Source organism: Capricornis sumatraensis, chromosome 8 (assembly GCF_032405125.1).
Source record: "Capricornis sumatraensis isolate serow.1 chromosome 8, serow.2, whole genome shotgun sequence".
NCBI classification, from domain to species: domain Eukaryota; kingdom Metazoa; phylum Chordata; class Mammalia; order Artiodactyla; family Bovidae; genus Capricornis; species Capricornis sumatraensis.
Window position 1 is genome coordinate 46,526,496 of NC_091076.1, and position 144,179 is coordinate 46,670,674.

Genomic DNA, 144,179 nt, shown 5'->3' on the forward strand with positions numbered 1-144,179 from the left:
GCCAGACATGACTTAGCAACTAAACCACCACTATATATTTATAAAACTGGATCACTTTTCTGTATGCCTGAAACTAGCACAACACTATAAATCACCTATAATTCAATAAAAACAAAAAGAAGGAAAAGAGGAAAAAAGAATGCAGTCCAGACAACACCTTGATTACAGCCTTGTGAGAACCCAATTAAGCTATACTTTAAATCCCAGCCCACAAAAACTATTAGATGGTAAATACTCATTACTGTATTAATAAACCTCTAAATTTGTAGTACTCAATCATGCAGTCCAGAAAGCAAATACTGTCCCCAGAAGTTATGCTTGTATTATATAATTAGATACTAGTTAAAAAAAGGAGTCAGGATCCTTTCACAAAAAATTATGAATTGAAACTAAAGTTTTCAGTCTCAGGCTGGGCTTGTGTCTTGAGCAGAGAAAATTGTGCAGGAGTTGTAAAGAACTAATCGCTGAAAATGGGAGCTGAGTAGCAGAAAAGCTGGTCTACAGACAGACAGTAAGGGTATCTGAGAGGAAGAGAAAGAAGTAGAAAAAGAATTCTTTCAGATTTTCATTTAGCATCCCACTTGTGAGTTTAATCCATTTAGTGTAGGTAAAGGGCTTTCTGGGTGACTTCAGTGGTGAAGAATCTGTCTGACAATTCATCAGACATGGGTTTGATCCCTGGATGGGGAGGATTCCCTGGAGAAGGAAATGACAACCCTCTCCAGTATTCTTGTCTCAGAAATAACAAGAACAAAGGCACCTGGAGAGCTATATTTTATGGGGCCCCCCTAGTCTAAATCCACTGAGCAACTAAAAAGCAAACAACAATGCAAGCTAACTGCATTTTCTAAAATTTCTTGACTTACCCGCTGTGAAAATCTTTATATCCTTATAATAATTTATCCTCTTATAAATACAGTTGTCTAAAGTTAATATCTGCTTTATGCTTTATGCAATCAAAGAATCTAAACCATTCAAGTAACACACAAAGAAAGGAAATTTAAACCAATCTTTGTAACCAGTGAAATATTTGGCAAGAATATCTCTTGAAATATTGTTTTTATCTCTATAGGTTGAATTTATACCCAATTTACTTTGTAAAATGAGACTTCTCTTTTCTAGGTTAAAGAATTCACATTCACAATTTCATTTTTAATGAGCTAAAATATTTGTGTCCAAAGGGGGAAATACATTTTATGACTTTAAACAAGCTATTTACTTCACTATAATTTTGACTTGAAGTTAAAACAAAATTTGATAATGGAGAGACAAGAGTAAATACTGTGTGAAGTTAATGTTTCTGCCTCCTATAATCTTACTTTTAAATTTGACTAAAATGAAGTGGCAAAAAGTAATAACACATGGATTAGTTATTCAGTGAAATCTTAAAATCAGTGAATAGTAAGATAGGAAATAATCTTCAGATTACGGTATGATACTAGCAAGGTCAACTTCAAAGAGAAAAAAATGACATTGATTTCAACAAATACATGCTTCTAAATGGGAAGGTAATATAAACGGCCATCATGAATCCAAAAACAGCCCTAAACTGCTGTTGAGAATGTAAAGATGTGGGGAAAAATAAAAAGCATATAGCATGAGGAAATGAATACTGACTGAGCTAAGAAAATTGTAAAGGTAATATTGTTGAAAAAGAGGTTTCTAGCAACTGGCTTGGAGGACGTAAGACAGAGGAAATCTAAGAGAGACACTGTCACCAATCTTTGAAACAAGATTGTTTCACAGTGACCACGGGTACTCGGTTTGTGATCCAATAGCATGCTGGCAAATATATCGAGACCGGCTCTTGGGGAGAGGGGAGGGTGGACTGATCTGTAACCTTTGCCAGTTTCCATGGTGCGTTTGTTGTATTTATCCCATCAAAACTCATTTCAAGCTAATAATGTGAAGGCAATGAACATGGAGTCCAGAATTGATGAACACAGTCAACTCCAACTGGCCTCATCACAGGGCATCTCAGGGTTAGGGGAAGGCCACTGTGTGGGCACAGGGGGATACTAACAAAGCTGTTAGATCTTGTGTTAGAAATCCTGTGATTTGCTGACTCTTCACAGAGAAGGAAGGAGGAGCTTCACACTATTCTTGAGGCTGCTTCCATCCGCTGTATCTGTATGGCAGAAATACTGTGTAATTCTGTGCCACTGTGTAACAGGCTGCAGTGAATCAGAGTATGAAAGAATATTAGATAATTTCTAAAGCTAGTCAAACACACACACAATTAAGCCAAAGTTTCTCAATATTTTTGGTGCATGTAGAATCTTATTCTGCAGGTGTGGCAAGAAGCATGTGAATCTTCAGTTTAATCAGTTCTTCCAGTAACCCTCATCTGTAGGGAACACACTTGAGAACCACTGAATTTCTGGATGAAATTCTTCACTGTTACTGAGCATTGTGGGTACCGTGCCAGGCTCCTGGAATCTGGAGATGATTAAGGAAGCAGGTTATGTTGAACGAAGCAACTCTGTCTTTATGCTCCTCTGCATTTTATTCTGAGCTCACCATTCGTGAGTCTTGTGACCTTGGACTGTGTATATATGCTCTATGAGCTTCTGCTTCCTAATGTGTAAAATATTAATTGTCCCTTTAGGCAAATGAGATAAATATGGAAAGTGCTTAGAGCAGTGTCCTGCACACAGAAGGAAACTAATGTCAATTTGCTTCTACACAAGTCACTCTCAAGCTATTTAAGGATATAGTCAAATAAATCTTCTATTAAAATTTTGACTGCAGATATGAACAGGCTGTTCATGGATATAACACAAGGAAAGTCTATCTGGCTCAGTCAAGGTAGGTTAAGTGGGTTCAAAGACAAGAATTTAAGTATTTTAGTACATTTCAGAGGAATAAAGTTGTAGGAAGACAAAAGGTAATGAAATAAAATGTAAGAATTTGTGAGGAAGGGTGAAGTGTCCAGGAGATAGTAAGTGTATGGGTGTTTTGTGTTTAGTTGCTTTATTTTGTCTAGAACATTACAATCCATCTGGTAGTGTTTGAGAGGTAAAATTGAGAGATACATACTTTCCAGAATTTGAAGGTATACCTAACAACAAAATTTAATTTCCTATTCAAAATAAAAAGTAAAGTGAAGTGAAAGTGTCAGTCTCTCAGTCGTGTCCAACTCTGTGCTACCCCAAGGACTGTAGCCCACTAGGCTCCCCTGTCCATGGGATTCTCCAGGCAAGAATACTGGAGTGGGTTGCCATTCACTTCTCCAAGGGATCTTCCCCACCTCGGGATAGAACCCGTGTCTCCTGCGTTGCAGGCAGATTCTTTATGTCTGAGCCAAAGGGAACTATTAAAAGAATTTAAGCAGGAAAGTGTCATGCAAAAACTTGTGCAAGCTCCCTCCAGCTTCAAAGGAAGTCAAGAGTAGGTCACAGTTAAGTTAGTTCACATGTTGCCATAAAAGCCCAGGAAAGGAAGCATTGGGCATAGACTAGGTAATACAGAGGTAACTAAGGTTTTGTGGAGGGTAGATAATGCACCAGTGCGCTGGACACATCTCCCACTGTCTCATAAGTACTTATTATTAAATTTTCAAGAATTGTACAAAATCGTTTTTACACAACACTTTTTAAAAATTTTTTATTTTTACTTTATTTTACTTTACAATACTGTATTGGTTTTGCCATACATTGCTTTTAATAAAGCCCAAATTATAAAGTTATATACACTATGCTATATTGGAAGCAAAGGTAATAGATCCCCAAACACATTATTTACTATTTTATTTCATTTTATTATTTTTGTGTTCTCTAGATCCAACCAGTGCATTCTGAAGGAGATCAGCCTTGGAATTTCTTTGGAGGGAATGATGCTAAAGCTGAAACTCCAGTTCTTTGGCCACCTCATGTGAATAGTTGACTCATTGGAAAAGACTATGATGCTGGGAGGGATTGGGGGCAGGAGGAGAAGGGGACGACAGAGGATGAGATGGCTGGATGGCATCACTGACTCGATGGATGTGAGTCTGAGTGAACTCCGGGAGTTGGTGATGGACAGGGAGGCCTGGCGTGCTGCAATTCATGGCATGGCAAAGAGTCGGACATGACTGAGCGACTGAACTGAACTGAACTGACTGAGACTACTTACATCTACTGTATCCATATGGCAGAAGTGCTGTGTGACTCTGTGCAACTGTTCACATCTTCCCAGTGTTGCATTCAGTGATATCACATCAATAGCTTGGCACCAGGTGTGGCAGTGGTATTTATCTCACAGAAATCTGAAAATGCTATAAATCCACCTTGATACACTGCTTTGAAATTTTGTAGACTTAAGAAAGTGCTAAGAAAAGAGAACAATTCGCGCTCAACATAGGAGTGTATCATATCTGTACCATTACATTTTAAATAGTGCAAAAAATTAAGAGAATATTTTGCCCATATTCAAAAACCGTTTTCTAATTCAGCAAATATATCACTGGCCATATTTACTGAGTTAAGTTACCATGTCCTTCTTGGTTGCTTCACTTTTGTCTTACTCACTGACACAAAATAAAATCATGAACTGACATCTCTGTAGGAACCAAAATTGGTCATCCATTTTCTTCACCTTAAACCATTGATTGGCTCTGTACACAAAACTTGGGCAAAAATCAACTAATACATCTATGAGATCTAATTGGCTATATGGAAATTCAAAAAAGGAGTGTAGACATTATGATTATTTATAAGTTATCTGTTACATGTATACCAGTAACATTTGCAATATATTTGTATACATTCATATATATACATTGTTTTTCCGTTGGGAAATATTTAGGACCACTCCTTTAGGGTAGAAAAATGATCAGTGGTGGAATACATGACTGGCTAGAAGAAGTGAAGAAACAGGAAGGTGATAAACCCAGTTTTATAATTGGCTGACAAGAGAAGATGGTGGTGTCATTCATACACAAACCTGCTGGGGGCCAGATACCCAGGAAATAGTTGCAAATGGAAATACTCAGTTTGAGATTTCCCAGATTAAATCCTTCCCTGTACAGCTCCACCAATTTCATCATGTACCAGCCTGAGTGCTCCAGGACTTGACATCTCCAAATTCCAGATTCAGAATTTCTGGGTTTGCACAGAGCCGGAAGTTCCCTCAGGAAAACCTTGGTGGTGAAAGAAGCACTTGGGAACATGAGACTCTAGGGCCATTTAACTCCCTTGTCCCAAGAAATAGAATCTTTATTTTTTTATTTTTTAGATATATATTGCTCTCGGTCATATACCACTGTACAACTCAGAGCAAAGAGTTGAGACAGTGTCAGCTGACTGAGATATATCTCAGTTCAGTTCAGTCACTCAGTTGTGTCTGACTCTTTGCGACTCCATGAATCACAGCATGACAGGCCTCCCTGTCCCTCACCAACTCCCGGAGTTCACTCAAACTCACGTCCATCGAGTCAGTGATGCCATCCAGCCATCTCATCCTCTGTCATCCCCTTCTCCTCCTGCCCCCAATCCCTCCCAGCATCATAGTCTTTTCCAATGAGTCAACTCTTCGCATGAAGTGGCCAAAGTACTGGAGTTTCAGCTTTAGCATCATTCCTTCCAAAGAAATCCAGGGCTGTTCTCCTTCAGAATAGACTGACTGGATCTCCTTGCAGTCCAAGGGACTCTCAAGAGTCTTCTCCAACTCCACAGTTCAAAAGCATCAAGTCTTTGGCACTCAGTTTTCTTGACAGTCCAAATCTCACATCCATACATGACCACTGGAAAAACCATAGCCTTGACTAGACGGACATTTGTTGGCAAAATAATGTTTCTGCTTTTGAATATGCTATCTACGTTGGTCATAACTTTTCTTCCAAGGAGTAAGTGTCTTTTAATTTCATGGCTGCAGTCACCATCTGCAGTGATTTTGGAGCCCAAAAAAATAATGTGTGCCACTGTTTCCCCATCTATTTCCCATGGAGTGATAGGACTGGATGCCGTGATCTTCATTTTCTGAATGTTGAGCTTTAAGCCAACTTTTTCACTCTCCGCTTTCACTTTCATCAAGAGGCTTTTTAGTTCCTCTTCACTTTCTGCCATAAGGGTGGTGTCATCTTGCATATCTGAAGTTATTGATATTTCTCCAGGCAATCTTGATTCCAGCTTGTGTTTCTTCCAGTCCAGTGTTTCTCATGATGTACTCTGCATAGAAGTTAAATAAGCAGGGTAACAATATACAGCCTTGACATACTCCTTTTCCTGTTTCAAACCAGTCTGCTGTTCCATGTCCAGTTCTAACTGCTGCTTCCTGGCCTGCATACAGATTTATCAAGAGGCAGGTCAGGTGGTCTGGTATTCTCATCTCTTTCAGAATTGTCCACAGTTTATTGTGATCCACACAGTCAAAGGCTTTGGCATAGTCAATAAACCAGAGATAGATGTTTTTCTGAAGCTTTCTTGCTTTTTTGATGATCCGGTGGATGTTGGCAATTTGAACTCTGGTTCCTCTGCCTCTTCTAAAACCAGCTTGAATATCTGGAAGTTCATGGTTCATGTATTGCTGAAGCTTGGCTTGGAGAATTTTGAGCATTACTTTACTAGCATGTGAGATGATTGCAACTGTGTGGTAGTTTGAGCATTCTTTCGCATTGCCTTTCTTTGGGGTTGGAATGAAAACTGACCTTTTCCAGTCCTGTGGCCACTGCTGAGTTTTCCAAATTTGCTGGCATATTGAGTGCAGCACTTTCACGGCATCATCTTTCAGGATTTGAAATAGCTCAAGTGGAATTCCGTCACCTCCACTAGCTTTGTTTGTAGTGGTGCTTTCTAAGGCCCACTTGACTTCACATTTCAAGATGTCTGGCTCTAGATGAGTGATCACACCATTGTGATTATCTTGGTCTTGAAGTTCTTTTTTGCACAGTTCATCTGTGTATTCTTGCCACCTCTTCTTAATATCTTCTGCTTGCTTCTGTTAGGTCCATACCATTTCTGTCCTTTATCGAGCCCATCTTTGCATGAAATGTTCCCTTGGTATCTCTAATTTTCTTGAAGAGATCTCTAGGCTTTCCCATTCTGTTCTTTTCCTCTATTTCTTTGCATTGATCACTGAGGAAGGCTTTCTTATCTCTTCTGGCTATTCTTTGGAACTCTGCATTCAGATGCTTATATCTTTCCTTTTCTCCTTTGTTTTTCAGTCCTCTTTTTTCACAGCTATTTGTAAGGCCTCCCCAGACAGCAATTTTGCTTTTTTTGCATTTTTTTTTTCCATGGGGATGGTCTTGATCCCTGTCTCCTGTACAATGTCACAAACCTCATTCCATAGTTCATCAGCCACTCTAATAATCAGATCTAGGCCCTTAAATCTATTTCTCACTTCCACTGTATAATCATAAGGGATTTGATTGAGGTCATACCTGAATGGTATAGTAGTTTTCCCTACTTTTTTCAATTTCAGTCTGAATTTGACAATAAGGAGTTCATGATCTGAGCCACAGCCAGCTCCTGGTCTTGTTTTTCTTGACTATACAGAGCTTCTCCATCTTTGGCTGCATATAATATAATCAATCTGATTTTGGTGTTGACCATCTGGTGATGTCCATGTGTAGAGTCTTCTCTTGTGTTGTTGGAAGAGGGTGTTTGCTATGACCAGCGCATTCTCTTGGGAAAATTCTATTAGCCTTTGCCCTGCTTCATTCCGTATTCCAAGGCCAAATTTGCCTTTTACTCCAGGTGTTTCTTGACTTTCTACTTTGCATTCCAGTCGCCTATATTGAAAAAGACATTTTTTGGGGGTGTTAGTTCTAAAAGGTCTTGTAGGTCTTCATAGAATCGTTCAACATCAGCTTTTTCAGCATTACTGGTTAGGGCATAGAGTTGGATTACTGTGATAAGAATGGCTTGCCTTGGAAACGAACAGAGATCATTCTGTCATTTTTGAGATTGCATCGAAGTACTGCATTTTGGACTCTTTTGTTGACCATGATGGCTACTCCATTTCTTCTGAGGGATTCCTGCCTGCAGTAGTAGATATAATGGTCATCTGAGTTAAATTCACCCATTCCAGTCTATTTTAGTTCGCTGATTCCTAGAATGTTGACGTTCACTCTTGCCATCTCCTGTTTGACCACTTCCAATTTGCCTTGATTCATGGACCTGACATTCCGGGTTCCTATGCAGTATTGCATTTTACAGCATCAGACCTTGCTTCTATTACCAGTCATATCCACAGCTGGGTATTGTTTTTGCTTTGGCTCCATCCCTTCATTCTTTCTGGAGTTATTTCTCCACTGATCTCCAGTAGTATATTGGGCACCTACTGACCTGGGAAGTTCCTTTTTCAGTATCCTATTATTTTGCCTTTTCATACTGTTCATGGGGTTCTCAAGGCAAGAATATTGAAGTGGTTTTCCATTCCCTTCTCCAGTGGACCACATTCTGTCAGACCTCTCCACCATGACCCGCCCATTTTGGGTGGCCCCACATGAATGGCTTAGTTTCATTGAGTTAGACAAGGCTGTGGTCCTAATGTGATTAAATTGACTAGCTTTCTGTGAGTATGGTCTCAGTGTGTCTGCCCGCTGACATATCTAGCTATCTTAAAATATCTTTTAATTTTGTATTGAGGTATAGCTGATTAACTATAACCATCTGGGCTTCCCTGATGGCTCAAATGGTAAAGAATCTGCTTACAATCTGTGAGATCCAGGTTGGATCTCTGGGTTCAGGAAGATCCCCTGGAGAAGGGAATGCCAAACCACTCCAGCGTTCTTGCATGGAAAAACCAATGGACAGAGGGGCCTCATGGGCTACAGTCCTTGGGGTCACAGAGTCAGATAGAACTGAACGACTAACACCTTCTCTTTCATAGCTGATTAACAATGTTGTGATATTTTCAGGTGAACAGCGAAGGGACCAGCCATACATACATGTATACTGACTGTTATCTCCTGACTATTCTATGTTACAGACTTTGACATCAGAGAAACACAGATGATTCTATATTCTATATTTATTCTATATTATAACCAAAGATGAGTCTATATTATATTTGTGTGTGCTTCTTAGACACAAATCTTTGTGGTCTTCAGAGATAAACTGAACTAGATACATCAAGAACTTCATATACTCAAAATAATCTTTTTCCTAAATTCTAGATTTATTTAGAATAAATGTATTTATTTCTAACAAGAAGAGTCTTATTAAAGCAAAAGCTAGAATAATACTAGACCTAAAGAATGGGGTTAAAAATAAAAAGAATGCATAAAGTACTAAATTTTTACAGGAAACATGTTATTACTATGTCCTACCCCTGCCTGTGAGTTGCTTAATAAAATTGTTTTTAATCTTGCTAATTGCATAGATTTGTTGCCATTTTTTTCTTCTATTTCCTTTTTATCTAGATATGTTTTCCCACCTGTTTATTCTCCTTGTGGACAATATACTTTCTAATAACACCTTTTGGGTTAAACTTTTAGGAGGCCTATGCAATGTTTTTCCAAACTGTTAGTCTAAGAACTATGTCTGGCTTGGTGGAAAGCCTGGATTTTTAAAATAGCTTTGATTTGATAATTGGGTTTGCCTTCATGTTAACTAGAAACTTACTATGTTGCTTTGCATTTATTCCCACTTCGGTGTGTTTGTATGTGTGTGTGTGTGTGTGTGCGTGTGTGTGCATGCACGTGTGCGTCTGTGTGAGACATGCATGTGTGTGTATTGCTTATAAATAGTCTTTAGTGACTTAAATTGATTTAATAACTTGGATACCCAATAAATTATGACATATCTGGGGCAGAGACAATCTATAATAAGAGCAGGGAATTTATTTCTTAAGGAAGATTCTGGGAAAACAGGTGCATGGCATGTAAAACAATACCTCTGGAGAATAAGATTTTTATGGAGAGCTCAAATTCAAAGATTTATTTCTTTAGATCAAAGCACTTTGGCCTCTTAGAAGGCCCGTCTGTTGCCAGCTGCTTATAATTGTTAGTTGCAAAGATTAAAGGGAGAAACTATTCCTTGAATGCAGTACAGTTCTTTTTCAGATAACAAATTTCCTAGGACTTTGTCTCCACATCACTTCCATTTTGCATTAATGTTTAGTCTGGGTCACTTTATTTAGCCTTTTGGCTAAACTCCACATGAGCTGGCACAGGGAATCACATTAGTTGTCCATTTAATGTAATAGCCCTCTCTGGCAGAGGCCTATTTCTGCTGTTTCAGGGGCAGACAAAACATAAACCATAATGCATCTAGCCAACTGGAGATCACCAGATTAAATTTGCTAAGAAAAGAAGAGTGGATTGAGAACTTTGATCAGCCATTAAAAGAGATTCATTTTACTGACATTTAAATGCATGCGAGCACCTGTCATAGCAACTTTGAGTGTCTGCATACAACTTAAATATATCAAGAACCTGTAATTTTCTTAAGGAATTAAAAATAAACCTTTATTTCCATTTATGATATATTTAAGCAAATTCTAATAGTAACATTTATACAAGACCAGTGCCATTTATATTATGATCCTACCCTACCCATGCCTTATGCTAGAGAAGAACCTCAAGATTCAAAGTATACTCTATGAGCCAGATGCATTAGCATTACCTGGAAGCTTATTAAAATTCAAAACCCGAGGCTACACCTTAAATCTGAAGAATCAGAAATAATGTTTCACTGAGATCTTTGGGTGGTTCATATGCCCAGTAATGTTTGAAAAGCACTGTTTCATAGGATACACCAAAAATAAAACTTAAGAATAGTAATCGTTGGTTATCTACATTTTCAAAGAACTGAATAGATGTGCAGTTGCCCAACTCTTCCTTAACTAGAAGTACTTGCAAATCTTATTTCTATAATCACCAAGTCTCTCTTTATCTAATTGGAATAAAAAATATTCTCCCTGTATTCAAGTGGCTTCCCAGGTGGCATAGTGGTAAAGAATTCGCCCACCAATGCAGGAGATGCAGGAGACACAGTTTCAGTCCCTGGGTCTTGAAGATCCCCTAGAGTAGAAAATGGAAACCCACTTCAGTATTCTAACCTGGGAAGTTTTATGGACAAAGGGGCCTGGTGGGCTACAATTCAGGCAGTCAGAAAGAGTTGGACATGACTAACTACCTTAGCACAACACACACACACACACACACACACACACACGCACACATGCACACACACACACACACACATTCTTCTCAAATTTCCTGGAAGTGTTAGATGAATATGGTCCTGAGTTATAGATCAGCTATTTTATGGAATGTCTTTCAGTTTGTGCTTGTCTGATGTGTTCTCATAATTAAATACAGGGGAAATATGAAAGAAGTGATGCTGCTCTTTTGCATTATCTCGGGTGACGTATGATTTCTATTCCTCCCTTTACTGGAGGTGTTGACTTTGATCATTTAATTAAGATAGTATCTCCTTAAATTCTCCAGTGTTAAATTACTCCTTTCTATCCTTTGTTATTAATAAGTATCTTGGATGGAGATAGTTTAAGGCTATGAAAAATATCCTGCTCTTTATCAACTTTAAATTTCTATATTTATATAAGTAGAAACTCATTTTATTCTATAAATAATAATCCACTACTATATTATTTATTTTTATGCCTGAATTTCCTCAAATTTACTCAGTGGGAACCCTAGAGAAGGGTTCTTTTCATTCTTTAAGCACTTCCTTACTTTTTAAACAATAAGATATTTTGGGTTTATTTCAGACTTATCCTTCCCCAGGCCCAGAGTCAGCTATTTCCCCAAGACAAGATATAGGAAACTATAAAGCACTGGTGAAAGAAATCAAAGAAGACACTAATAGATGGAGAAATATACCATGTTCATGGATCAGAAGAATCAATATATTGAAAATTAGTATATTACCCAAAGCAATCTATAGATTCAATACAATCCCTGTCAAGCTGCCAATGATATTTTTCACAGAGCAAGAACAAATAATTTCACAATTTGTATGGAAATACAAAAAAACTCAAATAGCCAAAGCAACCTTGAGAAAGAAGATTGGAACTGGAGGAATCAACCTGCCTGACTTCAGGCTCTACTACAAAGCCACAGTCATCAAGACAGTATGATACTGGCACAAAGACAGAAATATAGATCAATGGAACAAAATAGAAAGCCCAGAGATAAATCCATACACCTATGGACACCTTATCTTTGACAAAGGAGGCAAGAATATACAATGGAGAAAAGACAGTCTCTTTAACAAGTGGTACTGGGAAAACTGGTCAACTACTTGTAAAAGAATGAAACTAGAACACTTTCTAACACCATACACAAAAATAAACTCAAAATGGATTAAAGATCTACATGTAAGACCAGAAACTATAAAACTCCTAGAGGAGAACATAGGCAAAACATTCTCTGACATAAATCACAGCAGGATCCTCTATGACCCACCTCCCACAGTGTTGGAAATAAAAGCAAAAATAAACAAATGGGACCTAATTAAAATTAAAAGCTTCTGCACAACAAAGGAAACTATAAGCAAGGTGAAAAGACAGCCTTCTGAATGGGAAAAAATAATAGCAAATGAAGCAACTGACAAACAACTAATCTCAAAAATATATAAGCAACTTCTGCAGCTCAATTTCAGAAAAATAAATGACTCAATCAAAAAATGGCCCAAAGAACTAAATAGACATTTCTCCAAAGAAGACATACGGATGACTAACAAACACATGAAAAGATGCTCAACATCACTCATTATCAGAGAAATGCAAATCAAAACCATAGTGAGGTACCATTCCACACCAGTCAGAATGGCTGTGATCCAAAAGTCTACAAGTAATAAATGCTGGAGAGGGTGTGGAGAAAAGGGAACCCTCTTACACTGTTGATGGGAATCCAAACTAGTACAGCCACTATGGAGAACAGTGTGGAGATTGCTTAAAAAACTGGAAACAGAACTGCCTTATGACCCAGCAATCCCACTGCTGGGCATACACACTGAGGAAACCAGAACTGAAAGAGACACGTGTACCCCAATGTTCATCAAAGCACTGTTTATAATAGCCAGGACATGGAAGCAGCCTAGATGTCCATCAGTAGATGAATGGATAAGAAAGCTGTGGTACATATACACAATGGAGTATTACTCAAACATTAAAAAGAATACATTTGAATCAGTTCTAATGAGGTGGATGAAACTGGAGCCTATTGTACAGAGTGAAGTAAGCCAGAAAGAAAAACACCAATACAGTATACTAACACATATATATGGAATTTAGAAAGATGGTAACGATAATCTTGTAGGAAAGACAGCAAAAGAGACACAGATGTATAGAACAGTCTTTTGGACTCTGTGGGAGAGGGAGAAGGTGGGGTGATTTGGGAGAATGGCATTGAAACATGTATATCATATAAGAAATGAATCGCCAGTCCAGGTTTGATGCAGGATACAGGATGCTTGGAGCTGGTGCACTGGGATGACCCTGAGGGATGGTAAGGAGAGGGAGGTGGGAGAGGGGTTCAGAATGGGGAACAAGTGTACACCCGTGGTGGGTTCATGTTAATGTATGGCAAAATCAATACAATATTGTAAAGTAATTAGCCTCCAATTAAAATAAATAAATTTAAATTAAAAAAAATTAAGTTCATATTCAGTGTACTTCAAATAAAGGAGATTACTCTAGATAATGTGAGTGTGCTTGATTCAATCAGCTGGAGGGCCATAAGTGCAGACTGAGGCTTCCCTGAAAAGAGTACCTTTTGCCTATGAACAGCATCTTCCATCCATATTCCAAAGCTCTAGCCTGCCCTTCTTGACAATTAGCTCTATTTATCTGGATTCTCTTAACCAGCCCTACAATCATACATCTACCTTTTTCAATATATCTCTGCGTATATCTCCTAATGGTTCTGATTCTCTGGCTTAACATTGCATGATACAGGAATAAAAGTATAAAGGAAAAAGAAAACATACCATTATATTTTAATGAAAATTCACTGAGAAATGTTTAACATTAATTTTCTCTTTCTACAAAAAAATGACAAATAGAGCAGAAAGATACATGGTGTGGAATTTAAGTTAATCACAAGGAAGAATTTTGTTACAGTGAAAATTAAAAATGAAACTGTGACATGATTATCTGAGCCATGAATATCTAAGCAATGTCTGCTTAGAGAAAATATGAACCATTTTCCTATCCCAATATATTAAGTCATAAGTCATCTCCAGGAATTCCTTTCCTCAATGAGTACACTAACCTTCTCTTTGAGTTCCAAAATGGTAAGTCAGAGTACACTTAAAAGAAAGGGGGGCAGGGGAAGATAATTTGAGATGAAATGTTACAGTAAATAGACATTTGTGTCTGCACTGTAGTCAATGTAATGTTCCACTTTGTGCCTTTCCAAATCACTAACTCATGCTAACTTCTCTGTTGGAATGCTTGTTCTCTGATCCTCAAAGGATTGTCTCCTTGATTTTTATAGCTCAGCATAAACAGGCTTTCTCTTTTTCTTAAAGCCTTTCTCAAAGCAACTCTCTCTCTCCTCCTGTTAATATCTATCTCAACCCACATTTATTTTCTATTTTATCACATATCACAACTTCTTCCTTTAAAAAAAAAATTTAGCTTGTTTTTCTCTGCCCCTCAACCAAGTTTTAGACTCTGTTAGAAAAAGAGTTCAAGCCTCTACTGTTCACTTTCATAGTTCCAGCACTTAAAACAGAGAATAGTTGTCCAATAAGTGTTTGCTAAATAACTGAATATTACTGTGTCCCTGCTACTTACAAGTCCATGATCTCAACATCAATTTTTTTTAATGTCTTTGATATAGCATCAGAGATTGTCTATCTGCCATTTAGATGCTATTGTTTCTCTAAATAGATAAATCCAAATAAAACATACTCAGGTACAATTTTACCATTTTACATTGAGTTCTATTATTCAGCAAGAAAGGTTGCTACACTTTGGCTTATCTGAGTAGGTACTGTGGAAACTCATCCATTTGTCAACAGGCATTTGGTTATGGTGAGGTTTACTACTGACTAGACCACAAACAGGATCATAAATGGGGAAATCTGAGTTTAGTTGTCCCTGTAAACTTGATTGTGGAAGAGCCAGAGAACTAGTGACAGTATGTAATATATCAGACAGAAAGAAAGGAAAGCTCTATGGAACTATCCTGGGTATATCATAAATAAAGGTAAAAGATCACCATCTGTTTAACAGGAATAAATAGGGAGATCAAATAGTGCATCCTAAATTACTAGCAAAACAAAGGGATTTTGTAATATTAAACTGAGAGGCAAAACAGGATTTCTTACTTACTACTGCACAATATATCTACATGCTAACACAAATTTATAGAAAGATAATATTTCTACATGCAATGAAAACCATTAAGAAATTAATTATATATATGTCTGAAAAAATCATATATATGTATATATAATCTTCATTTAAAACTGCTGGATGTTAGAAATATGGGATCATCCTTTTTAACTCAATACAGATAATATATATGAACTTCTCAGGATACTCTTCTGTCAATTATAGTAATTGTTCCATAACATTTTCTTCTCTTTTATGCCATAATAAAGAATAACCAAGAATCTCTTTTCTCTGATTTCTGATTACTAAACCTATTAACTGACTTATATGGTTATTTTGGGCAAGTTTTTTAGTTGTATACTTTTGTCAGTGTCTATGTAAAATAAAACAGCCTGACTAATTATGTTGGTTAAGTGACCTTTTATTTTTTGTCTGCTAAGTTAAGTCGAGTCAGTTGTGTCCGACTCTGTGCGACCCCATAGACAGCAGCCTTCCAGGCTCTGCCGTTCCTGGGATTCTCCAGGCAAGAACACTGGAGTGGGTTGCCATTTCCTTCTCCAATGCATGAAAGTGAAAAGTGAAAGATAAGTCACTCAGTCATGTCTGACTCTTAGTGACCCCATAGACTGCAGCCCACCAGGCTCCTCCGTCCATGGAATTTTCCAGGCAAGAGTACTAGAGTGGGGTGCCATTACTACCAAAATTGTTCCTCCCTTCAGCAAAGGACATAACCATTATATAAATAAGCATTGATTGTTTCGGCATTGCAGTGCTTTGCTATTGTTCAGTTGCTAAGTTGTATCTAATTCTTTGTGACCTCATGGACTACAGCACACCCTGTGCTTCATTGTCTCCTGGAGCTTGCTCAGACTCATGTCCATTGAGTCGGTGATGCCATCCAACAATCTCATCCTCAGTTGTCCTCTTCTCCTCTGACTCTCAATCTTTCCCAGCATCAGAGTCTTTTGTAATGAGCTGGCTCTTCGCATCAGGTGGTCAAATATTGGAGCTTCAGCTTCAGCTTCAGTCCTTCCAATGAATAGTCAGGGTTGATTTCCTTTAGGATTGCTTTGGTTTGCTGTTTTATGTTTTGCTTTATGCTTTGTTATTGTGGCCAAAGCATATTCACAGATGTCCTTATGGTGAGCTCGGATATACAAATAACTGAATAATACACTATGGAGATAGTCAGTTGGATGTGAGAATACCTTGTGTTCCACACAGATGTTCTGAACTCTTGGTGAACAAGTTTTGTTTTGCTTTTTTTTCAAATAATGTGATGAATTACTGGCAAAGCAGTAACAAAACATTTTTACCGTTCCAAGAGCAATGATTATGTTGAAATCATTTTCTTATTAAAAAATATCTTTAAGTAGGCACATTCCCTTTTTGGCTTTTCTCTTAAAAGGAAAACACATACACACACACACACACACACACACAACTTTTTGACTCTCATTCCAAGCATTTGTTTGATATTTTTGTTACTAGATGTTTTTTAATATCTTGATAATTGATTATATTTTTCAGTTAATTGTTAAACATTTAGTTTTATGTGCACATAATTTACAAAACTGAAAAGGAAGGGTGTTTTTAAAAATAATTTATATTCCTGGTTTTCATTAATTATTACAGTAATAAGTGAATTTTTAAACCATATGGGATTACAAACATGGTTTCTACTATTCCAATATTGCTCATTTTTGTATTCATCTCACATACACAGACTATACATAAATGTTGAGAGTCTTCTTAAATCTACTTTAGGAAAGCAGACAGGAGGTTTTGATTGCTGAGGGGATTTAAGTGGTCAAATGGCCTCCTCCCGAAACCATGCATTTTTATTTTCTGAAGAGCCTCTATTTTACAACTTGGTATATATTTTTTATTTTCTCTTGTGATATCATACCTCTAACACTGCAGCTCTTACTATTTTGCATATAAGTCATCACTGGAAATGAGAATCATAGTTTACATTTCATAACTTGACTTCTCAAAAGATTCAGCTGTGTGTGAAACAGCTTTGTTATTGAGCATTTCCTGGGTTTGATTAGATTTAGTCATAACAAAAATACTGAAGCATATAAATTAAAATCTGAGAACAGAAGACATTGAACTGTTCAGGATTTGAAGGGACAATCAGTCTAACATACTTACAGAATATAGAACTTGCAGTCTCCTGGGAATGTGAAAATATACATGTGATGTGCATGTTCTGGTTCAGGATTCAAATAGAACAGCACACCTTAAGAAAGACACTGAAACTAAAGAAAGAGCTTGGATGTCTGGATAAAACTGGGTAGAAGGAACGTTAACAGAATATTTCCCCAAAGCCCTGTATTACCACCACAAGGTAGAAGACAAAAGACTTCTCAATGCCATTTTCGTTCTTAATTTTGGTTGACCTGGGAATTAATGACCAACGTGCCTTGAATGTTCACATGATGGCCAGGGAATCGTTTATTTTGTAAATGGCGTTGCAAATGTGCTGAAGCATGCACAATTCAAACTTGCCAGCCAGCCACTCTGCCCTGCTGATTCAGTGGTATCAAGGACACAGCATCTAACCCTCACATTTTGCTTGGCTGCAACCCTCCATCTGAATAGGGCCCATGGAGCATGGATCTTGGTCTTATGAAACAAATCTTTCCTCTTTAAATGTCAGTATCTCCTTAGGCCTTTCCTTTGGTTCAGTTTAGTGATGTTTCCCCCTCCTCACTAATGAAATGAAGTGGTTAACAGCCTCTGCAGTCTCAAAAGTATGAGCTTATGCTTTGACATTAGGCAGACTGTGTGACTCTGAAACAAAGACTGAACTTGCATTTCTGTCATGGAGGGATTTAAAGATCACAGTAAAGCGTGATAAAGGCCTAGCTTACAGGAGAGTAACCATCATTCCCAGGTTCCATAATTCTCAGATAGGAGGTTCCTTTTGACTTCTGAAGACCTTGGCTGAATTATAGTGATGCTGGACAGTTAGAGAGGGTCTAGATTTTATATCTCTTGGTGTGGTTATATTTTGGTAATGTGTTCTGTAGGGATGCCATGCATAATGTGAGCAGAAAGCGTTTATCATTTAATTTTCTGTTTTTAAACCAAAACCAATTCCGATTTTATAAGACAACTGTATGACACAACAGTTCAGAATAACACGGGTAAGATTTTCAGGGTCTGTGTCAAATTGTACAAGTATCTAGGCCAGTCATTTAGTCATGTGAGATAACCAATTTTTAAAATACTGGGTGCAATGGATGAGTTTACACATTATTTTGACAGAATTTAATTGTTTGATATTAAATTGAAGGGAAGTCATTTTTCACTTCATAACAGCAAATGGTGTTTTAGCTTAATAGTCACATTTCCATCAATTGTTTTGAAATGACATAAAATGACACACGACAGTAACAACAAAAGCAAATGTAGTAACACATTTTTAAGTTATTTAATTTCTTATTGACTCATGCAGTAGAGGTGAAATGAAGCAGGATCCCAGGGTCCTTCCCCTCCATATCCTGCTGCTTTCTGTCCCTGGAAAAACTTTAGTCAAAGAATAAATTTGATGAGAGAAATGAGAAAAAAGCAACAAACAAAAAAAATCAATCAGGACAAAATAACAATATTTTTGTCATTAAACAAAATCAGAGACTTTTAGTTCTTCCCTAAGGGCTTCCAGGTGGCGCTAGTGGTAAAGAATCAGACTGCCAATGCAGGAGACCAGAGACTTGTGAGTTCAATCCTGGGGTCAGGAAATCCCCTAAAGGAGGAAATGGCAATCCACTCCAGTAATATTCTTGACTGGAAAATTCCATGGAGAGAGGAGCCTGATGGGCTACAGTTCATGGGGTCGCAAAGAGTCAGACACAACTAAGTGCATGTGCACATACAAGGGCTATATAGTTAATATCCTTTGAGCTATTTTATAGATACTGAAACCCCCACTTTCTTCCACCAGAAAGAAGTTCACTACATGATGATCAGGCTGTAGCCGTTACAAAAGCCACCACAGTTCCAAGAACTGGCTCCAAAAAAAAATGGAAACAAACTGACCCTGGACTTGAAGATTCAATGCACTTAAAGCGATCAAGATGCTCATCAGACAACCACATGACCAATTTCAAGATGGCCGTCAGAGCTGACTGTGCTGTTTCTACTTGTAGCCCCTTCCCTCCACCAATACACTCTTGAAACTCCCGTTTAAAAACTCTTGCTGCTGATTGTCAGGAGAGAGTTGGCCCTTGGACATGAGTCCATCCTCTTCCCCAGTTGCCCAGCTTCTGGAATAAAGCAAACTTTCCTTTCCACCAGTCTTACCTCTTGAGTATTGACTTTCAAGCAACAAGCAGCTGGACCCCAAATTTGATAACAGAGTAAAAAATTACTATCAAAATGTTGACACTCTGTGTGTGTGCTCAGTTGTGTCCAACTCTTTGAGACCAGTTGATTTATAGTGTTGTGCTAGTTTCAAGCATACAGAAAAGTGATCCAGTTATATACATATACATATACATATATATATATATATATATATATATATATAGTGGTGGTTTAGTCGCTAAGTCATGTCTGACTCGTGACCCCATGGACTGTAGCCTGCCAGGCTCCTCTGTCCATGGGATTCTCCAGGCAAGAATACTGGAGTGGGTTACCTTTTCCTTTTCCAGGGATATATATATATATATATATATATATATATATATATATATATATATATATATATATATATATACACATATTTTTTTAAGACTTTTCTCCCCTATAGGTTATTACAAAATATGAGTACAGTTCCCTGTGCTCTACAGAGGTCCTTATTGGTTAACTATTTTACATATAATAGTTTCATCTGTTATTCCCAATTGAAGACACCACTAGGAAAGAATCTGCTTCCAAACTCACTAAGTGTTCATTTCCTTAAAGGACTGTATGACTGAAGGTCCCAGGTCTTACTGGCAATTGACAGAATCTGCCCTCTAATCCCAGAGGCCAACTAAAGCTCCCTGCTGTGGGACTGTCTCCTTGGAAAGTTCATAATGTGGATGTTTACTTTTTCAAGAAAAGGATGAGAACCTGTCACTCTCACTAAGAAATACCCTAAGAAAAGATAATCAAAGAGTGGCATCTCCTTGCTTGTTCCACTTAATACAGCTTAACCAAGGGAGTGACATGCCATCATGTTACTTAGCATAGTCTATTAGTTAGAAGCAAGGCACAGGTTCCAAACATTGCTTAAAATTTTTAAAACTGTGTTACATATTGGAGGTTACCCTAACATGCATCCACCACAAAGACTCACCTTTGTGTTCTATAGATGTGGGAGGGAGGGGAAATGATTCTCAGAGGAATTATTACAAAATAGATGAGCTGGCAAACACAATAATATGTATCCATAACTTCTGCTAATACCAAGTGACATTGAGATAATTTCATGCTATTCTTTTAGGAGTTAAACAAGTAACAGCAAGCATCTGTCTCTAGTTTCTGTCTTTAATAAGAACATATCTAATGTTTCTTCTTTAAATAATGTTTTCGGTTTGAGTTGGTTTTCTTTACCTTGTTGCCACAGAATCGTTTTATTTCTAATTAACAAGATTCTGAATGGATTTTCAATATCAAATGTTCTTTAGGCATCATTGAGTTGTCATTTTTCTCCTTTGATTATTAATGCAGTGATTAAGAATGATATATTTTCTCATTTTCTATCATCTTTACATTTGTGGAATAAATCCCACTTAGAGTTGTTGTTCAGTTGCTCAGTCACATCCAACTCTTAAGATACTTGTAAATATTCCATGGGGGTGGGGTTGATTTGAGATTGTAATATCTACACTTACAGAAGTCTCCAATATTAGTTTTTTGCATGCAATTTTTATCAGCATTTGGTGTCAATATAATATTAATATTGTAGGAGCCTTTCCATTTTTGTATACTCTGGAATGGTTAAAGTAGCAAGGAAAGTGTTTCATGAAGTTATGGTTGAAATTCCCCAAAACTGACATTAATTCACAAAGTTTAATGAAGATAAGGAATCATTTCTAAGACAGGATTAAATCACTTTCATGGTGATTGGCCAGTTAAGGTTCTGTTTTTCATAGGTCAGTTTTCTTATGTCAGTTCACAGTGTATGTTTAGATTTTCACAGCTTGTGATAAAGTCTCACCCAGCAATTGACCATGTACCTCACCTACTGGAAATACCTTGCCTTAGTCTTTGACCTTTGTATTAGGTTGGGAAACATTTTCTGAAAGAAATAGTATTAAATATTTTATGCCTTGTGGGCCAATAATAAAATCCATATATATATCTCCAAGAGAATACAATTATTTAAAAACACAAAAACTGGTCTCTATCTCTGGGTCTTTAAAAAAGAAAAACAAAAGAGACTATAGTCTGGATTTTGCTAGTAAGTCATAGTGCACCAATATCTGTTTATACCATTCATCTAAATTTATTGAAAGTTTAGTGTGGACAAGCAAGTAAAATAAGCAAAAAATGTGATATAAGGGAGCTTCATACTGCCATAAACAGTCCATGTTGTTTGTTTGATTGTTTTAGAGATTGGAAACTTCAAGAACAGTTTTTACCCCTGATTCATTTTAATTTTTTAGATATACATAAGTATATAGATGTTTACATAAACACATACATATATGCATTACATATTTTTAATATACATGTTATTAGTCTTTTAATTATATTTCTTCCTTCTTTCATATCTCCCACTTTTCCAAAGCCCTTGAAAACATAATTTATACACTTTCATATTTTCCTCTGGGTTCATATTATCTTACAAAATACACTTATCAGAAATTATGCACATTTATATCCATTAGAAATATACTTATCACTTGCATTTTATGGCAATAAAATAATTTAAACACATTTCATTCTGCTTTTTAACAAATATTAATAATGCTTTCTGTAAATTCCTGATTATGAATTGGGAGAGTTCAAATTCATTGCTTCTAAAGATTGTGCCATATTCTTTACTGTGTCCCATAATTGATACAGAAATTGACCAGCTGAAAGTCATTCATTATGCACTAAGTGGAGAAGGCAGTGGCACCCCACTCCAGTACTCTTGCCTGGAAAATCCCATGGATGGAGAAGCCTGGTGGGCTGCAGTCCATGGGATCACTAAGAGTTGGACACGACTGAGCGACTTGACTTTCACTTTTCACTTTCATGGAGAAGGAAATGGAAACCCACTCCAGTGTTCTTGCCTGGAGAATTCCAGGGACAGGGGAGCCTGGTGTGCTGCCATCTATGGGGTTGCACAGAGTCAGACATGACTGAAGCGACTTAGCAGCAGCAACAGAATGCCCTAAGTATTGTTTTGAGTTTGTTTTCCTTGACATTTGGTGTTGCACATACTTGTGTTTATATCCTTACCAGTATTTACTTTGTGCTATTGACTCCAAAGAGGAGAATTTGTAGTTAAAGGATATATTTATTTGTGATTTTATTAGCTATTTATTAGCTTTACTTTCTAATAAATTTAAATAATTTACATTTATGTGACAAATATATGAGTAACATTTTCCCACGTCCTGCTAGTTGTAGGGATTGAAATTGTTTTTAGTTTTATTCAGTTTAGATAATATAATGTATTGTTTTCTTATACATTTTTAATAAAAAATAAAAAAATTCCAGTAAAGCTTATAGAAAACAGTTAGAAATATAAAGACTCTTGAAAATTATCAAAAAGGTAATTAAGACCCAATTTTAAAGAGGCAGTTCACAGAAAAGCAAATCAAAATCTCAATGATCCAACAGAAAATACACAACTCAAAAGGAAAATGAAAATGAAAATGAAAATTATACTGGGAAATATATCCTGTGATCTATTTCTGAATTCCTTCTCTTATTTCTGCTGATATGATTAAAGCAGCACTTATACCAAAGCCTTTGACTGTGTGGATCACAATAAACTGTGGAAAACTCTGAGAGAGATGGGAATACCATACCACCTGATCTGCCTCTTGAGAAATCTGTGTGCAGGTCAGGAAGCAACAGTTAGAACTGGACATGGAACAAGAGACTGGTTCCAAATAGGAAAAGGAGTACATCAAGGCTGCATATTGTCACCCTGATTATTTAACTTATATGCAGAGTACATCATGAGAAACACTGGACTGGAAGAAACACAAGCTGGAATCAAGATTGCCGGGAGAAATATCAATACTTCAGATATGCAAATGACATCACCCTTATGGCAGAAAGTGAAGAGGAACTAAAAAGCCTCTTGATGAAAGTGAAAGAGAAGAGTGAAAAAGTTGGCTTAAAGCTCAACATTCAGAAAGAGAAGATCATAGCATCTGGTCCCATCACTTCAATGGAAATAGATGGGGAAACAGTGGAAACAGTGTCAGACTTTATTTTCGGGGGCTCCAAAATCACTGCAGATGGTGACTGCAGCCATGAAACTAAAAGACGCTTACTCCTTGGAAGAAAAGTTATGATCAACCTAGATAGCACATTCAAAAGCAGAGACATTACTTTGCCGACTAACGTCCGTCTAGTCAAGGCTATGGTTTTTCCTGTGTTCATGTATGGAGGTGAGAGTTGGACTGTGAAGAAGGCTGAGCACCGAAGAATTGATGCTTTTGGACTGTGGTGTTGGAGAAGACTCTTGAGAGTCCCTTGGACTGCAAGGAGATCCAACCAGTCCATTCTGAAGGAGATCAGCCCTGGGTGTTCTTTGGAAGGAATGATGCTAAAGCTGAAACTCCAGTACTTTGGCCACCTCATGCGAAGAGTTGACTCATTGGAAAAGACTTTGGTGCTGGGAAGGATTAGGGGCAGAAGGAAAAGGGGATGACAGAGATGAGATGGCTGGATGGCATCACTGACTCGATGGACGTGAGTCTGAGTGAACCCCAGGAGCTGGTGATGGACAGGGAGGCCTGGTGTGCTGTGATTCATGGGGTTACAAAGAGTCGGACACAACTGAGTGACTGAACGAACTGAACTGAATATTCTTCAAAATTTTCTTTACTACCTTTCAACAGTGATTCTTCTGCATAGAAGTTAATGCTCCAACTGCATCTGCAGTAAATTTATATTTTATTTCTATACAATTGATATATTTATCATAAAAAGAATTTCTACATGAGAAAATGGCCTATATTTACAATAGTTGATATATTTTTATTTTATCAAGAATAATTTATAATATCTTCTCATAAAATTCTTTCATAACCTTATTTTATTCATCTCAAAAAGCTTTATAAATTGTTCATATTCTGATCAAGAGAATTTCTATACAAATATTGAACTCATATCTAGCTGTCTTACATATTTAAAAAATCAGTGCTACTAGAACTTTCTTGGTGTTATAGACATGCAGTCATATCATTGACAAAAATGAACACCCTATGCCTTTAACAATGTTTCTAGTGGCTTTTTCATTTTTGATTCATTACATTCTTAGGATATTATTAGATGGTGCTGTGATATCTCCTTATAGTTTTGCTTATTGGAATGGATTTAACATTTTATTGTTGTTACAGTGCATACTGGGGGAATTTGATAAATGGTAATTATAATATTCTAGTAATTGCTTCCATTTTACTTATAGAGTTATTAGAAAGAGCTGCTAAATTTTATCAAATTCTTTTTCATCATTGATTCATATGACCTAATTATTTTCTTTTCTAATTGGTTATTATAATAAACAATGTCATTAGGCTTCCTGATATTGAATCATTTTTCTGACACTAAACCCACATTGTTATAGTGTATTATTCTTATTACAATATGGGGGTATTTAACTTTTAATATTTTATTTAAATCTTTTGTCTATGTGAATGCTGCTAAATCACTTCAGTCTTGTCCAACCCTGTGTGACCCCATAGATGGCAGCCCACCAGGCTCCCCTGTCCCTGGGGTTCTCCAGGCAAGAATACTGGAGTGGGTTGCTACTTCCTTCTCCAATGCATGAAAGTGAAAAGTGAAAGTGAAGTCGCTCAGTCGTGTCCGCCTCTTAGCAACACTATGAACTGCAGCCTACCAGGCTCCTCCATCTATGGGATTTTCCAGGCAAGAGTACTGGAGTGGGGTGCCATTGCCTTCTCTGGTCTATGTGTATATACAAGTACATTCTATGGATTTCTTTTTATGTGAACTCCCAATCGAATGTTATCTCTAAAAATATTCTGATCTTGGAAATTTTCCATTTGTTTCTATGGTCTGAAAAGTTTTCTAAATATGAATACCATCTGCTATTAATATTTAAAGGAAAACAGAAACTATTTAATAAACGCTTCTGATCCTATTGTCCTTTTATAATAGATTTTTAATCACTTTGCAATCTCATCTATTATAATGCTTCCACTGCAGATTTCTAATTTTGTGTCAACTTTTAAAGTTTTATATTTTGCTCAGAAATTATTCGTTTCTAAGTTTTGGAATAAAATATCTTTGAAATACAAAGCTATTCTCTTATAAATTTTTAACTATTTTATCTGTGGTTGTGTCCTTTTCCCCCATCTAACCTTTTCTATTTTTGCTATCTTTAAAAAAAAAATCAGATTAATGTTCACATATTTACTTATAAAATATTTTTCTAATCTTGACAAAATATATGAAATAGTTATTACCATCTCTGGGTTACAGATGAGACATGAGTTTCTCCCAATCAATGTCATACATTTTCAATTATAAAATCCATTTTATATCCTGGAACAGTGGCAGTATTTCCTAGTACTGGTAAGCCTGTATGTTAAGATAATATTTTTGGCTGCTAACTACACAACAATTGAAAAAAAAAACTGTAGCAATGCATGTGTTCTTTAGTATAAGTATTTTACTTATGAACTTTTATGTAAGGATGTAATTAAGATTATACAGAAAGATTACACTAACTTAATATAAAATAATTTAAGATATTGAAAAAAAGTTGAGACAAAATAAATGACCACAAAAAAGCTTTGGCTAGATAAACAATGGCACAATACTAAATACTACAATGAAATGAGTAACACATTAGCTATGCAATCATTTGAAAGCTTCTGTAGCATTATTGATATGGAAAAATATTCACAGAATAATACTAAGATGACAAAAATTTTATCTCCTATATAATCTAATTTTTTGAAAATGGATACATGTGAAAATATCTGAAATGTTAACTTAGCAGCTTAAAATTGATGGAATTATGAGTGTAATTCATTTTTTATTTCCTTGTTTTTTTCTATAACAATTATATTCTTATGTAAGGGAAGATCTAAACCTATTTATTAAAATATTTAAACTAAATATAATGATTTTGAGCCCATTATAAGTAACAATATCTTTGAGTTCTTAAACTTTCTGACATAGTGAATCATTTCAGTGATGGAAAAGAGCTTATAGGGTATTTAAGCTATCACTTTATTTATCCACACATTGACTCAGTCAAAAGTGACACATTTAGTTGAACAAAAAGATCCAGAACAAATGTCGCCAGCAGAGTATTTGATTTCTGTAATCTCCCAGCTAAAACTGTTACCTTCAAACTCTGCCCTTCATGTACATTTCACTTCAAGGCATTTATTATTCTACAATTTTAATACAGATATTTGTTGAGCCACTGCTGCTAGACTGTAATTTCCATAAAGCATGACAACGTATTTTGGTCACCTTTGTATCTCCAATTGTGCACATCACATTTAAATAACATAAGCAATGGATTTTGTGATGGAATAAATAAATGAATGCATAAATGAGAGTTAGTGAGGAGACTGCTACTGTATTTGAAGACTCATGAATAAAGAGGTGTGTCACAGCTTTGAATTCCTAGAAACAAAACCTCAACCAAGGGTAAGATACCGATTCATGTCTGACTCTTTGTGACCACATGAACTGTTAGCCTGCCAGGCTCCTCTGTCCATGGAATTCTCCAGGTAAGAATGCTGGAGTAGGTAGTCATTCCCTTCTCCAGGAGATTTTCCCAACCCAGGGATTGAATCTCAGTCTCTCATGTTGTAGGAAGATTCTTTACCATCTGAGCCACGAGGGAAGCTCCAAAGATTTTTATAAGGCATATAATTTTAAAGGGCTTCCCTGGTGGCTCAGCCGTAAAGAATGCACCAGCTAATGCAGGAGACACAAGTTTGATCCCTGAGTTAGGAAGATCCCCTGGAGAAGGAAATGGCAATTCACTCCAGTATTCCTGCCTCGGAAATCCCACAGAGGAGCCTGGTGGTCTACAGTCCACAGGTGTTGCAAAGAGTTGCATGTAACCGTATCTTAGTCACTAAACGATAGCAACAGCATAATTTCAAGGTAATCAAAGGAAAAGAGAGTTGAGCCATGCAAGGCAATGACTTACTGTGTTGGCCATTCCTTCTTGACAAGCCACAATAAACACCTCAAGTACATTCACTCGACGTCATAGAGAAAACACTCTTCAGAACTATATATCAGAAGGAAAAAGGTAGATAAAGACAACCCATCTTCCTGTTCCATCTGTCTCCCGTCTTCCCTTGCTTAAAGTTTGCCCTATGGGGAACTAACCATATCAGATCCCACACCTCCTCACACTCACTTCCAGAATACATAACCTTTTTGCAACATCTCAGAATGTCAGATCCATGTCTTGTGTTATCTTGAGATGTCTAAAATTTCAGGAAAGAGCCAGAAGTTCCAGCTCTGAGCTTGGGGGGCCTCAGAAAATACACCTCATGGTCTGCCTTGGCATCAGTAAACCAGAAGTTGAGGGAGATGAGTGGCCACGGGTGTGAAAGAGAGATTAGACTGAGAGAATTTAAGGAGGTTCAGAAGATGTATTCAATAAAAGGCAATGTCTGTGTGTTCTCAGTTGCTCAGTTGTGTCTTACTCTTTATGGCCCCATGGACTGTAACCCAGTAGGCTCCTCTGTCCCTGGAATTTTCAGACAAGAATACTAGAATGGGTAGCCCTTTCCTACTCCAGGGAAATATTAACAACCCAGGATCAAATCTGAGCCTCTTGCATCTCCTGCACTGGTAGGCAGACTCTTTCCTCTATGCCCCTGGGAGAAATTGATGTACAAACAAATCAAGTTATCATTAAGGTCACAAGCTATTGCTATTAAAACTTGGAATCTAGTGTGAGACATTCTCCAAAATGTAGGAAAAAATGAAATTACTATGCTATGAGAGTAAAACTCAAACACTGCATTATGTATTTGTGAAAATATATGCAAACAATAAACATTAATAAATAGTTAATGCTTAGCGTAGTCTAGCCATTTCTTAAAATTCTCACTTGGTACACAAAATTCTCAAAGACATCATTAAACTTTTTATTATTATAATTTAAAAATTAAAGATTAGAGAAGCACCACAAATCACATGGCTAGTATGTTGTACAGCTGATTTAAAGACCAGGATATCTGATTCCAGAGATGGTCCACTAGGTGTCAGTCAGTCAGATCAGTCACTCAGTCGTGTCTGACTCTTTCCGACCCCATGAATCGCAGCATGCCAGGCCTCCCTGTCCATCACCAACTCCTGGAGTTCACTCAAACTCACGTCCATCGAGTCAGTGATACCATCCAGCCATCTCATCCTCTGTCATCCCCTTTTCCTCCTGCCCCCAATCCCTCTCAGCATCAGAGTCTTTATCAACGAGTCAACTCTTTGCATGAGGTGGCCAAAGTACTGGAGTTTTGGCTTTAGCATCATTCCCTCCAAAGAAATCCCAGGGGTGATCTCCTTCAGAATGGACTAGTTGGATCTCCTTGCAGTCCAAGGGACTCTCAAGAGACTTCTCCAACTCCACAGTTCAAAAACATCAATTCTTTGGTGCTCAGCCTTCTTCACAGTCCAACTCTCACATCTATACATGACTACTGGAAAAATCATAGGCTTGACTAGACAGACCTTTGTTGGCAAAGTAATGTTTTTGATTTTCAATATGCTCCCTAGATTGGTCATAACTTTTCTTCCAAGGAGTAAGCGTCTTTTAATTTCATGGCTGCAGTCACCATCTGCAGTGATTTTGGAGTCCCCCAAAAATAAAGTCTGACACTGTTTCCACTGTTTCCCTATCTATTTCCCATGAAGTGATGGGACCAGATGCCATGATCTTTGTTTTCTGAATGTTGAGATTTAAGCCAACTTTTTCACTCTTCTTTCACTTCATTAAGAGGCTTTTTAGTTCCTCTTCACTTTCTGCCATAAGGGTGATGTCATCTGCATATCTGAGGTTACTGATATTTCTCCTGGCAATCTTGATTCCAGCTTGTGCTTCTTCCACTCCAGCGTTTCTCATGATGTACTCTGCATATAAGTTAAATAACCAGGGTGACAATATACAGCCTTGATGTACTCCTTTTCCTATTTGGAACCAGTCTGTTGTTCCATGTCTTGTTCTAACTGTTGCTTCCTGACCTGCATATAGGTTTCTCAAGAGGCAGGTCAGGTGATCTGGGATGTCCATCTCTTTCAGAATTTTCCACAGTTTATTGTGATCCACACAGTCAAAGGCTTTGGCATAGTCAATAAAGCAGAAATAGATGTTTTCCTGGAACTCTCTTGCTTTTTTCATGATCCAGCAGATGTTGGCAATTTGATTTCTGGTTCCTCTACTTTTTCTAAAACCAGTTTGAACATCTGGAAACTCACTGTTCACATATTGCTGAAGCCTGGCTTGGAGAATTTTGAACATTACTTTACAAGCGTGTGAGATGAGTGCAATTGTGTGGTAGTTTGAGCATTCTTTTGCATTGCCTTTCTTAGGGATTGGAATGAAAACTGACCTTTTCCAGTCCTGTGGCCACTGCTGAGTTTTCCAAATTTGCTGGCATATTTAATGCAACACTTTCACGTCATCATCTTTCAGGATTTGAAATAGCTCAACTGGAATTCCATCGCCTCCACTAGTTTTTTTCGTAGTGATGCTTTCTAAGGCCCATTTGACTTCACATTCCAGATGTCTGGCTCTAGGTGAGTGATCATACCATTGTGATTATCTGGGTCATGAAGATCTTTTTCATATAGTTTTTCTGTGTATTCTGGCCACCTCTTCTTAATATCTTCTGCTTCTGTTAAATCCATACTGTTTCTTTCCTTTATTGAGCCCATCTTTGCATGAAATGTTCCCTTGGTATCTCTAATTTTCTTGAAGAGATCTTTAGGCTTTCCCATTCTTTTGTTTTCTTCTATTTCTTTTCATTGATTGCTGAGGAAGGTTTTTTTATCCCTTCTTGCTATTCTTTGGAATTGTGCATTCAGATGATTATGTCTTTCCTTTTCTCCACAGGAGATGGCAAGAGTGAACGTTGACATTCTAGCAATCAACGAACTAAAGTGGACTGGAATGGGTGAATTATATCAGATGACCATTATATCTACTACTGCGGGCAGGAATCCCTCAGAAGAAATGGATAGCCATCATGGTCAACAAAAGAGTCTGAAATTCAGTACTTGGATGCAATCTCAAAAACGACAGAATGATCTGTTTGTTTCCAAGGCAAACCATTCAATATCACAGTAATCCAAGTCTATGCCCCAACCAGTAATGCTGAAGAAGCTGAAGTTGAATGGTTCTGCGAAGAACTACAAGACCTTTTAGAACTAACACACAAAAAAGATGTCCTTTTCATTATAGGGGACTGGAATGCAAAAGTAGGAAGTCAAGAAACACCTGGAGTAACAGGCAAATTTGGGCTTGGAATACGGAATGAAGCAGGGCGAACGCTAATAGAGTTTTGCCAAAAGAATACACTGGTCATAGCAAAAACTCTTCCAACAACACAAGAGAAGACTCTATACATGAACATCACCAGATGGTCAACACCGATATGAGATTGTATATTCTTTGCAACGAAAGATGGAGAAGCTCTATATAGTCAAGAAAAACAAGACCAGGAGCTGACTGTGGCTCAGATCATGAACTCCTTACTGCCAAATTCAGATTTAAATTGAAGAAAGTAGGCAAAACCACTGGACCATTTAGTTATGACCTAAATCAAATCCCTAATGATTGTACAGTGGAAGTGAGAAATAGATTTAAGGGACTAGATCTGATAGATAGAATGCCAGATGAACTATGGATGGTGTGACACTGTACAGCAGACAGGGATCAAGACCATCTCCATGGAAAAGAAATGCAGAAAACCAAGATGGCAGTCTGAGGGGGCCTTACAAATAGCTCTGAAAAGAAGAGAAGCAAAAAGCAAAGGAGAAAGGGAAGGATATAAGCATCTGAATGCATGCAGAGTTCCACTTGGTGTATCAACCCCCAAATTTCAACAGCACAAATGACTTACAAGGTGAATACTGTGTCTTTCTTAAAACTATCAGAGGGCTTACCATGAAGAGCCAGTCATCCCTGGCAACTAAAGGCAATAGAATCACAGAGTGAAAAAAGCACTGTCCATAGATATTGTGGCTGAAGAATTGATGCTTTTGAACTGTGGTGTTGGAGAAGACTCCTGTGAGTCCCTTGGATAGCAAGGAAATCAAACCAAACAATCCTAAAGTATATCAAGCATAAAAATTCATTGGAAGGACTGATACTGCAGCTGAAGCTCCAATACTTTGCCACCTGATGCAAAAAGTCAACTCACTGGAAAAGACCCAGATTCTGGGAAAGATTGAGGGCAGGAGGAGAATGGGGCAACAGAGGATGAGCTGGTTGGATGGCATCATCAACTCAATGGACATAAGTTTGAACAAACTCTGGGAGACAATGAAAAACAGGGAAGCCTGGTGTGTTGCAGTCCATGGGATCCCAAAGAGTCAGACAAAACTGAATGACTGAACAACAACAACATATTAAAAAATCTTTAAAATAAGAAAGAGTACATAGGGTTAATTTTGTCACCTAAAACACACATCTTCCACGTCTTTGACTCTTTGGTTTTTGTCATCCATCTCATATATTTAAAGGAGACTTTAATAATAATACTAAAAGCTTTTATATTGAAATTAAATAAATATTTGACATAACAAAACTCTGTTAGTTTGATATTTTAAGGATCAAAATCTGGCAATCCTACTGGAGATATAAAAATTGGACTCTAGAGGCCTTTTGATGGATTTTAGTGTTAGTAAAGCAGATGTAATACCTGGAGGGAATGCATTTTGTTACACGAAAGAAAAGACATTTTGTAAATTCTCAACTCACCGAGGTTTCAAATTCCTTGGGTCAAGGCCAATTTGCTTTCATTAACTGAAATATGATAGCACAGTGGTCCCCTACCTTTTTGGCAATAGGAACTGGTTTCATGGAAGACAATTTCCCACTGACTGGGGGATTGGGGGTGAGTGTGGTGGTTTGGGGATGGTTCAAGCACATTGCATTCATTGTACACTTTACTTCTATTACTATTACATTGTGATAGATAATGAAATAATTATATAACTCACCTTAATGCAGAATCAGGGGAGCCCAGAGCTTGTCTGCAATTAGATGGTCCCTTCTAGGGGTGAGGGGAGACTGTGACACTCAAAGTGTGTTGCTTATGTCCATTCTACTCCATAATCTCATTTTGGTTGCTCTCACTGCAGAAAATCCTGCTTTACAAAGATAAGATATAGAAAATGAAAGCAGGCTTTTCAGTGTTTTTGCAGCAATCTGAGGATATTCCACCTTGACTTTAATCCAGAATATATAGAGATTGAAAGTTGTCCCAAACATACTTGTAAGGCCTCCACCATCTGTGATGGCAAGCAGTTGATCCTCCTCTAGCACAGGAGAAAACAAACAAAAAAGAAAGGTCGACTCACCTGATTTATTCACAAACGGATTGCAGATCCATTCCTTCCCACTCTGGGGGTCTTTGGTGCTTGTGAAGTAATGCTCATACTCTTTTGAAAGCTGAAATAGGTGATCACACACCAACTGGGAGAAAGAAGTCCTTGACTTAAGCTTTAAAATTCTCTACTAATGTTTGCTGGTAGGTGGTAACTTGGCTCAGGTGTGTCCGACCCTTTGCGACCCCAAGGACTGTGGCCTATCAGGCTCCTCCATCCATGGGATGTTTCAGGCAAGAGTACTGGAGTGGGTTGCCAGTTCCCTCTCCTAATTAGGTCTACTAGTTAATAAACATTAGGTCTACTAATGTTTGAAACATGTAAAAAATCGCAGTGTTCACTCATTGCCCCCATAAGTACCCTCTGGCTTTGAATGAGACTTCATCTGCCGACTTGAACACTGTTGTTATTCTCCCCTGGATTGACAGATTGAGTTTGTTGAGCAGGTTGAATACATCACACAAGTAAGCAAGTATTAAGACCCATTCTTTGTCACTGAAATGTGCAGACAGTGATGATTGTTTTCCTAAAATAAATCTCTGAAATGGCTCACATAACTCAAAAACTCTGGCTAGTGGCCCACCTTTAGAAAGGCATCTCACATCTGTGCATAAGAGCAGATGTGTGTACTGTGTCCATCACCTCACAGAGCTGTGCCAACAGATGGAAAGTATGAGTTAAGGGCATGTACTCTAACATGGCTGATAATTTTAATCACATCTTATAAAAATGTTGTTAATTTCAGGTGATGGTTTTTGGCTAGCCAGCATTTCTCTATGGATGACACAGTGTATAGACCCACATTCAGAAGCAACCTCTTCGACTCGAGTAGTGAAACCAGAAAGGCGTCCAGTCATGGCAGCTGCTCCACCCATACTATACCACCACAAAATGACCAATTCAGCTTTCCTGATACGTATTCTTTCAAAGTCTTATTCTGCAGTGATGATGTTGGTAGACAGCAAAAGTGCATGTAACATATCTTCATGCATATCCTCCTGAAAATGTGTCTCAAGAACAAGCATGGTTGCCTTGTTGTCAACATCCGTAGACTCATCAACCTGGATTGCATACCACGGCACAATTATGCCTCAATATCCTTTGCTATTTAATCACTTTGTCTAGTTATGGAACCACTGTTGAATGGCAATCTCTCCTAAAATTTCATGACAGATGTCATTAACAGCAGGTAGGATCAACTCTTCATCAAGAGTAAAGGGCTTCTTGGCTTTAGCAATGTGCTTAGCCCCTAAGAATGATGCCTTCAGCAAAACACATTTAATGAAGTCTATTCTTCATGTTCATGGGGTAGTTTTTTGTTGTTGTTTGCTTGTTTTTCATTTTGAAAAACTCCAAAGATTTGTCTTTTAATGCAAAGTGTTTAGTCTCCATGTGGTGAAGCAGTTTTGAAGGTGTCATGACTTTGTTGGATAGCCGGCTGCCATATATTATACGAAGCTGGCTTGGAGATGTGTTTCATCTGTTGCAAATAACCCATAAACTAAATAGGACTCTTGGTATTTGGCTTTCATGGTGGCTCAGTGGTAAAGAATACTCCTGCCAATGCAAAAGATGCATGAGACACAGGTTCAATCTCTGGGTTGGGAAGATACCCTGAAGAAGGAAATGGCAACCCACTCCAGTATCCTTTTCTGGAAAATTCTATGGACTGGGGAGCCTGGTGGGCTACAGTCCAAGGGGTTACAAAGATGCGATCATGACTTAGCACACATACTTTTGATATTCACTTTTAAATACAGCTTTCTTTTTGTTGGTAGTCTTAGAATCTTCTGCTGTCTCATCACTGGGTCTTCCCCCCTTTCCAAAGAAGACCTGTAGTGGCATATCTTTTTGTTTTTTACTCAGTTTGGGTAGGGTTAGCTTCTGAGCTTACCAAAACTGTGACTGAGACAAGTGCATCATGTGGGAAAGAGGCACAGATGAAAGTGGTGAAGAAAATAATAGGTGGACCATGTGTGAACTAAAACAAGTGCTGGACTCTGGCTTAAAGCCTGCCACCAGACACAGCTGCACAATGGGAGCACATCAACTCGCCACTGTAAATCCTGCCACTAGATGTAGCTTAATTGCCACTTAGTTGATAGGGTTCTGATCTGAGTCTGCAAGGAGATGATTTATTGTGTCTCTATGTAATAACACTTCTCCTAATGGTCATCTGTATTTGCAGCTGCTCCATAGTGCTAACATCACAGTCTCAGCTCCACCTCAGATTGTCAGGAATCAGATTCTCACGAGGAACACACAACCTAGAACCCTCCCATGGGTGGTATACAGTAGGGTTCGTGCTCACATGAGAATCTGGTACCACCCCTGATCTGATGGGAGGCGGAGCTCAGGCCGCAAGGTGAGCCCTGGGGAATGGCTGTAAATACAGACGAAGCTTCGCTCTCTCCTGCTGTGTGGCTTGGTTCCTAACAGGCCATGGACTAGTGCTGGTCTGTGGCCCAGGGTTTGGGGACCCTGTTGGCACTGCAGACATCAGGAAGACCTGTGGAGTGACACACAAGCACTTCTCGAGCACTGAGAGCTCAAATGCTGACTGCCACAGTGCTGGCACTTTTCACAAGACCCATCTCAGGCTCAGAGATAAACTCAGGAGCACACAAATCAGAAGTAAGGATTTCCTCCACTTTGTGACATTAGAGCCATTCTATGAAGATAGACGCTATCTCAACTCTGTTGAAACATGGCCCTTCCTTTGAATCAGGAGTATAGTTCTGGCTGTGAGATCTTGCGTCTATCATTTTTTTGTTTTTTTTTCTTCTTCTTCTTCTCTTTTCCCCCAAGAATGCTTTATGTCTCAGTCATTGACTCATAAAAACATTTCCAAACAGAGTTTAAGATCTGACTACCTTTTCAGTTATGCCTGGCCTTTTCTCTAATCTGGCTTTTCTCTTCAGAAATCCCATCTCCCATCTAGAGGCTGGGCTTTGAATGCCTTTCCAGGGACTATCAATGTCCATCCAAGTTTCAGAAGCCTCTGCTTTGAGGTAGTTGCTCTGAATCTTTGGTGCCCATCAGTCATCTGAAGGGCTTTCTACTTTCCAGATGTTTGGGCTTCATTCCCAGAGAATCCAGTTCAGTGATCTGGGGCCCCAGTTTCTGCTGTGAACAAGCTGTTGGTCGATGCTGATGCTGTGGGTCCTGGGAATGACACTTTGAGTATACTTGGGATATTTATTGATGGAGTACTCTTTACAATGTGAGAATTACTGCAACAGACAGATTCACAGGAACATTCAGTCTGTGGCTCTATGAAGATATCTTTCTCCTGTGCCATTTCAAATTGAAGAGCCCCGTTTCCAATTTTGACATCTGAATCATGAAATGTAACGAAAAGTCTTCTGTTGTGAGTACTGAGTGCTCAGACAGAGCTGCTCTTGGAGACATATTAAGGGAGAGGGAGTTCACATTGCTCTCTTCAGAATCATTACGAATTGAGAAAAAGCCAATGGAGAAAATGTGATGTTCTTGCAACTTGTGAAACACCATTGGCAGGCCTGTTATCCAGAGGTTGCTTTTGACAATGGCAAATCAGTTTATTGATTGATGGGCACAACTACAGATATCTTCATATGATTTAACACAACCATACTCTGGGGTATCAACTGTACATGAGAAGTACAGAACAGCCATTGTAATTCTTTGTATCATTGAATTAATAGGTTTGGAAATTTCAAGGACATTTTCCGTATGCATTCCTCAGGTTATCAGAGTCCTGTGACAGGCAGGCAGGTTGAGTAGTTGTTTTGTCTAACTGATCTTAGTCCCATACACACCAGCACAACAGATTTAACTGGAGGTTGCACAATGCTGGTGGATGAGTAGGCAAGTCGTCGCAATAGAGGGTGATTTAATCACCAGATTGTTCTGATGACTAGATTGGATTCACTTCTCTGGTGAGAGCCCCTATCCAAATTCAGTTAATTTAATACTGAAAAGCAAAAACTCAGTCACTCAAGATTTAACCCAATTACCAATCAAGAGTTCCCCCTCCACAATGGGGGTAAGGGGACTCCATAAAAATAGGGTTTTGTTCCTTGACACTAACACTGCTTGGAAGAACAGGACCCAGCTGATCTTCTCTGTGGCTTCAGAGTCCCCCTCAGCCCCTGAAATCTATCCGTCTGGATGGAGTCCCAGTGAGCACCATCATGCCTTCCTGTCCCCTCATGGTGGTGGTAGTCTATATGAGTAACACGAATAGAAGCAAGGGAGCCTGACGCATCTTCAAGAGAAAAGGCTTCAGTGTCAAGCCTTTGGGGGCGGTATTCTGAGTAATGTCCCAAGGCTGGCACCCAGCCAACCAGTGGTGTGTTATGTTCAGCTTCATATAAGAAGATGTGCAAGGACCTTTCCTGTAAAGACTGAAAATACTACAAAAGGAATGGAGGCTTACAAATCTTGGGGGAAAAAATGAGAAAATCAAGTTCCATCCAGGAAGATTTCAAGGGTAAAGAGATCCCTCTGACGTCACCTTCACCTGTAAGGAGAGAGTCTACTTCTAGGTGGTGGCAGAGCTGTGTGCCAAAGAGGAGACCTTCCAGCCTGTGCACGTGATCAACGTGGACATGGAGGGCACCCTGGAGGCAGCCACCCTGGGAGCTTTGATCCTCTGTGAGCTCTGCCAAGGTCTCCAGCAGGCTGAGGACATGGAAAGCAGTCTGGCTGAGCTGCTCCAGGCAACAAAGGAGAAAACAGGAAGGTGCTTTCTGCACATGATCCGCTTCCGCTGAAGATCTTGGCTGGTTTCAGCTCCTTTGTTAGTAAGAACTTATGCCTGGACTTTTGGACAAGTTAGCACTTTCTGTGAGAAACATCTTCAAAGCCCTTTCCACTAAAAGCTATTGATATGATCTTTTTCAGATATACCCCACCCAGGGAAGGAAGTGGAGGAGAAAAAGATTTTAAGGGAAATAGAACATGGACTACAAGTACAAAACCCTTTCAATGTGAGGGAAAATGGTGTGGGTACTTGGAAGGAACAATTCAATGTTCACACAATTTGCAAAGAAACTTCTAGGACTGCATTTTTCTAATGAACAAACCAAGCATATAATGGACAAGTGATATGTTGAAGGATATTCTTATTTTAAAAAATTATTCCATTCATTATATTGATAACAACTTCAAACTTCCTTTGCCCTTTTGGCATAATGTTAAACATGATTTGTGTGTGTGTGTGTGTGTGATGAGAGAGTATTATACTGAATATATGAACTCAGAAATATTTATAGTTTTAGATTGTATGTCTTTTACTAATGCCAACTTTATTAAAAACTCAGGGTAGATAATGGATGGTATTTATTACTAAAATCTTGGCATGATCTCTTCAGTTAGTTAGCTTGCTAAATGAAATAAAACTCCTAATTTAAAGAAAATATGTCTTTTTGTTTGTGGTAGGGGATGCATGTACAAACTGAGCCCCTTGGATTCTTATTGTTTAAGCCATGTGAATCCCATGGAGAAAAGCATTCTTTCCTAATGAGAAACTTCTTCAGGCTTAAGGCATTCATAGTTTTGCATTTTGTGCTCCTCTGAAAGTAGACTACACTCTAGCGAAGTGCAACATTCTTGGTTCTGCTCAGCAGTGGCACCAAGGCCTACATGACTTACAGAAGAAAATCAAGGAGAGGCAGTTGGCATGGCTGAATTAGTTTAGGTTACTTGCTATGTCATAAAGTAGAAGCCAAGTTTCTTTACAGAGTGTAGGCAGAATGAAGCAAGCTTGGACCTGGAGAGCCTAGCTTGTACTTAGTTCCTGAGAAGAGTGGACCCAGAAATAGGTGGCAGCTCTGGACAGGCAGAGTAGACGTGAGATCGGAGAGAGGAGCTGAAATGACAGGACTTGCTGAAGAAGAGAGAGAGGGAAGAATTTAAATCACTCTCAAGTTTCTGTCATCCCCCACAGGTGACCACGTGAACATATATGCATGTGGCAGTGCGGGTGGTAAGGAGGTGAGAGTTTCTTTCCTGGTAGAATTAATGCCCTCTATGGTCAGCCTCTCTGCTGATTGTGAGTAGTCAGGATCAGGATTGCTTATGGGAGGGGAAAATCTGTTGAGGCTATCATTTCATGTAATGAATGAAAAGAAAGTGGAAGTGGTTGTATAGTCCATGGAATTCTCCAGGCCACAACACTGGAGTGGGTAGACTTTCCCTTCCTCCAGGGGATCTTCCCAACCCAGAGATGGAACCCAGGTCTCTCGCATTGCAGGCGGATTCTTTACCAGCTGAGCCACAGTTCAGTTCAGTCACTCAGTCATGTCCGACTCTTTGCAACCCCATGAACTGCAGCATGCCACGCCTCCCTATCCAACACCACCTCCCAGAGTTTACCCAAACTCAGGTCCATTGAGTTGGTGATGCCATCCAAACATCTCATACTCTGTCATCTCCTTCTCTTCCTGCCCTCAATGTTTCCCAGCATCAGGGTCTTTACAAATGAATCAGCTCTTCGCATCAGATGGCCAAAGTATTGGAGTTTCAGCTTCAACATCAGTCCTTCCAATGAACACCCAGGACTGATCTCCTTTAGTATGGACTGGTTTCATCACCATGATGTCCAAGGGACTCTCAAAAGTCTTCTCCAACACCACAGTCCAAAAGCATCAGTTCTTCTGTAGTCAGCTTTCTTTATAGTCTAACTCTCACATCCATACATGACTACTGGAAAAACCATAGCCTTGACTAGATGGACTTTTGTTGACAAAGTAATGTCTCTGCTTTTCAATATGCTGTCTAGGTTGGTCATAACTTTCCTTCCAAGGAGTAAGCCTTCTCTAAAACCAGCTTGAATCCCTGGAAGTCCACAGTTCATGTATTCCTGAAGCCTGGCTTGGAGAATTTTGAGCACACAAAGGAAGGCCAAGAGTACTGAGTAGGCAAGCCCATCCCTTCTCCAGTGGATCCTCCTGACCGAGGAATCCATCCAGGCTCTCCTGCATTGCAGGCAGATTCTTTACTAACTTAGCTATCCAGGAAGTCCTTTTCATGTAACGGGAACACCAAATTGAAGTAGGATTTTTAGGTAGTATTGGGTGTTCTTTGAAGGCAAAAATGTTTGGTCTAGTTGATATTATTTTGATCAGAAAACCCATTTTGTGGAGAATTCAATATGTTCCTAATTGTGTTCCTGTCTGTTTGGGCAAGTGAAGGCAAATATGACAGAGGAGTAAAATGTTGCAGGTGCTTAAATAGAGTGATTACAGTGATGAATTACAAAGTATAAAGCATATATAAAATAGATAACTGATAAGGACCTACTCTATAGCCAAAGGAACATTTCTCAACTCTATAATGACTTATATGGAAAAAGAATCTAAAAAAGAGTGGGCATGTGTATATGTTTAACTGATTCACTTTACAGTAGAAACTAATACAACACTGTAAATCATCTACAGCCCAATAAAAGTTTAACAATGTAATACATCTATTTGAAAAGTAAAATATAAAACGTACGTGAATAAATTAAAAGGGATAGGCCTGGATTAAATAGATTGCAAAACGTCATCTAAAAGTCCTTATGTATCATAAAAATATAAAAAAGATTGGAAAGTTAGAACTTTAATGCTGGTGAATTTACTGTTTAGATCTTAATCTAGTGGTTTAATCTAACTTTAATTAGATTCTAATCTTAATGAAAGTATAGCAGCTAGTGTCTCTGGTAGAGTTAGAAATCTTGTTACTATCAAAACTGAACATTGAGGGCATTGAGTGAGGGATCTTTTGGTTATTGGAGTTGGTAAGAATGAGAGCAGGCGGTTAGTAGAAGGTCACCTGCAAAGTTGCCTGGGCTCATGTTGCAACATGCATGCCTGCAGCACCTGGGGTTTCCTTGTATAGAGAGTCAGAGACAGATTAGAGGAGATGATCTGAATGGAAAAATCATTTACCTGGAGCTATGGATGTTACTTAGTGTTTGGCTATGGCTGCAAACTTTTGGTGGCATTCACAAGTGTTGTAGAGTCTTACTCTCTGATGAGTAGGCTCCCAGGATGCCGAGTCCTGACCTTCATTATTGGACATTCCATTTAGCAGTATCTTAGAAGGCTCTTCATCGTAACAAGGTCTTTCCAGCTTTAGATCTGCCAAAACCAAGCCAGAATTTGAACTAGAAGCCTGCTAAATTCTCTGCAGACCTCCTGGTGCTCCGTTTTTAAGAAAAAAAAAAAAAAACATGAGGTGGGGAGGATGGGGCTAGATCGGGCATTACTTAAATATGGTGGGAAAATAGTTTCTAGGTAATATAAATACCTGGTGCTGGTAATTTTGCTAAAAGAAGAGGAAGTAATGTTTGTAAGATGTAATAGTAACTAACAATATCTTTCTATATAAATATGAGGGATGGAAATAAGAGTTTTAGATGTGCTATTGGAAACACAGTGATTTCTTGAGTAGAAAGACATGATTCCATTTAAGACACAGAGCAAATGGAATATTTAGAAGATTGTGGAAAGGGCAGCATTTGGAGACAAATTGTTAAAAGACATAAATAAACATGTAACTAGAAAGGTTATGTATGACAACAATGGCTTTGGTACCAGGACTGACACAGGGGTGAAATTGTTAAATGGTAACTATGAGGCCTCTGTGCTTTGTGTGTTTGTACATGTCTACGTGTGTGTTGTAGCTGTGTGGTATTGCCAAATTAACATATAAAATATCCCTATCTACTTAACTAAAGGAAATTAAGCACCTATATCCTCAGAGATAAAATTATCAGGCCAGAATGCATTTCAGGTTAATGTCATTTGAAAAATATTCAGTACTAAGCTGATATCTGGTATTGAAAGTAGCTTAAGCTTGTTAGTTTGGTTAAAATAGATGGGTCTTTAGAGTCATCAGTGTTAAGCATAATATATCTGTTGTCAGACAGTCAGTTCAGTTGCTCAGTAGCGTCCGACTCTTTGTGACCCCATGGATTGCAGCATGCCAGGCTTCCCTGCCGTGTCCATCACCAAATCCCAGAGCTTGCTCAAACTCATGTCACTGAGTCGGTGTTGCCATCCAACCATCTCATCCTCTGTTGTCTCCTTCTTCTCCTGCCTTCAATCTTTCTCAGCATTAGGGTCTTTTCCAATGAGTCAGTCTTCCCCAAAAGTAGCCAAAGTATTGGAGCTTCAGCTTCAGCATCAGTCCTTCCAATGACTATTCAGGACTGATTTCATTTAGGATTGACTGGTTGGATTCCATCCAGTCCAAGGTACTCTCAAGAGTCTTCTCCATCACCACAGTTCAAAAGCATCAATTTTTTGGCACTCAGCTTTCTTTTTGGTCCCACTCTCACATTCATAAATGACTACTGGGAAAACCATAGATTTGACTAGATGGACCTTTGTAGGTAAAGTAATGTCTCTGCTTTTTAACATGCTGTCTAGGTTTGTCATAACTTTTCTTCCAAGGAGCAAGTGTCTTCTAATTTCATGACTGCAATAACCCTCTACAGTGATTTTGGGACCCAAGAAAATAAAATCTCTCACTGTTTCCATTCTTCCCCATCCATTTGCCATGAAGAAATGGGACTGGATGCCATGATCTTATCTTTTTGAATACTGAGTTTTAAGCCAGCTTTTTCACTCTCCTCTTTCACTTTCATCAAGAGGCTCTTTAGTTGCTCTTTGCTTTTTGCCACAAGGGAGGTGTCATCTGTACATCTGAGGTTATTGATATTTCTCCTGGAAATCTTGATTCCAGCTTGTGCTTCAACCAGCCTGGCATTTAGCATGATGGACTCTGCATATAAGTTAAATAAGCAGGGTGACAATAAACAGCCTTGATGTTTACTCCTTTCCTGATTTGGAACCAGTCTGTTGTTCCATGTCCAGTTCTAACTGTTACTTCTTGTCGTACATACAGATTTCTCAAGAGCCAGGTCAGGTGATCTGTTATTCTTATCTCTTTAAGAATTTTCCACTGTTTGCTGTGAGCCGTGCAGTCAAAGGCTTTAGCATAGTCAAAAAAGCAGAAGTAGATGCTTTTCTGGAATTCTCTTGCTTTTTCTGTGATCCAATGGATGTTGGCAATTTGATCTCTGGTTCCTCTGCCTTGTCTAAATCCAGCTTGAACATCTGAAAGTTTTTGGTTTGTGTACTTTTGAAGCTTTGCTTTGAGAAGTTTGAGCATTACTTTGCTAGTGTGTGAGATGAAAGCAATTGTGCAATAGTTTGAACATTCTCTGGTATTGCCTTTCTTAGGGATTGGAATGAAAACTGACCTTTTCCAGTCCTGTGGCCACTACTGAGTTTTACAAGTTTTCTGGCATATTGAGTGCAGCACTTTAAAAGAATCATCTTTTAGGATTTGAAATAACAGCTGTTATTCCATCACCTCCACTACCTTTATTCATAGTGATGCTTCCTAAGGCCCACTTGACTTCACATTGTAGGAAGTGGAATGATCTAGGTGAGTGATCAAACCATATTGGTTATCTGGGTCATGAGGATCTTTTTTGTAAAGTTCTTCTGTGTGTTCTTGCCACCTCTTCTCAACATCTTCTGCTTCTGTTAGGTTCATACCATTTCCGTCCTTTACTGAGCTCATCTTTGCATGAAATGTTTTTTTGGTATCCCTAAGTTTCTTGATGAGATCTCTAGTCTTTCTCATCTTTTGTTTCCCTCTATCTTTTCTCATTGATCACTGAGGAAGTCTTTCTTATCTCTGCTTGCTATTCTTTGGAACTCTGCATTCAGGTGGGTATATCTTTGCTTTTCTCCTTTGCCTTTTGCTTCTCTTCTTTTCTCAGCTATTTGTTAGGCCTTCTCAGACAACCATTTTCCCTTTTTTCATTTCTTTTTCTTGGGGATGATTTTGATCACTGCCTCCTGTACAATCTTACAAAACTCCATCCATAGTTCTTCAGGCACTCTATCTAACAGAGCCAATCCCTGGAAACTATTTATTAGTTCCACCATATAATCGTAAGATATTTGATTTAGGTCATACCTGAATGTCTAGTGGTTTTCCCCACTTTCTTCAATTTAGGTCTGGAATGTGCCATAAATTGTTCATGATCTGAGCCACAATCAGCTCCTGGTCTTGTTTTTGCTGAATGTAGAGCTTCTCCCTCCTTGCCTGCAAAGAATATAATCAATCTGATTTCAGTTTGACCATTTGGTGATATCCATGTGTAGCGTCTTCTCTTGTGTTGTTGGAAGAGGGTGTTTGCTATTACCACTATGTTCTCTTAGCAAAATTCTGTTAAACTTTGCCCTGCTTCATTTTGTACTCTAAGGCCACTCTTGCCTCTTTATTCCAGGTATCTCTTGATTTCCTACTTTTGTCTTCTAGTCCTATATGATGAAAACGTCATCTTTTTTGTTGTTAGTTCTAGGAGGTCTTATACCTAGTTTTACCAGAGGTCAAATAAGACCTTTTTCTAGCTCTTATAAATTTTTCCATAAGCAAAGTAACCCTGTGTGGGGACAAAAAAAAAAAAAAAAAAAAAACTCTTAAGGAAAGTAAGATGTAAATTTTCAGTAAAAGAAGGTAGGAAGAATGAGAAAAAATACTGAGAAAAGAGTTGCATGATCAGGATTTTCTGAGATCAGATTAAATTTAGTTGGATAAATGGATTTTGTTCAAAGTGCACTGGAACAAGAGATTGTATTTGGCTTCTTCAGTGTTTTCTTGAAATGCTGCTTTTAATAACAGACACTATGAGCTTCTTTGCTTTCAAATGATCTGTATTTGCTTTTGAGATCTTTTGTAATTTTGGTTAAGTAATAAGCATTGTCTCATAATGACTCATGATCTTACCTGAGTAAGTTTAAAGCTTTTTGATGAACTTCCCAAATACCAATTTTAATTGAAGCTCCTTTGATTTCCAGCTAACTTTGGATGTTTTAGGGGGTCTCTTATATGTTCTAAAGACAAATTATTTAAGTAGGATTATTTGGTATGTTAAGTTAAATGTAATCAATCCTAATTCTGGTTATTATAACTAAGTTTCTCACCTACACTGTAACCAGATGTTTAACTAAGCCTTTTAAGCCTTACATCATTTACAGATATATTTGTACTCTGATGCTGTTGTAAAAAGTTCTTAATCATCAAGTAGATTCATAGAAAGGCTATGGAAGCACTTACAACTGTTCCATGTTAAGATGATGGCTTTGTGAGATTTCCAGCCCATACTGACTTACAGCAAGTAGCTGCTCTGCCCCTGGGGCACTTAGATCAGACATCCAGAGATTTTTGCTCCCTGACAGCTAAGGTTGACATCCCCCCAAGGCTTGATGCAGTTATAGAAGACAAACCATTGCAACAGTCTGTTTTCCATAAGCATATGGAAATAAATCTCTGAAGGGGGAATGAAACAGGAGGGAAGGGAGCAGAGCAAAAACCTCAAAAAAAAAAAAAAAAAGACATAACCCAGACATAGCTGGAGGACACAGCGTAAACTTATTTGAACCAAAGAGGTCCAAGATGGCTAATGCATCCACTTCCACTAGACCTTGATCTTCAGTATGCACTCATTGTGAATATATCAGCAAGCTAAATGACACACCCACCAGCACCATGATAGTTCTATTGTCAACCATCAAAGACCAAAATATGGGTAGTGGCCTAATTAATTCCTGGAAATCCCCATTCCTTCCCCAAAATAGCGGAAATAATCATCTCATTTATTAGCCTATGAAATCATCAAACCCATAAAAATAAACCACACCATATTTTTCAGCCACACTCTCCTTCTGACATGACTCATACTCTGTCTGTGGACTGTGTTTCTCTCTAAACAAATCCACTTCTTACATATCACTTTGTCTCTTACTGAATTCTCTCTGTGATGAGACATCAAGAACATGAGTTACATTAAATCCTAAAGAGATGGGAATCCCAGACCATCTTACATGCCTCCTGAGAAACCTTTATTCAGGTCAAGAAGCAACAATTATAACCATAAATAGAACAATGGACTGTTTCAAAATTGAGATAGGAGCACATCAATGCTGTATATTGTCACCCTGCTTATTTAACTTATATGCAGAATCTATCATGCAAAATCCCAGATTGGATGAAGTACAAGCTAGAATTAAGGTTGCCAGGAGAAATATCAATAACCTTAGATATGTAGATGATACCACCCTTATGGCAGAAAGTGAAGAGGAACTAAACAGCCTCTTGTTGAAGGTGAAGGAAGAGAATGAACAAGCTGACTTAAAACTCAACATTCAAAAACCTAAGATCATGACATTTGGCCCCATCACTTCATGGCAAATACATGGGGAAAGAATGGAAACAGTGACAGACTTTATTTTCTTGGTCTCCTAAATCACTGCAGCCATAAAATTAAAAGTCACTTGCTCCTTGGAGGAAAAGCTATGACCAACCTAGACAGCCTATTAAAAAACAGAGACATTACTTTGCCAAATATAGGTCCTGCCATGTAAAGGTCCATATATCAAAACTATGGTTTTCCCAGTAGTCATGTATCGATGTGAGAGTTGAACCATAAGAAGGTTGAATGCCAAAGAATTAATGTTTTTAAACTGTGGTGTTGGAGAAGACTCTTGGGAGTCCCTTGGACAACTAGGAGATCAAACCAGTTAACCTGAAAAAATGTTATGAATATTCATTGGAAGGACTGAGGCTGAAGCTGAGGCTCCAATATTTTGCCCACCTGATGCTAAGAGCTGACTCATTAGAAAAGCCCCTGATGCTGGGAAAGATTGAGGGCAGGAAGAGAAGGGGGCAGCAGAGGACGAGATGGTTGGATGACATCACTGACTCAATGGACACTGGTTTGAGCAAATTCCAGGAGACGCTGAAGGAATGGGAAGCCTGGTGTGCTGCAGTCCATGGGATCACAAAGAGTCAGACACAACTGCATAACTCAAAAATGATGATGAAGTCTTAAAATCAGATATGTGGTCTCAGCTAGAAGTCCAGGAGTTCAAGTCCCAATCTGAGCTGCACAGATTCAAAGCCATGTGTTTCATGATATTTTTCTTCACATTTTTTAGTTTCCCTTGGATTAATCAAGTGTTTTCATTTTACTTTCTTCTCATACAGTAATTTGTTGTATGTGTATTTTTATTTCAATTGAGATTAAACATGTATCTTTGATTTGTTACAGTCGAATACAAATTATTACTTTACAACTTTCCCAGTAATAGAGGAACACTAGGAGAAGGCAATGGCACCCTACGCCAGTACTCTTGCCTGGAGAGTCCCATGGATAGAGAGGCCTGGTAGGCTGCATTTTGGGGTCACTAGGAGTCAGACACGACTGAGCGACTTCACTTTCACTTTCCACTTTCATACATTGGAGAAGGAAATGGCAACCCACTCCAGTATTCTTGCCTGGAGAATCCCAGGGACAGGGAGCCTGGTGGGCTGCCGTCTATGGGGTCGCACGGAGTCAGACACAACTGAAGCGACTTAGCAGCAGCAGCAGCAGGACTCTTTTACTGTATTTATCTCTACCCCATGCCAGCTGTTAATATTTTCATACATTTTAAATTTTTATATATTTTTACCCAGAAAGTATTACAATTGTTTTGTTCAATCAAATTTTATTTTTAAAATAGTCTTGTGGTATAATTGATATACAAAGAATTGCATATATGGAATGTGTACAGTTTAATGAGTTTGAAGATATGTAAATATACATGAAGTCTTTACCACAATCAAAGTAACAATCACATGCAACAACTCCCAAAGTTTTTGGTGTCCTTTGTTTTTCAAAATTTATTTGAGTATTCCTTATATTTCCCGAAATGTTTAATATTTTCTTTGCACTTCACACCATCCTTTAATTCAATGTTTTCCTTTGTGATGCATTTCTACCAAAATTTTTTCTTTATTCCACCTTTTGGTATAAGTTTATTGGTCACCAATTCTCTATTTTTGTCAGAAAACGTCTTAATTCCACTTTCATATCTGTGCAATATTTTTGGAGGTAGAGAATTTAAGACAGATAGTTATTTTTCTCAGAACTTTGAAGCTATCATTATATTCTTATGACTTCTAATAATTTCTGTTGAACAGCCAGCTGAGGTATTTTTGCTACTTTGAAATTAAAAGACTTGCTTTTCTCTGAAATGTTTTAATCTTTTCATTGAAATATAACATCCTTAAAGAAAAGCACATACAACTGGTTGCTTTTAAAACTTTCTCTTTGGCTTTTAGCATTTTCACCTTTGATGTGTACAAGTGGTGGTGGTGGTTGTTTAATTCTGATAGGGACTTTCAAAGCTTCTTGAATTTATAGGTGCTAGTTCTCATCAGTTTGTAGAACTCTCAGCCTTCATCACTTAGAGTATTTATTTGCCCTATTATCTCTCCTCTTTTCCTCTGTGGCTCTAAGTAAAATTGTGTGTGATCTTTACATATTACCCATATATCTCTCTTGCTATTTTCTGTTCTTTATATTATTTTTACTCTCTGATAATTTTCTTTGACTTGTCTTCCAATTCATAAATTCTATTACCTACTATTTTTTAATGCATTCAGTCTTCAATGCCATCTTGAACTAATAAATGGGATAGGAGCCTGGGCTAGAACCCTTTGTACAGAGGAAGACTCACAGACTGGTAAGAGGAGATGTTTGGTAATCAGAGGTGTGTCCTGCCATACAGACAGGTCATTCTAATAAGAAGTTATCTCTTGATAATAGCTTTTTTTCTGGGCCAGGACCCCTTCTCTGTTCTTTAGGGTAGTTAAAGGGCAGTAAAAATGTTTCTTGAATCCTCTGGGTTTTGACTGCCTTCAACTCAAGATAGTCTGCATGCCTAAGTGGCATGTTTGGGGGAGATTCATTCTGAACCCCTTTAATACTTATTATTTCTATTAGAAAATGTTTTTCTTAATTGCCCTAGTATCAATCTGAATTATTTTATTTTTACTTCTTATTTATCTCTTATTTATTCTCAATGATATAAACTCCATAAACTAGGAAACTTATTCACCTTATTCATCATTTTATGCCAAATACCTAGTAGCATCTTGCTTGAAACACAGTAGGTACTCATTAAATTGGGGAGAATAAATTTAAAAAAAGAAAAGAAATAGAAAATTTGTGCAATGTATAAATAAAGACTATCTCACTGAAAATTTCCATCCTATTTTACAAATTTAAATGATGTGATCACAAATTAGAGGACAACAAAATGGAATTGTATTAGTTAGCAACTTCCTTATTCAGTGCAATTCTTATAAGTGTAATTAAAGATCAATGAAGCAAGTGTTTAAAGGCAGCCAACTTAATTGCCACAACTGTATGATTTAGATTAATAATACATGTGCTAATGATGGTATAATATTAAACATTCAGTGGAGTTATCAAAAGTCAATTAAGAGATAATTGTAAATCAGTAAGCCTCAGTAATGAGAAGAACCCACTGTTTTGGAAACCTTGTTGACAAGGAAAAATAAAATCCCAATTTTCTTACTTTTAGTACTTAATTTAATCATATATGGAAAGTACAGAAAAATTTAAAATTCAATTTCACTAGGTTGTAAGAAGATTGCTACCACCTTCTGATATAAATAATCAAGCAAACATTACAACTCCAAGAGATTACAGCCTAGACTGGTGTTTAAAGAACAGTTCTCAAGAATGACTATTTCCTCATGATTCCTTTCTCAACAAGACCGCTTTCAAGCAGATTCTTCTGTTTCCTGCCTCTATGCTTTATCCCTCACTCATGTCTGGGTTTCTGGTAGAGGATTTGCATTGTTCACAAACTTAAAACAAAGTTGAGAAATGTTACTCTAACCATGAAATAAACCTAAATATGCTGCTCTTTGTTTAATTTCTAAGTTGTATCCCTCTCCTTGTCACTGCATTTGTTATAGCCCACGAGGCTTTTCTGTCCATGGGATTTCCCAGGCAAGAATGCTGGAGGGGATTGCTATTTCATTCCCCAGGGGATCTTCTGGAGAAGGTAATGACACCCCACTCCACTACTCTTGCCTGGAAAATCCCATGGGTGGAGGGGCCTAGTAGGCTGCAGTCCATGGGGTTGCTAAGAGTCAGACACAACTGAGTGACTTCACTTTCACTTTTCACTTTCATGCATTGGAGAAGGAATGGCAATCCACTCCAGTGTTCTTGCCTGGAGAATCCCAGGGATTGGGGAGCCTGGTGGGCTGCCGTGTCTGGGGTCGCACAGAGTCGGACATGACTGAAGTGACTTAGCAGCAGCAACAGAAGCAGCGGATCTTTCCTACCCAGGGATGGAACCCAGGTCTCCTGCTTGGCAGGTATCTCTCGTTTGGCAGATGGATTCTTTACCCCTGAATCACCTGTGAAGCCCAATACTGACTATAAATCCTACAATTAAAAAGGCTGATTTTTTAGCATTCCAGCAGAGAGTTTTTCTTTAGCTTATCTTTTTCTCACACTTAAAAAAACAAGCAAAAAACGGCAAACACACATACACAAACACACACACACAAGCCATCATTTCAATCAAGAAACAGGGTGGTTTGAATTTGGAAAATTTAAGACAGTTGAATGTACTAAAAGAGGATTAATCTATGAGGATAATCTCTGTGGATAAAATTCAGAATACGCACATTTGAATTTCACTTAAAGTCTGGCACCAGACTGTACACTAGGAAAAGATAAGATATTCTGTTTAGCATTTGAGAGACCTGAACTTGCTTTCCTTCATATTTAAATGAAAATCAAAACAAAATAAGCCTCTGTAATAGAAACTCATTAGCTTGACACTTATTTGCTAACCAACTTCTCTTATGTCACCAGTATCTCCCTATAAATGCTATCTCTAAGCAGGGTCACCTTTGGCCTGGGGTCACTTCAGTCTTCTCTTTGCAAAATCATCAGTGGCTGAGAAGCCACTATCACTGTCTGCTGTCTGGGGAATTCCTGCTTCTGATTTCCTGGCTGGTTGCACAGGGCTCACCAATTGGAATCCTCTCTCCAGCATCCCTTCTGTCCACACAGGGTATACTTGTCCTGTCTGGGTGCCCATGGGCCTAGCAGGCCACCATGGCCAGATTGGCCCAGAAATGTTGATTTCCCCTAGGCCTTCCCTGGTGGCTCAGGTAGTAAAGAATCTGCCTTCAGAGCAGGAGACCTGGGTTCGATCCATGAGTTGGGAAGATCCCCTGAACAGTGAGAAGGCTACCCACTCCAATATTCTTGCCAGTGGAGCCTGGTGGGCTATAGGCCATGGAGTCACAGAGTCAAACTCAACTGAGTAGCTTACACTTTCCTTGATGGTCTCTGAGGAGAAAAAAACCACTGCTCTCACTTGGGCTGTTTGCATTTTTCTCTCAATGTGTTCAGTTTTTCTGGCCTATTATTGAAAACTGACTAAGCTAATTGGAACAAGTTATTCCTCAGAGTTTGAGGACAAGCAGATGTTTTCTGAATTTGGTGCCTCATGTCTTGGGCACATTGGGCTACCGAATGAGTAACCAAAAAGACCTGTGCCTTGAGGGAGGATGAGTCCACACAAGTCATGTGGAGGAGAGTCAGCTAAAATGTCCTCTGTGTCCTTTCTAGAGCAATCCCTCTGAGCTACACTTGCCTTCAATTTCTTCTGGGCTCCATTGCCTAGATAAAAGTCCATGAAAATTTGAACATAGATTACTTCACTCCATTTTAAATTTCCTAACTCATATTGTGACGAAACCTTATTACATAACTTAATACTTTTTTTTTTTTTTAATTCTTGTTGTCTGAATCTTTTCCAATCCCAAAGCACACAGCCCAGAGGGTGGGAATTGATGCAGCCTGACCCATGTTAGACTCAAGCCTGATGCAATGTCTCTAGCTGCACAATTTGTTCAAGAGTTGTTCCTACGCTTTTAGATGTTATCCCTTCCAAGGCAGTCTCCCAACCAGCTGTTAGTGCCCCAAAAATTGTCTCAAAGGAAAAACACAGAAGTCATCCTCAGTGGTCTTGATCAGTGAGAGTTGATCTAGTTGGAAAGAAAGGGTCAGCACTTGCCAACGAAAAGGACATCTTGGCAACTACATAGTTCTTATGTTGTTAAAAGAAGAAAGACAGCAATGCAATAGGAATTAACACAGAATGTAGGAGCAAAACCTCAGAGTCAAAAAGAAGAGTATAGATTTATCAAATCCTACAGCAATAATTCTATCCACACACCTGGTTTTAGGATTTAATGAAACTCAGTTTCTTGATGTCTCATTGCAGAGTGAATTCAAGGAGAGACAAAATGATAGGTAAGAAGTATTTACTTAGAGGGAAACACATTCCACATAGTATGGGCCACCACAGAAGGAGAGAGTGGCTGAGAAGTACCATGTGGTTAGTTTTTATGGGTTGGGCGATTTCCTAGGTTAATGAGTGGATTATTTCACTTATTTGGGGGGAAGGGTCAAGGATTTCCAGGAATTGGGCCACCATCTGCTCTCTGATATTTGATGATTAGCCTCAGAACTGTCACGGTGCTGGTTGGTGTCACTTAACTTGCTGATATATTCACAGTGAGTGCATACTGAGGCTCCAGGTTGAGTGGAAGTAACTCACCTGCCTTCTTAGACCTATTTGATTATAATCAGTTTATGCCATGTCCTCAGGCTATGCCATTTTTTAAACATGCCCCTTTCCTCCTTTATCAGTTTTATTGAATACAAAAAATAAAATTAACTCAAAAGTCTAGTGTTGCTAACATCAAAACTACTACATTCCTATTTCTATATCCCTATTACATTGATTAATATCCTTCAGGTGTCTAAAAGATAAAGAATATGGAGGCCTGGCAGCAGTCATTGAGTCAACAGTGAAATCCGTCGCCAATATGATTTTTAGCTCTTTAGAAAAGGCTCTGTATCTTAAGATGCTTTAAGCTTTGTGCCTCTTGTGGTTGGGGGGGGGGGCTGTAAACAATCCACAAATTGTAAAAGTCTCTAACTGTCAGGCAAGTTAGAGAGCCATCAGAGGGGTTTGAGCTGAGACACTCCTTTTGCAGGACACTGTTTTCTGAAACCCTGAGTTAACTCTTTCCAGAGAGTGTCAGAAGAGTGGAAAGCACAGAACAATAAAATCAGGCCAACTCTGGTTTTTTGGGGTACATGCTCAGGAAAACTCAGGGGGAATCCCTTAAGCTAGATCACGCCTTTGCATTTTGTCTGGCTTCCTTCCTCATGACTATTGCCACGGGCGGTATTCCTCACGCTGGCTCCTGGCAGAGATGTATCTTAGACATACAGAAATAACCAAAACAAATAAGGTACAGGTATATTATTATCAGAGAAAACAGAATAATGAAAAAAAATTGCTAGAGAAGAATAGTGATATTACACAATGATCAAAGTTGATCAAACAGAAATATCATAATTCTATGTCTATGCACACAATCACATAGATTCAATACATATAAAACAAATATTGACAATTATAAGAAATAGAGAAATTTATGATCTTGATGGAAGTGTTAAAAACTTTTATAACTAATGAGTAAGCAGACATAAAGAAGCAAGAAGAGTATGCAAAAAGCAATAAAAAGTAATTATGTATATATAAGTTACATATGAAAGAACTGAATCCAACAAAAACAAAAATTAAAAATATTATTTTTTCAGTACCTACTTCAAGATATCTAAGATCAGGCTAGACAAAAAATATTTTTGGCTTACAGTAAAATTTTATCCAAGGGCATAGACATAAACTCAAAAACTACTTTCTAATCTCTCTTATTACAGGAATATTTCCATTTGTATTTGAACAGTTATCTTTAAAAGATGAATCCTTGCCCCACAAGTCTATCTTGTGAGATAACGAGCACTGTATTCTTTTCTGGCTCTATTACAGCAGGTTTAGTTAAGGGTGACAATAGCTCTAATAGAGAGCTCAACTCATATGTCATTAGTGGTTTACCGTGATGTTTAATAAAATTTAAATTACAAACAGAATTAAAGTGTCTGTATAATTGGGTAAAAATCCTGAGCTTTGGAGTCTAACAGATCTGGATTTAATTGCAATTTTGATATTTGATGACTGTGACATTGGGCAAATTAGCTAACCTAACAAAATGGAAATAAAAAACTTCATAAATTATAAAACTTAATAAATTAGTATATTTATAAAAAAATTTAACAAACTAATAAACTTTAAAAATAAAATTATTAATTTATAATAATTATTATATTTACATATTAATTATATAATGATATAGTATACATTATTAATATTTAATATGATATAACCATATTATAGAAATAATATGGTTATATCATATATTGTTATTAATATTATGTAATATGAATGCATATGTATATTAATGAAAATGTATATAAATAAAATATATATAATATAAATAAAAATTTAAATGTATTATTTACTATATAATATGTATTATATAATATATTACATTATATATAATATAATAATATATGATATGATATATAATATAATATAATGTATATTAATATATTTAGTTTTACTTTATAATAATTAATTAAAGTTAATATTATAATGTTATCTATAATATATATAAGACATGTATATTAGTCCTCCAGGGTTGGAAAGATATCCTGGAGAAGGAAATGGCAACCCACTCCAGTATTCTTGTCTGGAAAAGCCCATGGATGTATATATATATAATTTATATATTTTTATAATTTCATAACATACTTTATACTATATTTTTATATATTTATATCTTTTATATATTTTCATTGTATATTTATAAATATATATTTATATATTTTATTTTTATAATACAATCAATATGATTATATAATAAAACTAACATAATTTTAATATTTATAATAAAAATATATAATGATATATATTATGTACAATATATTATTAATGTAGAAATATTGAATATATACAATATATAGTATAATACATATTATTATATGTAATTTAATATTATATAAGATGTTTATAATAAATTATATACTATTATATTTATCTATTATGTTTATTACATTTTAAATATTGTATAAATTATCTATAATACATATAATACTATAATAGTGATAATATAAAATAATATATAATATATTAATATATTTAATAACACTTACCTAATATATAAAATATATCATACATATTTCATATTATATATCTATAATATATCAAATTAATATATTATATAATGTAATTAATACATTTCATTATATATAATAATACTTTATAAGCATAAAAATAATACTTGATGTATATAATATATATATTATATATAATCTATAAAAACATTTTCATGAATATTATAAAGCATAATATATTTAAAATAATTATACATAATTATGCATGTTATTTATTTATTTATTATTTTATTAATATTATTAATTTATATAAATATTAATTTTATGAATACATAATTCTATTTATATAAATTGCAATTTATTATATATTTAAATAAACATTAAATAAATAATAAATATTTAAATAAATATGTTATATTTAAATATTATGTGTTTGTATTCATATGCATATCTGTAAGTTTATATGAATATTTATCTATATTTATAATATATATCCTTATATATGCATTCATATATATTAATGTATTTACTATATATATTTCATATATTATATGATATATCTGAATATATCATATTATATAATGTATAAAATATTATAATATTATATACATTATATTATATCTAATCTATAAAATTATTCAATATAATTTTTATCGATGTATATTTATATATAATAAATATCATAAATTATTATCATTTGACTATTATTAATATAGTAATATTATTATAAGTATATTATTAATGATTATTATCATTATCATATGATTATTATTTAATAATTTATAAGAATATAATTTAATATATTTAATAAAATTATTAAATATGTGCCATATATATTACTTAAATAATAAACTTATTATTAATTATATAAAATATATAATTATTGAATATATTTAAAATATTATATAATATAACATATTAATTAAATTTATTGGTTATATAATCTATAACATTATTTTTAATTATTATAAAATAAAATATAGAATTATAACTTAATAAATTAATAAACAATAATTAATAAAGTTAATTTATATTTGATCCTGGCAATTTGATGCATTTTTTAAATCTAGGCAAAATTTGGCTATTATTCTTTTCATCAGCTCAGAATATCACTAAATTCATCATTTCCTAGTCCTGTATTGATATATTAGCCCTCAGATAGGGCCTCAGGGGTAGGGATGTAGAAAGAGGGGAAAGAATGGACCAAGATGTTTGACTTTATTTTTAAAAATAAAGCAAAGAAAATGATTCTTATGTAATTGAGAAATGAAGTGATAAAAAATTATAATCATGCTTAATTCAAGCAGCTCTAATTACAAATGCAGGATTCTTTATACAGTCATAGGATATGCCTAAATGTAATTCATATTCACTCTCCAGACTGAACATGGAATGTGAACTTTAATCTTTCTGATATATGCCGTGTCCTACTTGGCTAAGTTTTTCATGGAATAGTGTATTTAATGGAGACTGTCAACACTTGACTTTCAGGCCCTCTTTTATCCATGCTGTCATGATTGACCAATCTTTATCCTAATTAACAGGTGGTGTTTTTAATCTTCTGATGTGCCAATAACTTCAATTAGATTAAGACATTATGAATATTGGAACCATGGTGGACCATCAATGTGTATAAATGTCCAGTAGTACTTCAATTTATTACACTTTATTTTATTGACATGCATAGATGTTGCACTTTTTACAAAACAAGATTTTAGGGCAATGCTGGTGCCCTTTTCCTAATGGTTTTTCCTCGTTTGTGTCTCTGGGTCACATCTTGGTAATTCTTATGTTTCAAACTTGTTCATTATTATCACCATTGTTATGGTGATTCTGTCATTAGTGACCTTTGATGTTACTATTGTAATTGTTTAGGGGTGCCACTTAACTTGCCCTTGTAAAATCACAAAATTAACTGATAAATGTTATGTGTATTCTCATTGCTCCACTGATTGCTGTTCTCCATCTCTCTCTCCTCGAGTTGCTGGTTCCCTGAGACACAATGATACTGAAATTAGGACAATTAATAACCCTACTGTGGCCTCTAAGTGTCCAAATGGAAGGAACAGTTGCATTTATCTCACTAAATCAAAACCTAGAGATGATTAAGCTTACTGAGAAAGGCGTGGTGAAAGTTGAGATAACACAAAAGCTAGGCTTCTTGAACTGGTTTGCCAAGCTGTGACTGTAAAACAGAAGTTCTTGAAGGAAATTAAAAGTGTTACTGTAGTGAACACAATACAGTGAAACTGAAAGAGGAGAGTGGAAAACCTGACTTAAAACTCAACATTAAAAAGACTAAGATCATGGCATCTGTTCCCATCACTTCATGGCAAATAAACGGAGAAACAGTGAAAACAGTGGCAGATTTATTTTCTTGGGCTCCAAAATCACTGCAGATGGCGACTGCAGCCAGGAAATTAAAAGATGCATGCTCCTTGGAAGAAAAGCTATGACCAACCTAGAAAGAATATTAAAAAGCAGAGATGTTACTTTGCCAACAAAGGTCCGTCTAATCAGAGCTATGGTTTTGCCAGTAGTCATGCATGGATGTGAAAGTTGGACTATAAACAAAGCTGAGTGCTGAAGAATTGATGCTTTTGAACTGTGGTGTTAGAGAAGACTCTTGAGGGTCCCTTGAACTCCAAAGAGATCCAACCAGATCATCCTAAAGGAAATCAGTCCTGAATGTTCATTGGAAGGACTGATGCTGAAGCTGAAACTCCAATTCTTTGGCCACCTGACACGAAAAACTGACTCATTTGAAGAGACCCTGATGCTGAGAAAGATTGAAGGCAGGAGGAGAAGGGGATGGCAGAGCATGAGATGGTTGGATGGCATCACCGACTCAATGGATGTGAGTTTGAGCAAGCTCCTGGAGTTGGTTATGGACAGGGAGGCCTGGCGTGCTGCAGTCAATGGGGTCACAAAGAGTCGGGCATGACTGAGTGACTGAACTGAATGGAATAGTGAATGCAGAAATCATATGAAAGTGAAACAGACTTATTGCAGATATGGAGAAATTTTGAGTGGTCTGGATAGATGATGAAACCAGCCACAACATTCCCTTAAACCAAAGTTTACTCTAGAGGAAGGCTCTAACTCTCTTCAACTCTACAAAGCCTGAGAGAGGTGAGGAAGCTGCAGAAGGAAAGTTTGAAACTAGTAGTTCTTGGTATGGGGAGGGAGGTGTGAGGGGGGACCAGTATGGAGAACATGTATATGCCCATGGCAGGTTCATGCTGATGTATGGCAAAACCAATACAATATTGTAAAGTAATTGGTAGCTTCCCTGGTAGCAATTAGAATAAATAAATTTATATTAAAAAAAGAAATGGAAAATAGCTTTGTTTTAGATAAGATCAAATATTCACACATTTTGAATAAAGTTGTTGAAATGAGCTTCAAACACACACACACACAAAAAAAAAAACCAACAACAACGACAACAAAAAAAGATTTAAGGGAAAAACAAAATCTCTGTGACATAAAAGTGCAAGGTCAAACAGCAAGGTCTAATATAGAAGCTATAGCAAGTATCCAGAAGATCTAACTAAGAAAATAGCATAAGGTGGATACACTAAACAACAGATTTAAGAATTATCTCAATTTTTGCCTATCTATTAAATAGGCTAAATCCATTTTGCCTAGGCCCTGTAAATTGAACACCAAAGCCTGGATGACAGCAAATCTGTTTATAAGATGGTTTGCTGATTGCTCTAAGTCTACTATGGAGACCTATTGCTCAGAAAAAGAGTCCTTTCAAAATATTACTGCTCATTGACAGTGCACCTGGTCATCCAATAGCTCTGATGGAGATGCATAATGAAATAATGTTGTTATCATGCCTGTTAATACAGCATCCATTCTGCAGTCCATGGATCAAGTAATTTTGACTTTAAAAAGTCTTATAATTTAAGAAGTACATTTTGTAAAGTTATAGCCTTCATAGATAGTGATTCCTCTGATGAATCTGGGCAGAGTAAATTGAAAACCCTCTGGAAAAGATTCACCATTCTAGATGCTATTAAGGAAATTCATTATTCATTAAAAAAAATGTCAAAATATCTACATTAAAAGGAGTTTGGAAGAACTGACAACTCTGAAAACTCTGAAGGGTTCAAGGCTTGACTGTAATGTTCAAGGCAGAAATGGTAGAAATATTGAGGCTTTATATGGAGCCTAAAGATGTGACTGCATTTCGACAAGCTCATGATAAAACTTGAGCAAATGAGGAGGTACTTTATATTGATAAGCAAAGAAAGTGCTCCTTGAGATGAAAACTGCTTATAGAGAAGACTGCTGTTGACAACAAAGACTTTAGAATATTGCATACACTGAGTTTATAAAGCAGTGACAAGGTTTGAGAGGATCGATTCCAGTTTTACAAGAAGTTCTATGTGGGTAAAATGTTATTGAATTGCATTACACATTACATAGAAATCATTCATAAAATGGAGAGTCAATCCATAACAGCAAACTTAATTATTTTCTGATTTTAAGAAATTGCCACAGCCATCCTAGCCTTCAGTAACCACCATGTTGAGTCAGTAGCCGTCAACATCAATGCAAAAATCTGCCATCAAAAAGATTTCAACTCATTGAAGGCTCAGAAATGGTTAACATTTTTAGCAATTAAGTATTTTTTAAATTAATGCTTGTACATTGTTTATTTTATACATTATGCTATGCACACTTAATATACTATAGTATAGTGTAAAAATAACACTGATATTCACTGGGAAACCAAAATATTTTCTTGACTTGCTTTATTCCACTATTCAATTTATTGCAGTGGTCTGGAATTGAACCAACAATATCTCTGAGTTATGCCTAAATATATCTAATTTAATCAATAGTATATTAAATTACTTGTCTAAATCTCAGGAAGTAACATTTTGACCTTTATTTGCAAGTTCTCTTAAGTAGAACGCCTCATGTCTTCATGCACACATTCCTGAAATCCCAATTTGGCTGGTAGAAATGTATCCTCAATCAAAACACTGAGAATTAAACACATACACACACACCAAAATGCACTTCCTGAGTCAACATTTATTCCACATGTAAGAAAGTTAAAGAACAGCTTATTTTGTTCACCATAGAATATGAAAAATGTGAAATATGCATAGATTTCTCCTAAAGCATTCTTATTATATTTCCATGTGTATGTTACCTTCTGGAAGAACACAAAAGATACGGACTGAATAATTCAATCAAGGCCTCTAGTTAACATTCAGTAACATCATTTGGTTACATGTCTCTATCACTAGACTGTGAGCCAATTGAGGTTAGTGGCCAAATCTTATGCAAATTTTGTACCTTCAGCTTAAAACAGTCATGAATGAATAAATTAATGCTGGTAAGACATTTTAAAAGGAACATTTCTATGAAGCAGACTATGTTATTATATTGCCTATTCTATCCTTTTTTTAACCTTTAAGGAATGTGTAATGTGTACTATAACACTATCAAAAGGAAAAATTATCAACATCTCACATCCCTTTTCCCTTTCCCCTTTTCTCAATCACACCCTGATTTTGCACAACTGAAGAAGCAATTAAAACACAGGCCATTACAAACTTAATGGTGTTGGAGGAGGGTGTGAGTCTGAAAATTTATTCACCAGCTATTTTCATTTCCTATCATGAGGCAAGTGGACACTTAGTTTCTAATTCTTCTGCAAGCTTGAGAGAAAAAGAGAGGATTACTAGCAATACTGCAATATTTGGCTTCTAATAATAAGTTCCAAATAGGAAAAGGAGTACGTCAAGGTTGTATATTGTTACCCGCTTATTTAATTTATATGCAGAGTACATCATGAGAAACTCTGGGCTGGAAGAAGCACAAGCTGGAATCAAGATTGCTAGGAGAAATATCAATAACCTCAGATATGCAGATGACACCACCCTAATGGCAGAAAATGAAGAGGACCTAAAAAGCCTCTTGATGAAAGTGAAAGAGGAGAGTGAAAAATTCAGCTTAAAGCTCAACATTCAGAAAACGAAGATCATGGCATCCGGTCCCATCACTTCATGGGAAATAGATGGGGAAACAGTGTCCAACTTTATTTAGGGGGGCTCCAAAATCACTGCAGATGGTGATTGCAGCCATGAAATTAAAAGACGCTTACTCCTTGGAAGGAAAGTTATGACCAACCTAGATAGCATATTGAAGAGCAGAGACATTACTTTGGCAACAAAGGTCCGTCTAGTCAAGGCTATGATTTTTCCAGTGGTCATGTATGGATGTGAGAATTGGACTGTGAAGAAAGCTGAGAGCTGAAGAATTTATGCTTTTGAACTGTGGTGTTGGAGAAGCCTCTTGAGAGTCCCTTGGACTTCAAGGAGATCCAACCAGCCCATCCTAAAGGAGATCAGTCCTGGGTGTTTATTGGAAGGAATGATGCTAAAGCTGAAACTCCAATACTTTGGCCATCTCATGTGAAGAGTTGACTCATTGGAAAAGACACTGATGCTGGGAGGGATTGGGGGCAGGAGAAGGGGACAACAGAGGATGAGATGGCTGGATGGCATCACGGACTCGATGGACGTGAGTCTGAGTGAACTCCGGGAGTTGGTGATGGACAGGGAGGCCTGGCATGCTGTGATTCATGGGGTCACAAACAGTCGGACACGACTGAGCAATTGAACTGAACTGAACTGAATAATAAGTTAGAAATCAGATCACTTTTCCATGCAGAATAGCAACAACATTTTGTAATCAACTTTTCAGGATCTTCAATGAGAAGATTATCTTCAACATAGGAAATAGAGGCTGTGTGCAGATAATATACAACATGGCATTCAATATTACCTATATCATGACTGATAAAACAGGAGTAGTGCTCCAAATTCATTCATGTTAAAATAAATATACTTGTAAAATGCAGGTGAGGATTATGATAGTTACCTCATAAGATATTTTTAAGTTCCAATGAAATTTTAATGCCAAAGATGCTTTGAACATTGTTAAGTATCAAAGCAATAGTAATTATCAACAGTATCATGATTGTTAGTACTTTAATTATGTATAAATGAACTAACCTATCATTTACATGTTATAGTTACACTGTGAAGGTATCATGAAAGCAAAGTGCCCTGATAACTTCTAAATATAATTAAAATGTTATTCATTTGTTAGAAATAAACAAATATCATTTGGAAGAAGATGATATTTTCTATTCATTCACAAGCTAGTATGAATTAATTATTTTAATCTAAGTAAGTTTTAAAAATAACCTATTGAAGTATTGGAAGAATGGAGGAGAGGCACGGTCTGTTAACATTACACAGGAGAACCCAGTGTAAATACAGAGCAGGGAAAGCAACGGCAACAGCAAGCAATGTATTTTAAAAAAAAAAAATGAAGCTAACAGAACTTGTATGTGCATGCTCAGTCACTTCAGTCATGTCCGACTCTTTGACTCTTTGTGACTTCATGGAATTTAGTCTGCCAGGCTCCTCTGCCTAGACCTTAGACTGCAGGCTCTTCTGTCCAGGGGATTATCCTGGCAAGAATACTGGGTGAGCTCTCATTTCCATCCTTCATGGAATCTTCTTGATCCAGGGATCAAGCCTGCATCTCCTGCATTGCAGGCACATTCTTTATTGTTGAGACATTGGGGAAGCCTTAACAGAAATTGATCAGCCTTTTAAAAGTTTGACTGACCATCTGTCAAAGAAAGCGACAACTAACTTAGGGAGAAAAAGCTACTTTGACGCTACTTTGACAAGGAAGAAGTTATTTACATTTAATTTGCCCAAGTAAGAATAGCCAAAGCTATGACCTTAAGACTCCACTATCACCCCAAACTTTGATGTAGTGGATAGATAATCAAGATGATTTTCTGATGATACTATATAAATGAAGGTTAGAGAAAGCTATGGAAAAAAATACAGCAAACAAACAAAAATAATGTGTTGTTTTAGCTAACAATAGAGTTTACGTGCCAACTGTGAAAAGAGGAAGTCACAGAACAGATTGCAAATATATTTCTCAACAGAATAAGGTGTTAGGATCACTTTCTGCCTTGCTCTCCAAATGACACCTTAAGTGTGATATGAGATTTTGGCACCACACTTAAAGAAAGACACCAACAAATAAAAATTCATTCATAACAGAGTGTTTGTTATAGTGAACTAAAAACCATGCTATACAAGAAAGAGGTTATATGTAAGGGGACATTATGCATGTGGGCATGTGTGCGTGCTAAGTCACTCAGTCATGTCTGACTCTTTGTGACCCTCTGAACTGTAGCCCGCCAGGTTCCTCTGTTCACGGGATTCTCCAGGCAAGAATACTGGAGTGGTTTGCATTGCCCTTCTCCAGGGGATCTTCCCCATCCAGGGATCGAACACATGTCTCCTGTGTATCCTGCATTGCAGGCAGATTCTTTACCTGCTGAACCATCAGGGCAACCCAAGGGAAACTTATATATTACAGGAATTAAGTCATGGGTAAAAAAGGATACAAGCATGGCTGTGAACACAAGGGGTATTCAATGAAGCAGATATGGGGGGGCTTCACCCTAATCCAGTGTCCTGTTCAGATAGCAGGGTCATTGATCTTGGAAACACAGGCACCTGTACACACCCCAAGTTTTGGATTAGTGGCACAGATGATCTGCCAAAGAAAAGAGACAAACCTAAGAGCAGTTTATTTTTTTTTATTTTTTTTATTATTTTTTTTTAATTAAATTTTAAAATCTTTAATTCTTACATGTGTTCCCAAACATGAAACCCCCTCCCACCTCCCTCCCCATAACATCTCTGTGGGTGATCCCCATGCACCAGCCCCAAGCATGCTGTATCCTGCGTCAGACATAGACTGGCGATTCAATTCTTACATGATAGTATACATGATAGAATGCCATTCTCCCAAATCATCCCACCCTCTCCCTCTCTCTCTGAGTCCAAAAGTCCGTTATACACAGCTGTGTCTTTTTTCCTGTCTTGCAGTTTAAGTGCAAACAAATCATTTCAGGTCAATGAAGAAAATAGCTCTCAGGCAAGTCTTCTGGAATAGTGACATGCGGAGTCCATCAGACAAACTCTCCCTGGCAAAACCATCATGATTAGAGCAAACACAAATCAAAATTTAAAAAGCAAGAACCTTTAAGTATCTAGGAATTGTCCTAAATGTGTGCAGAAAATGGAGAAAGGTTTCCTGGAGATAATCTACAAAGTCGCACTACAAACAGCAAATGTGTGGCATTTCCGCTACTATCCATTCCCTCCATACTGCTTTGCCAAGTGTGATGGAAATTCCCCTCTGGTCAGGCATGCCAAAAACGAGTTATCCTGTTCCCCAACTCCTGTTCTAGGGTTACAGTTTCTTGTTGGACTAAACAGACTGTCAGTGCTGCTCACGCTCCTCACCCCTCACTTCAGCTCCCTGTTGCAGAAGTTCTGTTCCAGGCAGTGCTGCCCAGGGTTCTGGAGCTCGTTTTAGCCCACTGGGCTCCCTGCATATGAAAAGTCAGATCTGCCTAAAGAGAGGCAGGCCAGTAATACTGGGCCCACAGTGTGTGCTCGCTTTCTATCTGCCTCTGTTTCCTTAAAAGACACAGGTTACATAAAGTGATCATTATAACTGAGCGTTGTTTGTTTCGGAACATATCTATTGATGGCATGAGTATACGAATAATAAATCCAAAAAAAGGAAAAAAGATAGAGCTGTATAGAAGTTAAGTCCTATAAGAAGCAATCTTAGCAGAGCTAGAGTGGCTGACTAAATAGACTTTAAAAGAAAAAAAAAATGTGCTTCGAGAGGGAAAACAGGGAAGGAGGTGGGAAGAGGGTTCAGGATGGGGAGAGACACATGTATACATAGGGTTGATTCATGTTGACATATGGTGAAAACATCACAATATTGTAAAGGAATAACCCACCAATTTAAATTAATTAATTATTAATTAACAATTTTATTTTAATAATTTAATACATTAATAATTCAATACAGCATTGATACATTTATTAATAATTAATTGTTTTTAAAAAGAGGTAAAGTAGGACATTCTAGTATGAAGAAGAGTGAATCCATCAGAAAAATGTGATTATAAATGTGCATGCATCTAACAGTAGAGCTTCCAAATATGTGAAGTAAACCAGATAGAATTGAAGGGAAACAAATAAATCAACAATAAGAATTGGAGACCTTACTACCCTCCAACTTTCAATAATAGATAGAACAGCTAGGTGAGGATGCTTAGGAAAATGAAGACTTGAAAATCCCTCTGAACCAACCAGACTTAAAAGACATTTACAGAATCCTCCACCCAAAATAGAAAAATATGTATTCTCCTCAAGCAAATATGTAACATTCTCAAGAATAAGCCAACTGTTAGTGCAAGGCCATAAAGCAAACCTTAATAAATTTAAAATGCTTGAAATCATACGAAGTATGCTTGCTCACCACAATAGGATGGAATTAGAAATCTATAACAGAAGGAAAACTTCATAATTAAGAAATATATGGACACAAAAGAATAAACTTTTAAATAACCAATAGTCCAAGAACTCACAAGGGAAATTAGAAAATGCTTTGAGATAAATAATAAATATTAGCAGTGCTTAAAAGAAAATGTATAATCATAGATGCTATAAGAATAATTTTTAAAATCTCAGATCAATATCTTGACTATACTACCTAAAGATGCTGGAAACAAACTAAATTGAAACTAGGTAAAAGAAAATTAACATTAGACTTCAGAGTGGAAGTAAATGAAGTAAAGGAAAAAACCAATGTAGTATTGTAAAGTAAAAAAAAAATAAAATTTAAATTAAAAAAATAGAGAAAATTAATGAAACAAAAAGTTTTTTTTTTAATTTTAAGAGAATAATAATATTGACAAATACCATGTAACATCAGACTTCATTGTAAAAGACAGAATGCTTTTACTCTCATATCTGGAACAAGACAACAATGTCTGCTCTTGCTATTTCTAGTCAATATTACATTGGAAGTTCTAGCCTGAAAAAGTACACAAGAAACAGAATTAAATGGCATTCAGCCTGGAAAACAAGAAGTAAAGTTATCTGTATTTGCAAATGAAGTGATCTTGTATATAGAAAACTGAAAAGACTCCATGGGGGCAGTGTGACTTATATAACTTATAAACAAGTTCAACAAGTTTACTGAATGTGAGATGATTTTAGAAAAATTAAATATATGTCTACTCACTCACTCACAATGAAGAATCTAACAATGAAATTAAGAAAGTGTTTCTACTGATAATGAGTTAAAAAGAATAAAATATTTAGGAATAACGAAGTATAAGACTTGTACACTGAAAACTTGAAAATATCATTAAAAGAAATTATAGACTAAATAAATGAATGTAATCACATTCCATGAACATGGCTCACAATAATATTTAAACTGTTAAAAACAACAATATTCCCCAAACTGACATATAACTTCAACACACTATCAAAATCCTAGGTGGTTTCAGTTTTGGCAAAAATTAGCAAGCAGATCCTAATATTCATATTGAAATTATAATAAATAAAGCAGCCAAAGTTATCTTAAAATTGTTAACAAAATTGAACCCAGAATATGTTTTTAACTTACTATAAAGCTACATAATTGAATACAGTGTAATACCAGCATGTGGATAGACAAATAGAATAATGGAATAGAATTTAGAATCAAGATATAAACTCATATATTTTGGTCAATTCCTTTTTGACATGGTTTCTGAGACACTTAAATGGGAAAATTATCATTTTTCCAATAAACTTTTCTGACAAAACTGTGTTGGATGAAGTCGGATCCCTTCCTTATGCCTGTTGATGAAAGTTCAATTAAAAATAAAAATAAGAAGAAAAAGGTAGCTTCCCAGGTGGTGCTAGTAGTAAAGAACCTGTCTTCCCATGCCAGGAGGAATAAGCAATGCAGCTTTGATCCCTGGGTTTGGAAGATTCCCTGGAGGAGGAAATGGCAACCCATTACAGTATTCTTGCCTGGAGAATCCCATGGACAGAGGAGCCTGGTGAGCTACAATCCATGGGGTCACAAAGAGTCGGACACGACTCTTCATGTAGTGATTTAGCATGCAGAAGAAGAAAAACAGGAACTTAACTCAAGCCAAACTAAGGATTACTACCAGGAGACAGACTCTCGGAAAACTCTGAAAAGTATTCTGCGTGTTAGAAATTGAAGGCACACTTTTATACATTTTGTAGACAAAGGATCATACATCAAAATGACATACTAATATTTTACATAAAGTTCACCAGGATACATAGTCCAGGTAAGTACACACAAAACAAAGAGTAGCAAGTCACCATGACTCTCTACAGAGTCATGCAGTATTCTTTTAAGATGTTATATTGCTAAAGTCAGAAAAAATAGATCTTTAAGGTGGAACAGGCACTCCCATCTTTGAAGATGTATGGTTAATGTCTAATGCAGATGCAGAACTGTGTATTAGGGAGGGAGAGAAGAAACTTAGACACACAGAGAGAATTTGATGTTTATGTTTTCTTGTCCTTCCTGAAAAGATAAATTTCATTTCTTCATCTCATACACAAAACTTAATTCAAAAAGGATCATTGATCTAAATCTAAGGAATTAAAAATTTAAAAAAAAACAGAAAAAAATACAAGTAGATCATCATGACCTTAGATTAGGCACAGTCTTCAGAAAATCTAGGCCAAAACACTAAGGAAAAAATTTAAAAATAGATAAATAGGACTTTATAAAAATGAATTTTCTTGTTTTGAAATTGATACTACGAGAAATTGATACTACTACACACAGATTAGAAAAAAAAAATTTCATGGCATTATCTGATAAGCTTTGGCAAAAAGATCACGACTCTTTGAAGGCTCAGATGATAGCATTTTTAGCAATAAAGTATTTTTAACTAAGATAGGAACATTTTTTAAAGCATAATTCTATTGCACATTTGACAGACTATAGAATAGTAAAAATATAACTTTTGTATGCGCTGAGAAAGGAAAAAATTCATAACTCATTTTATTGTAATATTCGCTTTATTGCTGCAAACCCGTGTCTTCGAGGTTTATCAGTATACTGCTATAGAAAGATTAAGGAGTAGCAAACAATCAGAGACATAGAGGACAATTTATGGATATTCACTTCAAGATTATATATGTACAATATATATTAGATGTACAAAAGGGGAATATCCTGCTGCTGACATAATATGGATAAAAACTTATATCAAAAGCTTATATCAACAGCAAAATATTGGGTATCTCTTATCCTATAAAGCAAAGGCTTTACTAGCCAAGAAACGGCCTTTATGAAGCAAATAATGATTGGTAGGAGCAGGTTCTGAATTGAAAGACAAATTTTGAGTACTGTAAAGAAACGCCAAATCATTGAAACTCTGCTAGTTGAACTTGGCAGCTAAAGTCACCCAAACTTTCAGTTCTAGTTCCACACATCATAAGACTGTCTCTAGCAGCACCAACAATACACCACCATTCAGTAACCGCAGATTCATATTATTTTAAACTATTAAGATACTGTGTTATCTAAAGAAATAGACATTGCCTTTTGTATTAACATATCTCAAAAAAATCTTAGATTCCTCTCTAATTTTTTTTTGCTTTGAAATGGGAAATCAGCCATAATTTCATTAGTATATGCCAAATATAATCAAATAACAAAAAAGTAAAAGTGAATTAAAGTTTATCAAAGCTACAAAAAAAATAAATAAAGAAGCTTGTACTATGTAAGGAACTCTTACACAGATGAAGATGCTCAGCAGCATTAGTCACTAGGTAAAAGCAATTTCAAAACACAGGATAATAATTCATATCCACTAGGATCATTAAAATAAACAAGACAGATGATAACGTTGGCAAAGATAAAGGAGAAATTGGAATCCTTACACACTGCTGGTGAAACACAAAATAATAGATCAACCTTGAAAAACAATTTAACCATTTCTCAAAATGGTAAACACAGAGTTACAATGTGTATATGTGTACACTCAGTTGTGTCCAGTTCTTTGCAAACCCATCAACTATAGTCCACTAGGCTCCCTTGTCCATGGAATTTTGCAGGTAAGAACACTGGAGTAGGTTGCCATTTCCTTCTCCACGGGATCTTCCTGACTCTAGGGTCGAACCCAAGTCTCCTGCGTCTCCTGAATTGGCAGGTGGATTCTTTACCACTGAGCCACCTGGAAAGCCTTCTGAACCAGCAATTCCACTCCTACATAAATATCTAACATCAATGTAAATAAATGCCCACACAAAAACACCTACATGGGTGTGTGTAGCAGCATTAGTCGTAATAGTCAAAATGTAAAATAATCCAAATGTCCCACAAGAATACTGGAGTGGGTTGCCATTCCCTTTTCCAAATCCAAGTGTCCATCAACTGATAAATGAATAAAATGTAAGATAATCATAACATGATTATGATGAATAATAGGACATTATTCAGCAATAAAAATGAAGTACTGGTACCTGGTACAGCATGACTGTACCTTGAAAACATTATGATAAGTGAAAGAAGTTAGTTTCAATGGATCACATGTTATATGAATCCATTTAGAAAAAAATGTCCCAAATGCAAATCTATATACAGAACGCATTGCTTGTCTTGAACCTGCAGGGGAGAGACTGCTAATAGATACAAGACTTCTTTTTGGGGTGACAAAAATTTTTCTGAAAGTTGAATGTTAGAAGTTACACAACTCTAAATGTTCTAAAAAATTTCATTGTACAGTTTAGGTGAATTGAATGACATGTTCATTGTACCTCATTAAAATTGACTTTTTCCAAAAAATCACAATGTTTTGATCACAATATATCAAATTAATTTTAAAATAATTACATGTCTTGAGGCTATATTTATTGACCTAGGATCATCAGAATAAAATATTCCTTACTTCACATCTGTTCTGAGGGTATTATAAACAATTATTCCTCTTAAAAAGGTTATATTTCTTTATTCGTCAATATTTAAGGTAATTTCTAAATTAAAACATTACTAAAATATGTTAGGATGTCTTAGTTCAACTCAGAAATTAGAAAGCAAAAGCAAGTAAATGTGTGTATTTTCTATATGTATTTCTATCATTAGATATCTAATTGTAATATTGCTTTAACTCATAAAGTTTAGCTACACAAGGATAGTCTATGAAGATTAATTACTTAAATTCAGTTCAGTTTAGTTCAGTATCTCAGTCTTGTCTGACTCTTTGCGACCTCATGGACTGCAGCATGCCAGGCCTCCTTGTCCATCACCAACTCCCAGAATTTACTCAAACTCATGTCCATCGACTCGGTGACACCATCCAACCACTTCATACTCTGTCGTCCCCTTCTCCTCCTGTCTTCAATCTTTCCCAGCATCAGGGTTTTTTCCAATGAGTCAGCTCTTTGCATCAGATGGCCAAAGTATTGGTGTTTCAGCTTCAACATCAGTCCTTCCAATGAACATACAGTACTGATTTTCTTATCATGGACTGGTTGGATCTCCTTGAAGTCCAAGGGACTCTCAAGAGTCTTCTCCAACACCACAGTTCAAAAGCATCAATTCTTCGGTGCTCAGCTCTCTTTATAGTCCAACTCTCACATGCATACATGACTATTGGAAAAGCCATAGCTTTGATTAGATGGACCTTTGTTGGCAAAGTAATGTCTTTGCTTTTTAATATACTGTCTATGTTCGTCATAACTTTTCTTCCAAGGAGTAAGCATCTTTTTATTTCATGGCTGCAGTCATCATCTGCAGTGATTTTGGAGCCCCCCAAAATAAAGTCTGCCACTGTTTCCACTGTTTCTCCATCTATTTGCCATGAAGTGATGGGATCTTAAATTAAATTAAGGTTCCCATCCAAATGTTCCATTGGATGGGAATTGTTAAATTGTTAACAATTCTTTAAGTTGTTCCATCCAAATCACTTTACATGTGCTAAGTTGTTCAAAAGTTGTAGAACTGGGGAGGATATTTATTATAGAAGATGAGTTTCTATACTCTGAAAAGTGAAGTGCTTGGCACGGTTCTGAATGCTGTGCATATTTTGTCCAATGGTCAAAATTGATCTAACCTCTGTGGACGGAGGAGCCTGGTAGGCTACAGTCCATGGGGTCGCAAACAGTCGGACACGACTGAGCGACTTCAATTTCTTTCACCTTCTGTAGAACAATGAGTCATTCAAGGAAGATTTGTATTATTTACCATAATAATAGATGATGTTACCATTTAAATACTATTTCATATTTCATCCAAAGCAATGTTCAGCAAATTCATTTAAACTTTGATTTCAGGGAAACTGTATTCTACTCATGCTACTGTGTATACATCCTCTAATTGAGGAAGTCATGGCAATCCACTCCAGTGTTCATGCCCGGAGAATCTCCATGGACAGAGGAGCTGGGCAGGCTACAGTCTATGAGGTCGCAAAGAGTTGGACACAACTAAGCACAGTGACAAAGCACAGCACAGAACATCTTCTAATCAGACAATTAGAGCTATGTGGTTTCTAACATATCTTCAAAGAAGAATACTATAAATTATAGATCAGTTAATATTCAGTTCTAAAGGAAATCAACCCTGAATATTCATTGGAAGGACTGATGCTGAAGCTGAAGCTCCAACACTTTGGCCCCTCATGCAAAGCTTTGTAAAAGACCCTGATGCTGGGAAAGATTGAGGGCAGGAGAAGAAGGAGGCAACAGAGAATGAGATGGTTAGAGGAAATCATTAACTCAATGGACATGAGTATGAACAAATTCCAAGAGATAGTGAATGACAGGGAAGCCTGGTGTGCTGTAGTCCATGAGGCTGCAAAAAGTCGAACATGACTGAGTTACTCAACAACAACAAATAATTATTTTCACATTTGTGACTAAAAAAAATTAATTATTTTCTAGAAATTCATTATTTTATCATATTTTTGATCTAGCTTCTAAACTTCCAGAAGATAAATGATGTGTTTCTTATTATCTGTTTAGCCTTGAGCCTACCTTTGTGCTGGCTAAAAATATATTTAATTACAATGAACTTAAAGAGAGTTACCCAAAATACAATGTAACTGTTTGGGTAGTAATGGTCTCCACGCTGGGAGATTTAAGGATAGACAATCCACATTAAGCATGCACTCAAGTATGTGTCAAGGGAGCACTCAGTCACCTAAGGTTAGTTCAGGCTGCATTAAATCCACACTCCTTTCCAGTGCTCTGAGTCTGTGAGTATGGGGATAGTACACAATTACACAGAGACATTTTTACTTATTTCAAATTTTGTTCAGTGTTCTTTCCAGTGAAAATATAATTCACTAATCAGTATTTTACCTAAAAGCTTCTAGTTCAATTGGAAGTACATGAAAATACCACTGCTTTTATAAAGAGTGTTGTCTGGTAAAGAAACACAAGTTAATCAGTTCTTTAATGCAGTTTTAAACATGGGTTGGAGAGAGAGATTTGGATATACTGGAGTTTTCCCGATGCCATTTTAATAGCTGTGTTTACAGCCATATTTCACCATGCAATGTCTAAGTCTAAATGTAACATGCAATTAATTTCATGAAAAGCGTGTTTATTTTTAATTGAAATAATTTGTACTCTCTGTAATTTTGCCAGGAAACTCAACATGCATATACTTAAACATGTCAGAGGTGAATAGTTACACACTGTATATGCTTGAGTAGTGCATTCCTGTGCTGGCAATACTAGTATTGTATATAATGTGCCCTGTAGTCCAGAAAAACATTTACATTGTAATGACTTAACCTACAGGTTATCAAGAAATTAATATAGGAAAATCTCATGCCAATCAGTGTGAGGGAACAGGGTAACAATGATTTTCACAGAATCTATGCTTAGAAAGTAAGTTCTTTTTCATCAATTTTGTAAACCATATATATTCACTATTTTGAATAGAAAATAAAGCTCATCACATTTGTATGAATAATAAATGATTATAGAGTCATTTTTTACTGTTCACAAAGGGATGTCATATATATTACCCTATTTGAAAATCACAGCATATTCCTGAGTATGGATGGACAACTATTCCCCATTTGAGAGACTCGTAGGAAATTTTGTTTCCTTAAATTCATATTGCTACTTATTAGCAAAGCTAGTACAAGAATGCAGATTTTCTGCATCACCCAGCAGGTGTTTGGTAAAGAGTAGGTCCTTAGTGAATATGCGCTGAGTATATTCCTGTCTGGAAATCTGGTCTTAGGTTAAAGGACACTGTCTACTCTTCTGTGCTACAATGCCTTCATATTTTGCTACGTCGTACCACTCTGTCTCATTCTATACAAAGCATAGACATTATGAGAAAGTCAAGGAAAGGTTAACAGATGCTGCTGTGAAAAAATAAGGGAAAGAGCAATCAGCCCTTCTCAGTGCTTATTAGTGCAAAACCACAATGGCTCACTTTGATGTTTTTTGGGAAAAGATCATTTGGGTCATCCGTGTGCGGGCATGTTCACTTAATTTCTGCCAAATGAGAGAGTCCAGACAGAAACCATGATTTATTTTGGGTAGGTACAAGTCAAAATCTCTTTGCTAAAGAGATGCTGTATACAGTTCTAACCTGTACAGTACGGTGAGGTGAGACTAGAGGTCAGCTGACCTGAGGCCGAAAGACCCCGGCTTCAGGGCAAGTGGAGCCGCCTCAGAAAGGTGTGTTGAATTGGGAGTCACCCAGGCCATTTTGTGCAGAACAATTTGAGTAGGCCTCAAGGCCTGCTCTGCATTTTTGTCTTTTGAATTCTTCCTGACCTGAATTTTGTCTTTTTTTTTTCTTTCTTTCCCAGTGCCAGCAATCAGTTTATGGTCACAAGTGAAAGTTAAAGTGAAAGTCGCTCAGTTGTGTCCGACTCTTTGCAAACCCATGGACTATACAGTCCATGGAATTCTCCAGGCCAGAATACTGAAGTGGGTAGCCTTTCCCTTTTCCAGGGGATCTTCCCAATCTAGGGGTTGAACCCAGGTCTCCTACATTGCAGGTGGTTTCTTTACCAGCTGAGACATAAGGGAAGTCCAAGAATCCTGGAGTGGGTAGTCTATCCTTTCTCCAGCGGATCTTCCCAGCTAGAGTTCCCCTCTTGTAACAGATATAATGGTCCAAAAAGATGCTCACAAAGTAATCTGTGTGTATGTTACCTTACATGGTAAATGGCACATTGCAGATGTGATTATGTTAAGCATCTCAAGCTGGAGAGTTACAATAGAATATTTAGTTGAGCCCAATGTACTCACAGTGACCCCTATAAGAGGGAGACAGGAGATTAAAGCTCAATAGAAGAAGAAATGAGTATGGAGGCAAGAGGCTGGCATGATGTGAGGAGGGGACCACATGAACTAGGGGCGCAGGCAGCCCCTAGAAGCTGAGAAAGGCTAGGAAACCGCTTCTTCCCTCAGAGTCTTGTTTGTGCCCAGTGAAACTGATTTCAGACTTTCGACTTTAAGAACTGTAACAGAACAAATTTGTATCCTGTTAAAACACCCCCTTTCTGTCACTCATTACAGAAACAATAGGAAGCTGAAATATCTAGCTACTTATAAATGGATATGGCCACGTAAGCAAGACATAACCAGGAAAATGTTGATAAAGTCAATGTGTCTAATAGACCTAACTCATAAAAACCTCACATAATGCTTCATTCTTTTTTTATCTCTTGTCTACCAATTGGAAGCCAAGAATTTAGAGGTAGACTACACCTTGGAGATGGTAGAGCTACATGATGAAAGAAGCCTTAGTCTTTTAATCAACCTGTTATTAATCAACAGAATACCATCTGTTAATACCACATTGTTTATTGAAATGATTCTTTTGTGTGTCATTATCATGGGACAAAATGTTTCAAGCAAGGAAAATATATCTTATTCTTGTATCCCTAGTGGTTAACATTACATATAGGAAGCATACACAAGCAGACACATTTCATCAAAATAAAAAAATATTGATTTAAACTGAACTGATGTGGTCAGAAATGGAAAATAGTAGGAGCAGATTAAGAAGCAAAGGACAGAGTAAGATACAATTTTCAGAGAGCAAGGCTAAGGATAAAGTCCAGTTCAAGGGATAACTGATAGATATGGTCCAGAGGCCTGGGGTCCATAGGCTCATTTAAATGTCGAGAGATGAATCAGTCATCCACAGATAAATAGTGACCGTAGTAAACTGGGATGAAAGGGAAAACTAATGAATCTGAGACTTTCATTCAAAGTTAGTAAAAGAAATTTCTAATTTGAATATATCATCAGTATCATTCTCTTGATCAGAAACCACTTAGCCTTTCTTAAGTTTTCATCTTTTCACACATACCTTTCTAGTGTTAGAATAAACAAGATCAAGAAATACTTTCTGCCCTGGTTCATGTGGGAAAGCAATATAAAAAAGTTCACACTGGAACAAAACTGATTTTTTTAACGCCAATCAAATAAACCAAGACAATCAGCTTAAAGAATTTTGCTGCTCCAAGTAGGGTCTGTGATTCATAGGGAACATTTACTTTTCTTATTTTCAATCTATCTAAGTTCTGCATTATTTGAAGACCAATCCAAAACTTTTTTAAAGTAAACACTTCTCTGATCTGGAACGAAGTTTTGCTTTTATCAGACAGTTCTCAGGCCTTACAATAGGCAATATCATTATCATTGCAGTTCCAAGATATATCTCTTTCTCAGTGATGCATAAAAGGATTTTCCTCTCTTCAAATGATAATTAAATTAAAAGCAAAGTTGGGAAGAAGGCTTTGAACTGCTCTGGTGAGAAAGGTCACTGACTGATCAGCAATCTGTTAGCACAGCTGTGTAGAGAAGAGACTTTCCAGCCAGATTGTCACAAGTGGGTCCTTCATATCAAGTGAGAAGGCAGTTGATTTTTCTTCCTTTAAACACTTTACTAGTGATGCTCAGAAGCCAGAAAACATACAGGCATTTGGAAGGATTTGTAAAGAGTTAGATGAAACACCAAATTAAATTGTCAAGAAAACCCATAAGAGAAAAATGCCATAAAACTCAAGATCAGGAAATGTACTGTGGTAGTGGGGCTGATTTATATCCTTTCTGCTAAAAGCTCATCACCTTGATCTTTATGCCACCAGAGGAGAAGGAGTTGCATGCAATGTTTATTTTCAATATTATTCCTATAAGTTACATATGGTCAAATCATTGCTTTTTATTGAGTGATCTGGGCTTCCTTGGTGGCTCAGACAGTAAAGAATCTGCCTGCAATGCAGGAAACATGGGTTCAGTCCCTGGACTGGAAAGATTCTTTGGAGAAGGAAATGGCACTCCAGTATTCTTACCTGGAGAATGCCACGGACAGAGAAGCCTGGTGGGCTATAGTTCATGGGGACACAGAGTCAGAGATGACTGAGTGACCAATACTACCACTACTATTTAGTGATCTGATATGTTTCAGTTTAAAACAAACACCCAAGTGGTAATTATCCTGAGATTTTATCACTGCTTAAAGAAAAGAAAAATACAGAGGCAGCAAGACATGGGATGCTTTTAACAGTGGATCTAAAACAGATAAATATCTAAGTTTAGCTAGTGTCAAGAAGTTTTGTCTGGGTGCTTCCATCTGTAGCTGCAGAACTGGAAGATGTGAAGTGTGCTAAATTGCTTCAATCATGTCAGAATCTTTGTGACCCTATAGGTTGTAGGGGCTTCCAGGGTAGCTCAGCTAGTAAAGAATCCTCCTGCAATGCAGGAGATCCCAGTTCCATTCCTGGGTTGGGAAGTTCCCCTGGAAAAGGGATAGGCTACCCACTCCAGTGTACTTGGGCTTCCCAGGTGGCTCAGAGGTAAAAAATCTGCCTGCAGTGTGGGAGGCCTGAGTCTGATCCCTGGGTTGGGAAGATCCCCTGGAGGAGGGTGTGGCAACCCACTCCAATGTTCTTGCCTGGAGAATCCCATGGATAGAGGAGCTGTAGGGCTACAGTCCATGCGCTGACTGAGTCTCTTCCCTCTCCTGCATTGGCAGGCAGAGTCTTTGCTATTTTCACCAACTGGGAAGCTCAAATTGGAAGATAGATTTTACTAAAGTTTCTTTAGAGGACAATAATTCCCTGTTCAGACATGTTTCCAATCATTTCCTTTAAATTCTAATTGAAAAAAGAATAGACTGAACCCAGTGCAGACTGGAAATTTATTTTTTAAAAAATCTTCAAGTATGGCACACCATATTATCATTTGCTTCCTTTAATAAATGCAAATCAACCACGCTGTAGAAAAAAGCATAAATGAGGATTTTGTTTATCATAGAGTCCACTATACACTGTAGAAGTTTAATGGCTAATAAAAACCACAGTATTATCATTCACTGAGTGATGTTTATATGCCAGTTATTAAATTTGTTTATCTCCCTGAAAAAAGAAAAAACAGACAGTGGATGTCACGGTAAATATAGGAGCATTTAAGTGTTTTTCTAAGCACTTTACATGCACTGTCTCATTTAACCCATATGGCAATTTTTGGTATGTGCGTGCTGTCGTGTCTGACTCTGTCTGACCGCATGGACTGTAGCCCACCAGGCTCCTCTCTCCATGGGATTCTCCAGGCAAGAACACTGGAGTGGGTTGCCATTTCCTTCTCCGGAGGATCTTCCCGATCCAGAGGTTGACCTCTCGTCTCTTATGTCTCCTGCACTGGCAGACAGATTCTTTACCAACTGTCAATACTGTTATCATGATTCTAATCAATCTCTAAAAACTAAGCATATATGAACTTCTGGAATCTAACAATTTAATAGCAAAAAGGCCTTCTTTATGGTTTTCTACTCTTCTCTTACCTATTTGCTAACTGAAAATTGAAAGAAAAGATAGCTGACTCAGCCCTTTTCTTCCCAGATCTTCTATGTCAAGCAGTCCAAGTACTTCTTATGTGACAATAAAAAGTTAACCTTCATCGGTCACAAAAGGTGAGCCTATTGCCACAATATTTCAGACAATGGGTAGCAACTTACATTTTTGTAACTAGGAAAGGATTACTCAAGTGATACTTAAATGAAGAATTAAATTTTGCTTAAAGCTCCTCTTAATTAAAAACATTTTTTACAATATCTGTTATTGTTGATTTGTTATGAAAGGGTTCTTGCAATAAACTGAGAAGTATTTCTTTTTCCAAACACAAGTGTAAAAGAAGAATCACATGAAGTTATGTATTTATGGATTTACTTCTGTTAATAAAATAAGATCCCAGGCAATTGGAACCCTGCAGGAAAAATTCACAGCTTACCCTGTTCTTCTAATAATGCATTTGGAGTAAGCAGAATCCCAATGGTTGGATCTTCCTTTTATAGTTATTGGCAGCTTCTGGAAGAACAGCACAATAGTTTCATTCCTTTAACTAAAAAACATGACTAAAATAAATCAGAATCAAGGATAAGTTATGAGACTTCCTATGGGGCAGAGGCCTGACCTGTCCTGGATGAATTTCAGGATTTACAATGGGCATAGTCATATTTGGTTTCCTAGGTGGCTCAGTGGTAAAGAATCCTGCCAATGCAGGAAACACGGGTTCAATCCCTGGATGAGGATGATCCCTGGAGAAGGAAATGACAGCCCACTCAGGTATTCTTGCCTAGGAAATCCCATGGACAGAGGAACCAGAAGACTACCGTCCATAGATTTTCAGAGTTGGACATGACTGAGAGACTGAGTGTACACACGTGTTGGACCCACATATCCATTCCTTAGCTTCTGCAGTTTTCAACACACTTATATACCCAGATACTTCTTTTGGGCTTCCCAGATGGCACTAGTGGTAAAGAAGCTGCCTGCTAATGCAGGAGATGTAAGAGACATGGGTTTGAACCCTGGGTCAGGAAGATCTGCTGGAGGAGGGCATGGCAACCCACTCCAGTATTCTTGCCTGGAGAATCCCAAGGACAGAGGAGACTAGCAGGCTAGTCAATGGGGTCAAAAAGAGTTGGACACGACTGAGCATGCATGTAGCACATCACCCTTTTTGGTGATAAAGATCACAGGTCACAGGCTATTGTCTTTATCTTTGAGTTACTCCAGATATCAAAGCCACACAGCTCCCTTATCGTTTTGTCTTAATTTTTCAGAAGATTTTTAGTTTTATAATCAAATTTAGAGAGATTTTTCCATATGCCCCCTGTCCTCACACATGTATTGCCTTCCCCATATCATATTACTCACCAGGATGATACATTTTTTAAAAAATCAAAGATGAACCTACATCAATACATTTATAATGTCCCAAAGTCTGTAATTTATCTTAAGTTTTACTCTTGGTGTTGTACAGTCTATTAGTTTAGACAAATATATGATGACAAATGCACCATTATAATATCATACATATTACTTTCACTCCCCTAAAACCTTCTGTTCTATACCTATTTATTTCTCAATTTTGACACCAAAATACCAAGGAATAACAGTTTTCACTTCATACTTGCTTATTGTCTGATAGTTTCTAAATCCCCAAATTATTGGAGATTTTAAAATACACCTTCAATTCAAGAATAATTTTTCAGGATAAACAAAATACCACTCTAAATTCATGCAGTAAATTTTGCTGTTGCTTGTGGTTTGTCTGCTTTGTAAATTTATCAACCAATAATGAGATATGCTGCTGCTGCTGCTAAGTCACTTCAGTCGTGTCTGACTCTGTGAGAACCCATAGATGGCAGCCCACCAGGCTCCCCTGTCCCTGGGATTCTCCAGGCAAGAACACTGGAGTGGGTTGCCATTTCCTTCTCCAATGCATGAAAGTGAAAATTGAAAGGGAAGTCGCTCAGTCGTGTCCCATCCTGAGCGACCCCATGGACTGCAGCCCACCAGGCTCCTCCATCCATGGGATTTTCCAGGCAAGAGTATTGGAGTGGTGTGCTATAGGTAGGTGCTATTCTCTCTTTTTTCAATCAATAATTGCTTCATGCAGATGTTGACATGTGCAGAAGAGTCACTCGAGGGGCTACATGTATTTAAGGATGTGCAAGGTGAATAGATACACAATCCAAGGAAAAGTTGAAGAGAAACTCAGTGAAACTGACCCTTTCTCCTACCCCTTGTCCTTACCTCTCAGCACTGCAGAGAGGCACTGGTGTACTTAATGCCTCATCTCACATAATATAGCCATGGGAGTCTGCTGGAGAAGAGCTGGTGACCCAGACAAAGCTCTCTTTCCAAAGGTCAAAGGAGACTACCTTAGGAAAGAAGAGTGATTGCTGTTGTTGTTCAGTTGCTCAGTTGTGTCCAACTGTGACCCTATGCACTGCAACATGCCAGGCTTCCCTGTCCTCACTATTTCCTGGAGTTTATTAAACTCATGTCCACTGAGTTGATGATGCCATCCAACTGTCTCATCTTCTGTCACCTCCTTCTCTTTCTATTCTAAATCTTTCCCAGCATCAGGGTCTTTTCTAAATGGCTTTTAGAAAGGTCTTTAAAAAGGCTTTTTTAAAAGATCTTTTCTAAAAGAACCTTTTCTAAAAGGTTCTTTTCATCAGGTGTCCGAAGTATCACAGCTTCAGCTTCAGCATCAGTCCTTCCAATGAATATTCAGGGTTGATTTCCTTTAGGATGGACTGGTTTGATCTCCTTGCTGTTCAAGGGAGTCACAAGAGTCTTCTCCAGCACCACAGTTCAAAAGCATTAGTTCTTCAGTGCTCAGCCAAAGGAGAGTGGAACAGGTGTGGAAAGTTCCTCCATTTTCCAGGAAAGTGCTAGCACGTGGCACAGTGGCTGCACACATGAGTCCAAGCCTCTTAAATGTAGCCTTGGAGCTTGGCCAGCTGTGTTCTGGTACCAGGGATGGCCTCAAGTCGGCTGTGTGCCAGCCTCTGGTCTCTGCTGGAGCAAGCTTCAAAAAGTACCCTGGCCATTGTGACCAAAGCAAATGGACTAAAGCCTGAAAGAACAGTCCATATTATTCTGTCTTGTAAACCTTTCTGCTCTGTTTGTCAAGGAAAGGGACCCTTGGACTGATTAAGTTCCAGAAGTCCAGGAGGGAACTTGTGCCATGAGGCAAGTCATAAGATCTTTCAAACTAAAAGCCCACTAATAAAGACAAGTCAATATGCAGGAAATGCATTTAAAAAGTAATTAAGAGATAGGATTCCACTGGTGTATGTTTGTCTTACAAAATTTAGACACACAAAATAATCATTTGCAATATGAAATTTTTGTGTAAGAATTGGGAGATACATTAAATAACAATTATAGATAAAAACTTAAGCTAAAATTAATCTGAATGTGTTTCTACCAGTGTAAATAATACTGACAAAGTCACAGTCAGATAATCACATAACTAAATTTACACATATATAGACAGTGGCAGCTAGAGCCACTGTGAGTTACACCCTAATCTCAGCTGGTGCTCTTAGCATTTCTTTAGATATCAAAACTAATAAATAATAATAAGCTACAGACAGTTCTAAGAATGTTACATTTGTGTGCATGTCCAAAAATTTTAATGTGTTATATAAATCTAAAATATAATAAAATGCATTTTTTTTCAATAATCGCACATGAGGGCTAATGTGTCTCAGTCAAGATGTGAGTACTCAAAAACCTATGAAACGAATTGCCAGTCCAGGTTCGATGCAGGATACAGGATGCTTGGGGCTGGTACACTGAGACGACCCAGGGGGATGGTACGGGGAGGGTGGAAGGAGGGGGGTTCAGGATGGGGAACACATGTATACCTGTGGCGGATTCGTGTTGATGTACGGCAAAACCAATACAATATTGTAAAGTAATTAGCCTCCAATTAAAATAAATAAATTTATATTAAATAAAACCTCCATGCACTCCATTCTATTATCTAAATTCACTGCATTCCATGTAGTTTCAAAACGTACTACTTGCCAATGAGATCAGTCTTAAAAAGTTTAGTTAGTTCAAATTTTAGTAGTAACAGCAACACTTTATGTGAAACTTATGCCAGTCGTAATTAGCTCCCTTATGCTGTTGTCATTGTTCAGTCACTAAGTTGTGTCTGACTCTCTGCAACCCCATGGCCTGCAGCACGCCAGGCTTCCCTGTCCTTCATATCTCCTGGTGTTTGCCCAAGTTCATGTCCATTGAATTGGTCCCCTTATATTTTAACTCTAATCCTTATGGCAAGACTGCAAGGGAGAAAATACTTGCTCTTTGGAAGGAAAGTTATGACAAAATGAGACAGCATATTAAAAAATAGAGACATCACCTTGTTGACAAAGGTCTCTATAGTCAAAGCTATGTTTTTCCAAGTAGTCATGTACAGATGTGAGAGTTGGTCCATAAATCAGGCTGAGTGTCAAAGAACTAATGTTTTCAAGCTGTGGTTCTGGAGAAGACTCTTGAGAATCGCTTGAACAGCAAAGAGATCAAATCAGTCAATCCTAAAGAGAATCAACTCTGAATGTTCATTGGAAGAACTGTTGATGAATTCGAAGCTCCAATACTTTGGTCACCTGATGTGAAGAACTGACTCACTGGAAAAGACCTTGATGATGGGAAACAATGAGGGCAGGAGAACCAAGGGGGTGGCAGAGGGTGGGGTGGTTAAATAGCATCATTGACTCAATGGACATAAATTTGAGCTAACAAACTGAGGAGAACAGAGGAGCCTGGTGTGCTACAGTCCATGGGGTCACAAAGAGTAGGATACGACTTAGTGACTGAACACCACCAACAAAGGGGTGATCAAATGAAGGACTACCACCTGAATTATAGGATAGAAAGTCAGGATAGGGATACATTTTATTTTAACATGATAACCATAGGAGGGGTCTCTGAGCCCTTATTCATATCAAAGATCTAACACAGACATCTTGGGGAAAGGAATTCGAGTTCGATGGAACAGCAAGGGAAAATGCCCTGAGATGGGAGTGAATTCAATGAGTGCAAGAAGCATCAAAATTGCTAGCTTCCTTGGAACAGAGTAGTCTTGGGAAAAAGTAGAAAAGGGTCAGGAAAGAAAGTTAGAGAAGGGCCTAGATAATTTAGAGTCTTAAAAGCAGCCTCAAGGAATGTGTAATATTAATCTGAACCAAGAAAAACTTCCAGCTAGAGAATTAGATGATTTTTTAAAAAATAATTGAGGTTTACTTTGGCCACAGAGTGATAATGGAGATAAATTTTGTGAAGAATAAACTGTAAGGAATGCACAAGTAAAAGCAGAGAGACCAACAAGATGATGTCTTTGACTAGTTTTTGTTCTGAAGCTGATGAGAAAAGGTAAAGTTCAGAATAGATTTTAAACATCAATTTGTGAAACTGGACGAAGAAACTCAATCGTGGATGGTATAACAAGTTATAAATCATGGTAACATGCATGGATATGCATAAAACATACAAAGGTAAGAGGGGAAGTGAAAGTACCAATGATCAGAAACTTAAGCAACTTGCTGATGAAGATCTTCCTGACCCAGGGATCAAACCCAGGTCTCCCGCATTACAGGCAGATTCTTTACCAGCTGAGCCACCAGGGAAATCCAACCCAGAATACTACAAGAGTTTAAATTCGGACCCAGTTTGATTTGGTGCCAAAATCTTCCCTCTTTGCATACACTATACTGTAGAAAGTCCTGAAAGTGTAGAAACTGCCCATGTTTCCTCTTCAAAATAAGTGAAAAATCCATTGCTGAGCCTAGGGTGTTTCCAGGCCTTTGGTAAATTCACTGCACTATTTCTCAGAATATTAAGCATCCTTGGGAGAATGCAGAAAGGAGATGTTGACCCTCTTGAACAATTGACAGTGGAACACACATTAGATGGAATTGCTCTTAATTGTTCGGAAGATACCACACTGACAGTGATGCAATTTATAGCTTAGATGCCACAGCGAACCTGGGAAATAACGTGCAAAACATTTTCTATTCTCTTACTTTCTCTGGATGTATTCTCAAAATACACTTGCAGTAATTCTTGGAGACTATTACAACAAAACACTTTCTCACCCAAATGCAGTAGGGGAAATAGCAAAAGAACAAACTAACACAATCAAAGCAACAGCTGGAAAACTGGGGGAGCTGTAACCCGCGGTTTATCAGCGTTCCATAAGCTTCCGTTCTAAGGAGCTCAGGCAAACAGAGAAACTCCAAAATGCAGGTAAACAGGAAACACGACCCCTGCTGCTCCTGAGGAGGTTACTGCTGACAAAATAGACCTAGGTCAGCTCAAAACCGCCGGGAATTCATTCAACATTCTTGGCACGAAGGCAATACTGATGCAACAGAAGTTACCTACTGGTGTGGTAGCCTTTATCCATTATCCATGAAAGGTACTGTCAGATGCCCTGAGGCTTTAGAGAGAAGTAAAACCATATGTTCACCGCTGCTAGGGTGACTGTAAAAAGCCACAGCCCTTGAGCCATATTGATGATGTTAGTTGGGTAAAATGATGGCACCATAAGGTCTCTCTTTGTGAATTTTAATAAGTTAAATGTTCAGAAACATAAGGTTGCATACCCCCGATGACTCCAGCCTCGCTAATCTATTTGTTTCCCAGCATCACTGTCAGGTGGAAGTGGATGCCCTTCTTGAAGGCAAAGGTAACATGTCATGGTCTTTATTCTGACATTTATTTGCTGATAATAAGACGGTGTTCAGGCTAGGTGATGCTCCAGCTTCTAGGCAGATGGTAGAAATTTACAGAAGAATAAGCAGGGTTCTTTCAGCTGCTGGGTTTTAAACAAAAGGCTGTGTCCGCACAGGATTTTGGAGGCTGTCAGATCTGCCCTTTTTAGGGGCAAGACTGTGGGCAAGTTATCTAACCTCGGTATTTGCTTTATCATCAGAAACGTGTGACTAATGATACCTACATTTTATGATTATAAAGATTAAACAAAAATGTAATGATGCTTTTTGCCCAGTGCTAAAAATAAAATAAGTACAAAGTAACTCTCCCAGTCTGTTTGCGTCTGTGATGTTTTTCTGACTGTGTGGACTTAAACTTCTGTTAACAACAGACAGTAAATAAAAGCTGTGATGTATCTGTAAGCCCCTAAAAGTTTCACTACATATTTTAAGCAGTTTTTCGGATCTCATCTTGCTAAACCATGCAAACATTATTTAGATCTCCTGCAAATACTAGTCATTGGATTACAGGGACCTGGAAAAACACCTCAGCAGACTGTTTGATCTGCCATGGAGCAAAGAATCTGGGACTCTGGCCTGACCATCAGTCTAAAAGGCAACATAAAGGATTATAAATAACTGTTCCAGCTGCCAGTGACCTAAAAGCAAAGGGAATGTCAGGGGAAAGTGCTGGGAGCACATATGCAGTGGGAGAAGGCAGTGGTGGAGGGATGTACTGAAATAGTCCATTGAAATTTTCATGGAAACAATCCAATGCCTGTTCACCCAAGCATCACTTATGGATTGCTCGGTATGTATCAGACACTGCAGAGAATGCTCACCAGGAAAGGCAGCACAGCGCGACGAAAAGACCGTGGGTGCCAGAGCCAGACACATCAGGATAGATGTCCCGGCTCCATTATTGGACTCTGTTCACAGGGGTTACGTGTGCACAGGGCAAAGTAGAACCTGAACCCACCCCAATTTTGTTAATTACAGATCACTTATATAGAGAGCAGGCTTGTTCATGAGTAGCTCACCCCTTCTTGTTTCTGGTGCTGAGGGCTTGTGCTCCTAAAAACTGACAGCAGCTCTGCCTTGAGACTTTCTTACCTCTGGTGACACAGCCAGGGAGGACCCAGCTCTTAACTCTGTAAACTGTATGTTTGGAAGCAAAAACACACACCTCCTATGTCCTGCCTGGTGTCAAGTAAAAATACGAACCCTTAGCATAGTACATAGAGTTTCTTATAATCTGACTCTCATTAGCCTGAACAGTGGGCTTCCCAGGTGGCCCTAGTGGTAAAGAACCTGCCTGCCAAGCAGGAAACATGAGACACAGGTTCAGTCCCTGGGTCAGGAAGATCCCCGGAGGATAGCACAGCAATCCACTCCTGTATACTTGCCTGGAGAATCCCATGGACAGAGGAGCCTGGTGGGCTACAGCCCATAGGGTCACAGTCGCACATGACTGCAGTGAGTTGGCACACACACAGCTCAGCCTGAGAAGTAGTTTTAGTTCGATACACTCCGCATCCTGAATATAACGTTCTTAATACACAAAGATTTATGCAAGCATTTAGACAATAGTGTGTAATAGGTGAGAAGTAAACATCAGGTCATTTTTCTTCTTTGCAAATGAACTAAGCCTGGACTGGAATGACCTACATGGTCTATTTTGTCATAGATGACAAACAAAAGAAAACAACAGAGTAATACTTTATATTCACTCCAACGTCTTTGATCCCTGCCCTGTAGAGAGAAATTTCCCACCTCAATCTATGCCACTCCTTCCCTAAACTGTGAAAACCAGGACCTTTTCTGAAATGGGCTTTGTGTGAGACTTTTTTCAATCCCTTGGCTGCATGACTAAGACCTGCTCACCCTCCTCAATGAGTTGCTTGAAAGGTCTTGGAAAAATCGCACAGCCTCCTTGGCTAAGTGAAACCAGCTCCTGAAAGAGCACTCCTTATAAATTGTCTTGTCCATATGTTTCTGGAGGATGTGCCATCTGGGATTAGAGTGCTCATATTTTATGAAGCAGGAAAGCAAAAAATATGTTCACAATTTAACAGTCCCATTTGATGGGAAAGGGGAATTGAATGTATTTCTAACAAATATATATCATTTCAATATGTGAACCCACTGTGTGCCAGAAATCCAATTAGACAATCTTTGGAGTTGAAATGAATTAAGTGACATGGTGCTTATCTTTAAGGAAGGAGAAAGTCCAGAGAGAGAGGGAACTTGCCTCTGGTCAAACTGTCGGTAATATACAAAGTTATAAAAGCAAAGTGAAAGTCACTCAGTTGTGTCCGACTCTTTTGGACCCCATGGACTATCCAGTCCATGGAATTCTCTAGGCCAGAATACTGGAGTGGTAACCTCTCTCTTCTCCAGTGGATCTTCCCAGCCCAGGAATCGAACTGGGGTCTCTTGCATTGCAGGCAGACTCTTTACAAGCTGAGCCATAAGAAAAGACTTGTAAAGAAATATCCTAAAAGCAGATTTCCTCATCCAAGCCAGGTCCAGGAGGTTGGTCAAAGCTGCTGCCATCCTTGTACTGGGGAAGAATCTGCAGTTCATAGAAGGGGTGTCATCACCTTGCCATGAGCAGGCAAGGGAGGTGGCACAGGCCTCATGCCTTGTCTTCTTTGTCGTAAGTCAAAGAAGAAATGGAGTGCTTGGCAGTTATTTGTAAGAACTTCACCCAGCTGCATTCATTTAACAAACATTTCTTAAGAACCAGCAAATGCTAAATAATACATAGTGTAAAAAAGGACCACACTCCACTGCTTGCAACGAATGTGCTTGTCAGATCCACCCCCCTAGCCTTTTTTGGCATTTTTACATGTATTTGTGTGACTCGCCACATTATGTAGTTTCTTAATTAGTTGGCCATATTGCAAATATACCTCAGCATGGCCCAACTGTAGACCTCAGCCCATTATCATATCATTAAGTTAAATTAGTGGGTTGTGACAAGGATTCTTCTGGCTATTATTAACAACAGAATAGATTAAAATTCAATGTAATGGAAAGTATTAGAGTGCTTCCTCTAGAAATATATTACCTTAATGTCTTTATCAAAACTCAGCAGTGGCCACAGGACTGGAAAAGGTCAGTTTTCATTCCAATTCCAAAGAAAGGCAATGTCAAAGAATGCCCAAACTACCACACAAGTATGCTCATTTCACATGCTAGCAAGGCAATATTCAAAACCCTTCAAGCTATGCTTCAATAGTACATGAACTGAGAACTTCCAATGTACAAGCTAGATTTAGAAAAGGCAGAGGAAGCATAGGTCAAATTGGATGATACAAAAGGCAAGAGAATTCCAGAAAAAACATCCTCTTCTGGTTCATCGACTACAGGAAAGTCTTTGACTGTGTAGATCACAACAAACTGTGGAAAATTGTTAAAGAGATGGGAATACCAGAAGACCTTATCTGCTTCCTGAGAAACCTGTACATAGGTCAAGAAGCAACAATTAGAACCACGCATGGAAAAACAGACTGGTTCCAAACTGGGAAGGGAGTACATCAAGGCAGTATATTGTCACCCTGCTTATTTAACTTCTATGCAGAGTACATCATGAGAAATGCTGAGCTGGATGAAACACAAGCTGGAATCAAGATTGCTGGGAGAAATATCAACAACCTCAGACATGCAGATGACACCACCATTATGGCAGAAAGCAAAGAGGAGCTAAAGAGCCTCTTGATGAAAGTGAAAGAGGAGAGTGAAAAAGTTGGCTTAAAGCTCAACATTCAGAAAATGAAGATCATGGCATCCAATCCCATCACTTCATGGCAAATAAATGGGGAAAAAATGATAACAGTGGCTGACTTTATTTTCTTGGGCTCCAAACTCACTGTGGATCGTGACTGCAGTCATGAAATTAAAAGACACTTGCTCCTTGGAAGAAAAGCTATGACAAACCTAGATAGTGTATTAAAAAGCTGATGCATCACTTTGCCAACAAAGGTCCATATAGTCAAAGCTATGGGTTTCCTAATCAGTATGGATATGAGAGTTGGACCATAAAGAAGGCTCACCGCTGAAGAATTGATGGTTTCAAGTTGTGCTGGAGAATACTCTTAAGAGTCCCTTGGACAGCAAGGAGATTAAACTGGTCAATACTAAAGGAAATCATCCTGAATATTTATTGGAAGTACTGATGATGAAGCTGAAGCTGATCCAATACTTTGGCTACCTGATGCAAAGAGCCGACTTACTGGAAAAGATCCTGATGCTCGGAAAGATTGAGGGCAGGAGGAAAAGGGGATGACAGAGGATGAGACGGTTGGATAGCATCATTGTCTCAATGGACATGAGTTTGAGCAAACACCGGGAGGTAGTGAAGGATGGGAAATCCTGGTGCGCTTCAGTTCATGGTGTAACAAAGAATATGGCATGACTGAGCGACTGAACAACCGCTACCACCACCACCACCTAAATTATATATATATATATATATATATATATATATATATATATATATACACACATAATATATATGCATGCATAACCTAATTTAATTGTACTTATTAGTGTGGGTTATAGTTTATAAAATTTAAATGCCATCTCCCATGTATCTAAAGTACTCAACAGTATTCAACGTGTATTTCAAAATGGAGAATGTCAATTAAATAGTAACAGCAATAAACAATTTACTGTATTTAGGATGTGATATCCTTTAGTCTACCTCTAGAATCCAGACTGTCTGTTAAAGAAAGAACTATTAGCAGTGAAGGAGTAGAGACATAGACTTAGGGAACGGACAGTGGACACAGAGGGGAAGGAGAGCGTGGGGCGCACTGAGAGCAGCACTGACATGTATGCACTGCCGTGCTTAAACTGCATAGCTGGTGGAAAGCTGGGGGCACCGTGATGACGGGAAGCTTGTATCCATTTTGAATCCCCAGATTTAGTTCAAAGACAGGGATGTTGTATGTACTCCCTAAATGCACAGACCTATGAGACATACTGTAGAAAAGGGATTTTGTCCTTCTGTTAGGCCAAAGTGACTCAGATAAACTATAAACTGATTGATTAGACCAGAGTGATTACCTGAACAATGGAACTATTAGCAGATTAGTATATTTAAGCATTAAATGAAAATATTATGAAATATTAAGTGCTTTTGGAGAGTAAACTTAGACTTGCTGAACATTTCTCAGCATATTTTGAAATGATTTTCTATACTATGCATAAGATAGTGTATTTATTGGCAAATGTTGAATATGTTATTAATAGAGAAATTCAAAATTTAACCTAAAAATGTATTATAAGAATGTAAAAGTGAAGAGTTGGGGTGAAAATTAAATGGGGAGAAATAATCTCCCTTAAAGTTCTTGGAGAAAAGTTTGGCATGACATAACAACAGACTACCCAAGACATTTCATGTGTTCCTGTCATTATAATAGATGTTTTACAGGTGTCTCCCAAATGGAGTCACCATCTCGGGACTGTCGTGACAATGATGCAACAATCAGGTTTAGATTTATTGTGGTCAAATTACCATTGACTTTCTGTGATCCTCTGAGTCTATAACTTATAGCCAACTTGGGAGGATGAAACTAAGATTCTGGAGACTGTGAACTCTGAATCTGACTGAAATCATTGTATACATCTTGGGCCAGGATCCTATTTCAGTTAAATTCAAGTTCTAAGTCTCAGGCAGGTGAAAATTATAAGCTGTAAGATCAAGGAACACAATCCTGGGTCCTGGGTAAAATTCAAAGACTCTGTTTCCAGACTTCATCTAACATAGGGTAAAGTTTTATTAGTCCAAAAAAGCATTACTATTTGCTTTCTATTTTGGGTAATTAAATTTTCCTGTAAATTATGTTACAATGTGAGTGTTGCATTATTTTTCTGTACCAGCGTGTGCTGGAATTTTATTATAAACTGTAGGTGAGGACATGCAAGCAGCCTGGTTGACATTACAGACACATCTATTTATGCGCTATCTACCATATGTCAGGCACTATGCACCATTTTCGTATATGTTATTTTATTCAAACAAATATGCATTTACAGATGGATTACAGAGAGATGAATAAACTTGCCTAAGGTCACACACATAGAAATCAGCAAAGCCAGCACTGGAAGTCAGATCTCTCCAAATCCCAAGTACAATTCTGTTTCTGTCGCTACACCACACTGCTCCTCTGCTTCTATCAACAGGCTGCCATAAACCAGGGATGTTAGCGTGTTATTTTATCGATATACCCAACTTCCATCAGTTTCTTATGAGTTTTCAAAGATGGAAATAAAAAGTGCAGAGAGAAGAAAATGTCTCTTTAAAAATCATATCACTGTTAAGAAATAGAATAGATTTAGATACAGATTTAGGGTTTCAGGAAATTCGTATTAGGAACTGAAGGGCAGATCTGTATCAGGAACTGAGAGGTAAGTGTTTTTTCTATTATTTCATTGTGTCTGTTCTTCATATATAATGCCAGGGTCAATGTCAGAATGATTCAGGCCAATAATTGCAAACAATATATTACAGCCCCTGAATTAATGAGGTTTAAGTGTCTCTGTTTTACAAGAAAAAAAAATGGTTGAGATTATATTACAAAGAAGTAATAACCATTAGATTATTACCTCCTTTATACCTAATAAGTATGTTTATTTCAAGATTTTTATCTTTGTATAACACACATAGAAGTATATTATCTAGAAAGAAATGTTCTTTGGTTTTATAAATCCTTGGGTTCTGCTATGTCGCTTTAGTCATGTCTGACTCTGTGCAACCCCATAGACAGCAGCCCACCAGGCTCTGCTGTCCCTGGGATTCTCCAAACAAGAATCCTTGGGGTAGGCACCTAAAAACTACCAAATGGGCACTAAGTAGTAAACCCACTTTTCTGACTGGTGGGTTGGAAACTGGGATCATGAACCTTCACTAAGGGAGCCGTCAGTGTCTCCCCACTCACAGTTGTTGCAAACACTCTCCTTCTGCCACAGGGCAGCCTCTCTCAGAAGACAGTGTGGTTTAGAAATGACACAGCTGACAGGGGATTAATCTCCTAGATATACAAGGAGATCTTGCAACTCAATATCAAAAAAACAACTCAATCAAAAAAAATGGGTGGAACATCTAAATAGACATTCCTCCAAAGAAAACACAGAGATGACCAAAAAGCAGATAAAAAGTGCTGCAATTATTAGAGATACGTAAATCCAAACTACAGTTGGGTATCACCTCGTGGTGATCAGAATGGCCATCATCATAAATATACAAACAGATTCTGAGGAGACTGTGGAGAAAAGGGTTAGTGGGTGGGAATGTAAAGTGTTACAGCCACTGGAAACAGTATGAAGTTTCTTTAAAAAAACCTAAAAATAGAGCTACTATGCAAGCCAGCAGTTCCATTTGGGCATATACTCAAAGAATATTAAAAAATATACAGGTACCCCAGTGTTCCTCATAGCACTATTCTCAATAGCCAGGACATGGAAACAAGCTAAAGATCAAGCAACAGAGGACTAGATAAAAAAGATGTGGTACGTATATGCCACGGAATATTACTCAGCCATAAAAATGGCCACGGTGCCATTTGCAGCAATATAGACAGACCTAGAGATTGTCATACTGAGTGAAGTAAGTCAGACACAAAAAGACAAATATAATATGATATCATGTATACATGGAATCTAAAAAAAAATCAAAGACACAAATGAACTTACTGACAAAACAGAAGTAGAGTCATAGGTGAAGAAAACAAACTTATGGTTACTAGGAGATAAGAGTGGATAAATTGGGACTGAGGGACTGAGACTGACATATACATACTACTATATATAAAATAAACAACAAATAAGAACCTACTGTATAGTGCAGGCCAGCCTACTCAATAATCGGTAATGGCCTGCATGATAAAAAATGAAAAAAAGAGTATATATATATATATATATATATATATACTGACACTGCTGTACACCTGAAATTAACACAACATTGTAAATCAATTATACTCCAAATAAAAAAAAAAGTAGAAGACATCAGTCTAGTACCTTGTGAGATGGAATAAAACTAGGATTGCAATGTTCTCCCAACTCTCAATATAGATAATTTCCAAAAAATGCTTTTCAGGAGCAAAAGCTATAGAGTTAACCTCTCCTGAACTCCACAAAAACTAGCTGCAAATATATTTATATTCATAAGGTGATTTTCTTTAAAATATAAAAAATACACAAAATCGTCATCAACAAACCAAAACCATTTCCTTCCATAGCTCTCAAAATATTAACACTGAACCTCAGACCCACTCTCTTATCACTGAGTCAGCATTTATATTTATTTAATACACAGAGGTACATGGAAAACCAGTTTCCTATTAGGTCAAAGAGATATTTTACTCATAAAAATAAAGGATCTGAAGTAGTTTTATCTACCTGAGTGAACAACTTCATTAACTCTTTTAAATTAAATAGAGCCCACTTATATTATTAGAAACTTAAATTTTCATAGAGAGTTTTCATTGTCATCTCATTTTTTTCCCCTATGAATCCTGTAGGAAAACAATGGGTGGATCACTGCCATCATTTTACAGATAAGGAAACAGAGGTTTGACAACATAAAATAGGAAGTCATGTCACAGAACCACGGGATGGTGAGGCCAGAACAACAATGCAAAACTGCCCTTAAGATTCTAGATTCAGGTTCAGTTCAGTTCAGTTCAGTTGCTCAGTCGTGTCCGACTCTTTGTGACCCCATGAATCACAGCACGGCAGGCCTCCATGTCCATCACCAACTCCCAGAGTTCCTGCAAACTCACGTCCATTGAGTTAGTGATGCCATCCAGCCATCTCATCCTGGGTCGTCCCCTTTTCCTCCTGCCCCCAATCCTTCCCAGCATCAGAGTCTTTTCCAATGAGTCAACTCTTCGCATGAGGTGGCCAAAGTACTGGAGTTTCAGCTTTAGCATCATTCCTTCCAAAGAAATCCCAGGGCTGATCTCCTTCAGAATGGACTGGCTGGATCTCCTTGCAGTCCAAGGGACTCACGAGAGTCTTCTCCAACACCACAGTTCAAAAGCAATAATTCTTCGGCACTCAGCTTTCTTCACAGTCCAAATCTCACATCCATACGTGACCACTGGAAAAACCATAGCCTTGACTAGACAGACCTTAGTCGGCAAAGTAATGTCTCTGCTTTTGAATATGCTATCTAGGTTGGTCATAACTTTCCTTCCAAGGAGTAAGCGTCTTTTAATTTCATGGCTGCAGTCACCATCTGCAGTGATTTTGGAGCCAAAAAAATAAAGTCTGACACTGTTTCCACTGTTTCCCCATCTATTTCCCATGAAGTGATGGGACCAGATGCCATGATCTTCGTTTTCTGAATGTTGAGCTTTAAGCCAACTTTTTCACTCTCCTCTTTCACTTTCATCAAGAGGGTCTTTAGTTCTTCTTCACTTTTTGCCATAAGGGTGGTGTCATCTGCATATTTGAGGTTATTGATTTGTCTCCTGGCAATCTTGATTCCAGCTTGTGCTTCTTCCAGCCCAGCATTTCTCATGATGTACTCTGCATATAAGTTAAATAAGCAGGGTGACAATATACAGCCTTGACGTACTCCTTTTCCTAATTCAGGTTAATTTCAACCTATGTTAAAAACCAAAGAACAAAAGAAAACTTCTGGAGTTGAGTGCTGTGGAAATAAGAAGAAAAAGAAACAGGAAAGAGAAAAATGCCTGGGAGAGGAGACATTATTTTCCTAGCCCAGGAAAATGTCCGGCCTTTATTCAACTCTTGAGTGTCTGTTTGGATAGGTAAAGCCATCCCACACCCTGCCCTCTAGGATAAAGAAAATATTCCTGCAGAATCCAATCATGGTAGCAGGGACCTCAGATTTCCAAATATCAGGGAGGTATGAGTTAAAGCATTAAGGGCTGTGTGAAGAGTGAGTCTGGCGTCTATACTTATGAAATATTCTGTGCAATGTGATCTCCCCCAGATCCTGCATTAATGAATGCAAATGAAGGGATTGAGGAGAAATGGGCTGACACACTTAATCAAGGCTTCCTGAACTATCTTAGTGATAAAGCTGCAATAACATTCTTAAATTTGGTGGCTGGGATTGATCCCATATAATAATACATTAGAAGTCATAAACCTTCCCTTTATAAAAAGGTAGAAATGCATTTTAACAAGCACTGTTTCCTAGATTTCTGGGCTATTTATAGACTACTTATTTTTAACTTAAAAATCTCCATGAAATCTGTTAACTTGAAACTACAAACAGCTGACATGTACAGTCTGATAATCAACGAATTTATGCTAGGACTTCAGCACTGGAAGACAAACATTTAGGCAACTTGATGTTAAAAATGATCAGCCAATTACTTTGATTTAATTAAAAGTCAATTCATTCTGTGCAGGAAAAAATCTACAGGTCATCAGGCAAAACCGAAACGTGCACAAAAACAATCAAGCATTTATTTAAATTTGTTCATGTTTCTAACAGTAGTTTAGTATCTTTTTCCTCATAGTTAGTGACTTGTTCAGAAATGAAATCCTTTCATTTCATATCACTAGAACATTCTGCACCTTGTACTATCCAAGACTGAATCAAACACAGGACATGGATCAAATGGTTTACAGCAAGGTCACCCAGGTTAAAGGTCTATCAGATTAAAGGTCTTCACAATTGAAATTTTCCCTGTATACCACTTCTCTACTTCTAAAATCAGCAGCTGTTGCTTTAATGTGTACCAATAAGTGTAACCAACTACATCTTGGCTCCAAGATCCCCCAAAGTCGGCGTCCTAGTACCCTCCTTATGTTGACTGCCTCATCGTGGCTCCAGGGTATAACAGAATATGCCTTTGAAATTTGCATGTCTCTAATTAGCGAATTTGCACATTAGCTACCTCTACAACAACCAGCTGCCACCTGTACTTCCTGTATGTATGACACGTCATGACACCACAGAGCCCTCTCTCTGAATCCTCAAAGTGCAAGATTGCATCTTTGTTAGCCAGTCAGAAAAGTACACACTTTTACTCATTTTGCTTTTCATACATAAAGTTAGATTTGACCAATTTCCAATGTGTGAAAAGAAGAAAATACCAGAACTGCTATTTCCTAATTCCTCTAGCCTAGGATGGGAGGAAGGAAGTAGTCTAAAGTACTCTGCTGATAATATATTTAATTAAAAGAAGGAATGAACGTAACCAGGAATAGCTTAAAACAAACTATCAATGGAGACAATATAGGTATCACTGAAAAGCATGATAAATGCAAAGCATATGTTTTGCCTAAAGCGGTATCATTTTGGCTCATTCTTATTTCTCCCCAAAAGGCAAGGAAATGTGATTTTTTCCACACACACACACACACACAAAAGGTGAAAACTATCAAAAGATAACACCTATGTAGATCATGACAAACTGGTGAGTGATGTTGCATTCCTCATCCTTAACTCAGACTGCAGCAAGACACTCAAATAAAGATCTGAGGTTCCTCTAGATACTGCATGTTCTGCTAGATTCCATTTTATTCAGTTGAGTATTCACCATCGGATGCAAATGAGCAAACACTGGGGAAAAAGTGAAATGGCTAGAAATTAAATCCAAACGAGGAGACTCTCACATGGGAACAGTATCTCTTTTCCCCCTACCATGAAAAAGTACCACGGATGGTGGTGCAATGGTAAAGAATCCATCTGTCAATACAGGAGATGCAAGAGACATAGGTTCAATTCTTGGGTTGGGAAGATCCCCTGGAAAAGGAAATGGCCACTGACTCCAGTATTCTCGCTTGCAAAATTCCATGAACAGAGGAACTTGGCAGGCTATAGTCCATGGCATTGTGAAGAATCTGACATGACTAAACACGCACACACACACACATACACACAAACACATGAGCAAGCACAGGGGGAAAAGTCCAATGGCTATGAACTAAATCCAGATGAAACTCTTGTATGGAAAAAGCATCTCCTTTCCCCCTACAATGAACAAACAGTGACACTGTGAATATTAATAGTGAAAAAGATCTAAGAAATTATTTTGTACATTATCTATTACAGTTCTCACATTAGGGAAACAGAGAGAGAAGTAAAGTGACTTGGGAAAAAAAAAAAAAAAAAAAAACACGGTACAAGAAGCAAACCTGACTTAAGCATCATTAGCCTTTACTTGGAGAAGGCCATGGCAACCCACTCCAGTATTCTTGCCTGGAAAATCCCATGGATAGAGGTAGGCTGCAGTCCACGGGGTCGCTAAGAGTTGAACACGACTGAGCGACTTCACTTTCACTTTTCACTTTCATGCATTGGAGAAGGAAATGGCAACCCACTCCAGTGTTCTTGTCTGGAGAATCCCAGGGACAGAGGAGCCTTGTGGGCTGCCATCTATGGGGTCGTACAGAGTCGGACATGACTGAAGCGACTTAGCAGCGGCAGCCTTTACTCAGCAAGTGTGAAATGTGTTGTGTGTACCAAGTACTATGCTAGAGGCTGAAGATGTAGAAATAAAATATAGACTATCTTCTTAACGAGTCAATCTAAAGGAGGAGCTAAACTTGTAACAAAACCAACACAAGCCTAGGAGTTTAACGCTGCTAATTTCCTTTACATATAGGACTTCTGTGGTGGTCCAGTGGTTAAGAATCTGCTTGGTCGTGCAGGGGACACGGATTCAATCCCTGATCCAGAAAGAGTCCACGTGGTATGGTGCATCTAAGCTAGCTCACTACAGCTACTGAAGCCCATGCGCCCTAGAATCCATGCTCAGCATCGGGAGAAGCCACCCCAATGAGTCGCCCATGCGACCTAACTAGAGAGTGCCCCCCACTCGCCACAACTAGAGAAAGCCCAGGTGGCAATGAAGAACAAGCAGAGCCAAAAACATATAATCAGAAATAAGACAGAATAAAAATGCTTCCTTTATATGTCGATTAGAGAATAGGGGTTTTGAGAAGTCATCCAGCCAGTGCATAGGATGCCCAGACATGGCTGACTCTAGGCTTCATGCTCTCAACCTGTTCTTTTTAAATGTAAAAGTTTTCTGATAAATATGTTTTGGTGTTTTTGTGTATATGTACGTGTGAGGTGGGCAGTGGTGGGAAGAAATGACAGTGTGTGTGCTTTCAGGGTTCAAAAATCCCACTCCAGTTAGCTGTCCAGCAACCTCTACTAGTAAATGCCAGAGGCAAGAGTTTGCCCACAGACACTGACCTCTGACCAGAAACATTTTGCAGAGGTACAAATAAAATTGTATCAGTCACTGCTCATTACGCTGAGCGGATTGTACGCTTGTGTGTGTGACAAGTTGCTATTGATCCTACCTAGGCTCCAGACAGTCAGAGGACCCATCTGTCCAGAGCTTTCTAAAAGCCTGCTCTGCCTTATCTTCCCTAGCTCTCTCTGTAAGAACTGGAAACTTGACAGGAGAAAACCAGCAGCCGTTAGCTACAAAGACTGGCCTGTTAATGATGTTGGCTCTGTTCCAGCCCGGGAAGGTCAGCGCTATGCTGCAGTTTCAATTGATGTTGTAGAATGAATTCCCTGTGAGTGAGGAGAGAGAAGGCATCTCTATGATCCCAGCACAGTGGGGAGGTGGTGACAGCCTAAACAGAGGGTGGGATCCACCACCAGAGGGAGGTTCACTAAGGGTAATATTCATCTCTATAGAATAGTCTGATTATATTTTATAGTCAAAAGAGTAGGAGGAGAATCCAAATTCAGCCAAAAGCTCATAGAATTAGGCAGGCTGATGTGTTTACTATGGTATTTTTCCCAATAGGATACCAGCTTTCTTTTAGGATTATCACTTGGGTAGAAGTTCCACCAGTATACTTTCACTTAACAGCAACAACTACAACAATAATGACAAATAAAAAGGTTTAAAAAAATTATAAATATGAAACCAAAAATTATTTATTTCAAATATCACAGCTTGTGGTTTTTCTTATGTCCATTTCATACATTGAAAAAGGCACCCAAAAAATATTAGCTCAGTGACTCAAAGCTAATTAGTGACAAATTGATTGAGTCAAGTTTTGGTCCTCTGACTCTAAAGCAGTGTTTCTCTGTTATAACTAGGTTGCCACAACAAAGTATCACAAACCATTGGCTCAAAACAACAAAAATTTATTCTTTCACTGTGATACAGGCTAAAAGTTAAGAAGCTGGCAAGGCTATGCTCTCTTTATTTGTTCAGCAGTCATTTTCCTACTTGTTTTTCTAAGCAATGTGTATATTTTTCTTAGTAGGTGCTATATCTTTCCAACTGGCCTAATTTGCAAATTTCCTTTACTTTTTACACCATTCTAAGAGAGAATTAAACTGCTAATTAAATTGGATCTACTACAACTCTCATGACACCCACCCAGACACCCTAACAAGGTGCATTTATATTTATCAATTCTTTTTGTTGTTAGTCTTTGATCAATTTGCTCTCTGGCATCTCTCTATGAACATGACTTTATTTTTAGAGAATAGGATTGCATAAAATGTCTCTATTGATTAGTACATAAAAAGATAAATAGGCAGCTTTTGAACATTTTAAAATTAATTCCTGCCCTGTCTCTGGTCTACACAAATTATATTAGGTTTATTGCATTCAGTGGATAATTTGGATTTTATTAGTAGTATCAATATTTTAGAACTATGGAGTTAGATGGGAACTTAAGTTTATGTCTATATGTCACATCCAAACACAATCATTTTAAACTGGTTCTTGTTAGGGAATGACACTTATTTAATCTTTTCTTCCTTTCTTTCTTTTTTAAAAAGGGGTAAAGAATAATTTACCCATGCCTAGAAGGGAACAGCATCAGGAAGTTCACCACCCCATTTTCCACCCTATCTCTGAACTCATTTCAACTGATCAAATAAGTAGGTAATTAAAGTGGTGGAACAGTGTGATTACTAAGCAGTTTAAACTCCAATATAAGGTGCAAAAGGATAGGAAATGTGGATGACTAGAAACCAGCACTAAACAGGGTATCAGCCTCATAACCTAAAGAGGAGGTTTCCTAATAAAGGAGACCAAGGAGCCCCTTCCTCCATGAGCAGGAATAGGGAAAATTAACTCCATTGATTTGAATACAAATAGAATCCAGATAAAAAGAGCAAGATTCAAAAAGCCAGGATACACTTTACCTCTGATCCAATTTCATTAACCAGAAAATATTCTTCCTTGGTAGAGAGGAAGAAGTCCATGAGGGTAGAGAGATTTAGAGGTGTCTTCCAACACCATTTCCTTCTCAAGAATGAAACAGGAACTCCCTACCTGCACCTGTGTCTTTGAAAAAAAAGTAAGTTAATCAGGAGGCCCACTCATTTTCTCAACACCTGAGCAGATTATTGGACAGGCACTCACTAACTGTTTGGTCAATGGTGCCCACCCCATTCCAAAGCCTAGAAGTTCAAGCAGCAGAAAAGAATAGTTAACCAAGGAATTTCTCGTGGCACTTGCCTCTCTCTCTCATCCTTCTAAACCTTCCTGTGATCCAGTAATTTTATTGCATTGTTGCTATTCAGTTGTTCAGTCATGTCTGACTCTTTGCAACCCCATGGATTACAGCACGCCAGGCCTCCCTGTCCATCACCAACCCCTGGAGATTCAAATTCATGTCCATTGAGTTAGTGATGCCATCCAAGCATCTCATCCTCTGTCGTCCCCTTCTCCTCCCACCTTCAATCTTTCCCAGCATCAGGGTCTTTTCCAATGAGTCAGTTCTTCACATCAGGTGGCCAAAGTATTGGAGTTTCAGCTTTGACATCAGTCCTTCCAATGAACAGTCAGGACTGATTTCCTTTAGGATGGATGGTTGGATCTCTTTGCAGTCCAAGGGTTTCTCAAAAGTTTTCTCCAACACCAAGAAATAGTTTCCAGTAAATAGTATCCAATAAACTTGGATATCAAGAAACTATTTCTCTTGATCTTGTATAAAGTTTCTGTCTCACTTTATTTTTAGTTTTTCTCCTTGTCACTCTCTCACTTTCACACCTTTTATCTGAGATGCATCTCAGTTACTCCCCACCATGAGTCAGGCCTGGAGGACCTTTTAGCCTGAATCCATGGCCTGACGTCCTGCTGATGCAAGGGAGGAGCATGAGGAAATGCACTTCATCCAGACCCAGATCCAAATCAGCCTAATGTTTGTTCTGTTCTATCTCTCTTTGTGTCTATCTGGGGCTTCCCAGGTGGCTCAGTGGTGAAGAGACTGCCTGCAATGCAGGAAATGCAGGTTCAGTCACTGGGTCAAGAAGATGCCCTGGAGAAGGAATAGCAACCCACTCTAGTATTCTTGTCTGGGAAAGCCCATGGACAGACGAGCCAGGTGGCAGTCGAAGAAAAGTCAGACACAACTTTGCAACTAAACAGCAACAGCACCTCTATCTATCTTTCTAACATCTATCCATTTATCTATCACAGACATTACAATAAATCTATAAGTTCAGTGTATTCTATTACTATAGTGACAAGGAGACTGAGACACAGAAATTTCAGAGTGCTCTCCATATTATAAGCTAGACAGTGATAGAACTGGGATCTGAATCCAGAAAAGTTTATTCAGATGGGGAGGTTAATGTTATAACACTGGAATTACATGATCAACCTCTCAGTTAACAAAGCCTGATACCAGAATTCAAGCCCAAGATAGTCTTTCATCAAGATCTCTTTTCTAATATACCTTATTGTATGGTAAATCAAGAAGAAGGAAAGATGACTGGATCATAGGCTTTTGTTTAGCAATATAAATACCTAAGGGAATTCCCAGGTGGCTCAGTGGTCAACAATCTGCCTTCCAATTCAGGAGACGCAGGTTTGGTCCATGGGTCAGGAAGATCCCATGAAGTGGGAAGTGGTGACCCACTCCAGGATTCTTGCACAGATAATTCCATGGACAGAGGAGCCTGGTGGACTACAATCCATGGAGTCACAAAGGAGTAAGACACAACTGAGCGACTGAGCAAGCACGCACACATAAATAGCTGAATCATAGATTTAAAATGGCCTTAAATGAATATAAAGAAGTCAAGATTGTGTTCATCATTCACTCCTTCATTCAGCTGAGAGCCCAGCCTATTGTTAAATCACAACAGCCTCATCAATGGCTCCTACAAACAGTAATTTTAAGTTTTCAATATACTGAGATGCTTGGTATCTACATCTTAAAAGTTTTCTACTAAATTTTAGTTGGTGGAGGTAAAATACTGGGAGATTTTCAGCATATAACTCTACAAGAAGGAGAAACCAGGAGGTCTACTACTCAGTAGATGGTTCAGTTCACTGACTGACATAGACACCACACAGGCCACTACTTGCCTCGTAAAGGATGTGAGCTGTGAAATTAACCCCTTGATTTCCTGGGATAATAAAAGGAGATTTCTCTCTAGCCCTTCACAAACATAAACTTTCAGGTTTTCCTATGGCAGCTAGGAAAGCAATTCATCCTATTGGTGGTGCTAGTGGTGGAGAATCTGCCTACCATTGCAGGAAACAGAGGAGACTTAGGTTAGTCTCTGGGTTGGGAAGATCCCCTGGAGGAGGGCATGGCTACCCACTCCAGTATTCTTGCCTGGAAAATCCCCATGGCCAGAGGAACCTGATGTGCTAAAGTCCATAGGGTCACAAAGAGTCAGATACAACTGAAGCGACTTAGCACAGCATGCACCACTCGTGCTTAGTTGCTCACTCATGTCTGACTCTATGCAAACCCATGGACTGTAGTCTGTCAAGCTCCTCTGGTCATGGGGATTCTCCAGGCAAGAATACTGGAGTGGGTAGCCATGCCCTCCTCCATAGCACCACTAGTAAGGGAATAGTAGTCAGAGAGTGCTTGAATCCTATAGCATGGTGCTTGACTCCTCTTAAATGCTCACCAGCTCAGGGCTGCCAGAATGGAGCCAAAGGAAATAATGGAGCAGAATAACTGTGTATCTTTCATCTGGATCTTCCATACTATGTCTTACATTCAAAATCAGAAGTTGAGCAGCTGCATTTCTTAACTGTATCTTCTAAGTTAATTGATGCCAATGCTACATAAGAAATACATTAAAAACTTGCCAGGATGGAGATAAAAAGTAAAATGTCACCTATATTCCCCATTTTGTTTATCAGCGAGATTGGTTTTCTCAGAATTTATCACAGAGGAAGTGAAGAAGCCTTTGTCATTCATCCAGTCACTTACATTTCCATACTTTTAATCTTAACACTACTATGTAATTATCAATTATTTTGAGCTCATCCTATGCACCATTCTGATCACAATTCATAGCTCAGAACTCACTGGTGGCTCTCACATATTTAGGGAGGCGAGTCCCAAATCTTTTGCATTGCATTCAAGAGCCTCCATAATACAGTGCCTGGATATATTTCTGCCAAGAGTTTGCCTGTCAGTCGTATCCATTTTGAAGCAATTCTCTTCCCTAAACACATGTGCAATGCCAGGTTCATGATTTTGTCTGCTCACAATAGTTTTATTTTCAGTTCAGTTCAGTTCAGCCACTCAGTCGTGTCTGACTCTTTGCACCCCATGAATCACTGCACACCAGGCCTCCCAGTCCATCACCAACTCCTGGAGTTCACTCAAATTCATGTCCATCGAGTCAGTGATGCCATCCAGCCATCTCACCCTCTGTCGTCCCTTTCTCCTCCTGCCCCCAATCCCTCCCAGCATCAGGGTGGCAAGAATACACAGGAGAACTATACAAAAAAGAGCTTCACGACCCAGATAATCATGATGGTGTGATCACTCACCTAGAGTCATACATCCTGGAATGTGAAGTCAAGTGGGCCTTAGAAAGCATCACTATGAACAAAGCTAGTGGAGGTAATGGAATTCCAGTTGAGCTATTTCAATCCTGAACGATGACGCTGTGAAAGTGCTACACTCAATATGCCAACAAAGTTGCTTTTATTTCAGGTAGTCTTTATTCATCTTAAGTTAAATAAGAACTTCTATCAGATGAAAGATCTAGGAGGACATTATATGCTTCTTCTTCACTTTAATATATTTCACTGTGGTTATAGTGCCATATCTGTAGTTCTGTTTTATTTTAAATAAATGGTTAGACCTGGGTTTGATTCCTGGGTCGGGAAGATCCCCTGGAGAAGGAAATGGCAATCCACTCCAACACTCTTGCCTGGAAAATCCCATGGATGGAGGAGCCTGATAGGCTACAGTCCATGGGACCCGCAAAGAGTAGGACACAACTGAGCGACTTTACTTACTTACTTACTTAATTAGTTTAAAATTGAATATAAATGTGTACTGAGTGTGAGCATATAGAAGATACTTAATAGCTATTAATATTTGTCGGGGTCCAGCCCCAGTGGATCCAGAGTAATTTGAAGTGGGGATGGAGTCAGCGAGGAGAGATTTATTTATTTAGAGATATAAAGAGAGATTAGGGAAGAATAGTGCAGTGAAAGAGAGGAGAGAAAATAGAGGAGAAAAGAGGCTGTATTCCTTGGTTTACTCAGGAGACAAATAAAGCTCCGAGACAAGGGGCTTGCACCATCTACGTAGGCCACCAGCACCCACTTGAATAGCGGAGGGTGCCCCGCCTTGGGCTCCCTCTCACGTGGGTCTTAGAAGCCAGGGCAAATAAGGAGAACCGGAGAGCCTCTGTGCTCCAGATGGAAATTCAGCCTGAAAAGGGAAAATAAGAAAAGAACGACATGGGGGAGCCAAGCATTGGTGCAAGACCCACAACTTTATTTTCAAAGGCAGCTTATATATCCCAAATTTGTATATACAAAAATAATGGAATATGCAGAGTTATGCAGGGGCAGCAGTCCTGACCCTTATTGAGACAAGGCTTTCTTTTTGCATACCTTCTTGTATACAAAAGGTCTTAGGTGGTTTTACATCATCTTCTGGCCAGAGGGCCTGTTAACATTTTTATGGCTCTTTTCCTAGATAAATGCCTATCAACCAGAAAACTCATTTTCCCTTGAAGTGTTTTTTCTGTAATCTGCATCACCCTTAAAGTACTAATAAAGTTACATTCCTGTAGAACAAAGGTGCAGTGGGTTATAACAAACAAAGTACTTAACTCAAAGATCTAATGTTGCTAATGCCAGGGCTACTACCTGTTTTTTCTACATACCAACTATATCAACAAATAAAAGATATGAGAACTTGGCAGCAAGTATTGGCTCAAGAATGAAACCCTTAATCAGTCCTATGCTAATGATTTTGACTCCTTGGAAGCCCCTACATTCCTAGGATGTTTTAAGCTTCCTGTGCCTCTAGTGGTCGGGAGGCTTCAAACAATCACATGCGCAGCTGTAAGAGTCTGGACAAACCTGTCAGGCAGGCTAGAAAGCCATCAGACTGGTTTTTGGATTGAAACACTCTTATTATGCCCAGCAGACTTATCATCTAAAAGCTCTAAATTAACTTTTTCCAGAAAAACGTGGTGGGGGGACAACCCCCTGTTAATGTTAGAAGAGTAGGTGGAAAGCATAACACAGTAAAGCAGGCATACTCTGGTTTTGGGGGTAGATGCTCGAGAAAATCCAGGGGGACCCCTGAGGCCTGATCCTGCCTTTGCGTTTTGCCAGGCCCCTTTCCCCATGACCTTTGCCATGGGCGAGATTCCCCATGCTGGCTCCCAGCAAATATTCACTGAATTTAGGAGGATGAAAACACAAATAAATCTCCTTTTTTTAAGGAAATCATCATCTACTTAAGGGTAAGAAGAGTACATGGGAAACATAGAAGGCTAAAAGATAATGCCAAATTGTCAATGGTTGATATTTAAAGAAGTGGTACAGATATTATATATTATACAGGGCTCAGAAAATCATATGAACAAGATGAGTTGGAGAAATGAAACTTATAGATGGAACATATAGCAAATCTCAAAAGTTGGGTGAGATATTAGAGAGCAAAGACTGAGACAAGGGTGTCCTGTATGGTTCAAAAGTCCAGTGGACATACATTATCAACTCATTTTCAACTAAGGTATAACAAATAACTACTATCTTAGAGACTCAAATGACAGCTAATCCATCTGTCAGTCAGTCAGTCAGTCAGTTCAGTCACTCAGTCGTGTCCAACTCTTTGCAACCCCATGAATTGCAGCACTCCAGGCCTCCCTGTCCATCACCAACTCCCAGAGTTCACTCAGACTCACAGCCATTGAGTCAGTGATGCCATCCAGCCATCTCATCCTCTGTCGTCCCCTTCTCCTCCTGCCCCCAATCCCTCTCAGCATCAGAGACTTTTCCAATGAGTCAACTCTTTGCATGAGGTGGCCAAAGTACTGGAGTTTCAGCTTTAGCATCCAAAGAAATTCCGGCTCTAATCTCCTTCGCAATGGACTGGTTGGAACTCCTTGCAGTCCAAGGGACTCTCAAGAGTCTTCTCCAACACCACAGTTCAAAAGCATCAATTCTTGCCACTCAGCCTTCTTCACAGTCCAACTCTCACATCCATACATGACTAATGGAAAAACCATAGCCTTGACTAGACGGACCTTTGTTGGCAAAGTAATGTCTCTGCTTTTGAATATGCTATTTAGGTTGGTCATAACTTTTCTTCCAAGGAGTAAGCATCTTTTAATGTCATGACTGCATCTACAGTATTTTGGAGCCCCAAAAAATAAAGTCTGATACTGTTTCCACTGTTTCCCCATCTGTTTCCCAGGAAGTGATGGGACTAGATGCCACAATCTTCATTTTGTGAATGTTAAGCTTTAAACTAACTTTTTCACTCTCCACTTTCACTTTCATCAAGAGGCTTTTTAGTTTCTTTTCAGTTTCTGCCATAAGGGTGGTGTCATCTGCATATCTGAGGTTATTGATTTCTGCCGGCAATCTTGATTACTGCTTGTGTTTCTTCCAGTCCAGCATTTCTCATGATGTACTCTGCATAGAAGTTAAATAAGCAGGGTGAAAATACACAGCCTTGATGTACCCCTTTTCCTATTTTGAACCAGTCTGTTGTTCCATGTCCAGTTCTAACTGTTGCTTCCTGACCTGTAGGTACCTCCCTTTCATCACTGTAGTCTGAAACTAATCCATGATGAATTGATGTCCCTTCTACTTTCACATAAGGCCATAATAATAATCTCCTCCTTACCTTTACACACTCTTATTAAAAAATCTGCTGTACTCTCTTCTTAGAAGTCAGTTTCCACTACACATGCTGAGCAGTGGTGGTGTAGGGGACATTATACCCCTGATACCGGCTATTTGGAAGGGAAAGTTAGATCCAAGTCAAGTTACCCTTCCTCTTTCTCATGGACCCTTTAGGACTTTTAAACTGGGGTTCCATTTAATTGTGGATTAGGTATAACTACAGATCCACAAAGGTAGAGAAAGTAACCCTTCAGAAACAAAGAATGAAGCAGGCATGCAAAGAGAAAGAGAGATGAGAAATTGTCCACCCTCAGAAACACAGAGAAGGCAAACTTTCTCATCCTTGATTCCAGGAATATCGCAGGGCCTTTATTCTCTTGGAATCCATGCTATATTCCACACACATATTAACTTTCATTTCTGAATTTTAATAATCATTTCACCACAGTCCAGTTCAGTCACCCAGTCATGTCTGACTCTGCAACCCCATGAACCACAGCACGCCAGGCCTCCCTGTCCATCACAAACTCTTGGAGTCCACCCAAAATCATGCCCATTGTGTCAATGATGCAATCCAACCACCTCATCCTCTGTCATCCCCTTCTCTTCCTGCCCTCAATCTTTCCCAGTACCATGGTCTTTTCCAATGAGTCAGCTCTTTGCATCAGGTGGCAAAGTATTGTAGCCTCAGCCTCAGCATCAGTCCTTCCAATGAATATTCAGGACTGATCTCTTTTAGGATGGGCTAGTTGGATCTCCTTGCAGTCGAAGGGATTCTCAAGAGTCTTCTCCAACACCACAGTTCAAAAGCATCAGTTCTTTCATGCTCAGCTTTCTTTATGGTCCAACTCTCCCATCCATACATGACTACTAGAAAAACAATAGCCTTGACTAGATGGACCTCAGTTGGCAAAGTGATGTCTCTGCTTTTTTTTTTTTTTTTTGATTTTTTTTTTAATTTTTATTTTTACTTTATTTTACTTTACAATAATGTATTGGTTTTGCCATACATTGACATGAGGGATGTTGTGGGGAGGGAGGTGGGAGGGGGGTTCATGTTTGGGAATGCATGTACACCCGTGGTGGATTCATGTCTCTGCTTTTTAATATGCTATCACAACATCAAGCCTACAATCCACTTTTCTTATCTTTCCTTTTCATTATTATTTTACGTTCACAGTTTCATCTCTTTTCCCTCTTCAGTTCAGTTCAGTTCAGTCGTTCAGTCGTATCTGACTCTTTGCGACCCCATGAATCACAGCACGCCAGGCCTCCCTGTCCATCACCAACTCCCAGAGTTGACTCAGACTCACAGCCATCGAGTCAGTGATGTCATCCAGCCACCTCATCCTCTGCTGTCCCCTTCTCCTCCTGCCCCCAATCCCTCCCAGCATCAGAGTCTTTTCCAATGAGTCAACCCTTCACATGAGGTGGCCAAAGTACTGGAGTTTCAGCTTTAGCATCATTCCTTCCAAAGAAATCCCAGGGCTGATCTCCTTCAGAATGGACTGGTTGGATCTCCTTGCAGTCCAAGGGACTCTCAAGAGTCTTCTCCAACACCACAGTTCAAAAGCATCAATTCTTGCCACTCAGCCTTCTTCACAGTCCAACTCTCACATCTATACATGACCACAGGAAAAACCATAGCCTTGACTAGACGGACCTTAGTTGGCAAAGTATTGTCTATGCTTTTGAATATGCTATCTAGGTTGGTCATAACTTTTCTTCCAAGGAGTAAGCATCTTTTGATTTCATGGCTGCAGTCACCATCTGCAGTGATTTTGGAGCCCCCAAAAATAAAGTCTGACGCCGTTTCCACTGTTTCCCCATCTATTTCCCATGAAGTGATGGGACCAGATGCCATGATCTTCTCTTTCTGAATGTTGAGCTTTAAGCCAACTTTTTCACTCTCCTCTTTCACTTTCATCAAGAGGCTTTTTAGTTCCTCTTCACTTTCTGCCATAAGTGTGTTGTCATCTGCATATCTGAGGTTATTGATATTTCACCCAGCAAACTTGATTCCAGCTTGTGTTTTGTCCAGCCCAGCGTTTCTCATGATGTACTCTGCATAGAAGTTAAATAAGCAGGGTGAGAATACACAGCCTTGGTGGACTCCTTTTCCTATTTGAAACCAGTCTGTTGTTCCATGTGCAGTTCTAACTATTGCTTCCTGACTTGCATACAAATTTCTCAAGAGGCAGGTCAGGTGGTCTGGTATTCCCATCTCTTTCAGAGTTTTCCACAGTTTATTGTGATCCACACAGTCAAAGGCTTTGGCATAGTCAATAAAGCAGAAATAGATTCTTAAATTCCAAAGTCAGTCATTTAAAAATGAATTTCTTGTTTATTTATTTTCTCATCTTCTTACCTCTCTCTAACTTTTAAATACTCATTTTGTTGAAACTTCAACCCATTAAATCCAGTTTTCCAGTTATTCCATGTCTAATACTGTGCAGCTAAAAGTAGCTATAAAATTCACATGATCATGTCGTCTGAATCTATTTTAAAACAGTAACCTTTGATTTCAAGTGAGCGTTAATATCGTCCAACAAATTTACCACCTTTCCCAGGACTATTTACTTTCACAATGTTGATGTGATGTTTCATATTCTCTCTCACCTCAGACCTCCAGTCTTTATTCCCCTATTCTCCATCTTTTCTCTCTTCTGTGACCTGCAAAAGATGAACTCTAGCCCACCAGGCTCCTCTGTCCATGGGATTCTCCAGGCAGGAATACTGAAATGGGCAGCTATTCTCTTCTCCAGGGGATCTTTCTGACCCAGGGATTGGATCCTGGTCTGCTTCATTGCAGGCAGATTTTCTACCATCTGAGTCACCAGGTAAGCCCATCCTTTCTCTCAGTTAATATTTTTTCACAAACCTAAAAAGCAAGGACAATTACAAAAGAACTTCCAGAAACTCCCTTCTCCATGTCTCACCCCTGTGCAAATGTTCTTTCTTCCTGTCAAGTTAGATGATGTTTCTCTATTCCTCTGTGTAAAAAATGTATTTCTTTTGTGTAATATATTCTGTATCTTCTCAACAACTCAGGGTCTAATGGCATGAGTTAATTTATGTCTTCCACTCTTCATAGGCTCTGAATTCAAGACTCTTAACTATTCTACTCAGTATCACCACTTTAATGTCATAAAAAATAGTTTCATTCACCCTTGTTTTATAGTCCACCTCCACTATATCAGTGATATCTATCAGTTTTCAAATCAAAATATAAACAGAACACCAGAGCTCATCACTGCCTCTTTCTCTGAACTGTCATCATTTCTTTCCTGGAACACTGCAATAGTTTTCTAGTCTCTCTTTCTGTACCTTTGCCCTCTGAAATTTATTTTCAGCAATCTCAAGGATAATCTTTTTAAAATTTAAGTCAGATTATGACAATATTTGATCTATGTTCTTCCATGATTTCTTTACTATGCCTGTAGTAAAAGTTAATGTCTTCCTTTTGACTGTAAGGTCTTTTGTGACCCAGTCCTTTTCACTTCTTTGACTTCATTTCTTACCACTCTCTTCCTACACTTCCTAGACCCCAAACACTCTAGCCCCCTTGCTTTGTTGTTGCTGTTGTTTTCTTTCAGCTGCACTGTGCAGCTTGTGACATTTTAGTTCTCCAGCCAGGAATTGAACCTGGGCCCTTTGCAGTGATAGCACAGAGTAGTCATAATTCCCAGCCATTCCCACTTCTTGTCACTTTTGAATCACATGGCATTCATCTCTTGCAGGTTTCTAGGTGGGGCAGGAAATGGCAACTCACTCTAGTATTCTTGCCTAGAAAATGCCATGCACACAGGAGCCTGGTGGGCTACAGTCCATGTGGTTTCAAAGAATTTGACATGATTGAGCTACTGAGCCAGGCTTCTAGAATTTGCTTTAATCTCTGCCTAAGAGTTACCTTTTCCTAAATACATACCTGGATCTCCCCCTCACCTTCCACAGGTCTTTGGTCAAATATCCCTTCTCAGAGACAACTTCCAGCCAGTACTTCCTGTCAAGATACTTCTGGAATTTGCAGTACATTGACAAAACATCCTCATTTGCTGCAGATTATCCTGACAGGAAATTAAAACATGATTACTCCTTGGAAGGAAAGTTATGACCAACCTAGATAGCATATTCAAAAGCAGAGACATTACTTTGCCAACAAAGGTCCGTCTAGTAAAGGCTATGGTCTTTCCAGTGGTCATGCATGGATGCGAGAGTTGGATTGTGAAAAAAGTTGAGTGCTGAAGAATTGATACTTTTGAACTGTGGTATTGGAAAAGACTCTTGAGAGTCCCTTGGACTGCAAGGAGATCCAACCAGTCCATTATGAAAGAGATCAGCCCTGGGATTTCTTTGGAAGGAATGATGCTAAAGCTGAAACTCCAGTACTTCCGGCCACCTCATGCAAAGAGTTGACTCATTGGAAAAGACTCTGATGCTGGGAGGGATTGGAGGCAGGAGGAGAAGGGGATGACAGAGGATGAGATGGCTGGATGGCATCACCAACTCGATGGATGTGAATTTGAGTGAACTCCGGGAGATGGTAATGGACAGGAAGGCCTGGAGTGCTGCGATTCATGGGGTAGCAAAGAGTCAGACACGACTGAGCGATTGAACTGAACTGATCCTGAGTTCAGCAATCAAAGTCTTAACTTTAAATAACTCCCTTAGTTCCAGGCGAACCAAGATAGTTGATCACCTTAGCAGTCGTCTCATCGATCCATCAGCTACACTTTTCTGGTTGTGTTTTTCTCCACAGTCAGTTCATTCACTCAGTTGTGTCTGACTCCTTGTGACAATGGACTGCAGCACCAGGCTTCCCTGTCATTCACCAACTCCTGGAGCTTCCTCAAACTCATGTACATCGAGTTGGTGATGTCATCCAACCAACTTATCCTCTGTCGTCCCCTTCTTCCCCTGTCTTCAGTCTTTCCCAGCATCAGGGTCTTTTCCAGAGTCAGCTGTTTGCATCAGGTGGCCAAAGAATTGGAGTTTCAGCTTCAGCCTCTGTCCTTCTAGTGAATATTCAAGACTGGTTTCCCTTAGGATGAACTGGTTTGAATTCCTTGCAGTCCAAGGGACTCTCAAGAGTCTTCTCCAACACCACAGTTCAAAAGCATCAATTCTTTGGCACTCAGCTTTCTTTATACTCCAACTCTCACATCCATACATGACTACTGGAAAAAATCACAGCTTTGACTAGACAGACCTTTGTTGGCAAAGTAATGTTTCTGCTTTTAAGTATGCTGTCTAGGTTGATCATCTTCCAAGAGCAAGCACCTTTTAATTTCACAGCTGCAGTCACTGTCCTGAGTGATTTTGGATCTCAAGAAAATAAAATCTGTCACTGTTTCCATTGTTTCCCCATCTATTTGCCATGAAGTGATGGGACCGGATGCCATGATCTTAGTTTTTTGAATGTTGAGTTTTAAGCCAGCTTTCTTAGTCTCTTTTTTCACATTCATGAAGAGTCTCTTTAATTACTCTTCATTTTTTGCCATAAGGGTGGTGTCATCTGTGTATCTGAGGTTACTGATATTTCTCCCAGCAATCTTGATTCCAGTTTGCACTTTATCTAGCCTGGCATTTCACATGATGTACTCCGCATATAAGTTAAATAAGCAGGGTGACAATATACAGCCTTGGAATACTCCTTTTCCTATTTGAAACCAGTACTTTGCTCCATATCTGGTTCTAACTATTATTTCTAGACCTGCATATAGATTTTGCAGGAGGCAGGTATGGTGATCTGGTATTACCATCTCTAAGACTGTGATGTTCAAGCTGGTTTTAGAAAAGGCAGAGGAACCAGAGATCAAATTGCCAACATCTGCTGAATCATGGAAAAAGCAAGAGAGTTCCAGAAAAACATCTATTTCTGCTTTATTGAATATGCCAAAGCCTTTGACTGTGTGGATCACAATAAACTGTGGAAAATTCTGAAAGAGATGGAATACCAGACCACCTAACCTGCCTCTTGAGAAATCTGTATGCAGGTCAGGAAGCAACAGTTAGAACTGGACATGGAACAACAGACTGGTTCCAAATAGGAAAAGGAGTCTGTCAAGGCTGTATATTGTCACCCTGCTTATTTAACTTCTATGCAGAGTACATCATGAGAAACACTGGGCAGGAAGAAACACAAGCTGGAATCAAGATTGCCAGGAGAAATGTCAATAACCTCAGATATGCAGATGACAACACCCTTATGGCAGAAAGTGAAGAGGAGCTAAAAAGCCTCTTGATGAAAGTGAAAGAGGAGAGTTAAAAAGTTGGCTTAAAGCTCAACATTCAGAAAGAGAAGATCATGGCATCTGGTCCCATCACTTCATGGGAAATAGATGGGGAAACAGTAGAAACGGTGTCAGACTTTATTTTGGGGGGCTCCAGAATCACTGCAGATGGTGACTGCAGCCATGAAATTAAAAGATGCTTACTCCTTGGAAAAAAAGTTATGGTCAACCTAGATAGTATACTCAAGAGCAGAGACATTACTTTGCTGCCTAAGGTCCGTCTAGTCAAGGCTATGGTTTTTCCTGTGGTCATGTATGGATGTGAGAATTGGACTGTGAACAAGGCTGAGCACTGAAGAATTGATGCGTTTGAACTGTGGTGTTAGAGAAGACTCTTGAGGGTTCCTTGGACTGCACGGAGATCCAACCTGTCCATTCTGAAGGATATCAACCCTGGGATTTCTTTGGAAGGAATGATACTAAAGCTGAAGCTCCAGTACTTTGGACACCTCATGTGAAGTGTTGACTCATTCGAAAAGACTCTGATGCTGGAAGGGATTGGGGACAGGAGGAGAAGCGGACGACCCAGGATGAGATGGCTGGATGGCATCACGGACTCAATGGACGTGAGTCTGAGTGAATTCCGGGAGATGGTGATGGACAGGGAGGCCTGGCGTGCTGTGATTCATGGGGTCGCAAAGAGTTGGACACCACTGAGCAACTGAACTGAACTGAAGAATGTTCCAGTTTGTTGTGATCCACAAGTCAAAGACTTTGGCATAGTCATTAAAGGAGAAGTAGATGTGTTCCTGGAATTCTCTTACTTCTTGTATAATTCTAAGGATGATGATCTCTGGTTCCTCTGCCTTTTCTAAATCCACCTTGAACATCTGGAAGTTCATGGTTCACATACTGTTGAAGCCTGGCTTGGAGAATTTTGAGCATTACTTTTCTAGTGTATGAAATGAGTGCAATCGTGCAGTAGTTTGAACATTCTTTGGCTTTGCCTTTCTTTGTGTTTGGAATGAACACTAACCTTTTCTGGTCCTATGGCCACTGTTGAGTTTCCAAATTTGCTGGCATATTGAGTGAAACACTATCACAGCATCATCTTTTAGGATTCTGTCACCTCCACTAGCTTTATTCATAGTGATGCTTCCTAAGGCCCACTTGACTTTGCATTCCAGGATGTCTGGCTCTAGGTGAGTGATCACACCATCATGGTTATCTGGGTCATGAAGATCTTTTTGTATAGTTCTCCTGTGTATTCTTGCCACCTCTTCTTAATCTCTTCTGCTTCTATTAGGTCTATATCATTTTTGTCCATTATTGTGTTCATCTTTGCTTGAAATGTTCCGTTGGTATCTCTAATTTTCTTGAAGAGAACTCCCATCATTCCATTGTATTGTTTTCCTCTATTTCTTTGCATTGATCACGGAGAAAGGCTTTCTTATCTCTCCTTGCTACTCTTTGGAACTTTGCATTCAAATAGGTATATCTTTCCTTTTTTCCTTTGCTTTTAGCTTGTCTTCTTTTCTCAGTTATTTGTAAGGCCTCCTCAGACAACCATTTTGCTTTTTTGCATTTCTTTTGTTGGGGATGGTCTAGATCACTGCCTCTTGTATAATGTCACAAACTTCCTTCCATAGATCTTCAGGCACTCTGTCTATCAGATCTAATCCCTTGAGTATATTTGTCACTTCCATTGTATAATCATAAAGGATTTGATTTAGGTCATACTTGAATGGTTTGGACTTCTCTGGTGGCTCAGATGGTAAAGCATCTGTCTACAATGTGGGAGACCAGGGTTCGACCCTGGGTCCGGAAGATCCTCTGGAAAAGGAAATGACAATCCTCTCCAGTACTATTGCCTGGAAAATACCATGGACAGAGGAGCCTGGTAGGCTACAGTCCATGGGGTCAGAAAGAGTTGGACATGACTGAGCAACTTCACTGTATTATCATAAGGGATTTGATTTATGTCATATCTGAATTGTATAGTGGTTTTCCCTACTTTCTTCAATTTAAGTCTGAATTGGCAATAAGGAGTTTAAGATCATGCCACAGTCAGCTCCTGGTCTTGTTTTTGCTGACTCTATAGAGCTTCTTCATCTTTGACTGCAAAGAATATAATCAATCTGATTTTGGTATGGACCATCTGGTGATGTCCATGCGTATAGTCATCTCTTGTGATTTTGGAAGAGGGTGTTTGCCATGATCAGTGTGTTCTCTTGGAAAAATTCTGTTAGCCCTTGCCCTGCTTCATTCTGTACTCCAAGACCAAATTTGCCTGTTATTCCAGGTATCTCTTGACTTCCTACTTTTGCATTCCAGTCCCCTATGATGAAAAGAACATCTTTACATCTTTTGGGGTTGTTAGTTCTAAAAGGTCTTGTAAGTCTTCATAGAACTATTCAACTTCAGCTTCTTCAGCATTACTGGTCAGGGAATAGACTTGGATTACTGTGATATTGAATGGTTTGCCTTGGAAATGGACAGAAATTCTGTCATTTTTGAGACTGCACCCAAATACTGCATTTCAGACTATTTTGTTGACTATGAGGGTTACTCTATTTCTTCTAAGGAAGTATTGCCTACAGTAGTAGATATAATAGTCATCTGAATTAAATTTGCCCATTCCAAACCATCTATTTCACAGATTCCTAAAATGTCAATGTTCATTCACTGTTGCCATCTCCTGTTTGACCGCTTCCAATTTACCTTGATTCATGGACTTCACATTCCAGGTTCCTATGCAATATTGCTCTTTACAGCATCGGACTTTACTTCCAACACCAGTCACATCCACACTGGGTAATGTTTTTGCTCTGGCTCCATCTCTTCATTCTTTCTGGAATTATTTCTCCACCCTTCTCCAGTAGCATATTGGGCACCTACCGACCTGAGGAGTTCATTTTTCAGTGTCCTATCTTTTTGCCTTTTCATACTGTTCATGGGGTTCTCAAGGCAAGAATACTGAAGTGGTTTGGCATTGCCTTTTCCAGTGGACCATGTTTTGTCAGAGCTCCCCACCATGACCCAGCCGTCTTGGGTGGCCCTATACAGCATGGGTCATAGTTTCATTGAATTAGACAAGGCTGAAAAACCCACCAGACTACAATTAAAGAAACATTTCTAAATGGGATCTCAGAGTCTAGCCGTGGCTATACCCTGTGGACAGAATGCTGCCTGCTGTTTCAGTAAACAAAAGGTGCTTTCTCCAGAAAACTGTCAGTCACTGCAGCCTCCCCAGCCTGTGCACTTTGAGGGGAACTCAGGATGGAGAAAACAGGATACTATTCAGATTAACAAATAAGATGCATATCAAAGGAATCATTTCAATAAGTCCAGATTCCTACAGCTACTTATACATAGAAACATACTACAGTCATTAACTTAAGATATCTGTTTGTGTGTGTGTGATTAGCAATAATCTTTTGATATTCTACTTTATGAGTTTTTTTTTTACTTGTTGTGTTTGTTTTTGCAAAATTCCTTTATATCCTGGCTTCTCCATTATGTCTTTAGGACAGGTCCTCAGAGTTATCTGAGAGACTGTTTTTGTTGTTCAGTAACCATGTCATGTCTGACTCTTTGTGACCCCATTGACTACAGCACACAAGGCTTCCCTATCGCTCACCATCTCTCTGAGTTTGCCCAAGTTTATCTCCCTTGAATCAGTGATGCCATCCAACCATATCTGCTTATAATCTTCAGTAAGGCCACTGAATATATTATAATTCTCTACTTTTCCTGAAAGAGGTTCATTTTCATACCCTGAACTTCCATTTGAGGGTCATTCTCCTAATTAAGGAAGCCTCTAGGGACATACTGGAATCCTCTCCAGAGACAGAGAAATCTGCAGATGGCTTCTCTGCATGTCTGCTCTGGCCAGGTCCATATTGCCAGTGCCTACATCTGGCACGCTGGCTGCTACCCAGGGAACGTATGCTTGATCACTTCCCATTGCTGGCTAGTGGGACTTAAGTTCCAGGTCCCACAGGATTCAAACATAAGAATACTTATTTTTTTATTAACATTTTTTAAAGACTTAGCTTGTTTTATTTATTTATTTCTGTATTTAATTTTGGCTGCACCATGTGGCATGTGAGATCTTAGTTCCATGAGAAGGGATCAGGGATCTTAACCACTGGACCACCCAGGAATGAAAGGAATACCTCTTAAGTGGCTATCCCCCAGCACTCAGTGCAAGGAAAGAAAAGTGCATGTGAAAGTCACTTAGTTGTGTCCAACTCTTTGGGACTCCATGGACTGTACAGTCCATGAAATTATCCAGGTCAGAATACATTGCCTTCTCTAGGGGATCTTTCCAATCCAGGAATCAAACCCAGAGCTCCCGCATTGCAGGTGGATTCTTTACCAGTTGAGCTACCAGGAAATACCAATGCAAAAGGAGTAAAAAACAATGTCTGGCTCCCATTCTTTCCCCTAAAAAGGCCTATTTGCACATCTTAGCAGCAGCTGCACAAGGGCTGATTTCTAATTAATGAACATCTAGCCAAAGACTGCAGTCTATCCTGGAAACCAGGGAGGCTGGCAGTGACCATCTCCAAACTTCCCTCTTGTCCATTTCTGGTCCCCGGTGTCTGCGGGGAACAAGTTTACACATACACCTGGTGCCTCTACTTTTTCGGCTGATGCTAAGATGTGTAGCTTGATCATATGGTTCAGTTGGCTAGGGGGCTTGCATTTGTGGGTCCCACAGGATTGGAGCAAAAAAAAAAAAAAAGGAACAGTTCTAGTGTGACTATTCCCTCAGGGCTCAGAACAGAGGAAAGTGATGGAAGCACCCAGCTCCTAGTATTTCCCTGATATAGATCTATTTTAAAAGCTTTTCTCTGAAGAGCTGACTTCCAGTCAGCATCTAGATAGTGACTGAGATCTCCTCTCTGGGACACTGAGAGATCTTGGCTCACCCTTAACTACTAAGAACCACTGAAACAACAACAACAGCAAAGTTGTTGGGCAATCACAAAGGTGTAAGAGAGAACCAAAACTAGGGCCAGGCTGGATGACCTTAAGGAAATGGAGGTGAGTTGTTTACCTGATGAGGGGTTCAGAATAATGATCATAAAGATGGTTACCACAGTCAGGAGAACAAAGTATGACAAAGTGAGAATTTCAACAAAAAGGCATGCGGTAATTCCACTTCTGGAATAGATGCACTCTCATGTTCTTCCAGCATTGTTCATAATGAGCAAGACATGAAAACTATGCAACCATCCATTGACAGGTGAATTGATTAAAAGGAATATCTCTCTGTCTCTCTCTCATATATTATATAATATATGTAATTCTGCTATATGAAAAAGAAAATCCTGATAAATGTAACGACATGGATGGGCTTTGAGTGTGTTATGTTAAGAGAAATAAAGAAATATGATATGATCTTAAGTATGATGGACCCTTAAAAAAAAAACAAACTTATTGATGCAGAGAAGATTGGTGATTACTAAATGGGGGGGCCGGATATAGGCAAAAATAGGTGAAATGATCAAAAGCTACAAAATTCTAGCCACGAGGTAAATAAGTCCTGGAAGTGTAATACACAACATGATGAGTATATTTAACATGCTGTATTTTATATTTGAAAGTTTCTAAAAGAGTAGATCTTGAAATTTCTCATAACAAGGAAAAAAATTGTTAAGTACATGTGATGAATGTTAACTAAACTTATTGTGGCTGTCATTTTGCAACATATGTGTGTGTGTGTATATATATATATATATAAGCAGCATGCCTGAGAGATATTGTGGGTTCTGTTCCAACACTAGAATAAAGTAAATATTGGAATGAAGCAAGTCACACATTTTTTATTTTTTTGTTTCTCAGTGTATACAAAAGTTATATCTATACTATACTGTAGTTTAATAGTGTTAGGTCTAAATAAACAATGTGCATACTTTAATTTAAACAAATATTGCTAAAAGTGTTAACTGTCATCTGAGCCTTCAGCAAGTCACAGTAGCAATGTTCATGTCAATGATCACTGATCACAGATCATCCTAAGAAACATGTAACTGAAAAGTTTGAAATGTTGTAAGATCAGTAAACAAATATTGGAAAAAAATGATTCCAATGGATTTGTTTGATACAGGGTGGCCACGAACCTTTAATTTGTAAAAAAAAAAAAAAAAAAAGAGAGAGAGAGAGAGACAGAGAAAAGAAAATACAATATCTAAAATCACAGTAAGGCAAGGCACAGTAAAACAAAGTACACCTGCATATCCAATCATTATGTATCAAACTAATATAATGTTATATGTCAATTATACTTCAGTAAAATTGGGGGCTGAGCACTGAAGAATCAATGCTTTTGAACTGTGATGTTGGAGAAGACTCTTGAGAGTCCCTTGGACTGCAAGGAGATCCAACCAGTCCATTCTGAAGGAGATCAGCCCTGGGATTTCTTTGGAAGGAATGATGCTAAAGCTGAAACTCCAGTACTTTGGCCACCTCATGTGAAGAGTTGACTCATTGGAAAAGACTCTGATGCTGGGAGGGATTGGGGGCAGGAGTAGAAGGGGATGACAGAGGATGAGATGGCTGGATGACATCACTGACTTGATGGCCGTGAGTCAGAGTGAACTCCGGGAGTTGGTGATGGACAGGGAGGCCTGGCGTGCTGTGATTCATGGTGTTGCGAAGAGTTGGACACAACTGAGCGACTGAACTGAAAACTGGGGGCTTCCCAAGTGGCTCAGTGGTAAAGAATCTGCCTGTCAATATAGGAGGTGCTGGTTCAATCCCTGAATTTGGAAGAACCCCCGGAGAAGGAAATGGCAGCCCTTCCAGTATTCTTGCCTAGAAAAGCCCGTGGTCAGAGGAGCCACGGGGGATACAGTCCATGGAATCTCAAAGACTTTGACACAACTGAGCAACTGAGCATACACACACACACACACACACACGCTATTGGAGGATAAAAGGAGATTAAGAGGTATTAAATCTAAAAGTGGGAAGAAGACTTAGTAGAACCCAACCTGGCCAACATTCTAACCTCCAGAAATGTGAGAAAATAGCTTTTTGTTGTTTAGGCTATCTATTCCCTGACACTTTATTATGGCAGCACTACCAAACTAATGCAGGGACTTATTAAGAATAGTGACTGGAAGAGATTCAGATACACAGTTTCTTAGAAGAGAGAATTCAAAGGCGAAATCTTAAATCCTATTAGTGACATTTCCAATTTTGATATATAGAACCCTCAGTCTGTCTAAATATAAATATTCCAAACATAGTTTGCCTAGTAGAACAAGAAATTTTGACCTCTGAGGAACTGGTTAAGTTCTGGTTCTATATTCTCACTTTAAGACTTTTGAGACCCAATAAACTATTCTAAGCATCATACTTTTTCATATCTTTATCACCCATTAAATAAGAATAGTTAGGTAACATTATCAATTTTCAGGATTGTTGAGACTATCAGATATGGTGCTTAATAAAAGAGGATGTAATACTATCATTATCATTAATAACAACAACAATAATGATATTTTATGAATGTTGTTCATTAATATTATTCATTATTAATTTGCATCACTTTAAATAAATTTCTATGGCACTGTTTAATAACAGCACTGATATTTTAATGAACAGTTTGTTTTGTTTGGCTGCATCTAAATTAGTTATATTCAGGTATTATCTCCAGCTCCTCACTTATTAATAATAGGAGAATGATTTAAATGTTTCATCTACATACTAGTAAATTAACTGACCTATAAGTCTGCAGCAACTTGAATTCTGAGGATACAAACCCAAAATCAGAGAGTTCTGTGTGTGCTCACTCAGTCATGTCTGACTTTGAGTTGTAGCCCTGAACTTGAGCTATAGCCCTCCAGACTCCTCTGTGCATGAGATTATCCAGGCAAGAATACTAGAGTGGGTTGCCATTTCCTACTCCAGGGGATCTTCCTGGCTCAGGGATTAAACCTGAGTCTCTTGTGTCTCCTGCATTGGCAGGTGGGTTCTTTACCACTGAGCCACCTGGGAAGCCCAAAAGTAAGGTGCAAGTGTCAGTCCTATCCCATTCTTTATGACCCCATGAACTGTAATCTGCTCCTCTAGTCATAGGGTTCTCCAGGCAAGAATACTGGAGTGGATAGACTTTCCCTTCTCCAAGGGAACTTCCGAACCCAAGGATCAAACCTAGGTCTCCTATTTTAATAGGCCTATTTATTCAGTTCAGTTATAACTTGATTAATGCAGTCATTCAGTTTCATGATTGTAGGCTTAAACTTATTTAATGAAATTAAATGTATATTCTACTTTCCCCATTTTTTTTTTTAATGACTCTCTCTCAAAGTTATTCAGTCGTGTTCAACTCTTGTGAACCCATGAACTGTAGCCCACCTGGCTCCTCTGTCTATGAAGTTCTGTTGGCAAGAATACTAGAGTAGGTAGCCGTTCCTTCCTCCAGGGGATTTTCCTGACCCACGGACTGAACCTGGGTAGCCTGCATTGCAGGTAGATTCTTTACTGTCTGAGCTGCCAGGGAAGCCCTTTATACGGCTATCCAGATGTTATTGTACTCACTGGACAGATATAAACATCAGAAGACTCAAGAACAGAAAGGTTTAGTCATTGTGTACCAAAGTCCCACTGTTAGAATCTAAATCCTAATTTTGTTCCATTGACAATAAAATAATTCTAAAAACTGATTTCTTTTTAACTGTCTCTACTTTTCTACTGATATTTTATTACATCCTTTCCTTTTTCTTTTTTTTACCTTGTTTATCTTGTACTAACATAAGAGATTCCAATATCTGCTCCTATTTCTAAACTCATACCAAGAGGATGAGAAGGAAAGGGCTTTAATAATGCACAAGGAAACAGAAGTGCAGATTGTGGATGGAAGATAAATTAATAACTTAGGATGTGCCAGATACTAAGTTGTGCTCTATACATGCATTATGTCATCCGTAGTTCCAGGAGAACCACTGGGCAGGTGTCTCTTTTGTCTTCTTGACCCACCTCACTATATTCCCAGGAAGTAAGGTTCCTAAAAGTTAAAAAGTGAAGAGTTGGAACTGGGATTTCAGTCAAGTCAAGGAGATTCCTAAGTCTATATTCTCTCTATACATGAAGTTGTCCATCAAATAAAAGCTTACTATACAGCATTTTCCCTAGTTTCTTTTGTGCTCCCTTTGGCAATGTGGATCTCATAGGAGCCCCATATTAAGCCTTTTTAAGTCAGCATTTTCTCAGCACGGATTCGTTTCTCTGGATTCCTTGGTGCTCCTTTCTCTCTAATCTTCCCTGCTGAGGTCTCTGAAGTTAGTGTCACTGTGTTTCCACTAGTAAACCTCTTATCTTTTTTGATCTGTAGCATCAGATCCTCAGGGCAAGCTTTAAGGATTCATTCAACTATTTCCCACACACTAAAAAATAATCATTTATACTGATTTCTTTCTTCTCTTCTTATATTTAACCACTCTTTACTTTTAATTAAAAAGAAAAACACCTCAGCACCCTGAGTTACCTAATCATCTCAGTTATCTCTATGTTCCAGTAGTCAATCCTTGAAGTAAAGCTGTCAATATTCACTTGAGGCCACATAAATCAATAATTTGCAAAATATGAGGAAATTTGAAGCTCTGTTTTAACCTTTCCTTCCTTTTGTGTCCACGAGATTCCATCATTGGAAAAATATTTTAAGTTGCTTTATATACCTTTGCTTCTCTGGTGGCTCAGACAGTAAAGAATCTGCCTGCAAGGCAGGAGACCCAGATTCGATCCCTGAGTAGGGAAGATTCTCTGGAGAAGGGAATGGTAGCCCACTCCAATATTCTTGCCTGGAGAATCCCATAGACAGAGGAACCTGGAGGGCTTCAGTCCATGGAATCACAGAGTCAGACACAACTGCATGTCTAACATACTTTTTTTGTTTTGTTTTGTTTTGTTTCTTTTAAGCTACTAAATAAAGAAAACTATTACCTTCTAAATAACAATGATGTTTTGATTCTAGAGAGAAATTTACTTAATGCATTCCAGTTTCAAAGGTATGTTAAGCAACCTCTTGGCCTGGATGAATTCACGGTCTAGTGTGGAAGACAAATCACTACAGCAGAATACAGGGAAGAAAGAGAACTGCTGCCATGGGCAACTGGCCATAGGAACACACTGAGGGAACACAGAGCTTGATCATTTTTAAGAGGATCATAGGAATCGATGCTTTAGTTTCACCATGAAATATAAATAAGAATCAGAAAGTGAATTATATCACACAAAGCTGACAAATTCATTTGGCCTATGACACAAGAGCTCTGTTGGGTGAGGAAAAGGACTAGATTCAGTAAACTTGAGAAGGAAACCTGGCTCCATTAATTGCTGTGTGACCTGTGAGAACTTTGGCAAATTACTTAATCTCTAAGGCATGATTTCCTCATTTTAAAACGAGTAATAATCACTTCCACTCCATCGAGTTAATTTGAGGATTAATCAGGGAAATATATTTTAAATTCTGAATGAATAGTGATATTCATTCAAAGTTAGAGTCATTTCCTGGCAACCATATGCAGTGAACAGCTTCTCTGAAGTACAAGGAAAGACACCAGAAGTAAGAAATAATTCACTGTTGAGTCATAAATGGACTCAGACCATAGTGTGATAAGCAGAGCGAGAATGTTGTAGTGACTATATAAGACTGGGAATCTGGACTCGCAGTCATTTCCTGAGTGACTCTGGATAAGTTATTTATCCTCTCCAAATCTTGTTTCTCATCTTTAAAGTGGGAACCCCAATAGAATTCTCATGGGTATGATTATTAGTATTACTATGAGAAAAGTCATATATATAAAAGTAAATGCCAAGAAACCCTTCCTTTCTTCAAGCAAATATTTCTGTCTATCTTTTCACCACTTGACTTCAGTTTCCCTATTGTGTGATTGCCAGCATCAAAACTTCTTCTTTAGTGCTTCACCCAGTCCTCTTAATGCATTTAGACTCATTCATTCTTTGGACCACCACCTTCTAACATAAATGGCTTCACCCTCTCACCTTTTATGTTTTATCCACCTGTCCATTTGAACTAACAACTGATTTAGCTACCACTAGATTGATATGAAATTAGCACATTTGTTAAGTTACTTAAATCAATATGCTAGTTCAGTATCCCAAATAAAAAGATCACTTTTTTTTTTTTTTGTAGGACAAAATGAAAATATAGTCAGACATGGCTTTAATTTAATTTGTTCCCAGTCAGTTCAGTTGCTCATGTCTGATTCCTTGCAACCCCATGGCTGCAGCATGCCAAGCTTCCCTGTCCTATATCAACTCCCAGAGCTTGCCCAAATTCATGTCCACTGAGTTGGTGATGCCATCTAGCCATCTCATCCTCTGTTGTCACCTTCTCCTCCTGCCTTCTATCTTTCCCAGCATGATGGTCTTTCCCGATGAGTCAGCTCTTTACATTAGGTGGTCAAAGATTTGGAGCTTCAGCTTCATCATTCATTCTCATACTTCATCAATTGTTGCTTGGTCGAATATGCTCAAAGCATGCCTGACTGCAAAAATAATACTCCATTAACTAATAATTTAAACAAGTGCAAATCTTCCCTTGAACCAATTTTTCCAATTATAAGATAAAAATAATGATACCATGAGGTCTTCAAGGCAAGAGCTATGTTATTCAGTTCAGTTCAGTTACTCAATCATGTCCAACTTTTTATGACCCCATGAATTGCAGCATGCCAGGCCTCCCTGTTCAACACAAACCCCCAGAGTTCACTCAAACTCACGTCCATCAAGTCAGTGATGCCATCCAGCCATCTCATCCTCTGCCGTCCCCTTCTCCTTCTACCCCCAATCCCTCCCAGCATCAGAGTCTTTTCCAATGAGTCAATTCTTCACATGAGGTGGCCAAAGTATTGGAGTTTCAGCTTTAGCATCATTCCTTCCAAAGAACACTCAGGACTGATCTCTAGAATGGACTGGTTGGAACTCCTTACAGTCCAAGGGACTCTCAAGAGTCTTCTCAAACATCACAGTTCAAAAGCATCAATTCTTCAGCTCTCAGCTTTCTTCACAGTCCAACTCTCACATCCTATATATATATACGCTCTCTCTCTCTCTCTCTCTCTCTCTCTCTCTCTATATATATATATATATATATATATATATATATATATATATATATATGTATTTCCAAACCCAGCAGATACATGATCACTGGTGGCTTATAAAGAGGTAAAATAACATTTGCTGAATGAATTATATAATCTTGAGATTTCCCTGAGGAATGACTACTAAAAATAGTACTATCCAACATTAATTAAAAGTGTACAAAATGCTAGGCAGTATTGTAAGTACTACGCATATTAATAATTTATCTCCAATCATTAACTTTTTTGAGGTAGATAGAATTATTGTCACCATTTTATAGGCTAAAAAAAAAAGCAGCTTTAAATAGTCTAGTAACTTGTCCAAGATCACATAGCAAGTGCCAGAGTCAAGGCCCAAATCAAACTGTAACAGGAAAGAAACTCTAATTTTCATTACAAAGCTCAGTAGGAAGTGAAATAATATAATTAAATTATGAATTCCCAAATCTAAAACTCTATGCCAGACTTCAGATTTCAGATTCACAAAATATGCTATACATAATTTCCACGTGCATATCTAAAAAGCATCTCAATGTAGTATGTCCCATAATCCCATAATGAACATTTGCTATTCCAAATGTTTGTGCCAATTTCTCGTTCAGCGTTTGATATTCAGCCCCCACCATGTTCAGATGCAAAAGGTGGATCTGACACTTTCCTCTCTCAGTCCATATCCAGGTTATCAGTGTCTCCAAATGGCTGCATCTTCAAATTTTTCCCTAATATCACTACTTATCAGCTCCACCACTAGTGCCCTCATCCAAGCTATTTTTCATACGATTACTGCTATAGTCTTCTAGCTGGTCTCCCTTCTTCTGCCCTTAATACCCTACCTTACAATATATTATCCCATCAGATTAGAAACTAACACCACCACTGAAGCCATGCTAATGGAATAACATGAAGCAGTAAAGCTGAGTGGAATGATTTCATATAGTGTGAAAGGAATTAACCTCTGAGATACAGTAGGTGAGAAAGGCACATTATGGAATATAATACAGTATTTTGAAAAGATGGCAGGAATATGTATATGTGGTTCTTTATATCAACATGTGAGCATGGCAGTTTCTTAATAATTATTGAATGTAAGTATGGCTGCATATGTTCAATGCAGTATTATCTTCATTTTGTGTATATTTGAGTATTTTCACATAACATGTATAAAGAAATGAAATATATAATAAAGTTGTATCTGTGTGCTAAGTCACTTCAGTCATGTCCAACTCTATGTGCCACTTACAGACTGCAGCCCGTCAGGCTCCTCCATCCACAGGATTCTCCAGGCAAGAATACTGGAGTGGGTTGCCATGCCCTCCTCCAGGGGAATTTTCCCAATCTAGAGATGGAACCTGTGTCTCTTATGTCTACCTGCATTGGCAGGAAGGTTCTTTACCACTAGCACCACCTGGGAAGCCCATAAGGAAGTTATAGATTGTTAAATATTAGATCATATATCAACTTGCTCAACCCCCATCCCCCCAGTGACATCCTGTTAGGATCAAAAAGGAATCTCAAGTTTCCTACCTGGCCTTGTATTGCCAGGACCCTAGCTTTTTCCCCAAGGGCATCTCCCATTCTCCATTGCTCACTCCCCTGCTCCAGACAGACCTAGTCTCCTTGGTTTTCTTCAAACAGAACATGCAGTGAATCCATGTGTGTGTTTTTTTTTTTCATACTTTTCTTTCTTAAATACTCTTTTCCTAGTATATATAGTATGCTAGAGAAGAAACTGAATAGCAAACATTTAAATAAATTTAAATGAAATTGCTAACAGGTTTTGCTTTAATATGGTCCATCAGATTAGAAAGGATATTCCTAGAAGACCCAGATATACTTTGTTTCTTGTTCATTTCTTTCCATCAAGCATTCTCTCTTAGCCACAAAGCCTTGGCAATCCTTATTTCTTCCTGTCTTTCATTGCTTCTCAGCACCAAGGAGTGATGCCTTTTCTTCTGTTTAAAAGCACTAAATTACTAATTGGATTTTTTAGATGCACAAACATGATTAAGAATAGAAAAGTTTTTCTTGCCAGTGGCATAAAAATAACTCTTATCCAACTGAACTTGATTAACATTGCCTATTCTTGAGTTTGGGACATTCTAATTAAAAAAACAAAATGTGATGCATTTTCAAACATCTTTTAAATGAAGACAGTAACAAACGTTTTGAGCCCTTGACTCAGTGCATCTTCCCAAATGTCTACCATTAGGCGAGCTATAGCCATGTATGTCAGTGCAGTTGGGAAATCAGACCCACAGGTGTATATATTGTGCTCTCCAATAAATGAAAGATTCTGGAATTAAAATTGTGTGTGACATTTAGAAGCTGTATCTGAAATATCCTAAAACCTCTTAATGGATAGACTCATGTAGCAAAGAACATGCGAACATGAGTATCCAGCTGTCAAGACTAACTGCGAAAAAAAAAAAAAAAAAAAAAGACTAACTGCGTGTCAGGTCTGATATTCCACATAGCAATATGATTGCTTTGCATTTCTTCTCATTTTCCACATGCCCTATAAATCAATAGAAGAGATTTGCTATAACAGGGGTTAAGGAACTTGTTCTTACTGATTGAATTACTCTATGAGAATCTACCCCCTTAAGCTATTATAAAAGCAAGTTAATAACATTGACTAAATGACAACTGAATATGAGGCAACTTTGTGATTCATGTTATTATAGTCCACTTTTCTTTTGGGAAAAATGCTTTTCAGCTCTTCTTTTACGTTCTCTGAGATGAGAATACATTTTCTCATTAAAATGAATGAAAGATGTCACTGTGACACTTCTCTCATTTTTTAAAATTAAATTGCTGCTTTGCTAAAGTTCTAATTCCCTTTAATTAAGTAACCATTAAAAGAATTCAAGTTGAGTATTCAGAAAAATTGTAACAGATATGAAACAGACTAGTCAATCTGGAGATCAGCACTAATGGCCGTAGCATTACTGTCATTTGTATGCATTTGCCGTTTAAAGTTAGAAGAATGTCCACTTAGGTTAATTCTGAGCTGCACAGATCCTACTTTATGGGCAAGTGTATAAGTGACAGTGGAATTGCAAAGAAACTGCCTATTTTTCTTCTCTTTGACAGCCCTTAGCATATGCTACCCAAAGATTTTTACGGATTTTGGTTTCAACATCAAAAGCATTACCAAAGCTATTAAAGTATTCATTTTTCCACTATTAAATGTCTGTAGTGGAGCCAGGGGCTTCCCTGGTAGCTCAGCTGGTAAAGAATCCACCTGCAATCCAGGAAATCTTGGTTCGATTCCTGAGTCAGGAAGGTCTCCTAGAGAAGGAATAGGCTACCCCCTCCAGTATTCTTGGGCTTCCCTGGTGACTCAGATGGTAAAGAATCCACCTGTAACATGGGAGACCTGGGTTCTATACCTGGGTTGGGAAGATACCCTGGAGGAGAGCATGGCCCACTCTAGTAGTCTTGCCTGGAGAATTTCTTGGACAGAGTATCTTGGCAGGCTACAGTCTATGGTGTCGCAAAGAGTCAGAGGTGATTGAGTGACTAACCACAGCACACAGCACAATGGAGCCAGACTGATTATCTGTTATAATTACCTAAAATCTGTTGGCAAGCAACATGTGAACCAGCATGGCCCATGCTTCAAGCCTTTCAAGGCAGCCTCAATCTTTGTGAATACAAACAAATTGGATTCGTAGAAAGGGTCAGAATCCCCAGAATACTGGACTCTGGCAACAGGTAAAGAATGGAGAAGGGAAAAACACCCAGAGTTTCATCAAAATCCTGATTTCTGCTCTTCTACACAAGCTTAGCTGGAGATAGACTGGCAAACTATGTAATTGGGATCACACAGCAGGATGAGAAAGACAGATTTTCAAATTTACTTTTATTGATTGTTGATAGGTCAGGAGGTTTGAAATGGATTTATACAGATGCCTGCCTAGACGGTCAATTGAGTTTATAATCATGAATTGATGTAAGATTGCTGTTTGAACTGAATCATGGGGACCTCCTTTCTCAGGTTCCAAATATGTGTCTTATGCATGAAATCAGATGTAGTTTATAAGAGCTAGATGTTAGAATCCGAACTGGGTTTGAATTCTAGTTCTACCATTTTCTAGTGGTATGTTTTGCACCTTCTTTCTCCAAGTTGATGTTTTCTCATTTATAAAACTGGCATGGTAAAAGCAGAAATAACTCTATACAGGGTTGTAAATAAATAAATATCACCTATGAAATAGTTAAGCACATTGTTTGATATATATTTTTTCAATAAAATTAGCTGTTTATTTTTTAAATCCTCCCATGCTCATCTAATAGAAGAAATTATGTTGATCCATCAAAAAGCTGTGCCATGCTTCTCCCTCCATTATATCTTCCCTGTATCTCAGGATTAAATTAATCTCTCTGTTATCTCCTGGTATCTTATGGTGTATGTCTCTCTCCTTCTTTCATGTAATACCTCAATTTTGTCCCATGCACTTCAGGGATGAAATCCTCTCTGCCAGCCCCAGGAGTGGTCTGTGTAGTCAGGTAGCATGACATGAAGCAATACAGTGCTGAGATTCAGCACAGAATCAGTGACTTGGGGGAGTCACATGCTCACTTCCCAACTTTGAGAAAAGTACTTATTCTCTCTTCCTTAGTCTCTCCAATTTTAAAGTGGTGAATCATGATAATACTAATACCTATATCAGAGCTTTTATGAGCATCAAATATAGGTGGAGCACATAGAACACTGTATGCACCTAGTAAACACTGAATAAAATTTGAGTATTTTGAGTATTAGTAAGAGCAACCCATTCTTCCTAATTATAGATGATTTAGTAGTGGGCACGTGACCCACTTGTGGATGGAAAGACAAGAAAGCACAACTGGGAAGTCTGTGGGGTGTCTTTGCTGATCAAACAGAGTCACATGAAGAATCTCTTTTTTGCCTTTGCGTGTTGCTGGGTCTGGCTATGACCCTTGGTGCCATTTTTCTTTCAGCCTGAGATTAAAGGCAACATAAGGATGACTGGGCAGAGATGGAAAAAAAAAACAAAAAAACAGTCTTTCATGGCAAAAATAAACTGATTGTTATACCTGTCCTGGATCTAATACTGTCAAAGATAGTATATCTTTTAAGTTCATTTCAGCTAGACTTTCTATCCTAATTTAAATATTGGCAATGTGGACTTAACCATAGGTTATCTTATTTTATTACTTGCGTATAATTTCTACTTATTTCACTCTCACTACTACCACCACCAGCTTGTAAAATCTTTGGCAAAATGAACAACAGACTGATAAAATGCGCAGAGGCTTTGAAGTTGGATCGATTTGGGTACACATCCTGTCTCTTCTACTTCTGTGCTATAAAATCTTGAAAAAGTTACTTAAACATTCTGAGCCTCAGTTTCTTCATTTCTATTTTGAGGAAAATAGTATCCACATTGCAGGGGTTTCTGATAATTAGATGATATGTATGCAAAACGTCTACCAGTGTTTGGCCCTCAATTGGCACTCAGTAAATGGCCCTTCTATTTTCCCTTGTCCCTTATAATTTGCATTTACTTCATTGACTTCTCCTTTATTTTCAGTAGATAATCAGCAAGCATTCCCTGTAACCACAGTTGCTGTTTCTAATTTGGTATTAGGACTGCAGTAAATACACTGTGAATTTAAAAGCCTCTTTCTACAACATATATGAAGAGGGATGTGAACTGGGTCAGTACAGCCCATAATGAGGACGCAATCCCAGACTTTTCATAGTGTCAAACTTCCTCCTGTCCACGTTTCTGAATCCATATAGGTGTCGAACTATACTAATAATAATAACAGCTATGTCTATCAATTTATATTGTACACTTAACTCCCTTGTTGGAAGGAGTTATTATTATTTAGTAAATGAGGACACAGACTCAAAGGGGATAAGAAATCTATCCCTGGTTCTACTTTTAACTAGAATCCCAGTTGTTCTCATGGGAACTTGACCATAGACTTGGCTTCAGATATCCTACATTCCCATATACTCTTCCCATTCAAAGAAGAACAACAATGCAAGTTAAAGGGAATGGTGTTGAATTCATTCTAATTAAGTCAATAATTTACAAACTTCAGTGCTGTATTATGCATAATCTATTATTTACGATTTACCTTGAGAATTATTGCAACATACCACCGCCACACCCCTCCTGTTTTGAAAAGCATTGTTTTAGACTGTAAGTGCAGACGGGCTTCCCAGGTGACACTAGTGGTAGAGAACCCACCTGCCAATGCAGAAGACATGGAGACTCGGGTTTAGTCCCTGGGTATGGAAGATCCCCTGCAGAAAAGCAAGGCAACCCATCCCAGTATTCTAGTCTGGAAAGTTACTGTGGACAGAGGAGCCTCAAGGGCTACAGTCCATAGCGTCACAGAATCAGACACGATTGAAGCAACTTAGCACAACACAGCCCATAAGTGCAGACAGGGCACAAATGTTTCTGGCTGATGAATGAAGAACAATTAATTCTTAGCATCTATAAGGTCATGCTTTTCCTAAGTTTTCAACTCTTGCATTCTTTCCATTTGAGTTATTTTTTTGAAAGTCAATTGTTCCGTGCTAAGAATACTGTGAATGTCTATGTCATAATATAGGGGGATACAGTGATAATTAATTTTAACTACCATTTGATGATCAAAACCCTTCGTGATACAATAAGCATAACATTTCACTGCAGCTCAAGCAGAGAAATCTGCTTACCTTAGTTACTCATGGGTATGGGCTGATAGAAAACTGATTTCTACACGAAATTTTGTGATTGCTGCAGCAAGAAAGAGGACATGGCAGATTGCATGCTAGCTCTTCATGTATCCTCATAAGTGACGCCGATAGTCCTGCTCACATTGCATAGTCTAAAGCAAGTCACCAGACATCACCTAGTTTCACAGGTCCAGGGTAGCACAGTCTTACACAGGACTGGAAGGAAACGTGTTTGCGAACATCACACAGACATGCCCAGTTTCAATACTTTTCTAAGTTGTGCAGAAGTGAAGAAGGCCAACATCCAAAGTTATAATGATGACCATGATTATAATAATGACACACATACACATGTATAATAAATATAGTATATGTTATAGATACGCTACGTATACGTGTGTGAATATATATATGCACACAGTCAATATTTATCCGCTTTTTAGCTTTTACTAAATGGTGATCTCTACCACACTAATTTTATATGACTGCTACTTGGCTTGGCATCGGTAACTACAGCAACTTTCTTTTAGCTCCTTCTGTATATCCCACTACTTTCTACTTTAAAGCCTGCTTGTTTGATGTTGCCTCACCCGGAATGGTCTCTACACACATATTTACTGATCTCTGTCATCCTTCAAGACAGAATTTAGGTTAATCCCTTTAGTTCCTGAAACTATATTATGTTGGTTTTTTAATCTTTTTTAATTGAAACTTATTGTTATGTCACTTATCACAGCTGTAGTTATGACAGTATCTAGGATTCCAACTCCTTGTGCACTTAAAAAAAATTACCACAGTATGTCTAGTACAGCATCAAGTAGAAAATCACGTGGTAAATATTTTGCTGAACTAAATAATATTTTTTGGCCATATATGAATGCTACTTCTCTGAGAGGAAAATCTAATCTAAATCTCTGTCCTTCTCTACCCCTTCCCTTGGTTTCTGGTCTTTTTTAAGAAACTGTCTAAGCAATTAGAATCAAGTCTTTGGAGAGCCTGATGGCTAAGCTTCCCTGTGAACCTAGTGACAGGGATTTCAGGGGATTAGAGCTCTATATTTTATTTCACCAGAATAACTGTCATGATTTATGTTCTCAAGCTCTCAGGATAGACATAACTGGATTGCATTTCCCTGTTGTTTTTTTCATTCTCCCAACTTTTGGCAAAAGATTCAAGATATCACAGCAACTACCAACTCCCCTGTCTCTTTCTCAGCTGGGTGCTGACTTGCTGGGTTCACTTGAAGATCTAATCCCAGGATTTATACCATCCTTAACCTCTTCATACACATTTCATCCTGCTGATCTCACAAAATTCAGCTTAGGATGGGTTGCTTGGCTTCTTGATTTTCTTCACTAGAAATTGTCCTTGTTACTCTACAACCACCAAACCAGAATACAGACAACTGGAATTTGTGTTTCCCTCTAAATTCTAAATTTATTATAGAAATTGATATGCTAAACAAATTCAAAAGTAGCAATGTGGCAAGACTTTATTAGATAGCACAGGACAGACAGTCCTATTTCTTCCCAACTTCCTCTGTAAAAGACAAACAAATTAGAACTGTTTTAATATGCTGTGTTCCTGGCATTGATTTTCCCATCTAGTCTACTTCTGTCTTCCTTTCCACATTGCTATTTTACTTAATATAGCTAAATTAATTTTCTCTGGGTTGAATGTGTTAGCCCAATTACAAACAATGAAGAGCAGAAATTTGCCTGTGCATACAAATTAGGTGATGCAAATCTCCTATTGTCCTCAAAATTCAAAATCTTACCTAATACCTCAAGTCCCCAGTTATAATGACTGCTCACCTTTGACTGCATGGAACTTGTCAGACTGTGTAGCTAACTACTTGACCTCTCTTTAAAGATCTCATTTCTTGCTCTGTTTCTCTTCAGGTTGTTGCAGTATGCCATGTCTCTAGAGATGAATCTTAAGCCTAAATTTTAATTTATTCAATGAACGTGATAAAAAACAATATGACACAGAAAATACTCATCCATATTCCCTTTGGAGAAATATCTGCCTGGAAGCCAGGACCTCTCTTTGGAGAGATCATGCCAGCCTTTGACTCCATGGTTTCCCTGTGTGTGAGCCTCATGACTGTGAAGCAACTATGTTCTCATGTACCTACTTCCCTGAGAAAATGTAACACCTTTAGTTTGATCATAGTCAAGAGTTACCCTGGCTTGCTTATAACATTCTTTAAAGCGATACGCACATAATGATTCATATTTGTTTTTATAGTTTACTTGCTTGGAACTACTTTAGTTTCTCACCTTTTAGGTTCTCATGGGGATGTAGATGAAGGTTGAAGTGAAAGCTGATAGGGGTAAAATTGGAAGCCTCTGAATACTTTATTTCATTTTTCATAGACTATTAGAACCTTCAGCGTTCATTTATAAAATTGGCATTATGATACCCAGTTTGCAGATTGCTGTAGGAATTAATGAGCTAATTTTGTAAAGCACCTAGAATGATATCTAGTACAAAGTAGTATTCAATAAAGGTAAATTTATCATGCAAAAGCAAATTTTACCTGTTACAAGCAAAATGAAAACTGTATCTCTCTCGAAGTCATTCAGTCATGTCCAACTCTTTGCAACCCCAAGGACTGTATAGCCCACCAAGCTCATCTGTCCATGTGGTTCTCCAGGCAAGAATACTGGAGTGGGTTACCATTCCCTTCTACAATGGGTCTTCTGGACCCAGGAGTCCCAGTTGGGAAAAGGTCCCAGTCCACTCCATGGGTGAGACTTCAAAGACTGAAGTTTGAGATTCTCACTTTTAATTTCAGGATGGACTCAAACTGATATCGTCTGTGACCAAATTGCAACCTTGGTTTCATGTTAATGCTGCTGGTTTTACCATGGAAAGCTTTGGATGTTGCTGAGCCTGGAGCTTCGTTGGCCAGGCCCCCTCAGGGGCTCAACAATCTCAAGATTCCTCCCCTATTTTATCTAAGGTGCTGTAACTCTTGCATTTACAGCAGGCAGTCACTCAGTCACAGTCAGGGCAGTGTTGGGGCAGGTTAGAAGCAAGGTCAGGGGCCTGTTCTGCTTTGTCTCTGAAGCCTAAACAAGACTATTTATTTAATTTTCCTGATGTACATAAACATACAGTGATAAAATTTCCTTTTATTTTTAATAAAACATTTATTCTATACATATATTTTGGGTTCCATGAACTATGCTCTAGGTGTTGGAGCTACAACAGAGAATAAAACAAATGAATATTCTTGCTCTTAAAGCATAGGAGACAGGTAAAAAGCAATATTTTTTTCATATACATATTTTCACATATGTGCAGGTATATATCTAATATGCATATCTAATATTTATGTTATTTATTTTCTACTCCCTTGAATCAGACTTAAATGGTACTTGTCATGATTTGGTGAAATAATCCCTCTTAGAACAGATAAAGTAGAACTAAGAACTTGTTAGCAAACAGGCTGTTTTGATAACTTAAATGGCAATAAAAATCAATTTTTATTTGACTTGAATAAACCGTCAAACCTAAAGAGACAAAATAGGACTAAAAAGGAATATATGAAATTGTTGAATATGGAAATGTAATTAAATTAGTTGTCTAGAGAAATATCCTCAAATTTTCCTCTCTTACCAGAAATTTAGGTTAAGAATCCTTAATCTGAGGTTTGTGAATGTTTTAGAGAGCATATCAATGATTTTCAATAGCTTTGAGGCTCCTCTAAAATTAGATGCAGGATTTTGTTTCTCTGTGTCTAATGTTCCTCCCCTGATATTCCTCACCCACCCAGGGGAGAGAGTCTATAATTTTCCTGAGATAGCCCACAAGGCTCATGATGGGAACACTAAAAATCTAGTCTTTCCACAACTTTCAAGTATTTAATACAGTTTTGTTGACCAAAATCACTCACATTTCTGTGATACGTGTATCATAATATATAAATATATAAAACACACTGTACACCTTAAAATTACACAATTTTATTTGTCAATTATATCTTCAAAAAAAAAAGATTTGTTAAGCATTTATTTAAGCAATAGTTACAGATGTAAATCACTCTCAGGAGATGAAGTATGCAGTTAATTGTTAGCTTAGTGTGCTGTGTCTGATCATATAATAGACATCCTGCTCTGGCCCTTAATCAACCCCTTCCTCCAGAAGAGTTTATACCAGCAAAGCATCGAGTAAGAAGGTCTTACTAAATGCAGAGTTCTGTGGACACAAGAGACTTTCCTTTGGACCTCAAAGGGACACTGGCACTCAAAAATTAGAATCCAATATAATTGGTGCCAGAGTACATAATCAGCAGGAAGTTATTGGCTGTTTCTTTATTCTATTCAGAAATGTTGACATTTTCCCACAAATTCTTAAGTGTACAACATAAATAAATATTATTTAGCCTCTGTATACAATCAAAGAGCTTCCCTGGTGGCTCAGACAGTAGGTAATCTGGCTGCAAAGCAGGAGAATATAGTTTGACTCCTAGATTGGGAAGATTCCCTGGAGAAGGGAATGGCAACCAACTTCAGTATTTTTGCCTGGAGAATTCCACAGACAGAGGAGTCTGGTGGGCTACAGTTCATGGAGTCTCGAAGAGTCAGACTGAGCTACAATTGTATGCATGTGCGCACGCGCGCACACACACACACACACACACACACACACACACGCCAGATCAGTCTTGGACACAATCACAACTGATATTTATAATATAACTTACTAATCACCACTGATATTTATAATATAACTTACTGTTTACAGAGTTTCTTTAGATATATTGCTTTATTTGGAATGAGGAAACCAAGATGCAGAAAAGATTGCTGAAATCCTATAATCAAGAAAATGTTGTAACAAGTGATACTTCCAGAAAATGCATTGTTGAGATCAAGAGTTTAATCAACAGAAGAGATTTCCCTTATATAGTCAATTCTGTTTATTTAAAAAAGCTACTTAATTGCACTTTGTCGTTTCAGACTTTCATCCTATGCATAGTAACCTGAAATGGTTAAATGCTTAATGAATTCTGTTGCTAGAATAATGTAATCAATACAGTTTTCATATCTACTTACCAAATGCTCTAGAACGAAAAGCATTATATTATATTATTTAGAGTAGCTCCTCTTTTCATAAGCTCTTGTTCCCAAATGACTTTTACATATCTCTGGAGTATGCTTATTCTAAAATCTCAGACATCCAAGACACTGATTTCTTTTCTTTGATAATTTTCTGAATATTTTCTTTCATCCAGCTTGGTCTGTTTTTAGCTGTGCTGCAATCACTATGAAGAGAATCTTTAAACATATAACAAGTTTTCTTTGAAAAGCCTATGCCATCATCCATTCTAGTATCTCATCCTACTTAATTGCACTTAGGAAAATCTGACAATCTTTCAAGCTTAATATTTTAATCAAAATTCAGAGTTTTATTCATCCCAGGCTTTCTTTAGTTTTCTGAGAAAGAGAGAGTGGGGTTGAGAAAGCCAGGGTTAAATATCTGCACCTTTTTCTAAAAGTACCTACCCAATTTTATTTATCACTTATTTCGAGTCATGCTGAATTTTTTACAAGAACATATGTGAATTCTCAGGCAAACCTCAGAAAAACTAAAGTGAAGATTCTTTAACATGCTCTTACCATGTTAACAATTTTTTTCTTTTCATTTCTCTTGAATTTCAAGAGCAGCATTTTTTTTAAGAGAAGATTCTAGTTCCCTGTGAATTTAATATTGGATTGTGATGTTCAGAAAGACATTTAGATGAAGGTTGATAACTCAGAAATTTAATCTATCTAATCCAGTAATAATATCAGGGGATGTTAGAGTAATGATAACTATATCAACAACAATAATCATAGCATGCTGCATGCCAATCACTATGTTGTTGGGTATAACTATCTATCTTTGCAACAATAATAGGAGATAAAGAGTATTAATAAATACTGCAATGCTTGAAAGTGAAAGTGAAGTCGCTCAGTCGTGTCTGACTCTTTTCGACCCCATGGATTGTAGCCTACCAGATTTCTCCGTCGATGGGATTTTCCAGGTAAGAATACTGGAGTGGGTTACCATTTCCTTCTCCAGGAGATCTTCATGACCCAGGGATTGAACCCGGGTCCCCCACATTGTAGGCAGACGCTTTACTGTCTTAGCCACAAGAGAAGGCAATGCTTACTGCTGCTGCTACTGCTAAGTCACTTCAGTCGTGTCCAACTCTGTGCGACCCCATAGATGGCAGCCCACCAGGGTCCCCTGTCCCTGGGATTTTCCAGGCAAGAACACTGGAGTGGGTTGCCATTTCCTCCTCCAATGCATGAAAGTGAAAAGTGAAAGAGAAGTTGCTCAGTCGTGTCCAACTCTTCATGACCCCATGGACAGCAACCCACCAGGCTCCTCGTCCATGGGATTTGCCAGGCAAGAGTACAATAAGCTGCTGAAATTTCAGGTTTTCTGATTTATGAAACCAAATCTGATCACAATTGATACATTTTGTATTAATCCAGGTAAAGCTGAAAATAAATATATACAAGTTCCAGTCATGGGACATTGCAGTGTACAACCTAAGTATTCTCCATCAGTTTGTTACTATCTCCATGAAATGTCTTATCCATCCTTTTAAATTTCCAACTATCTTTCATCCTTAATTTAAAAATCTGAAAAACAATTTTTGTTGGTACACATGATTTTTGTGATATGTCGTGAGAGGAAATTCACACAGGATATACAGAGCATTTTAACATAACTATCCCTGAGGAAATAGAATAGCAAGGAGTTTAGTTATTTGTATCTGTATTTTCTAATTTTTATAAAATAAACATAAATTATCAGTATAAATTTATATATTGATTTATTTTAAAGAAAAAACTCTTGTAAGTAAGCAAAATCTAATATACAAAGAATCAGTACAATGCAGTAGTTATAAATTCTGAAATCAAACTCTCTGAATTTGAATTACAACTTTTCTGTGACTTGGGCTACTTGTTTTACCTTTCTGTTCCTCAGTGGCTACCTACCACAGGATTAAATGAATTTCAAATAAGAATAAATTAAAATGCATAGTACATAGTGCCTTGCAATTGTATTACAAAATCAACTATCCTTATAAGATAAAAATAGTGATTGTGGTGTAAATAACACTATAAATTGTATTGCTGATTCTTATTTATTTCCCATTTACCTAAAGGTAGAATCTGTGAAAGATCATCAAAATATCTGAAATGTCCATTACTGCTACATTATATTGGTATAAGTTGCTAAATCTCAAAGAGGCTCAGATGCAAGTGTTTCTAAGAAGAAAATATTTTAATTTCTAACGATTTTATAGAGTTAAAGTATATCTGGGCTTATGAATTGAGGCTACAGACTTCAATACAAATTCTATCTCTGTTTAGCTATACAAAGGAAAGCAAGTCATCTTATCTCATAATGCTTGAGTTCTCATCACACAAGAAAATATTTCCTAACCTAATGTCATCTGCATATCTGAGGTTATTGATATTTCTCCCAGCAATCTTGATTCCAGCTTGTGCTTCTTCCAGCCCAGCATTTCTAGTGATGTACTCTGCATATAAGTTAAATAAGCAGGATGACAATATACAGCCTTGACGTACTCCTTTTCCTGTTTGGAACCAGTCTGTTGCTCCCTGTCCATTTCTAACTGTTGCTTCCTGACCTGCATACAGTTTTCTCAACAGTCAGGTCAGATGGTCTGGTATTCCCATCTTCTTCAGAATTTTCCACAGTTTATTGTGATCCACACAGTCAAAGGCTTTGGCATACTAAATAAAGCAGAAATAGATGCATTAGAATACGGTATTTATCTTTCTCTCTCTCACTTTACTCTGTATAACAGATTTTAGGTTTATCCACCTCATTAGATGAGTACAATTGTGTGGTAGTTTGAGCATTCTTTCGCATTGCCTTTCTTTGGGATTGGAATGAAAACTGACCTTTTCCAGTCCTATGGCCACTGCTGAGTTTTCCAAATTTGCTGGCATATTTAGTGCAACACTTTTACAGAGTCATCTTTCAGGATTTGAAATAGCTCAACTGGAATTCCATCACCTCCACTAGCTTTGTTCGTAGTGATGCTTTTAAGCCCACTTGACTTCACATTCCAGGATGTCTGGCTCTAGATAAGTGATCACACCATCGTGATTATCGGGTCATGAAGATCTTTTTTGTACAGTTCTTCTGTGTATTTTGCCACCTCTTCTTAATATCTTCTGCTTCTGTTAGGTCCATATCATTTCTGTCCTTTATCAAGCCCATCTTTGCATGAAATGTTCCCTTGGTATCTCTAATTTTCTTGAAGAGATCTCTAGTCTTTCCCATTCTGTTTTTTTCCTCTATACAAAAAATTCTCCAAGCCAGGCTTCAGCAATACATGAATCATGAACTTTCTGATGTTTAAGCTGGTTTTAGAAAAGGCAGAGGAACCAGAGATCAAATTGCCAACATCCACTGGATCATGGAAAAAGCAAGAGAGTTCCAGAAAAAAAAACATCTATTTCTGCTTTATTGACTATGCCAAAGCCTTTGACTGTGTGGATGACAATAAACTGTGGAAAATTCTGAGAGAGATGGGAATACCAGACTACCTGACCTGCCTCTTGAGAAATCTGTATGCAGGTCAGGAAGAAACAGTTAGAACTGGACATGGAATAACAGACTGGTTCCAAATAGGAAAAGGAGTCCGTCAAGGGTGTATATTGTCACCCTGCTTATTTAACTTAGATGCAGAGTACATCACGAGAAACGCTGGACTGGAAGAAACACAAGCTGGAATCAAGATTGCCAGGAGAAATATCAATAACCTCAGATATGCAGATGACACCACTTTTATGGCAGAAAGTAAAGATGAACTAAAAAGCCTCTTGATGAAAGTGAAAGAGGAGAGTGAAAAACTTGGCTTAAAGCTCAACATTCAGAAAACGAAGATCATGGCTTCGTGTCGCATCACTTTATGGGAAATAGATGGGGAAACAGTGGAAACAGTGTCAGACTTTATTTTTGGGCTCCAAAATCATTGCAGATGGTGACTGCAGCCATGAAATTAAAAGATGCTTACTCCTTGGAAGAAATGTTATGACCAACCTAGATAGTATATTCAAAAGCAGAGACATTACTTTGCCAACTAAGGTCCTTCTAGTCAAGGCTATGTTTTTTCCAGTAGTCGTGTATGGATGTGGGAGTTGGACTGTGAAGAAAGCTGAGCGCTGAAGAATTGATGCTTTTGGACTGTGGTGTTGGAGAAGACTCTTGAGAGTCCCTTGGACTGCAAGGAGATCCAACTAGTCCATTCTGAAGATCAAACCTGGGATTTCTTTGGAAGGAATGATGCTAAACCTGAAGCTCCAGTACTTTGGCTACCTCACGTGAAGAGTTGACTCATTGGAAAAGAGGAGAAAGGGACGACAGAGGATGAGATGGCTGGATGGCATCACTGACTCGATGGACGTGAGTCTGAGTGAACTCCGTGAGTTGGTGATGGACAGGGAGGCCTGGCGTGCTGCGATTCATGGGGTCGCAAAGAGTCGGACACGACTGAGCGACTAAACTGAACTGAACTGAATATGTACCACGATTCTTTATCCATTCATTTTTTGATGGACATCTATGTTGCTTCCATGTTCTAGCTATTTTAAATAGTGCTGCAATGAAAAATTGGATACATGTATTATTTTCAATTTTTGTTTCCTGAGGGTATATGCCTAGGAGTGGGATTGCTGGATCATATGGCAGTTTTATTCCTAGTTTTTAAGGAATCTACATACCATCTTCCATAGCAGTTGTATCAATTTATATTCACGCCAAGAGTTCAAGAGCATTCCTTTTCCTCCACACCCTCTCCAGTATTTATTTTTTGTAGACTTTTTGATGATGGCCATTCTGACCCATGTGAGGTGATATCTCATTGTATTTTGATTTGGATTTCTCTAATAGTGAGGAATGTTGAGCATCATTTCATGTGTTTGTTAGCCATCTGTATGTCTTCTTTGAAGAAATTTCTGTTTAGGTCTTTTTTCCCACTTTTTGATTGGGTTTATTTTTCTGGCTTTGAGCTGTATGAGCTGCTTGTATATTTTGAAATTAATCATTTGTCAACTGTTTCATTTGCTATTAGTTTCTCCAATTCTGCAGGCTGTCTTTTCATCTTGCCTATAGTTTCCTTTGCTGTGAAAAAGCCTTTCAGTTTAATCAGGTCCCACTTGCTTACTTTTCTTTTTATTTCCATTTCTCTTGTAGGTGTGTATAGAGGATATTGCTTTGATTTATATCATCAAGTGTTCTGCCTATGTTTTCCTCTAAGAGTTTTATACTTTCTGGTCTTACATTTAAGTCTTTAATCCGTTTTGAGTTTATCTTTGTGTATGGTGTTAGGAAGTGTTCTAATTTCATTCTTCTATATGCAGCTGTCTAGTTTTCCCAGCACCATTATTGAATAGGCTGTCTTTGTCCCATTATATATTCTTGCCTCCTTAGTCAAAAATAAGGTACCCATAGTTGCAAGGGTTTTTTCTGGGCTTTCTGTCTTGCTCCATTGGTCTATATTTCTTTTTTTGTGCCACTTACATACTCTCTGACTCAATGGACATGAGTCTGAGTGAACTCTGGGAGTTGGTGATGGACAGGGAGGCCTGCTGTGCTGCAATTCATGGGGTCGCAAAGACTCGGACATGACTGAGTGACTGAACTGATTGACTGACCATACTCTCTTGATGGCTGTAGCTTTGTAGTATAATCTGAAATCAGGAAGTTGATTCCTCCAGCTCCATTCTTCTTTCTCAAGACGGCTTTGGCTACTTGGGATCTTTTGGGTTTCCATATGAATTGTGAATTTTTTTTGTTCTAGTTCTGTGAAAAACGTCATTAGTAATTTGATAGGGATCACATTAAATGTGTAGACTGCATTTTGTATTATAGTCATTTTCACAATATTGATTTTTCCTACCCAGAAACATGGAACATTAGCATCTTATAATTTTCTGCGTACAGTTCTTTTGTCTCCCTAGGTGAGATTATTCCTAGCTATTTAATTCTTTTTTTTTTTTTGCAATGGGCAATGGGATTAATTCCTTAATTTCTCTTTCGGATATCTCATTGTTAGTATATAGAAATGCAAATGATTTATGTATATTGATTTTGTATACTGCAACTTTGCTGAATTCACTGATTAGTTCTAGTAATTTTCTGATGTTATCTTTAGAGTTTCCTATGTACAGTAACATGTCATCTTCAAACTGTGAAAGCTTTACTTCTTCTTTTTTGATCTGGATTCCTTTTATTTCTTGTTCATCTGTGAATGCTTTTTACTTCAAGCATTTATTTTAAGGTCTATTTTGTCTGATATGAGTTTGCTACTTCAGCTTTCTTTTGCTTCCCATTTGCATGGAATATATGTTTCCATCCTCTCACTTTCAGTCTATATGTGTTTTGAGGTCTCAAGTGAGTTTCTTGTAGATAGCATGTATATGGGTCTTGTTTTTGGATCCCTTCAGCCAGTCTGTGTCTTTTGGTTGGCTCATTTAATCCACTCATGGTTACAGTAATTATTGATATGTATTTTCTTATTTGTAATTGTTTGGGGCTCATTTTGTAGATCTTTTTTCTTCTCTTGTATTTCTTGACTATAAAAGTCCCTTTAACATTTGTTGTAAAGCTGTTTTAGTGGTACTGAATTCTCTTAACTTTTGCTTGTCTGAAAAGCTTTTTATGTCTCCATCAGTTTTGAATGAGATCATTGCCAGGTACAGTAATCTTAGTTGTAGATTTTCCCCTTTCATACTTTATATATATTCTGCACTTTAAATATATTCCCTTCTGGCCTGCAGAGTTTTGGCTGGAAGATCAGCTGTTAAGTGTATGGGATTTCCCTTGTAGATCAGCTGTTAAGTGTATGGGATTTCCCTTGTATATTACTTGTTGCTTCTCCCTTGCTGCTTTTAAGATTCTTTCTTTGTGTTTAGTCTGTTAGTTTGATTAATATGTGTCTTGGCGTGTTTCTCCTTGAGTTTGTCCTGTATGGGACTCTTTGTGCCTCTTGGACTTGATTGACTATTTCCTTTTCCTTGTCAGGGAAATTTTCAACTATAATCACTTCAAAAATATTCTCATACCCTTTCTTTTTCTCTTCTTCTTCTGGGACCCCTATAATTCGAGTGTTGATGTGTTTGATATTGTCCCAGAGGTCTCTGAGCCTATCCTCAGTTCTTTTCATTCTTTTTACTTTATTCTGCTCCTCAAAAGTTATTTCCACCATTTTATCTTCCAGCTCTTCATTCTTGTGCTTCATATATTCTGCTATTAATTCCTTCTAGAGTATTTTTAATTTCAGCAATTGTGTTGTTTGTCTCTGTATATTTATTCTTTAATTCTTCTTCTTCTGCTGCTGCTGCTAAGTTGCTTCAGTCGTGTCCAACTCTGTGTGACCCCATAGATGGCAGCCCACCAGGCTCCCCCGACTCTGGGATTCTCCAGGCAAGAACACTGGAGTGGGGTTCCATTTCCTTCTTCAATGCATGAAAGTGAAAAGTGAAAGTGAAGTTGCTCAGTCGTGTCTGACTCTTAGCGACCCCATGGACTGCGGTCCACCAGGCTCCTCCGTCCATGGGATTTTCCAGGCAAGAGTGCTGGAGTGGGGCGCCATTGCCT